General features: G+C 34.3%; 19 protein-coding genes, 1 non-coding gene and 2 pseudogenes across 25 annotated transcripts; 12 read left to right on the forward strand and 10 right to left on the reverse strand.

The window, feature by feature from the left end:
• Positions 1 to 525: 525 nt before the first annotated feature.
• LOC106415250 (cytochrome P450 71B6) lies at positions 526 to 2,735 on the reverse strand. The gene is made up of 2 exons (XM_013855903.3): positions 1,571 to 2,735; positions 526 to 1,267 (listed from the first exon to the last, which is right to left on the reverse strand). Exons 1-2 carry the CDS (start codon positions 2,492 to 2,494, stop codon positions 662 to 664), a joined length of 1,530 nt encoding a protein of 509 aa, XP_013711357.1. The 5' UTR covers positions 2,495 to 2,735; the 3' UTR covers positions 526 to 661.
• A 6,368-nt stretch (positions 2,736 to 9,103) lies between these two features.
• Positions 9,104 to 12,018, forward strand: LOC106411638 (transmembrane 9 superfamily member 10). The gene is made up of 6 exons (XM_013852430.3): positions 9,104 to 9,306; positions 9,716 to 9,880; positions 9,972 to 10,081; positions 10,153 to 10,261; positions 10,348 to 10,460; positions 10,540 to 12,018. The coding sequence occupies exons 1-6, from the start codon at positions 9,196 to 9,198 to the stop codon at positions 11,846 to 11,848; spliced, it is 1,917 nt and encodes a 638-aa protein (XP_013707884.1). The 5' UTR covers positions 9,104 to 9,195; the 3' UTR covers positions 11,849 to 12,018.
• Positions 12,019 to 13,426: 1,408 nt separating this feature from the next.
• On the forward strand, positions 13,427 to 16,926 carry LOC106415609 (heptahelical transmembrane protein 3). Its single transcript, XM_013856361.3, has 4 exons — positions 13,427 to 14,062; positions 14,254 to 14,352; positions 14,459 to 14,501; positions 16,124 to 16,926. Exons 1-4 carry the CDS (start codon positions 13,839 to 13,841, stop codon positions 16,802 to 16,804), a joined length of 1,047 nt encoding a protein of 348 aa, XP_013711815.1. The 5' UTR covers positions 13,427 to 13,838; the 3' UTR covers positions 16,805 to 16,926.
• Positions 14,157 to 14,228, reverse strand: TRNAK-UUU. The gene has a single exon. It is a non-coding gene; the product is annotated as a tRNA-Lys (tRNA).
• A 153-nt stretch (positions 16,927 to 17,079) lies between the features above and the next one.
• Positions 17,080 to 19,763, forward strand: LOC106415610 (probable myosin-binding protein 6). 2 transcript variants are annotated; one of them, XM_013856362.3, is made up of 3 exons: positions 17,659 to 18,288; positions 18,438 to 19,384; positions 19,465 to 19,763. In XM_013856362.3, the coding sequence occupies exons 2-3, from the start codon at positions 18,440 to 18,442 to the stop codon at positions 19,486 to 19,488; spliced, it is 969 nt and encodes a 322-aa protein (XP_013711816.1). In that variant the 5' UTR covers positions 17,659 to 18,288; positions 18,438 to 18,439; the 3' UTR covers positions 19,489 to 19,763. The 2 variants fall into 2 exon arrangements, with proteins under 2 accessions (XP_022564607.1, XP_013711816.1); XM_022708886.2 differs by having other exon boundaries at positions 17,080 to 19,384.
• A 1,567-nt stretch (positions 19,764 to 21,330) lies between these two features.
• On the reverse strand, positions 21,331 to 24,551 carry LOC125591228 (putative leucine-rich repeat receptor-like serine/threonine-protein kinase At2g24130). The gene is made up of 2 exons (XM_048765025.1): positions 21,942 to 24,551; positions 21,331 to 21,859 (listed from the first exon to the last, which is right to left on the reverse strand). Exons 1-2 carry the CDS (start codon positions 24,511 to 24,513, stop codon positions 21,450 to 21,452), a joined length of 2,982 nt encoding a protein of 993 aa, XP_048620982.1. The 5' UTR covers positions 24,514 to 24,551; the 3' UTR covers positions 21,331 to 21,449.
• Positions 24,552 to 26,520: 1,969 nt separating this feature from the next.
• On the reverse strand, positions 26,521 to 28,960 carry LOC106413442 (annotated as a pseudogene).
• Positions 28,961 to 31,507: 2,547 nt separating this feature from the next.
• Positions 31,508 to 36,439, forward strand: LOC106415343 (DNA-directed RNA polymerase 3, chloroplastic). The gene is made up of 18 exons (XM_013856009.3): positions 31,508 to 32,392; positions 32,469 to 32,657; positions 32,730 to 32,863; positions 32,947 to 33,016; positions 33,092 to 33,150; positions 33,259 to 33,376; positions 33,470 to 33,583; positions 33,669 to 33,800; positions 33,869 to 34,285; positions 34,369 to 34,419; positions 34,513 to 34,583; positions 34,690 to 34,774; positions 34,851 to 35,003; positions 35,088 to 35,162; positions 35,250 to 35,339; positions 35,428 to 35,475; positions 35,578 to 35,796; positions 35,881 to 36,439. The coding sequence occupies exons 1-18, from the start codon at positions 31,613 to 31,615 to the stop codon at positions 35,989 to 35,991; spliced, it is 2,916 nt and encodes a 971-aa protein (XP_013711463.2). The 5' UTR covers positions 31,508 to 31,612; the 3' UTR covers positions 35,992 to 36,439.
• Positions 36,440 to 36,485: 46 nt separating this feature from the next.
• On the forward strand, positions 36,486 to 38,630 carry LOC106415551 (F-box/LRR-repeat protein At3g58930-like). Of its 2 annotated transcripts, none has more exons than XM_048765027.1 (4): positions 36,486 to 36,692; positions 36,829 to 37,841; positions 37,911 to 38,051; positions 38,130 to 38,630. In XM_048765027.1, exons 2-4 carry the CDS (start codon positions 36,852 to 36,854, stop codon positions 38,481 to 38,483), a joined length of 1,485 nt encoding a protein of 494 aa, XP_048620984.1. In that variant the 5' UTR covers positions 36,486 to 36,692; positions 36,829 to 36,851; the 3' UTR covers positions 38,484 to 38,630. The 2 variants fall into 2 exon arrangements, with proteins under 2 accessions (XP_048620984.1, XP_048620983.1); XM_048765026.1 differs by having other exon boundaries at positions 36,548 to 36,692; positions 36,824 to 37,841.
• Positions 38,631 to 38,714: 84 nt separating this feature from the next.
• LOC106415552 lies at positions 38,715 to 41,249 on the reverse strand. Its single transcript, XM_013856299.3, has 6 exons — positions 40,974 to 41,249; positions 40,637 to 40,870; positions 40,391 to 40,564; positions 39,801 to 39,907; positions 39,495 to 39,718; positions 38,715 to 39,415 (listed from the first exon to the last, which is right to left on the reverse strand). Exons 1-6 carry the CDS (start codon positions 41,076 to 41,078, stop codon positions 38,973 to 38,975), a joined length of 1,287 nt encoding a protein of 428 aa, XP_013711753.2. The 5' UTR covers positions 41,079 to 41,249; the 3' UTR covers positions 38,715 to 38,972.
• A 6,274-nt stretch (positions 41,250 to 47,523) lies between these two features.
• LOC106416228 (50S ribosomal protein L35, chloroplastic) lies at positions 47,524 to 48,646 on the reverse strand. The gene is made up of 3 exons (XM_013857083.3): positions 48,235 to 48,646; positions 48,041 to 48,157; positions 47,524 to 47,718 (listed from the first exon to the last, which is right to left on the reverse strand). The coding sequence occupies exons 1-3, from the start codon at positions 48,472 to 48,474 to the stop codon at positions 47,641 to 47,643; spliced, it is 435 nt and encodes a 144-aa protein (XP_013712537.1). The 5' UTR covers positions 48,475 to 48,646; the 3' UTR covers positions 47,524 to 47,640.
• Positions 48,647 to 54,944: 6,298 nt separating this feature from the next.
• Positions 54,945 to 59,155, forward strand: LOC106412357 (QWRF motif-containing protein 4). Of its 3 annotated transcripts, none has more exons than XM_013853280.3 (7): positions 54,945 to 55,174; positions 56,771 to 58,045; positions 58,111 to 58,230; positions 58,310 to 58,426; positions 58,506 to 58,595; positions 58,679 to 58,786; positions 58,875 to 59,155. In XM_013853280.3, the coding sequence occupies exons 2-7, from the start codon at positions 56,831 to 56,833 to the stop codon at positions 58,959 to 58,961; spliced, it is 1,737 nt and encodes a 578-aa protein (XP_013708734.1). In that variant the 5' UTR covers positions 54,945 to 55,174; positions 56,771 to 56,830; the 3' UTR covers positions 58,962 to 59,155. The 3 variants fall into 3 exon arrangements, with proteins under 3 accessions (XP_013708734.1, XP_013708733.1, XP_013708731.1); XM_013853279.3 differs by lacking the exon at positions 54,945 to 55,174 and adding an exon at positions 56,068 to 56,553; XM_013853277.3 differs by lacking the exon at positions 54,945 to 55,174 and adding an exon at positions 56,069 to 56,655.
• Positions 59,156 to 60,075: 920 nt separating this feature from the next.
• On the forward strand, positions 60,076 to 62,556 carry LOC106414991 (annotated as a pseudogene).
• A 752-nt stretch (positions 62,557 to 63,308) lies between these two features.
• Positions 63,309 to 64,716, forward strand: LOC106411697 (nucleoid-associated protein At2g24020, chloroplastic). The gene is made up of 7 exons (XM_013852504.3): positions 63,309 to 63,482; positions 63,588 to 63,736; positions 63,825 to 63,928; positions 64,029 to 64,068; positions 64,205 to 64,276; positions 64,352 to 64,408; positions 64,512 to 64,716. The coding sequence occupies exons 1-7, from the start codon at positions 63,428 to 63,430 to the stop codon at positions 64,584 to 64,586; spliced, it is 552 nt and encodes a 183-aa protein (XP_013707958.1). The 5' UTR covers positions 63,309 to 63,427; the 3' UTR covers positions 64,587 to 64,716.
• A 673-nt stretch (positions 64,717 to 65,389) lies between these two features.
• Positions 65,390 to 72,264, reverse strand: LOC106414274 (serine carboxypeptidase-like 22). 2 transcript variants are annotated; one of them, XM_013854956.3, is made up of 9 exons: positions 71,891 to 72,262; positions 68,340 to 68,444; positions 68,093 to 68,188; positions 67,163 to 67,255; positions 66,851 to 66,936; positions 66,355 to 66,731; positions 66,009 to 66,110; positions 65,813 to 65,918; positions 65,390 to 65,717 (listed from the first exon to the last, which is right to left on the reverse strand). In XM_013854956.3, the coding sequence occupies exons 1-9, from the start codon at positions 72,159 to 72,161 to the stop codon at positions 65,571 to 65,573; spliced, it is 1,383 nt and encodes a 460-aa protein (XP_013710410.1). In that variant the 5' UTR covers positions 72,162 to 72,262; the 3' UTR covers positions 65,390 to 65,570. The 2 variants fall into 2 exon arrangements, with proteins under 2 accessions (XP_013710410.1, XP_022564234.1); XM_022708513.2 differs by lacking the exon at positions 67,163 to 67,255 and having other exon boundaries at positions 71,891 to 72,264.
• Positions 72,265 to 78,902: 6,638 nt separating this feature from the next.
• On the forward strand, positions 78,903 to 80,129 carry LOC106414604 (early nodulin-like protein 3). The gene is made up of 2 exons (XM_013855228.3): positions 78,903 to 79,142; positions 79,635 to 80,129. The coding sequence occupies exons 1-2, from the start codon at positions 78,959 to 78,961 to the stop codon at positions 80,009 to 80,011; spliced, it is 561 nt and encodes a 186-aa protein (XP_013710682.1). The 5' UTR covers positions 78,903 to 78,958; the 3' UTR covers positions 80,012 to 80,129.
• Positions 80,130 to 80,553: 424 nt separating this feature from the next.
• LOC106416082 (probable cyclic nucleotide-gated ion channel 6) lies at positions 80,554 to 84,360 on the forward strand. The gene is made up of 8 exons (XM_013856918.3): positions 80,554 to 80,689; positions 80,928 to 81,037; positions 81,110 to 81,683; positions 82,047 to 82,259; positions 82,339 to 82,652; positions 82,956 to 83,067; positions 83,159 to 83,395; positions 83,467 to 84,360. Exons 2-8 carry the CDS (start codon positions 80,988 to 80,990, stop codon positions 84,178 to 84,180), a joined length of 2,214 nt encoding a protein of 737 aa, XP_013712372.1. The 5' UTR covers positions 80,554 to 80,689; positions 80,928 to 80,987; the 3' UTR covers positions 84,181 to 84,360.
• On the reverse strand, positions 84,323 to 87,090 carry LOC106416083 (gamma-glutamyl peptidase 5). The gene is made up of 3 exons (XM_013856919.3): positions 86,171 to 87,090; positions 84,565 to 84,894; positions 84,323 to 84,480 (listed from the first exon to the last, which is right to left on the reverse strand). Exons 1-3 carry the CDS (start codon positions 86,480 to 86,482, stop codon positions 84,370 to 84,372), a joined length of 753 nt encoding a protein of 250 aa, XP_013712373.1. The 5' UTR covers positions 86,483 to 87,090; the 3' UTR covers positions 84,323 to 84,369.
• A 1,142-nt stretch (positions 87,091 to 88,232) lies between these two features.
• LOC106414873 (gamma-glutamyl peptidase 4-like) lies at positions 88,233 to 90,783 on the reverse strand. Its single transcript, XM_013855456.3, has 3 exons — positions 90,205 to 90,783; positions 89,597 to 89,926; positions 88,233 to 88,800 (listed from the first exon to the last, which is right to left on the reverse strand). The coding sequence occupies exons 1-3, from the start codon at positions 90,514 to 90,516 to the stop codon at positions 88,705 to 88,707; spliced, it is 738 nt and encodes a 245-aa protein (XP_013710910.1). The 5' UTR covers positions 90,517 to 90,783; the 3' UTR covers positions 88,233 to 88,704.
• A 3,780-nt stretch (positions 90,784 to 94,563) lies between these two features.
• On the reverse strand, positions 94,564 to 96,197 carry LOC106411766 (5'-deoxynucleotidase HDDC2). Its single transcript, XM_013852584.3, has 7 exons — positions 95,936 to 96,197; positions 95,505 to 95,629; positions 95,390 to 95,427; positions 95,201 to 95,311; positions 95,007 to 95,123; positions 94,889 to 94,930; positions 94,564 to 94,794 (listed from the first exon to the last, which is right to left on the reverse strand). Exons 1-7 carry the CDS (start codon positions 96,158 to 96,160, stop codon positions 94,724 to 94,726), a joined length of 729 nt encoding a protein of 242 aa, XP_013708038.2. The 5' UTR covers positions 96,161 to 96,197; the 3' UTR covers positions 94,564 to 94,723.
• A 4,854-nt stretch (positions 96,198 to 101,051) lies between these two features.
• On the forward strand, positions 101,052 to 102,763 carry LOC106415721 (tetraspanin-8-like). Its single transcript, XM_013856486.3, has 2 exons — positions 101,052 to 101,780; positions 102,266 to 102,763. Exons 1-2 carry the CDS (start codon positions 101,274 to 101,276, stop codon positions 102,575 to 102,577), a joined length of 819 nt encoding a protein of 272 aa, XP_013711940.1. The 5' UTR covers positions 101,052 to 101,273; the 3' UTR covers positions 102,578 to 102,763.
• Positions 102,764 to 116,317: 13,554 nt separating this feature from the next.
• Positions 116,318 to 117,709, forward strand: LOC106414355 (heterodimeric geranylgeranyl pyrophosphate synthase large subunit 2). The gene has a single exon (XM_013855022.3). It carries the CDS (start codon positions 116,374 to 116,376, stop codon positions 117,487 to 117,489), a length of 1,116 nt encoding a protein of 371 aa, XP_013710476.1. The 5' UTR covers positions 116,318 to 116,373; the 3' UTR covers positions 117,490 to 117,709.
• The last annotated feature ends 5,423 nt before the right edge of the window (positions 117,710 to 123,132 follow it).

Raw genomic sequence — 123,132 nt, forward strand, 5'->3', positions numbered from 1 at the left:
AAAGATTTGAAAATAAAATAATAAATAATCACTTTATTGGATTGATATTTTTATCATTTATGCCCACGTTTACAAAAGTATGTGTAGTAGGTAGCCCTCGACTTAAAATATCTTTAAGAGAACTATGTGGCGGTCTCTTCTTTCATTTTTTTTTCAAAAGAAGACTTCTGGTTAACCAGAATTTGCTATGTAAATAGTTTTTCTTTTTGCTTTACGGTTTCCAATTGACTTGGCTTTCTCTAGATTCCAATTTAGTCTAGGGGTATCCAACTATTATTTGCATGTTTTCTTTTCTCAGGTTTTTGCATGTTGTATCCGAGTTGTAACCGATTGTTTTTCATGTGTTTGATAGTCTGTTTTATTGTATCCGAGTTTTAACCGAGTGATATGCCTCTTTGCAGGCTTAGACGGAGCTTCCAGTTGTTTTTAAAGCCGCAAATTGTGTTTGATTGGACATAAACTCATCATTTGTACTTGCCTTATTGACCTTTTTCATCTAATGAAAACATGGCTCACAAAAAAAAATGTAGAACTCAACTTAACACCTTTGCCACATTATTTAAACTTTCTGTTGAAGTATAAGATTAGTAAAAAACAAACAAACAAACTTGATTGTCCATTATTCTTTGCAAAGCAAACTGCGTGTGCGTTTCCCAGACTCTTAAGACATGCGGTTTATAACATTAACAGGAACAAGTTGAAGAGGATGCTTCCTGTGGCTAGTGAGACCAGGCGCTTCTTCAACACTCACTTCATCCGTCACTTTCCAATCAAAATGATACAAAAGATTTGCCAAAGTGAACTCCACCGTACTCAATCCCATATACATCGCCGGACAACCTCTCCTACCGCTCCCAAACGGCAACAACTCATAGCTCGTCCCTTTAGTTTCAACATTGCTATCCACAAATCTCTCCGGGATAAACTCGTCAGGATCCTTCCACACATCAGGGCTACGACCAATGGCCCATGTGTTAACATGAATCCGCGTTCCGGGATAAATATCATAGCCCTTGATCTTGAATCTTGACATTGCCTCTCTTGGAATCAGAATCGGACTCGGTGCGTGTAACCTCCAAGTCTCCTTGATCACCATTTTCATGTACTCTAGACCTTCGAGATCCTCGTAGGTCACTTTCCCTTTGTCTCCTACACGTTCACGTATCTCGGTTTGAACTTTCTTCATCACCCTTGGGTGTCTTGCAATCTCTGCCATTGTCCAGTCCATTGTTATTGCAGATGTGTCTATGCCTGCTACAAATAAATCCTGTAATGACAAAAAAAATTCTTCAACTATCCAAAATATCCGAAAAGTTTTTAAAACAACAAAAATCAGATGAAAACTATCAAAACTATATATAAAGTATCTGAAATTTTCCAATTAACAAAATATTCTGATATATAAAACTATAAAATTCTCCAAATAAGCTCTAAATTATCAAATAACCAAAGTCAGGTAAAACTAAGTTAACACGTTTAGTTACACTTACACGTTCGGAACTCAACAGTAACCACCAATGCCTAATCTAAATCTTTTGTGCTTTACGAACTGAGTTTTACCGAAACTTACCATAAGAATGGCTCTGATGTGTTTATCAGTGATCCGTGTCGACCCGAGTTTGGTTTCTTGACTCTGTAGCTTGAGCAACACGTCAATAAGATCTTCACGTTCGTCTTCCGTCTTCTTCTTCTCTCGATGATCCACAATAGCTTTCTGGTAAAACGCGTCCAGCTCTCGAAAGCTCTTCCTCCGGCTAGCTTCAAGCCCCGAGATCCGATCAACGATCCACCCAAACACCGGAAAAATATCCTCCGCCGCGAACTTCCCGATCACCCTGTTCGCCTCCGTGAAGATCTCAAGAAACCTCTCGTTGTCGATCCCGCTTCCCACAAAACTCAGCCCGAACGCCATCCGACAGGTGAAGCTGGCGACGTACTTCGCCAGCTTCCCCGTCAGATCCACCTGAGATCCAGACGCGGCCGAGCCGGAGAGCGAGCCCACGAGTCGGCTCAGCTCCTCCTCTCTTATGTTCCGGAACGAGTTGGCTCGTTTGACGGAGAAAAGCTCGAGGACGCAGAGCTTGCGGACGTCTTTGTAGTAGTCCCCCCACTGGGTGAAGCCTAGGCCGAGCCCGTCGTAGAAGAAGCTCTTGGTGATGGACAGCCTGGGGCGCGTGCAGCAGTCGGAGTCGTGGGCTTTCAGGACTTCCTCCGCCGTCTCCGGCGAGTGGACGACCACCGTGCGGACGCTTCCGAGGTAGACGGTGATGACGGGACCGTATTTGAGCGAGAGGTCTCTGAGGGTGCGGTGAGGGAGGTTCCCGAGCTGGTGGATGTTTCCTAGGATGGGGAGCTTCGGCGGGCATGGCGGAAGGTTCTTGAAGGAGGGAAGGAGGTAGGTTTTGAAGAGGATAAGGAGTGGAGGAAGTAAGAGGAGAAGGAGCCATGGAAACATCTCAGTGGAGGTGGAGATGGGGAAGGAGAAAAGCGTCATTTGATGCTATGGTCTTGTTCGTTTTGTTGAATGGTGTGTGAGCGTACAGAAGATGAAACTTTATAAGATAAGAATACGCTATTATATGGTTCGATCTAATTAAGTTTCTGTTTGTGAGAACATCCAACCACACAGGTTCAGATTTGGGATGTGATTCATGTGGGAGTAGAACAAGTTTTAATATATGATTAACTTGGATGTGTGTAGTTCCTATCAATCACGGATCTGTATTTTCAACTTTCAACTATTTTATTATATATTTTTCATTTGCTGTATTATACTATTATGTCACCTAGTCATTATTATCTCTTCTAGATCATACTATTGAACAAAAGTCATTGGTACAAAAGTCAACATTATAATGCTTTCCAGTATTTTGAAAATCGGCCCAACCGTAAGTCGATTAGTAAATCAAGACCGAATGGAAATAAACCTTGGATTTAAATTAAGCTGCCAAAACCGGCCAGAAATTGGCGAAACTGATAACTCGAATCAATTAAAAAACCGTTACAACCAAATAGTAAACATAGTTTCATTAATTTTGATATACAAATGGTAGTTTTTATTTGATTCCAGATTCTTAGGAGATGTATTCAATTTAATATTCGATGTGATTTGATTTTTAATGGGGTTTTAGATGATTTCAATAAGTTACAGAGATTTAAGTGATTTTTGTTAAACTACTCTAGAATATCACCTAAAACTATGAGATTTGGGTTTAAATTTTTTTAACTAAGAAATCCTACCTAACCACCCTAAAATCACCTGAAAACTTTTAAACTCCACAACTTATAATATTTTCAATAACAGTAGATTTCAGAGTACTTTAAGAAATGTCAAATTCAATAACAGTGGATTTTAAATGAGTTTTTAAAATTCATGTTTCAATAACAGTGGATTTGTCATTTTAATACAAATCACCTGAAACTCTCAGTTGAATACATCCCCTAGTTTTAGCCAAAATCATTTCTTTATTTGTTTTAGCCTAGGGAAATTTAGCTGAATATACACAAAAGAAAAGTTAACTAAAAGTAACAATGAATGAGTTTTTTGTATTTGTATAACAAGTTTTTTTTTTTTTGAAAAAACAAAAAAAAAAAAAAAAAAAAAAAAAAAAAAAAAAAAAAAAAAAAAACTTGTTATACAAATACAAAAAACTCATTCATTGTTACTTTTAGTTAACTTTTCTTTTGTGTATATTCAGCTAAATTTCCCTAGGCTAAAACAAATAAAGAAATGATTTTGGCTAAAACTAGGGGATGTATTCAACTGAGAGTTTCAGGTGATTTGTATTAAAATGACAAATCCACTGTTATTGAAACATGAATTTTAAAAACTCATTTAAAATCCACTGTTATTGAATTTGACATTTCTTAAAGTACTCTGAAATCTACTGTTATTTAGATGGGTGTAATTATATTGCATCCCCTCTGCTCATCTGGAAGACATATCCGTAAATAGTGTATGTTAATAATGTTCTAAACATTGCAAAGATTTACGAGGTTTGTTTTAAAATATGAAGGCACGTTTTGTTTGATTTATAATTAGATTACACCAATTTATATGGTGTGTTCTCTGCAATGTATTAATATAAAATATAATTATTAAAGTATCTGGAAAATGTGGTTAATAACCAAATATAGTAGGGCGTGATCAATTAAACCAAATTAAATAAAACTAATGTTGTTGAAAATACTCATATTTATAGTTGTTGCCACATCGGAATTATAGCAAACACATGATACACTAGAGAAGAAAGTGGGAAAAACACAACACATGGAAACGTAAAAGAACTAAGTTTGTAATGGAAAAAATAAACACAACTATAACCTTTTAATACGTAGATAATCTGGACTGTGAACATCAATAAGCTACAAAAAAGTTTAAGACATATGTACTATTGTTACACGATTAACTTTGTCATTGTGTATACATATGGAAAAACTACAACCATCAAACTGAGACAACCCATAAATGATAATGTAAAAACTACATAAAAACTAAAATGTTAAATTTAGTGTTATGTGGTTAATGTTGACTCATTGTTCAACATTTTAATTTGATTATCCAGTTTAACTGAATTATATACAGCTACTAAAAGATATCAATGAATTTATAGTGTAAACTTAAAATAATGGATATGTTATGTTAATAGATCATTTAACCGGTTACGTTAATAGTTATCCGAATATATAAAAATTTATGAATAGAAAAACTATATATGGATAGTACTAAAGTATTAACCTTAATGTGATGTGAAAAACTACATATGGATAGTACCAAAGTATTAATCTTAATGCGATGTGGTTAGTGTTTAAGGAATTATTGTTCAGCTTTATAACTGATTATCCAGTTTAACTGAATAATAATCGGTTACTGAAAAATATATTAGTGATTTTATGGTGTAAACTTAAAAATATAGATATGTTATGTTAATAAATTAGTTAACCGGTTACGTTAATGTTTATCTGAATAGATGAATAGTTATGGAATGAAAAATTACTTATGAGTAATGCTAAAATATTAACCTATTGCAATGTGGTTAGTGTTGATGCAATTGTTCAGCATTTGTATTGATTATTAGGTTTAGTTGTATTATAACCAGATATTATATCTTTATTCTGGATCAAACTACAATAGACAACTATATTATTTTTAACTGATACATAAAGCAAAAATAATCACCGTTACATCGAAATTCCAGACCGAATGTTTAAACATTTAAAGGAACCCAAAAATAACCCTTACTAAACTATCAGACCTTATATGCACAATGATCATGATTACTATCCAATATTCCATTGAGTCTAATTTTCAACAACAAAGGTTAAGAAATAGTGGGCATAAATATTTCTTTAGTTTAATTGGTTTTATATAAAAAAAGTGGTCACAATTGGCCTAAGAAATAGTGGGCATAAATATTTTTATCTATCAATTATTTAATTATATTTTTAATATTGATGATTTCTAAGTGTATTTTCACTTTTATCATATTTTAAAATATATAGATATAATCAAATTTTATAATAAAAAAATTGTTGAACTGTTTAGACTAGTCTGACCAGTTGACTAGTAACATTATTGGTGGGGGTTTGGTTTCCAAAACATCGACGCTAATTAAAGTCATGATTATACGAAAAAATAAATAAATAAGAAGTAAGAAAAATACCCGAAAAGCATGATCAAAATCAACGATGGAATCCATCATGTATTGTGCCCATTTAGCAATTTTGCTTTTCTGTCTTTATATAATTTGAATATAAACACAACTCTTCTTTATAAACATACAACTTTTACAGTTGGATTAGATAATAATAAGAAATCTTAGTGTTTGTTTCTTTATTTTCATATATTCTTCTTTTTGCAAATATAATGAGATATGTGTTAGTGAATTCATTAATATTGACAGGAGTGGATGAAATGTTACTAAGCTTATGGAGGAACTGTTGGAGGAGGATGTAGTGAAAAGCTACAACATTAAACTAAGTTAGAAAGTGGTGTTAGAAATATTGATTTGGCATTATAAGGAAGACAAAATCTATACAATTAAATCTGAATATTAATTAAATATTCATCTATCTGTATACATGATGATATGTTAGTGGTGTCCATTAAATGGGGATCAATAAGCTAAAGAAAGACTTGCTGGCTGAATTCAAAATGAAGGATCACCGAAATGCAACTAGGGATGTTGAGATAGATACATGAAAAGTACATTGAGAAAGTACTTAGAACGTTCAGCATGAGCGAAGCAAACCAATAAGTACACCTTTGGGTTCTTAATTTTAACTTATGAGCTTAATTAAGTTAGGAAGAACAGAGAATAAATATGAGTTTGATGAATAGAGTTTCTTATGCAAGTGAAATAGGATCACTCATGTATGGCATGGTAGGTTCATATGGATTGGAACACGGCAACACGCGGTGGGTGTAGTTAGCACATTAATGGGAGGTCCAAGAAGGCTGCATTGAGAAGTAGTGAAATGGATACTAAAGTATCTAAAGAGAACTTCATGATTAAGTCTATCGTTCACGAGAACTCATAGTTTAAGGTGGAAGGTCTCACATACACTTAGTTACTACGCTACAAATCTCGTCATAATACAATCAGTAACATGATATGTTTTTCAGGTTGGAAGAAACACTGCTAGCTGAAGATCGGTACTTCAACACATAGTAGTGCTATCTACTACTGCTCGAAATACTTGGTTCTCGCGAAAGCTTTCAGTGAGGATTTATGGTTGAAAGGTACGGTATAGTGATTTGGGTATAATGCATGGCGATGTAAAGTTGTTCCCACACTCATAGAGTGCAATAAACTTAGCAAAGAATAGGTGGTTCTATGAGAAAACTAAACATATTGATATAAATTTATATTTTTGGGATGTTTATTTTAATGTACACACATTTAAATAAAATTATATAAAATACATAAATTATAGATGCAACATAATTTCTACTAAATAAAAGTAGTTTTGTATTTTGAAAGCGTAGATCAAAATATAATAGTATTTATAATAATATGTGAAGAATATATAGTTAGTTTGTAATCAGAAACTCATAGTAGGCCCTAACATCAACAATTAGACGCTTGATTTTCCATCCTCAATAATTTATATGTATATTTATAATATTTATATGTCATATTAACAATAATCCTCTTTCGCATAATGGTGAGATCATGGAAAATGTTTAGAGAACGAATTTAACTTTTTACCCCACAATTTATTTTAAGTTTTACACATTTAATAATTAATGGCCTATTTTTTTTTGGGGTGGAGTGGGGTTGGGGGGGGGGGCAGTCCTCACATTTCACAGGGCTCGCATTTTTTTCATTATTTGTAGGGGGGGGGGGGGGGCAGTTTCATTATTTGTAGTTAACATAAATTAGTTTTCATAATCATTTATTATAGAATTATGTTTACTTAATGCATATATGTATCGAGTGCGTGTATACAATTTTACATCTTTTTGGTAAATGCATTTATTTTTGGGTGAAGGTAGCTGCTGGTGTGTTGGTTTCATGGATCGCTCGAATAGTTAGCGGGTCACCCTCATTTACCAAATTGAATTAATTTTCTGACTGATTACACAATATATTTTTTGTTTTTCTTATTTCAAATACCTTTTCATAATTATTCGTATTTTCCACACTACCTCATTCCTACCTTGCTACGTTAGCAAGTTACACCTAACCTACTAAACTTAAAATAATTAAATCCTTTAAGTTCGTATTAGAAGCCTTATGGTCCTTTGAGTAAAAGGTTGTTAACAATTTTACACTAGAAAATCTAAGGCTAAACTTTTTTCAAAACTTTATATAATGCAAATAAAATCCTTAAACATAAAGCAAATCTCTCAAATAGCTTTTTTAATGTTTTTGTCACAAAAATAGTTTTCAAGAAAGAAAATGACTAAAACAACCCGTTTTTATTTTGAAAATTTGAATATTTATTTTTTATTTTTAAAAATTTGAAACTCTATCCCAAAAACTTTATCCCTTAACTCTAAACTCTAAGTCTAGATTAGTTAACCCTAGGGTAAAAATATATATTTTGGTCATTTTTACCCTTTAATAAAACTTATTTTGGTCATTTTCTTCATTGAGTGCTATTTTTGTGACAAAAAAACTTAAAATGAGCTATACTAGAGAATTTCTCTAAACATAATCTATATAAAATGCTTTACTATAATGAAAATATAACTGTTAAACATAATTCTTCATTACAAAGTCATTAATATAATAATTAGGGTTGGGCAAAATATCCAGATCTGAAGAAGCGAACTCGACTCGAAAAAGTAGTAACGAATCCGAACGAGAACTAATTAAATACCCAACTGGTTAAAAAATTTAATATTCAAAGAATTCAAACATAATCCGATCCGAACCAAAATATTTTGGATACCCGAACATATCCAAATCACAATATTAATTATTTAAAATTTAAAATATTTAAAGTACATGAAAATATCTAAAAGTTATCAAAATATTAACAAATAAATATCTTAAAAGGGTAAAAATGATCAAAACACTAAAATTATCTGAAATACATACTTGTTTTCCATCCATATATCAAAATCAAACCAATTTTCATGTTATTTGATGTCTTTAGTCTTATATTATTTAAATTTTTATGTTTTCTATTATTTTTTTTTATTTTTGAAGGTGAAGATTTTAAGATATATTTGAATTTTGATTTTTTTTTACATACTTTAAATGGATATCCGAATCCGCAAAGATTTAGACCAAATCCAAATCAAAATTTAGTATATTTGAATGAAGCTCAAATCTCTAGACTCGAAAACCTGAAATCTGAATAGACACAAACCAAATCCGAATAAATATCTGAATACATGGGAAAAAAAAAGTTTTGCGTAACTTCTTATTTTGAATGCAATATTAAAATATTTTAGTGTAATGTATGATTTTATTAAAAAGATGAAAAGACAAAAAGAAGAAAATAATCTTTCTATTAAAAATTTACCTTAAAAAGGGTTGACTTTGTAATTTTGTTAACACCGATGCAAAAAGAATCACCGACAGCTCCAAACGAGTAAAACATCAACCGTCGATTAGATCAAAAAGAGATCCAACGGTCATATGTCATCCAATAGCCATGAAGCCTTTCTTCATATAAAGAAAATTCACTCCACTTCCGCATTTTCACGAAGGAGAAGAAGAAGAGATCAAAAGCTCATCAATGGCGATTCTCAAACGACCGATCGCAATTCGGATTCTGATCTTCTTCGTTTTCAGTGTCAATGTCCATGGCTTTTACCTTCCCGGCGTCGCTCCTCAGGATTTTCAAATGGTCAGTTACACAACAAAAAAAAGTCGCAGCCTCGTAATGTGGTTTCGTTTTCTCTCGCTATAAGATCGTTAGCGTTTTGATCCGCATAGAGATTTGCTTAATCGATTACGTTGATTCGTTTCTGGTTTAGATCCGATGCAGCTCCTTGTTTGACGAAGAAAAATCTATCTAAAATTTTGGATCTCAATTTGTCACTACTTGTTTCGTTTATAGATTATTATTGCTTCGTTAGTGTATATGTTGTAGCCATTGTTTGTTTAAACCCGAACCAGACCCGAATGCAACTGGTTCTATTGGAATATAGAAAAATTAAATGGATCTTCTGGTATATAAAACCTTGAATAACCGAACCGAACCGAACGGGAATCTAATTTGAATCAGACTTGAATTTGTGATTATGGATTTGCAGGGAGATGCATTGATGGTGAAAGTCAATAAGCTTACATCTACAAAGACTCAGCTTCCATACTCCTACTACTCTCTTCCTTACTGTCGTCCAGAGAAAATCGTTGACAGTGCGGAGAATCTCGGGGAAGTTCTACGTGGCGATCGAATTGAGAACTCTCCCTTTGTGGTATGCATGTTTCCTTCTTTCGTTCTTTCATCACTTCTTGGTTCTTTCTCTACGTGTGCCTTGATGAGATCTTTCTCTGTCTGTGTTGCAGTTCAAAATGAGGGAATCTCAGATGTGCGCTGCAGTTTGTCGTGTGAAGCTCGATAAGAAAAGCGCCAAGGCCTTAAAGGAGAAGATTGTTGATGAGTATCGTGTTAACATGTAAGGCATTTCCATCCATATCTCCTCTGGTTGAATGTGGCTTAAGAGGCGATTTTGGTTTTGTTTTGCAGGATTTTGGACAACCTTCCGCTAGTTGTTCCGGTGCAAAGGCCGGACCAGGATAATGTTGTGGTTTATCAGCATGGTTTCCATGTTGGTCTCAAGGGAATCTTTGTTGGCGTAAGAGCTTTATCATATGTATTTATGTTTATTAAAGGCAGGAGGAGTTCTGGTTCTTACCTTTTGTACTCTCTGGTTTCTTGTAGAAAAAAGAGGAGAAATATTTTATCCACAACCACTTGACCTTCACCGTTAGGTTTCACAGAGACATAGAGACTGATTCTTCAAGAATTGTCGGGTTCGAGGTCAAGCCGTTCAGGTAGCATTTTATGATTCTGTTCTGTTTTTTTTAGCAGTGTGTAGACTAAAGTCTTATATGGTTTTGTCTCAAAATGCAGTATAAAGCATGAATATGAAGGTGAGTGGAATGAAAAGACTCGGTTAACGACCTGTGATCCGCATACAAAGCGTGCAGTCACCAACTCCGAGTCTCCTCAAGAGGTCGAAGAAGGGAGCGAGATTATCTTCACATATGACGTTGACTTCCAGGAAAGTGAGGTGAAATGGGCTTCTAGGTGGGACACTTACCTTCTCATGGCTGATGATCAGATCCATTGGTTCTCAATCGTTAACTCTATGATGATTGTTCTTTTCCTCTCTGGTATGGTCGCTATGATCATGCTACGAACTCTCTACCGAGATATCTCCAACTACAATCAGTTAGAGACTCACGAAGAGGTCTTAGAAGAGACGGGTTGGAAACTGGTCCATGGAGATGTTTTCAGACCCCCGGAGAACCCGGAGTTGCTATGCGTCTATGCAGGAACTGGAGTTCAGTGTTTTGGAATGATTCTCGTCACCATGATCTTCGCGTGCCTCGGCTTCTTGTCTCCTTCGAACCGTGGTGGTCTCATGACGGCTATGCTTCTGCTTTGGGTTTTCATGGGACTCTTGGCCGGATACGCTTCTTCTCGTCTCTACAAAACGCTGCGAGGAACAGAGTGGAAGAAAATCGCTCTGAGAACCGCTTTCATGTTCCCCGCGACCGTCTTTGTCGCATTCTTCGTCCTTAACGCCATTATCTGGGGACAGAAGTCATCCGGCGCGGTCCCGTTCGGTACAATGTTTGCTCTTGTCGTCCTCTGGTTCGGAATCTCTGTGCCACTAGTCTTCATCGGTAGCTACATCGGTTTTCGAAAACCGGCGCTAGAAGATCCTGTGAAAACCAACAAGATACCGAGGCAGGTCCCGATACAAGCATGGTACATGAACCCAATCTTCTCCATCTTGATCGGAGGCATTCTCCCGTTTGGCGCAGTCTTCATCGAGCTCTTCTTCATACTCACTTCGATATGGCTTCACCAGTTCTACTACATATTCGGGTTCCTCTTCATCGTATTCATCATCTTGATCATCACTTGCGCAGAGATCACGGTCGTCCTCTGTTATTTCCAGCTATGCAGTGAAGACTACCAATGGTGGTGGAGATCTTACTTAACATCAGGCTCTTCTGCGGTTTACCTCTTTCTCTACGCAGCGTTTTACTTCTACACCAAGCTCGAGATCACGAAGCTCGTCTCTGCAATCCTCTACTTCGGGTATATGCTCGTCGTCTCGTATGTTTTCTTTGTCTTCACTGGCGCAATTGGGTTCTACGCATGCTTTTGGTTCACCAGGCTTATCTACTCGTCTGTTAAGATCGATTGATCTTTTTCATTACATTCTGAGAAAGCTGTCTTGAGAACCTTCTTCCATTTTTTTGTTCTACACAATCTCGTTATAGTTTTTTTTTTCTTTTACTTTGAAAGATATTGGTGGTAATTTTGGGACATGTACACAGAAGCTTTGTTTTATGGTAAACATACAATTGTCTCGTAGTAACGTTGACTTGATGCACAAGGAAGCTACGGATTGCCACTGATTTGCTTAATATCAATCTGTTAAATGTCAAACAAGATGCAAGTTAGCATTGCAATCCAGTTAAAAAAGATACAGATTTTGTTAAGAGGTAAAACGCAATTAACGAGTTCTATGAGATTTAATCAAACCACTTGAGTAAAGAAGCTTCCACAGTTGTTCATATTTTTATTGCGTATGAGATTTAATCTGGTTAGCAATTAATTATCCTCTAATTTTTACCTTTCTTTTGTTAGCATACTATTATTTGTAAATGGTATGTTGTACATCTAGATTCGATGACATTATGTATGCTCTTTTTATATATAAGTGAAGATGTTAATCAATATAAAAACTACGAAAACATATAAAGATAAACAATGGAAACAGATTCAGGTTTGGCGATTAGTTTGGTTCGAAACAAAAACTAGAATAAATTTGGACTGTTTAAATCTAGTGGATATAACTACAAATCCGATGGACTAGCTAGCATTTGCTTAAGAGATTGATGTTGCCGGAGTGTACAAAATAATTTTGGGAATGTGAGCTTGGTTCATATCTCCTTGGAGCAAGAATGGCCGAATAGAAATTTTAAGGATCAGAAGAGTTATTATATATATATATATATATTAGACACAATCACACGAAGGTGCTTCTCGGAGATTTTTCATCTAGCCAAAATTTGGTGGTAAGATGAACATCTGACAGACAACAATAAAATAAAGTGAATTCAAACATTCGAGATTCCAAAAGAACAAAAACTGGCACTCGTAAACTATAATGATTGGTTGGGTTGCAAGAATTGATTTTTAGTTTTATTTTCTATACAACCATAAAAATTACCAATTATGCTTGATGTAGTTTTTAAAGTTAAAGCAAAAAAATTAAAGAAAATGTTGTATGAGCTTTTTTGTAAAGCAAAAAATATTGTTGTATGAATCTTTTTTTTTCTCATTTAATTTCTACATTATATCAGAAAATACTACTGAATAAATTTCTACTGCAAATTTTCTCATTTAGTTTTTTCTATTTTTTATCTTCTCTTTTTTTTTCTTGTTAGAGCATCTCCAATTTTTTTTCTAAAATAGAAATTTCTATTATAGAGGTGAAATTGCTCTAATGTATGCATCTATAATAGAGTTACTCTATTTTAGAGAAAAATATGGAATAAAATAATTTTTTATCTCTATATTTAAAGGTGAAATAACATATCTCTATATTCTCTTCTATAAATAGAAAAACACTATTATAAAGGTATATATTAGATCAAATCCATCTCTAAAATATAATTTTTTTTTTTTTTTTAACAATATAATTTTTCTGAGGTAAATATAGAGATACAAATAGATATGGGTTAGAAATGGGCCCTTTAAATATCTACCAATAAACCCCCTTTAACAATATCCTAATACAAAAATGTGCCAACAAAATGATAGGGAGTAACATCAAATGAAATTTCCACGGAACCATTTTAGATTAATTTCCTTGAGTTACGCATCACACTTCGTGCATTTCTCAGCATCCTCACATGGTCCTTTGATTCAAAAGCTGGTTCATCGTGGCCGTAGAGTAACAAAATAATCACGTGTATCCAGCCTCATACGCATCAAAACTTCCCATCCAATTATAGTCCAACACGTAAGCAATCGCAATCACCTTTGAAAAAAGTTTCGTTTACATATAAATAGGCTGCGACGACTCTGGAGGACCACCACCGAATATCAGAGATTTGCGATTACTGAGAGAAAGCGACGGACGTAGATTCGCCGTCGCAGCTAGATTCGCTTAACCGAAAACCAGCATGAAGAGACGAAGAGCGGCGAGGAAATCATCGGCGATGGTGGCGGTTAGCGATTCAAAAGGATTAGATTCGAGAATGGGACGGAGGTTGATGAAGTTCGAGGAGTTGCCTGGTTATTTGCAGGATAACGAGTTCATACACGACCATTATCGATGCCAATGGTCTCTCAGAGATACCTTCCTTAGTGCCTTCTCTTGGCATAACGAGACTCTCAACATCTGGACGTACGTAAAACATAACAATCATTTTGTATCTTTCTTTTGAAATTTGAATTTGTGAAGATTTTATTTTTTTATCAAATGAAAAAAGTTTATTAAACGCCGTCTGTGGGGATCGAACCCACGGCCACGGGATTAAAAGTCACGCGCTCTACCACTGAGCTAAGACGGCTGTTTGAATTGTGGTATTTTAACAGGCACTTGATTGGGTTTGTAATATTCATGTGGATGATGGTGGTAAGTTCTTCAGAGACGACGGAGCTTAGTCTCGCCGGACTCTTCAACGGCATATCCGGGTAAGAAGCCTCGAGGTTAAAATCGTCATTTTCAATTTCATTTGGTTGTTTGTTAATTTTAAACAAAACTGGCTTTTTTTGGGGTTGTGTGGGACCCGGACGATAGAGCGTGGATTCGCCTCTCCAGCAATCAGACTCTGCTTCGTCATGTAAGCTTTTTGTTTCTTTGTTATTTTTTAAAATTTCGCGGCTTATCTTATCTTCTGTGTGATCTATATAATTAAGACATATGTTTGGCCTTTTCTAATAGTAGAGTGTAGTGGTAAAGTTAATTGCCCCCACCATGTGTTCTTTTCGATATGTTTCTTTGGATCTTTCTTCTCTTGTGTTTTGAGCCCATCGATCTTTTTCCGAAAATCCCCTAGCTTTTGTGTAAAGGGAAAAGAAAATGACAAAAATAATCAATTAAATTAAAGTGTTTCTCGTTGATATCTAAAGTTGTTCGTGAAATCACATGGCTTCTATTGATAACCATTGATATGAATAATGTAGTGAACAAAAATAAATGACGTGCATAAATTACTTTGAAGAATATATAAATATTCCTTATCAAGTTTTTAGAGTAGTTGATGACCACTGGATTAAATCTTACAATGAATCCAACTAAATTTTGTTTTTGTTCTTTAAGATCTAGTTTGAAATCTTGATTCTCTTAAAAGAATTGGTTACAAACCTGATGAAAATGTCCCAAATAACTTAGATCTACCACTGCTAGGGAGTAAAAGAGATGGTTGTTTTAAAACATATTTTTTTATAAAATATATAGACCTCATTTAAAATAAAAAATTATTTAATAATAAAACGAATTAAAAGAAATTAATGTTGTTCTTTTCAATTTTGATAGAAGTAAAATATTTTATATTTCTGCTAAAGGATTGAATTTGAAGGAATAGAAAGGCACCATGTTTAAAAACTAAAAAATCACAAATGGTGGAAATTTGACAAACATAAAGTATCTCCTCATTTCTCCTCTAAATTTACCACCAATTAAAACTAAAGAGTAATATTTTCTAAAAAGTATTTACCAAATAGCATATTAATTAGCACTATTTTTTAAAGGCTCTCAACTATTACAATTTTAAATTTTAAGGCTTTAATTGAAAATAAAATGTTCAAAATAATCTTTTTTTCGAAAAAATGATTGATTTATTATTTGTCCAAAAAATAATTGATTTAATTATAATTGGACTGTTATAATATATATATATATATAGGTTTTGTATATAATACTAAGGGCATAATTAACGGGGTCGCGGGTTTCCAACGGATGGATCCCATTATTTTTATAAAAACCGGTTCTTAGAGTGAGTGTTTCTTGCACTGTTCGCGAGTCCCACTTACACGAGACGATTCGCGATTAGTTCGCTTTCTAATTAAATTTTTTTTTTTAATCAGACAAAAAATAATAAAAACAAAAAAATCAAAAAAACTACCTATGAAACCGTGCCAACTATATCATGCCTTAAAGATGGTCTAACCCGATTCCAGTAGATGAACTGCATGCTGTATAGTGTATACGTTAACGGGTACAATAAGAATAGGCATGCTGATGCTATATGTTGGTTTGCCCTCCGGTTCACCGGTTGTACTGCGTAATAATATTTTAATTTAAGAAAAGAAAAACAATGAAACTATGTATTATGGTGAGTATTATTTCTCCAACAAAAAGTTTGAAAGATACACGAGCAAAATAAATTTACTAACGTCGTACTTTTTTTCTTTTGAATTCCTTTTTAATCACATAACTAAAATTTAAAAGATTCTTTCGCAGGATTCCAACGTGACAGAACACATCCCACTTCTTACGTCTCAAGAAGTAAACCACCAAAACTACCACGAAGCTGTTCCGAAATGGCCATGGCTCGTGTACTTAGCCGGAGCAATGGGTTGCTTAATCTGTAGCTCTGTTTCACACCTCCTCGCTTGCCACTCAAAACGTTACAACCTCTTCTTCTGGCGTTTAGACTACGCAGGAATCTCACTCATGATCGTCTCCTCCTTCTTCGCCCCTATCTACTACGCATTCTCCTGCCACCCTAACTTCCGTTTCCTCTACCTCTCCTCAATCTCGATCCTAGGTCTCCTCGCCATCATCACTCTCCTCGCTCCAGCTCTCTCAGCGCCGCGCTTCAGACCGTTCAGGGCATATCTTTTCCTTGCAATGGGATTCTGTAGTGTGGTACCGGCTTCACATGTGCTTTGCCTTTACTGGGGCCACCCTAACGTGTTATTCGCTCTTGCTTGCGAGCTTGCCACTGGTCTGTCTTATGCTGTGGGAGCAGTGTTTTATGTTAGCCGTGTGCCTGAGAGATGGAAGCCTGGAGCGTTTGACATTGCCGGGCACAGCCATCAGATATTCCATGTGTTTGTTGTTTTGGGAGCTCTTGTTCATTGTGTTGCCACTCTTGTCATTGTGGATTTTCGACGAGCGTCTCCTTGTGGGTTTTATTAAGAAGATGTCACGTGTCATCTTCCAATTCAATGTATGATTTAAAGTTAGCTGATTCTGGATTGTGATATTTGAAACTGAAACATCCGCAATTGCGTTTGCAGTAGATAAATGCTTCCCATGTATGAGCAGATTGTGTAACATAGGGATCTTATCATTGGATTCCTCTGTAGATCAAACATCTTCTTCAACAATAACTATACAACTTAGAGCATATGAAGAGCTTTATTACAATAATCTCCGTGTTAAAGTTGGTATTTATTTTGTAGTTTTATAACATCGCTCTGTCATTTTGAATTAGTAGACAAGCTAGAAGTCTTCTGCTCTAACTTGAATGTTAGGTTTGTTGGGTTTGGGTCGTGAGAATAACTTACTCCAACTGGTTTGTCTCTCACTGTGATCTGCTTCCTCTCTTCTATTGTGAAGCTTTTACTTTGTTGCGGATGACAGTTGGGTCTTCGTTGGCCTATTTGTTGTTTTTGAATTACTTGGCTTGAAGAGAGTTTCTTGTGGCCCAAACTGCTCTCTTTGAGTTCCGTTTGTTGTATATCATCAATACACACAAAAAAAACGTGTCTTACCTTTAACAACAAGAAAGGTAGTGTGGTATGGTAGGCCATACAGAAGCTAAAACCTAGTCATGTAATGAGCCGTTGAAAACTTTAAATTATACTCCTTCTGTTCATAAATGTACGAAGTTTTACAGAATTTTGATGTTCTAATATATAAGATGTTTTCATTTTTCTAGATAACTTTTATTTTATTAAAAACTGTGTACTCAATCATATTTAAATAGTCTATTTTATAATTAGTTGAATACCATTAATTTATAGTTTTAACGATGCTTTCTAGACAAAAAGTAATTTTCTTAATATGTGTGTTTCTACTTAAACATCTTATATTTAGGAACAGACGGAGCATTTCGTTTTTTAATGTCAACAAACTTTTATACATTAAAGGGAAAGAAAATACTAAATTTCAGCAGAACTTTAAGATTCAAAAATCAGCTTCATCATTCCAAGCTTCTTTCTTTTTATATTCCTGAGACCTCATCAATATTTTAGAGGAATATTTGACTGATTATTACGAGACGAACTCTTTTGTTTGTATAGTTTAATGAATTTAGTTTTCTTTCTCAAAAAAAAAAAACTTTAGAAAAAGAAATTAAGTTGATGATAATTTTCAATAAATGTTTCTTTCTGCTGGCCCAAGTTCATAAACTTTCTGCTTTTAATGATATGGACACGGCATCATAATTGTTTTTTTTTGGGTCAAGCATGGCTAAATGTGAATGAATAAAACTTTCCTTTATTTTGGTCTTGATTACTTTATTAGGTATAATCTTGTCTAATTTAGCATTTTAGTTTCCTTTTGTACAGAAAAATTTCGTGTTTTTTGTAATACTTCTGAACCATCAATTGTTCTCTCAGCGTATCTGTGAACTTGCTCGTCCACAAAACTCGTGTTCTTTTGTAAATCTATCACAGGTACAATATAAGATTCTTTCTTTATTCCATTGCTTAGATTCTTGTTCCAGGACATGACTGCTCAGGAACTGTAATTTTTGTTGTAATTAATTGGTATCATGAAGTTAGTTTAGAGACAATAGATTATAGTATTGTTTGCAACTGCACAGAGATGGTAGGAAGAAGCTACAGCTTAAACATGCGTGGAGTTGAGTCCCAGGATCTTAGGATAGCTCTTTATGAAATGAAGGAAGATGCTCAGAGACTCCAAGAAGAGTTAGACGCCGAGAGAGAAGCCACTGCCACGTCAGCGAGCGAAGCCATGTCAATGATTCTAAGGCTCCAAGGAGAAAAAGCGGCTTTGGTTATGGAAGCTAGCCAGTACAGGAGAATGGTGGAGGAGAGAATGTCTCACGCTGAGCTGTCCCTTGAGCTTTTGGAGGATCTGAATTACCAGAAAGAAGTTGAAATCAAGAATCTCGAAAGCAGATTATATGCCTACAAATGCAAGCTTCTGAACTTGGGATGTAAGGGAACCGATGATGATCGTTCTTTTAGTGATATGAGATGGTGCGATAGATCTCCAGAACCGGTTGACACAGATGTTTTGGTTCCTGTGGAGAAGGAAGTAATTGAGCAGAGCTTGGATCCATCAAGAAGACATCAGGAGAAGAATTTAGATTTGTGTTGGGATCAGATCAAGAAGCTAGATGAACAATTAAAAGAGCTTACAGATTGTATAAAAATGGAGACGTTCTCTGTGTCAGAAACTAAGAATGGAGAAATAAGTGAAGCTTTTGCTGCAAGCTCGTCAAACATTCAAGATATGGTTCCAAAGGTGTGCAAGAAATCATCTAAACGGAAGAGGAAAATAAGCGTAAAGAGAGATCATGTACAAGGTGGTTTTTCTGAAAATGATGCAGAGTATCAAGCAGAGTTGCAGCGGTTGAGAGAGAGAGTAGAGCAGCTTGAGCGGGCGAGATGCAACGCAGAGCCTCAAACTAGTGAAGTAAAGCAAGAAGAAGAGTTAAGTTTTGTCCAAGCTGAAATGAAGAATTCAAGAACAACTGTGGAGTTATTTCCTTGTTATGACTCAGCTATTGTCTCTGTCCAAGAGGTACGGTAACATCAACTTCTGTCAACAAATCCAAATATTACTTAAATTGCTGACAAATTTTGGCATGTCTATTGAAACAGGCAATGCTTTATTTCTGGCTGTGAGACATGCCTGCACTTGGTGGCATTAGAGTGAGTAAGAATACACTAACTGAGCTTTCTACAAATAGGAAGATCATCTTTGATTTAATCAAGAAGTATACAAGCCTGTAAGTGTGTCATAAGGTGTGATTGAGATTGTATTTGTGTTAGTTTTGTTTGCTTGTAGCAAGATCTACCTTTTTTGTGTAGCTGAGCGTTTGGGAAGCAAATATGGTTCTGTTTGCTAGATATTTCATATCAGATAATTAAGAGAAGAATGAAAGTGAAAGTTACCAACCTGAGGAGTTTTGTGGATGCTTTGTCATATATGCACCAAAGAAAGTCTGAAATCTCACAATCGCCAATGTTATACTCCCTTCGTTTCATAATATTGTTTTGGTTTAGTGTACAAAGATTAAGAAATTTACATTATTCAAAAAGCGCTTTTAAATATAGAATTTTAAAATCATTAAAACAATTATAAAAAAAATATTGTAAAATTTTATTGGTTGAACAGTTTTCAATAAAATTAAAGTTGAACTTAAAATTCAAAACATCTTATATTTTGAAACAGCATAAACTTTCTAAAACATCATATAATTTGAACCGGAGAAAGTATTTTTCTTCTGACACAAGCCTCTATGGTTAAATAATCTAATCCTAAGCAAATAGATGAAGTCCTTTCTTTGGTTAGTTGCAGTTAGAACCAATGTTAACTGTGGTTGCTATCTGACCAAACTTCTTCTAGTTCTGTCTTAGCATTATCTTCTTCTTTTTTTTCATGCTCATTCGTCATCATAGATTTCCACATTCTGGAACTGAACGGATATCCTTTCACCATCTCAAAACCTTTTCTTCATTGGCACAACTACTTTATAAGAAAATAAAATCCTTTTGTCTCAGTCACTATCAATGAAGGCAAGATTTTCAGTTCACCACAACTTTGTGATTACTCATTGTCTCTGTGTAGCTTACTGGGTGTCACTCTCAGGAAGCAAACTCTCTTGTCATTTACGGGTTTATACCTTCCTCATTGTGTGCGCATCCTGATTTGCTAAGTACCTTGAAACATCAGTGTGAATTTTTCCTTTTGCACCTACCTCATCATCACGTTCTAGTATGTCCTATAGCATCTTCTTTTTCCCAATTATTATTTTTAAGATAGAGCTTTGTTTCTAATACAACTAACTTTAGTGACAATAATACAGAAATAGTATTTTGACATTTGACAAGTTTGAAGCTTTAATCAGTAAATTTCAAATCTGTATATCAAAACCAATAAAAAAGTTTGAGATTCTTATGTGTGTTTTTACCACCAATGATCCAGAATTTCTTGATTGTTGCTGCAAAATAAAACTTATCATAATGAAACTGATGAAGATGTATATACAAGAAATTACTGGTTTCCTTATATTATTTTTCTCTTCATGAGATTGGCTGTTTCTTGACTCATCAGCTTCCTAAGATGGCATAAAGGGACAAATATGATGGCTTGTTGACCTTTGTTTGATGTTGATGTCACCTATTAGCGCATACTTAGTATAAAATTATTAGACTAATAAAGGACTGTTGTTCAGGACTGTGAAGAGATTAAGCAGATAGACATCAGCTTCCACTTGCAATAGAAATCTCTGCCATAATTTTTTGTTTTTTATCCAAAGTTAGGCAAAAAATGATTTATTGATTAGAATACAATGTAATGGAAGATTAGGAGTAGCTTCATTGCTAGAATCATAGCACATACATAAGCTATGATCATGATTACAAATAAACCCACCAAATATTAGTTTAAAGTAATTAACTAATGAATGTGAAATAGAAGATTTGGTTGGCTGATCTTGATCAGAAGATATGGGTTTGCAGATCTTAAACCAAAAAGGAAGACGTAAATCAAAGACTTTAATCCACAAAATCTCACTCTTTTTCTTAAACAATTAAACTAATGAATTCAACAAAAATCACCAAAAATGATTCATAAACCATCATCAAGAAATAGCTTCTCCTTGTGTTCCTTGAGGTTGATTATGCAGAAGGGAAGGACAAGCAAAGAGATACTCTTTGAGCCGTCCCATCTCATGTGCAACATCGAGCATGTTAGGCCTAGTTGAAGGAGTATACTGAGTACATACCAATCCCAATTCAATCATTTCCAATATGACTTCTCTCCAAAGCTTATCACACCTCTCTGGCTTCCCCTGCGGTTTCCATCTGATCAACGCTTGTTCAATGATTCCCTCTAGAGAATTAGGGTAATGAGACTTAATAAACTCATGTAAGCTTGATCCTCCATTGACCGCAACATCCGTTGGTCGCCTTCCACTCACAATCTCTAGCAGGAGAACCCCAAAACTGTACACATCTCCATGGATCGATGCACGTCTCCCCATCCCATATTCTGATTTAAAAGAAATAAAACAAATAAAGAGACTAATAAGACTACTTGGTGAAACTTTAATGATGTTATTAAGAATGTGTACCTGGTGCAATGTAACCTACTGATCCGCATAACAATCCATCTGTTGAGCCAAATGAGACTGAATCATCAGTAGAGACCGTATCTTCGACGCCTTGAACCAATCTTGAAATCCCAAAATCAGTAACCAGAGCGGTCATATCATCATCAAGAAGGATGTTGCTCGGTTTGAGATCACAGTGAACGACTTTGACAGGTGAGTAATGATGCAAGTACGCTATTCCTTCCGCGACATCGCTGCAGATACTCACAAGCTGAACCAAATCCAAACTCCTGCTCGAGTACTCGCCCGGGTACAGGTGTCTCTCCAAGCTCCCATTTGGCATCAACGGCAGAACAAGAGCCTTGAAACCGGGTTTGCTACAGGTTGTGATGATCCTGATCAAGTTCCTGTGCCTCGTCCTCTTCAAGATCTGACATTCTCTTTTGAAACTCCCTGAGAATTCCACCGCGGTCTTTGGATCAAGTACTTTGACCGCGATCTTTGTGTTGTTCCTGAGAACTCCCTTGTAGACATGACCAAACCTCCCTGAACCAACCAGGCTAGAAGAGCTGAACCCTCCCGTTGCTTCGATGAGCTGCTGGTATGATATTCTCGGGTACTTGGGGTCCTTTCTGTTCTGTTTCTCTTCATCTTCCGCCTCTTCTTCGTCGTACACTGTTAGATTCTTTCCAAATCTTGATCTCCGGACCAGCGGGTACCCGAAAACACACAGAAAAGGAGTTGCTATCAGCGATAACAGAACCGGTAGAAGGATAACAGCGTACTTGTGCTTCTTCTTGCATGTCTGCATCCCTTTTACAGAGCCGCACAAGAGAGGATCTCCTAGAAAAGACTCAATAGTCAGCTTAGAGAACGATCCTCTGTCAGATACATTTCCGGAGAACATGTTGAAGGAAAAATTCAAGTTCTTGAGAGTCGAAGACCGTTGAAAAGAAGGCGGTATAGCTCCCGTTAGCCTGTTTAAAGCCACATCTAACTCTTTCAGATACGGCAGCTGGCCTAACGAAGCAGGCAAAGGACCGAAGAAACCGTTTCTCGAAAGATTCAGATGCTCCAATGCGATGCAGCTTCCTAGCTGAGGTGGAATCTTCCCGGAGAGTTCGTTGGAAGATAGATCAATGGAGAGAACCATATCCATTTTGCTTAGCTCCAAAGGGATTGCCCCGGTTAAGTGGTTGCTCGAGAGGTTGAGGTAAATCTTAAGGTTTCTGAGACTGGAGACTACTTCGGGAGGAATCTTCCCTGAGAGGTTGTTGTGAGAGAGGTCAAGAATCTCAAGATTGATGCATTTGCCAAGGCTTCGAGGGACAGTGCCAGAGAGATGGTTTCCGTAGAGAAGAAGTCTTCTCAGCTGAGAAAGGTTAGCGAAACTATCCGGGATCGAGCCAGAGAGGTTGTTTCTAGACAAATCAAGAAGACCTAGACGAGGTATATCCCCAAGCTCTACAGGGAGTTCACCGGTTAAGACATTATTCGAGAGATAAACCCTTTCGAGCTTGCTTAGCTTGCAGAGCTCGCGAGGGATCGGACCGGTTAAAAGGTTACTAGACAAGTTCAAAAGGGTTAGGTTCAAAAGGTTTGATATTTCCGGAGGTATAGAGCCGTGGATACGGTTTTGGTCGAGATGAATCTGCACAAGATTCGCGGAGAGGTGCCTTACGGAAGAAGTTATCTCTCCTCCGAGGCTGTTTCCGGCTAACTCCAGCTCTTGTAGGTCAGAGGAGTTGGATAGAGAGGCGAAAAAGGGTTCGAGGTTGGTGTTGTTGTTGTGGCTAACGAAATGGTTATAAGAAAGGTAGAGAAACTGAAGGTGCGGCATGTTGGTTATGACTTGAGAAGGTAACTCTCCGGTTAAGAGATTTGACTCCAGGTCGATCCATTTGAGATTTGTCGAGTTTGAAAGCGAAGGCGGTACGTCCCCGGCCAGCTTGTTCGACCAGAGAAGTAGAAACCGAAGCTCTCTGAGGTGACAGTGGTTCTTCAGAGGGATTTCTCCGGTTAGAGAATTGTTAGAGATGTCAATGTATTGTAGAGATGAGGAAGAGCCGTTGCAAAAGAGCTCGCCCGGGATTTGACCGGTTAACCGGTTGGTTCCGAGATCGAGATAAACAAGACGGTTAAGAGAACCAAGCTCGTGCGGGATGTTTCCTTGTAAGAGATTCTCAGAGAGACTTAACTGCTTTAAGGTTTTATGTAATGACCCAATCTCATTTGGGATTTCTCCTGTGAATAAGTTTCTTGACAGGTCAAGAACGGTTAAAGCGGTTAGATTTGCGATGGACGGTGAGATTTCGCCTCTGAGATCTTGTCCGCTGATGTCTAGCTCGATCACTCGAGTGCTGTCGTTGTTGCACTTCACACCGAACCAGTTGCAAACATCAACAGATGATGATGATGATGAAGAAGAAGAGACCCACGTGCTTAGAGAGTTGTGAGGATCTGAAACAATGGATGATCTGAAAGAAAGCAAAGAGTTTTGATCACGTTTTATTAACTCATCCTTGTCTTTTGAAGCAAGAACGGTCATGACAATGATCAAGAACGAGAAAGACAACAAGGAACAATAATCCATTACTTTTGTATTTGTGCGTGTGTTTTAGTTGAGACAACAAAGAATCAGAAATGGTGTTTGACTATACACACATATATATATTGTATAGATAGAGATATACAATCGAAGAGAGACAGTATCTCTTTGACAATCAAATGTTTGTGCCTAACTGCCGTTTGAAGAAAATGAAACGTTTATAGTAACGTTTGGCGCCTGTGATGTTTGACTTATAAGGTCAACCAGTATGGTGTGAACAAAATGCCACGTGATCATTAGTATTTATACGTATTTAAGTATATGCCGTGTGGTTAGCCTTTTCCTTCAGGCGTGTTCCTTTTTGAATGGTGGTGTACATGTCAGCAAATAACTATAGCTGAAGGCCTAACTCCATCATATGTTTTGGGCAATTTATATTATAAAACGCCTTAAATTAACCTTTTATTTTGCTAGACTAGATTATAGACTAGTCACGTTCGTGGAATTGGGTTTGAGAGTGAGATTAGTGGATGTTATAATATTAAGCAGGTATCGTAACAACCAATCTAACGGTATCTACAGGGGTGGTGTATCCTCTACAGTGTCCGATGTGGCATTCCACGTGACATTTCAGTTTTGCCGACCTAAAACAAATGGCTCTTTATTTTATAATCGGGTAGCTAAGCACTGAAGTAATACTATTGATTAATAAACATAGCCCACCACACAATGCCATTAGTGTCTATATATATGAATGTAGGGGTTTAAATTAAAGAAGTCTGTTACAACTTGTTGCTTGAAAATCGAATTCTATTTCTTCGTGGATCTATTAATCATCACAATCTGGTCCGTATCGTACGCGGACACCATCATATTTTTGTGCATGATTGATTATTTTTCTTTTTTCTTTTTGGCTAAAAATGATTGATTATGTTGTAAATATATTTTTTTGATAACCGTGGGGATCCGGCAACCGAAGTCAACCGACTAGTCCCACGAAGCCCACGGCATTCCACGTATTCTTGCGATTTAACGATAATCCGGGTACACGAGGTTGCGAAGCCGGGTCCGTATTGGGGCTGTTGCTCTCTCAAAACCACTAGTCCACCGCCGCATAGTTAAAAATAAAAATAAAAATATGTTTACCGTACTTGGTTTCCGATCAAAGTATTTTAGTGGGTTTCATATAAAAACTGTACTTAGTCATTTTATTTTTTGTTTGTTAGTGTTTTTTTTTACAAAAAAATTATGAAAAGCCTTTACAAACTACTTTCTTCAAAGACTAAAATTTCATTAAAATAAGTGTTGTTTTATGATTACAAAGTGATTTTTACTGATTTATCCTCTTACCTCTCATCAAAACATATAAAAATGTAAATGCTATTAAATTTTAATAATCAAATAAGATTACAATTAAATATTTAATTATTTTTAATATGTTCGAAACAATCTTAAACTACATATAACTTTACACCAATATTTTCAAAATTGGTATAGGCGGTGGCTAGGCGCCCGCCTAGATGACAAATCGGATTTAAACAAAACAATTTTTTTCATAACATTTTTCCTAAAATCGATCTAGGCGTTTAAAAAATCGATTTAGATGTATGTCTAATCAATAATCTCATGTAGAACCCCTAATTACCGCCTAACAAATTTTGAACATTGTTTAAAACGTAAAGAATGTATAAGCAACATTAATGGTAAAGATTTTATAAGTTAAAAAAAAGAACATATTAGGTATCAATTATATAATTTTTAGAAAAAATAAATTGAACCATTAGTCAAGTGACACGTGGAAGATGGGTTTCGCACAAACACATGAAAATCTCTCATATGAAAACTTTTCTATCATCTCTCTTTTACTTTTTCACTAATTTATTTGTTTGAATTGTGAGAGATTATGACTTTGAATGAATATGCAAAACAAATTCAGATTACATGAGTCATTAACAATTCAGATAGTATTGCATTTATTCCCACTCAACTATTTAATTGCAGAAAAATAAATGTGTAGTTATTATCACCATGCACATAGCAGGCTAGTACCTATTAAGTGGTGTCATTAACCATTACCCCACCAATGGCGAAGATCGGACTCGGAACAAGCTCAAGTGGAACTTTCTTAACAGTAGTGAGATACCCAGCTTCTTGCCTTCTTCCATGTCCACATCTTCCGTGTTCTCAGGCAATCTCTAGTCGAAGTCCCAATTCAATAGCCGCAATCCTAAAAGCAATACCTGGACAGATCCTCCGACCAGAACGAAAAGGTAGCATCTCAAAGCTCTGTCATTTGTAGTCCACTGAACAATCTATAAATCTCTCCGGGATAAACTCTTCAGGATTTTCCCACTGCTTAGGATCTCGTTCTATCGACCACGCGTTAACCAATAGAATGGTTTTTGGGGGAATGTTATAGCCTTGAATCTTGATTTGACTCGCTGTTTCTCTCGGGAGTAAGCTGCTGGGTGCAGTCTTAAGGTTTCTTTCACCACAAGCTTCAAAGCTTGACAAGATGTTCTTCCACGAGTTTCTCCTTTGAGTTGATTCCAATGCAAGTCCGTATCTCTTCTTGAGCTTTTTTCATGACTCTAGGATTTCTAACGACCTCTGCCATTGCCCAAATCATGATGATGGCGTTTGAGTCTACTCCAGCTATGTATATATTCTAAGGTCAACCAAAACACATTAGATGATGGATGTTTATGTTAGATTTGTGGAAACTTAAACTAAAGAGAGATCCCCTGACAAAAAAATAATAATAATAAAGAGATTATTTGCTTACTGAGATGATTCCTTTGAGATGATCAATGGTGAGCTTGAAAGATTCATCTTGTTCTTGTTTATGTATCATATGTAAGAGCGAGTCGACTATGGCTCCGATTGGCGTGCAGACTGTTGTGGCTTTATGTTATCTTACAGTCTTCAAAGTCATTTGAAAGCCAATCAGACTTTTGCTTTCAATTTATTTTCTAAGGCTTCAACAGCCTATAACCGCCGACTGTTGCCAATTTACTCTTAAAATATATTTTTTTTTCTAAAGTCACGTAAACTAGACTTTACACGATTGTGAAAACCCTTTTTTTTTTTAATTTTCAAGTTATCTTCTTTTTGTAATAAAAAAAATTAAACAATTAAAATTAAATATGTAAAATAACTAAAACGAAATCCAAAAAAAAACAAATAAATTTTAAATTTGATTTTTTTTTGTACAAACATAAATGATTAATTCATTAAAATTAATTTTTAATAATTTATTTAACTGATTAATAAATGTAAACTTGCACATTTGCTTAAATTTTTTTAAAAATATGTTTATGTACTTAAAGTGAAATTTAGTTTTAGTTTCAACTATTTTACTAATTAAATAGCTCACATTTATTTTATCCTCTTATTAAAACTCTTATATTTAATCTAAAATTATTATTAATATATAAATTACACAGTTTCTACAGTTTTCAATACCAATCAGACTTCAAAAATATTTAAAGTGAAAGTCAAAATCTCTACAGCCAAAATCTCTACCGCCATAATTCTAAATCACAGCCTAAAGCAACTATCCTTACCAATCAGACCCTTATATCAGGAGGATCTTGAGTTTGGCTCTTCGGTTGATGATGATCATTAACTATAAGATTAAGAAAAGTATCAACCTTGCTGAAAACGTTGTGAAATCTCTTATGCTGTCCAGACACAAAGTCTATAAACCATCCAACACCAACGATGGGGAAAAGATCTGAGAATTTGTAAGAATTTATCCTCTGAGCTTCATACATCAATTCTTCAATCTCTTCCTTATTGATATGCTTGTTTTCCAAGAAACTCTGTCCAAAGGCGACTCTGAATACAATACTTGCAGATAGGTGAAAAAGGGTTTTGGTCAAATCCACGGGAGATTTCTTCTGAGCCGATTCCTTGTGAAAAAGGGTTTTGGTCAAATCCACGGGAGATTTCTTCTGAGCCGATTCCTTCAGTTTCTTGATCATCAAGTCAGTTTCTTCCTCTCTTATATACCTAAAAGATCGAACCTTTTTCGAGCTTAAAAAGTTGAGGATGGAAACTGGAAAGCTTGCGTAACTCTCTAGAAACCTGATAATGGCGCAAAGGCTATGTCTTTACCATTGCGCGATAACTTTAATAAGGCATTGGTCATAGGTCTGTTACAACACTCAAGGTCATGAGTTTTAAGAGCTTCTTCAGCTGCTTCACTCGATGAGAGAACCACCATTTGGACAAAACCTTGACGCAGAAACAACACGGGTCCATGTTTCTTCGAGAAATCGTGAAGACATCTGTGAAGCAACCCTTGGAGCTGATGTAGGTTCCCGATGATTGGAAGCTTTGTTGGGCCTGGAGGAAGATTATATTTCATGTTATTCATCTTCTTGATGTGGAATAAGGTGAATAAAATGGGGATGAATAGAAGCAAGAAGAGAAATAGAAGAATCGACATTGTGTTTTTTTTTTTTTTCGTTTTCCTATGTTGTGTGTTCTTTTTGGTAATAGAGAAACAAAGATAAAAACTTTAAAAGAAACAGAGTCAATTCATATAAGCTATGCAAACCGGTGCATCAAACCAAACTTTTACAGCAAAACATAGTTTAAACATTAGTGTCAACAACCTAATGGGCGTCATAATGCACCGTAAGATAAGTTACCACTAGAAATAAATGCTGAACCACAATAATATTTTTATCCATTCTAAATTAATTTTTGAAAACTCTGTTTATACATACGGAAAAAAACTTAATAGATTTTTTCAACTCTTTCAAATTTTATTTAATAATAACGATTTTTTTTTAGATTTTTTATTTAAGACAAAATTTTAAAATTTTACGGGTCTTTGCTAGGCCTAAGCGTTTTTAACTTATATGAAATTTGAACCTCTAACCGAACCAAATTACCGGTTTCGGACCGGTTATGGATGTAAGGGAAAACCCCACTGGATTTTAATAAACCAACAGTTAGGAGGTTGGGTCAGGTATAATCGGTTATCCGATTCAAAACCCGGACATGGCCGAGTTTAATGACAACACATAACCTGTTATACATATGTCGACTCTTCGATTTTACCTTGGCTTTTTCTCTTCTCTGTGTCGAAAGAACCCTAGCTCCCAAAAAATTCTCCTCAATTCAACCCCATAATGACTGCAATGTACATCTGCCCTCTATAAATTGTCTAGACTCTCTCTATTCGGCTCCATCTAAGCTTCTAAAAAATCAATCGCAGCTTCTTCTTCTTATTTCTTAGTTTTTATTGGTCCGAATCTATGTCGATATTCTCGTTTTTCTGCTTGAAAAAGTTTGATCTTTTAGAAAGAAGCTTACTTGACTTGTTTATATTTTGATATGAGTTAGAAACTTGTTTAACATTTAACTTAATCTCCGGTCTCTTTGTTGAGAAATTCTTAGGTTCACTCCCTATGGTGAACCAGATTCACCCCTAGAGTGAATCTAGAGGTTCACCATCCAATCACCATTCGCCACGTTACATTCAGTTTCTGAAAAAAAGAGGAAAAATAATTATTTATCGCCAAAAAAGGAAAAAAGGAAGAAATAGAAAACGTTGTTGACGGCGTCGGGTGACTGTAACCCTATTCTTACGTTTGTTTCTTCTGATTCATCAATGGCTTTTATTCTTTTTTTCCATGACTTTTCATTTTCTTCTTCTTTCCATGGCTTTACCAAAATTGATTTTGTTTCTCTCCTTCTATATTAAACCAAACATAAAGGCTAAGAAAATACTACGATCTCCCAAGTGTGCTAGAGTGTCTGATGATTAAAAAAGATACGAAACAGAAAAGAAGAAGCATACCTGAGAGTGAGCAACAGCTGGTTGAAGAAAGCTAATGGGAAGCTGGTTGTAGATATGGAGAAAACTCAGAAGAAAATAAAACAAATCAGTGAACAAAAAGATTCTGAGAATCAAGCAAGAGGAAGTCTCAGCAAGAGGGAGTCTCATGATTTCAAAGGGAACTCACCATATAAGATTGTACATGAAGAAGAGATTCAATGCTAAAAACTTTCAAGTAAACAAAAGACGTTGATCTCACCTTAGCAGTGGAGAATTCTAGACCCAATGTGAGGCACATAAATACCACACCAAATTAGGCGAATGTTTCAACCTACGTACCAAAACAAAAGCATAATATGTAAAATGAAATCGAAAACATCTTTGCAGAATTCATTAGTTAATTATTGAGAATTTGGCGTGATTAAACAATATCTAAGAATTACAAACTTATGGCTATAGGGATGAATCAGAAGAAACAACATAACAACGACGACATAAGAATAGGGTTACAGTCATCCGATGCCGTCAACAACGTTTTCTATTTCTTTTTCTTTTTTCCTTTTTTTGGCGATAAATACTAATTTTTTTTTTTCAGAAACTGAATGTGACGTGGCTAATGGTGATTGGATGGTGAACTTCTAGATTCACTCGGGTGGTGAACCTGAGAATTTCTTCTCATTGTTTTTGTATTTGAAAATTGAAATCGAAATTGGTTTGGACTTGTGCACATACATATTGTTTCCATTGAAGCAGATGGACTCAACATCGTCTCTACAGAAAACGAAGTAGAATTTCAAATTCCAGACAGTAATTGAGACAAAAAAAAAAAACAATACATCGGTGCAAGCTCTCAACCATCTAAAATGAAGTCGATCCTTCCAACAAGAAAAGAAGTGTGAGAACATTATACAAGAACTAAAGAGGACATAGACCAGTGTTCAAAAATAAAAAGTTAGAATTCAAAAAAAAAGTTATTTATTTATTTTATTTTTATTATTTAATGAAATAATTATGTACATTTAAAGATTTATAAAACTATAATATAAGAGTTTTTACCTCTTTAATGAAATTTGTTTTGATCATTTTTTCATCGTGGGCTGTTTTGGTAAATAAACCTTAAAAATCATTTGTGAGAACTGTTTTTTTTAATGTTCACTTTTTTTTTAATTAATTTCTAGAAATATAATGGAAATTTGTTTGTAGGGAGAAATATCTATTGAGATAAAAACAAAAGAGTAGAGGTTTTAGAGAGGTTTGTTGGATTGTTGTTCCCTTCACAAAATTTCTTCTCTCTTCTTCAAATGTTCATAAGACCTTATCTTCTATCTCCTCCACCTTCTTCCTCCTCCCATGGCGCCTTCTCCTTCTCTCTCCCTAAACCAAACCTCTCTCTTTCACCCCCAAACTTCCCTAGTCACCTGGCTTAAACCTCCTTCCCCCTCCGCCCTCTTCCGCCGCAAACCCACCAAACGCCTCCTACCTCCGATCTCAGCAGCTTCTCCTTCCTCTTCCACCTCTCTCTCCGTCACCGAGAAACCCACCACCGTCCATTTCCACGGAAACCTCATCGAGAGCCACGACTCCTTCGCCGGAGCCATCAAAGGAGCCGCCTTTACCGAGAACCCCGTCGAAAGGAACGAACTTTCGGCGACGAGGAGGCTCTTCACGCAAGACCCGCCGTGGATCTCCGCCTTGTTTCTCAAGGGTCTGACCAAAATGGTTGTGAAGATCGAGCGGAAGGACATCGACAAGAGGAAGTTCGATTCCTTGAGGAGGCGGCAGGTGAAGGAGGAGACAGAGGCCTGGGAGAGGATGGTTGACGAGTACAGAGACTTGGAGAAGGAGATGTGCGAGAAGAGCCTCGCTCCCAACTTGCCTTACGTGAAACACATGTTCCTGGGTTGGTTCCAGCCGTTGAAAGAGGTGATAGAGAGGGAGCAGAGGCTGCAGAAGAACAAGAGCAAGAAGGTCAGAGCGGCTTACGCGCCTCACATCGAGCTCTTGCCTGCTGACAAAATGGCGGTTATTGTGATGCATAAGATGATGGGTTTGGTTATGTCCGGACATGAGGATGGGTGTATCCAAGTTGTTCAGGCTGCTGTTAGTATTGGCATAGCTATAGAGCATGAGGTATGGGTTTAGTATAGTTTGTTGGAGAAGTGAAGCAATTATGAATGAGTGGTGGTTTTTGGTTTGATTTTTTTAGGTGAGGATCCATAATTTTTTGAAGAGAACTCGGAAGAACAATGCAGGGGACTCACAGGAGGAGTTGAAGGATAAGCAGTTGCTTAGGAAACGTGTCAACAGTTTGATTCGTAGGAAAAGGATTATTGATGCGTTAAAAGTGGTGAAAAGTGAAGGTATCAAACCATGGGGACGAGCTACACAAGCTAAGGTCTGTGGCAATTTTAAACTCTTTTGATGACAGTCTTTATTGTTGGACTCATATCAATTTTTTTTTTTTCAGCTTGGAAGCCGTTTGCTAGAACTATTGATTGAAACAGCTTATGTGCAACCTCCACTGACACAGTCAGGAGACTCTATACCCGAGTTTCGACCTGCTTTCAGACACAAGTTTAAAACCGTGACCAAGTATCCAGGGTAATCCATATTCAACATCGTACTAATGTGATGAGTATCTATTGCAAAAAAGGTGTTTTTCTCAATGAGTTTGGACTTTGTAGGTCAAAGCTGGTGAGGAGATATGGGGTTATTGAATGCGACTCGCTCCTCCTTGCAGGACTTGATAAATCTGTGAGTTAAGATGTCTCTTTGATTTAAAGCTATGAACTATTAAATGATCTTTCATTGTTCTTGTCTCTCATGCAGGCTAAGCATATGTTAATTCCTTATGTTCCAATGTTGGTACCACCAAAGAGATGGAGAGGGTATGGTTTGATCAAATCCTTTTTGTTCTTTGGCTCTAGATTTTACTCCCTTACATATTAATCATGCCCCTGTAACTGAAAAACCTCATGCTCACACGTTATGTGTAGATATGACAAGGGTGGTTATTTGTTTTTGCCTTCCTACATTATGCGTACTCATGGATCCAAAAAGCAGCAAGATGCACTTAAAGATATTAGTTCCAAGACTGCCCATAGAGTATTTGAGGTACATTGGTATCTTTGCTCTTATATTATGTGTGTTTGCTGTTTCTTTCTGGTAGTGTTTTACATAAATGTTCTAAAACCGTAACTTGAACAGGCGTTGGATACACTTGGGAACACCAAGTGGAGGGTTAATAGGAAAATACTTGATGTGGTAGAAAGGCTCTGGGCTGATGGAGGCAACATTGCAGGCTTAGTTAATCGGGAAGACGTAAGTAAATAGAATTCTTATAGGATCTCCGGACTTTTTACTTTTCAAGGTTTCATTTTAAGAACCAACCTTGTTTGCTGTTTAGGTTCCCATACCAGAGAAACCTTCCTCTGAGGATCCAGAAGAAATCCAATCCTGGAAATGGAGTGTACGAAAGGCCAAGAAGACCAACAGAGAGAGACATTCTCTACGATGTGATGTTGAGCTCAAGCTTTCTGTAAGAAATTCGTTTTGTTCTGTCTTGACCTGCTAGAGAATATGTGGACTGAAGTTAATGAGTTTCAGGTGGCTAGAAAAATGAAAGACGAGGAAGGATTCTACTACCCTCACAATCTCGACTTCAGGGGCCGTGCATACCCAATGCATCCTCATCTGAATCATCTGAGTTCTGATCTCTGCCGTGGAACCCTTGAGTTTGCTGAAGGACGGCCGCTAGGAAAGTCAGGCTTGTACTGGCTGAAAATACATTTAGCGAACCTCTACGCAGGCGGTGTTGAAAAGCTTTCGCACGAGGGGCGTCTTGCTTTTGTGGAAAACCATTTGGATGATATAATGGATTCAGCTGAAAATGCTATTCATGGGAGACGATGGTGGTTGAAGGCTGAGGATCCTTTTCAGTGTTTAGCTGCTTGTGTCGTTCTGGCACAGGCCTTGAAAAGTCCTTCACCTTACTCTGTAATCTCCCACTTGCCTATACATCAGGTAAGCCCCATAAATTTATATTCATTTGTTAGCTCCTAATCTACTTTTTTTTTTTTTTTTCTTACATCATTTGTTATGTGCAGGATGGGTCATGCAATGGTCTACAGCATTATGCAGCTTTGGGAAGAGATAGTGTAGGTTCACTTGTGAATATTTATAATCTTCCTTTTTGTCTTGTTCAAAGTCATATGCAATCTCATATTTACTTGTAAACTGGCTTCTCTCAGTTTGAAGCTGCGGCAGTTAATCTAGTTGCGGGAGAAAAACCAGCTGATGTCTATTCTGAGATTTCATTCAGGTATTAATCATATCATGCGATGCTGTCAATACGTTTATTCAGAGTTAGAATCATTCCATGCGTTGTTTCTTACTCTCTCTTTTCTTCTTCGCTTGTGGTGAGATAGGGTCCATGAAATAATGAAGAAGGACAGCAATAAGGATCCTGAGTCGAACCCAACCGCTGCACTGGCAAAGATTCTTATCAATCAAGTGAGTCTTAGTGTTTTTCCTTTTAAACCATTATCTTTCCGGGAGATGCTATTGCTAAGTTTTCTTCTACTTTCAGGTGGACAGGAAGCTGGTAAAGCAGACGGTGATGACGTCGGTGTATGGTGTCACCTATGTTGGAGCGCGTGAACAAATCAAAAGGAGGTTAGAGGAGAAAGGTGTTATCACTGACGAGAGAATGTTATTTGCTGCGGCTTGCTATTCAGCAAAAGTAAGAAAGAATCATAATAGCATTTCACGCGAATAATTTATTTTTTTTCTGGTTTTACTTTAAAAAAAAAACATTTATTCTCAGGTGACACTAGCAGCCCTGGGAGAGATATTTGAAGCGGCACGAGCAATTATGAGCTGGCTTGGTGATTGTGCAAAGGTACGGTCTTGTATCATGTTATGAACTTTGCAGTTTCTAAGTTAGCAACTGTGTTTTTGTTTTGTTTTTGACTTGTCAACTTTACAGATAATCGCTTCAGATAATAATTCAGTGCGATGGACAACACCTCTTGGACTTCCTGTTGTGCAACCCTATTGCAGAAGTGAAAGACATCTGGTAAGTGTTTCACGTAAAGCTACGCAATCATCATCATCATCATCATCCTGCTGGGCGCCAATAATTTTTAACTAATGATTGGTTGCAGATAAGAACATCTCTTCAGGTTTTGGCTCTTCAGCGAGAGGGTAACACGGTAAAAAAAAAAGCCTATTTGGTCTTTTCTTTTATGAGCAATGAGCAAGATTTCCACTTGTATGATCTGTGTAAGCTAAAAAGATTTCTATTAATCCCTCAGGTGGATGTTAGGAAACAAAGAACAGCGTTTCCTCCAAACTTTGTGCACTCGCTGGACGGCACTCACATGATGATGACTGCTGTTGCATGTCGAGAAGCCGGCCTAAACTTTGCAGGTGTGCATGACTCCTACTGGACGCATGCATGTGATGTTGACACAATGAACAGAATACTTAGAGAGAAATTCGTTGAGCTTTACAGCACACCTATCCTTGAAGATGTAAGTCTCCTTATAACTCTCTCTCTCTGGTTGAGATATAAGCTTTGGTGTTAATTACTGCCTCGTATGTTTTTCTTGATCCAGTTACTCCAAAGTTTCCAAGAGTCATACCCGGATCTCGTGTTTCCTTCAGTACCAAAGAGAGGTGATTTTGATTTAAAGGAAGTGCTCAGATCACAGTACTTCTTCAACTGAGTCACCGGGAAAAAAGAGTAAGTTTTTAACTTGGGGGTGTCTTTCTTGGTGGGCCTGTAAATAAAACATCCACCACCTCAAAAGGACATGGAACGAACCAGAATCAGCACGAAAGACTGTTACTGCAAATGTTGCAGAAGAGAAGCTTTTAGACAAATCTACTCAAGACAAAAGTTTAAGAAGTTTCTAGCTCAGCAGGTAGGGGGATCCTAGGCATCATTGAATAATGGATGCAAAGTTATTGGCATCAAGCTTGTGTTTCTGGAAATGAGAGAATAGGTTTTTGTAATGTTGTATGTCATTCGTACTGTTGTACAGTAGAGAGACACCTACCTTGGTATAGAAACAAGAAACTAAAAAAAAAACAGAAGGCTACTCTTGTGATTTTGTAGCCAACTCTTTTTGGGACTCTTAATAGATCAGTTATGTAGTAGTAATGGCTTTGCCACTGGGTATCTCTACTTGTGCTGAATTGTTTTATTATTACATTCGTACCCCCCAAAGGTTAGCAGTCCCGGTTTGTTTGCCAAATTAAACCGGGATATTAAAAAACAACTGATAAAATAGAACCGACATTCATTCTAGAATCTAGACTCTCGACTCTGCCTCCATCCGCCGCCTTGAGTTCTAATCCTTCATGTCCTCTTGTCTTCTTCCTCCAGAGTGAAAAGCCTCTGACTTTCCTCTCTACCTTCATCTGGGTATGTGCTTTCTTCCATGTCCTTGCTTGTAGTTTCATATATTCAACTCTCACTGCATGCACTCCCTGAAAAACCCTAACTTTAGGGTCATTGCTCTAAGTGTTTTAGCTAACTCTGTTTTTTATTTGAAGCATACACTTTTGGCTTAGCGTTTGTGTGATGGATCGTCTCAGCAGTCTACCAGACGAGCTTCTCTATCACATCCTCTCCCTCCTCCCCACAAAGTCCTCCGTTGTGACTTCTTCCCTCTCAAAGAGATGGCTCAACCTCTGGAAACTCAATCCCAACCTCGACATCGACGACTCCGTCTTCATCCATCCCCAAGACGGCAAAGGAGAGAGGCAACACATTCGCCAGAGCTTCGTCCGCTTCGTGGACAGCGTGCTCGCTATGCAGGGCGACTCTCCCATCAACACCTTCTCCCTAAAATGCATCACCGGCATCCATCCGGACACCGTCAACCGTTGGATATGCAACGTCCTGCAACGCGGCGTTTCGGACCTTAGCCTCTTCACTGATTTCACTTGCGAGGATACCGAAGAGGATAGCTACCAGTTGCCTAGAGAGTTGTTCCTTAGTCGCACGCTCGTTAAACTGAAGCTAAGAAGCGAGCATTGCGTTGATTGGTGGTGGCCGGGCGGAATCTGGAGTGATTCTTTAGCCTTAGCGATGCTTAAGAGTCTTAGCATTGACTCTGACTTGATTTTCTGCGGCGAGGTTGAAGAGTTTATTCCTTCTTTCACTGCGCTTGAGGAGCTACGGATGGGTAGCATGGAGTGGAGAGAGTCGGATGTGACCGTATCGAGTTCGACCCTGAGGACGCTGAGTCTCCACGGCACGGGCTGTGAAGAGTTTGTGAATCCGACTAGCGTTTCTTTTGATACTCCGAACCTGCGTGTGTTAAGCTACTATGACTTGGTTGCGGAAGACTATCCGTTAGTCAATATGAAGAAGTTGTGTGATGCTACGATCAATCTTATACTAACTGATAAACAGGTTAAGCGACTAAGAGAGCCAGACAATGAGTTGTTGTTAGAGGAGGAGGATGATGATGAGGGTAATGTTTTTGTCAACTTTGGTAATGTGGTGAAGCTCATGAATGGGATACAGAATGTTCAGAAGCTTTCCTTCACTGCTGATACTCTCGAGGTTCAGTTTTCTTGTCTGTTATGTTCTCTTGTCTAATATACTTGTGTGACATTAATGTCTTGTTTTCAGGTGCTTTCTCAATGCTGTGATACAATGCCAGTGTTCAACAACCTCAAGTTCTTAGGTATTACGAGTGAAGAGGGTCGAGGATGGCAAGCAATGCCAGCTCTTCTTAAGAACTGTCCGCGTTTAGAAACTATAATCCTTGAGGTAGAATTGTAGTAAACCATGAAACTTACATGTGTTAAGAAGCAGTTTTTTTTTATGTTTCCCTTTGTATCCTTTCAGGGTCTGTTACATTACGAAACTGATAAGTGTGGGGATGCTTGTCCCTGCATATCTCGGGAAGGCAGAGGTCGTTCACTCAGGGCTTGTCCGGTGAATAGGTTGGAGATTCAGGGGTTTCGAGCAACGATGAAAGAGATGACCATGATAAAGCATTTCTTGGACTATTTTCCAGGTTTGAAGAGGCTTGACGTCGTCATTGAAGACAACGAGCCTACGCAGCTCAGAAACCCGGAGTTGTCTAAATGTGTCAAGGAGATGTTCAATCTCTACAGCAGGCTGTTTCCGAGTTGCAGCGTCGAGCTCATGGTGAGTGGTTTCTTGCAAAAGAAGTGGCGTGCACAAGGACATATCTGAAAAGAACGAAAACTTCGCTTGCTCTTAGTTTTGCGTTTATTAGACTTCTGCCTCTTTAGTTGGCTTTGTAAACTGTTTGCAAACCAAACCAATGGCTAAACCGAATCTGCTTCCATTGTTTTGCTCTATCATCGTCTTTGCCTTTGATCTTCGCATCTTTATCAGTCACTTGGGTGCTAAATTTAACAACCTGCACCCTAACCTTTTAATTTGTTACTGGACAACATGAAATAAAGACAGAGCTTGTTACAGTTTGGTATTAATATATGTTTCAAACAAAAATGGCTTTAGAAAAACGCCATCAGAAAACACGTTCTTCTTTACATGGATTCATCACCAAACACATGTTCCTAACAAATCAAACACTTTTACAAAAAAGAGCACAACTTCTCTTGATAAAGAGAAATTAATATACAGCTACTTGTTCAAGATTCCTAGACTTGTTGTCACATTATACGAATCAATTATATGGCGACCCGTTCCTCGTCGCTATGCATCACCGTCTTCTTCTGAAATGTTGAACAAGAACTTTGGTAGGGATGTGATCCTAGGAAGGTGTGCTAACAGGTCACTGAACGAGTCTTTCCTTGACATGCTGCTCGAAGCATGATCAAGAACTATACCGCCTTCTTCAGTTTTGTTGTATCTCTTGTTGTTGTTGTTGTTATCTAGTCCAATCTCTTTCCCATCGTTAGCAGCGGTCTGCAAGAGGTTGTAGAAAGAGTTCACCTTCGACATTACACACTTCTCATCCGATGTCTCGGCCTGCGCGTCGCTTAGCAGCAGCTGTTTCATGTCCTCAAACTCAGGGTTGTTCTCGCAGTTAGCTTGATCCGACAGAAGCGCAAGGAAGTCATTCATCGAGATAGATTGGTGTATCTGATTCCAGTTTCTTGCACCAACTCCTCCTTCGATTGCACGAGCATCCATCACTGGGTTAAAAAAAATAAGAAACACTATAAGAACCTCCTAATAGAAACAAGAAGGGCTAGTTATAAGATAGTTGTAAACCTGAGCTAGGCGAGAGCGCGTCATGAAACAGAGACATATGTTCTGATGATGACTGAGCCCCAGACACTGAAGGATCCTCGAATATAGACTGTCGTGTATCAGAGAAGAGCGTGTCGAAATACATCTCTGGTTCTCGGCTTAGACAGAACAAGCGATGATCGCACTGGAGAAGCTTCTCTATATGCTTGCTCAATATCCCTGGGGGACTTTGCAGAAAATGTTGCCTACCATACACACACACACCACTCTCGATTAGGCCTGTGTACATTAAAAGGACAAGGACACACAACAGACATGTTATTTCACCTGTTCATGCTGGCTTGACCATCAGTAAAATCTGATGTTGCCTGCCACAAAGTATGCTTCCTAGGCTGCGGATTAGTCTCCCTGTAAAACAACGGCCGCCTTGCCAGCTGTGTAACAGACAAGAAACCGATTCAAAAACCAAGGTACAATAAGGTTTATGTTAGGCATGCGGGTTCGGTTTCTTCGGGTCGGTTCGTTCGGGTTGGTTGAAATCTCACCGAAGGGAACCAAATTTTTTTTTTGGTTTGGTTCGGTTTCAAAAAAATTTATCTAAGCTTAGAGTTTATAGTTAGTTCAATTAAAATTTTCGGTCTAAGTTAAATAAAATTCAAAATTTTTTGGTTAGTTAGGTTATTTCGGATTTCGGATTTTGGTTAATTCGATTCGGAATTTCGGTTAAGATTGGTACTGTTTGGAATTTTTTTATAAAACCGAATTAACTGATTACGAATCGAAAACCAGTTTTTTTTTACCAAACCTTCGAACCGAACTAACCAAAAACCGAACTTTTGGGTTTGGTTCGGTAAGTTCGGTAAAAAATCCCAGCCCTAGTTTATAAATGAAATGATCAACAAGAATGCATTTTATACCACGATGGTCAACGTTCCAGGTTCATCTTCTGGACAACTTGCCTTCAACGCCATTATATCTGACCACTGAATCTCGATCTTGCTCTTAAGTCCTTGTTCCAATACTTCCCACACAAGTTTGTGTTTTGCAAAGTAACATTTCGCCACCAGATCACCTTCATACCTCGATTTATACTAACAAACAAGAACTTAGATTCCCATGTAAACTCGCAAGGCGAAAAACAAGATATTGTATGCAGAACTCACCTCCCATTGGCCAATCCTGAGAAGGGTAGCAGGAAAGTTTGAAGCTTTGAGCTTCTCAACGGTTCCGACAAGAGAAGAAGCATTGGCTATGGTTTCTTTCTTAACGCTTTGAGAGAGTCTCATCTGAATGAGATCTTGAAGAGATGGGCTCTTTCTTAGGCTCAGTCCCAAAGGACTTGGCTCATCGAGTAGGTTCGGTGGTATAAGAGACACGCTTGTTCCATTGCTCCATACCTGATTAGAAAGAAAAATATTATATTAAAAAAAGGAAAAAAACGACACGACAAGAGAGTTATTGTCAGATGTAGTGAAATCAAAATCAGTTTAAGGAACAAACCTTAGATCGCTTGTTAGCAGGACCGTTCTCTTCTTCCAGAAAATCTTCCACGATCTCTAGTTTGACGGGTAACTTGGACGCCGGTCTTAGATTACTCGATTTCATTAGTAAACTGAAAATGAATAAAGGTTCACAAGATACAAGAATTGAAATCAAATGAGAGTGACGAATTTGATTTTGAAGATCTAAAAAACGCGAAAGAGAGAGAGAGAGAGAGAGAGAGAGAGAGAGAGAGAGAGAGAGAGAGTGAGGGAGATGGATTCTGTTTCTCTTTCTTCCTCGAGACTTTATTATTTAAAAAAAGAAAGTTGAGTTTCTCGAAAATACCCAGATTAGCCCTTCCTCTTTGTCCTTTCTTAGGAGGCTATTTTTGTCATTTCTTATTTTTCTTTTGAATATGTTGGTTGATTCGCTGGCCGACACGAGTGTGTGTGTTTATGGGATGTATCGATAGGTGGGTCCCGCGGTTTGGCTTTTTTAAATGACGGCTATTGATAGAAGATTCGCCACGTGTTATTTTATTCCGATGTGGCTTCTTATCTAGTACTCCCTCCGGATTTGAATATATGATGTTTAAGGTAGTGCACACATATTAAGAGAAATTAAATACTTACTTATATCAAATACTTTTTGGTTTTACTTTTAGTTAGTTTAAAGATTTATTTGAATCCCAATAAAATTCAACCACTTATATTTTTTACATTTTATTTTAAAAGCAAAATGCATTAATGAAAAGTAGAACATCATACATTTGTATAAAAAAAAAAAAACTAAAACATCATATATTTAAATCCGGAGGGAGTAAGTCTGTTTTGTTGTCACATGTACTTCCCATATTCATTTTTCTCCAATATTAGCAAATATATATATATTTTTTTGAACATTAATTAGCAAATATATTTCAGTATAATATGTCTAATAACATACTATCATTTACACGTGATTCTTCTATTTTTTTTGTTGTATAGTATAAAATTCATAATTCTGTAGCTATAGAATTTTATCGTGATTTTAAATTAAAATTCAATAAGTAAATACTAATTGTGTATTGTAAGACTCACTGACTTACTAGAAAACAAGGGAATTAGGCTGTGAATTTAAGAAATTAAGCAAAAATTGATTGGTTGAATTTTGTGGTTATAAAATACCTTTTTGCTCCTTATATCAACCACAACACTAAACAATCAACCCATACACCTCAGATTGAGTATTAATTTACAAAACAAAATTGTTGGTTACTAATAGAATAGGTTTAAATGTTTTAATTAAACAATCATCAGTTTTATTAACATTTACTCCCTCCGGATTTGAATATATGATGTTTAAGGTTGTGCACACATATTAAGAGAAATTAAATACTTACTTATATCAAATACTTTTTGGTTTTACTTTTAGTTAGTTTAAAGATTTATTTGAATCCCAATAAAATTCAACCACTTATATTTTTTACATTTTATTTTAAAAGCAAAATGCATTAATGAAAAGTAGAACATCATACATTTGTATACAAGAAAAAAAAACTAAAACATCATATATTCAAATCCGGAGGGAGTATTTCAAGTTATAATTCATAAGAGTTGATTTTATAATTTTATGCTATAATTATAAAACTTTGTGTGTATTTGACAACATGTTTTCTATATACTCCATCTATTTTCAAAAGATATATATATATATATATATATATATATATATATATCAAATTATAGTCTTAACTTATTATGTATTTTTATTCTTAATAAGAATTTATAAAAATTAAGAATTATATTTGAGTTTATTGAACTATTATTACTTTAAATTGTCAAAAATTATCAAACAAAATAATGTATTTATAACCAAATTTTAGTTTAATGTGTGCAAAGCAAAAAAAAAACATTAATTTCAAAACATGAGTATAAATTATGTTTTAAAATTAAAATCTGGTATTTCCATACAACAGCATTGATAAATTTGGGGATGATTGGTAAGTGCTGTAGCTTTATATTTTTTGCTGTAGAATTTAATCTGTAGATTTATTTGTTGTAGCTTTCTTGCTGTAGATTTTTAAAGCACTAATTTTTTGCTCTGGAAATAAAGTTCTCTACAGCCATATTTTGATTTTGGAGAGATTTTTTTGCTGTGAGTTTTTTAAGGAAAGCAAAGTTCGATTGGTTGACATATATAGTTGTAGACTAAATTTTCGATGTCCAGAGCATCTACAGCCCCAACCAATCATCCCCAAAGTACCCTAGACGCTATGTATATAACGATGATTATATCATTGGCCAAGATTTACGGTTTTAATAATTTACACTAGTATTGTCATAACCCATGTTTAGTTTTAAAAATATGCATGTGTTGATTGTAGATGGCAAAAATCTCAGTCGATATTTCAGTCCCTTATTAAGTCTATAATAAAGGTAAATGAAAATATGGTACACTAGTGTTTCTATTACCCCGGTTCTTTTGTTGGATGCGGTTTCCGCGACTGCGATAAAAAATTATCAAACAAAAAAAAAATCTAAGTACAGCGTCGTTATACAGTTTCGCCGGCAACTGTCGCAACTCGACTTTTCCGTGATTTCATCGTCGCTGTATTTATCAGCGTCTTCTAAATATGTGTTGACCTGCGATTAGCGTCGATTATTGACATCCTCTAACTCTATTGGTTTAACATGTTGCTGACATGTCAGTTTTAATCCTCTTATATTTTTGTGACGCCGAAGCCGACGCTGCGTCCATGAAAAGAACAGGGGTATTATCTATTAGTGAACTCTCATTATCAAAGCATTAGCTAGTTAGTCGCTATCTCAGCCGCAATTATCCCTTACAGCTTTTGACAAAAAAAAATGGATGGAAGAGTTTTGACGGATATTGATCTAATTATAATAAGTTGAATTCTCAAGTCCTAAGATATATGACAGATTCAACCCAATCATTGATCCATGACAATAACCAAACTCCTTGCAAATGTATCTGTTACACCTAGAGTAGTTTGTCATTGCACATTTGTGGACAGAACCAGTCCTTACTTCAGGCCAAGGAAACAGCTTCGAACCATTGATTATATTAAGTATTTTCAGCCATAAAATTTCGAAATATTTTGATTGGCCAGTTAGTATTTCGTCTCTGTCTTCACTTATGAGGTTATTTTGCAATATTTTTTCTTTTCTCTTTTGAATAATTGGTTGATTCGTAGGCCGACACGAGGGTGTGTTATGGATATTGTAAGAGGTGGGTCCCTCTTTTCTTTTGTAAATGACGGCAATAGACGAGGATTTACCACGTGGCGTTTTATTCGGATGTGGCTTCTTATCTAAAGGTCTCATCTGGTCTGTTTTGTCGTCGCTTGTAGTTCCCACAATTTTTTGAAAAAATTAGCTAATTGGTTCCTATTAAAAAATGATTTGTCTCTTTATACTTTTTGAGTTCATCTTCTTTGTCAAAATATATTTTTACTTTTATAAATACGGAATAAACCCTGTAATTAACAAATAACATAATCTTATAAACTTTAAATATTAAAGTGAATTCCTTAGAACAATACTAAATTTTTTCTATCATAAATATTAAGACTAATAAATATAGTACACAATAGTCAAAATGATCAAAATATTTTATTAAATGAGAATAAGATATTTACATCCCTTTAATTGAGTAATCTAAATATATCTTTTGTCGGTTATTAGTCTAGATTTAGAATCTATATTCGAGGGTGAAATTTTAGGAGGGATGAAGTTTAAGATTACGAAAGTATTAATATTTAAAATAGTTTCAAAACAAAATTTCAGATTTTAAAATAAAATTTTGGAGAAAAAGTTTCAAAAATGGTTTGAATTGAAAAGATGTTTTTTTGAAAATACAAAAAAAAAATATTTAAAAAATTATTTATATTTATATATCTATGAAGTAAGGAAAACGAGTTTTTCGTATCTTTAGCGAAACATATTTTGATTATTTTCTTACGATCTTTTGGTCAAAAAAATATTTTAGTGTTTTTTTGGAAGAGTTACTCAATATAAATAATATTTCTATTTTTTTATTTCTCATTAAAAGATCTAAAAAAAACTAAGGATTTCCGTCTCTCATTTACTCGGTCTTTTCACAATCTATCTCCTCATGAAAAAAGTAGACCAAAGCGATTTTCGGGTGATCTCTCCAGCGTTCTCACCACGCTCACTGATTCCACATGTCCATTGAGTGTGTGCAGCTCCCTAACCCTCTTGTTAACATATAAAACATCCACTCGGTGATTAGCTCCAGTCACAGAATTAGTAATACTTCAGCGTTGAGACACCTGTTTATTAGACCTAGTGATCTCAGCTCTTCTCTTAGCTTGCTCTGTAATCTCAGACAATTCTCTGTAAGTTCCTTGCTCAGGACTGATGTGAACTTGTTTTGGCTGCAAACCGTGAAGTGTCCTCTGATTAACTGCCCATTGAGCCTCTCTCTCTTCCTTTCCAGTCAACATGTGATGCAGCACACCGTCTTTACTATGGGCCTCGTTCAAACCTCGGCCTTTACTTGAGCTTTACGTATGGTTTTCCTTTTAATTATAGGAATAGATAATACTAGATTTCCTTTTCGAATTAGGACTTGGCTTTTTAGAATTAGTTTATATATTAAACTTTAGACTTTGTATTGGTTACTTTGATTTATAAAACTTCAGTTTACTTACAGAGCTTATAAAAGCACTTAGAGGAGTACTCTAACCCTATTTTGATCTTGCCGAGAGTATCGTCAATATCAAAAGACCTTCTTGCTTCGTTGAGAGTATCAACGCGCCAAGAATGTATCGATCTTACAAGTTCTTTTCAAGTTCTTGTTAGATTACTTGTTACCTAAGCTTCCGCTCTCTATCAACATGTATCGAATGGCAAACTTGAGAATGTCCAATGGGAAGTATGTTATAATACTGTATAGCCAGATCACTGCAACCCATCCAATACCCATAACTTTTGCGAATTCCCCAGTTTGTGTAAACCGCAATCAAAGTGGCAACCTGCATTTGGAAGAAAGAGGTTCCCTGATGACCTTTCTCTACCTCAGAATCTGGAGTTTTGATCATGATCTTACCAGTTGTTCAATGAGGAAAACAATCATCAGTAACGCTCCAGGACGTTCAACAAAGGACCAACTCCCTGATCTTGTAACGAAGATTAGAGCTTGACTAATGATACTAACTTGTAGATACACCGCACTCATTAGTTGTTACTATCCCTGATGGACTTCACACCAAACGTCTCCTGTGAATCCAAAGTAAAATTAGTGTACAACTTTATACACTTAGAAAAGAAGACAGATTATCACTAGTAGTCTAGTACTCGAAGAAATAACTCGATTATATTATTACTGAGAAAAAGTCTGTCTTGTGTGCCACCAAGAAGAAAATAAGAGTCCTGATGGCTAGGTAGTTTCCAAGCACAACTCCAGTAGCAAAAATTTCTCTAAGTTTCCAGCTATCAGGTGTGGGAGATGGCTTGACTCTGTACTTTGAAATGGTCATGATGATTGATGGTACCTATAGAAATATATAAAATATAAGTTACTTGTTTAAATAACGGATTATTTGAGGTTTATACAAAGGACAGTCTTATCTTGCTCACCATCGTTAAGAATAGGAATGATCAGAACCATTAATACTTAGAAGTCAAACTTCCATATCAGAGCAATAAGCATGAAACCAAGGAAGAAAATGATGGATGGACTGACTTCAGAGTAAAAGGTGTTTCGAGTGATTTTGGTCCTTGACCGTGACCATCACCATGAGTAGGTGTAGGCGTTTGGTATCGGCTAATTTTTCTTAAATTTTCGACTTTCTTTTGGTTCTAAAGATATATAAAAACAGTTACTAGAGGTTATTAACTCAACCGGAAAGAACCCTCACCATAATGTGAGGATCCCTAGTCCAAGTGACTATTGAAATGAAATTAATATTACATACTGTGAATTTGAGATTCGGGGGATTCAAGGCTTTGGCTCCAAATCTTATGGTATTCAAAAAAAATATAAACCGTTCATTTAATTACGAAATTCGGTTATTTTCGGTTATTTTGGTTTTCGGTTCGGTTCAAATAATAGTTTTAAGAGCCAGCTAATGTCTGGAAAAATGTGGACATATTCAGATCCTGTTCGGTTTTGGTTTTTCAGATAATTTGGGTAAAAATTAGATTTTTTTGGATTAAATATTAGATAATCAGATAAGTTTAAATGTTTGGGATAAAATATTTGGGTAGTTCAGTTCTTTAATAATTCTAAATAGTTCGGATAAAAGAATTTTGGTAATTCGTTTTCTCCTGTAGTTCGATTTATAACTAGTATTTATAGAATATTTGGTAATTATAAAATTAAGCATAACTAATATTTTAGATCTAGATTTCCATTCGGTTTTCAATTATGTTTCAGATATATAGGAATCATTCAGATATTTGTAAACATTGGTCCAGTTTTGGTTCAGTTTATATGCACATGCCTAACCATGGCTCATGGCCAAACTCTATGTTACACCTAGATCAGTTTGTCATGAAAGTCTTGCACATTTGTGGACATGCAAGACAAGGAAACGAGAAGGTAGAAGAAGGATCAACTCATTGACCAAAAAATCACAAAACAAAAGAGAGAGTATTATCACAACTTAGATTACAAAATGAGAAATGTAGGTAAGAAAAAGAATCAAGCTCGGCTCTGCTTAAGTCGCCTTTCGGTTGACTTTCAGGTAGGGAAGAGCGCCGATCACATTGTCATAGTCACTCCGGCTCACTTCATGCTGCGTTACAGAATACAGAACATATAAGTTAGACATGTAAGAGAAAAGAGGGGGTCTAGTCTAGAACAGAGCAGCAAAGTTGCTATCTAACAAAGCCAAAAAAACAAGTAAACTAGAACTTGTGATAACGAATTAGGAACACTCAGATCATGAAACTGATATCATGGAATAGATTTCTCCTAAAATCACATTGTCCTGATGGAAACAAATGTAGCAACATTATTCTCCTAGTAGCTTTATTACCCAATTTAAGAATGCAATTTACACAAGAAAAAACTAAATAACCTTGAAGACATGAACGAGAAATAAAAGAAAAACAAACCATTTTGGAAAGACGCAGCTTCCTCTTGTTGTTCTTCTTAGCTAACAAATGCTGCTTCCCGGATCTCCTCCTCACTATCTTCCCTCTACCCGTCACCCTGAACCTCTTCGCCGAGGCCTACCAACAAACAAACACCCATCACCAATCACAACCAAAGAGAACAACTTTGCTCTCAAGAAAGTTCAAAACTTTACCTTGTGGGTCTTCATCTTGTAGCCCTTATGAGCGAAAACGGTAAGAGTCTGAAGCCTCTGAGAGACAACGGTGGATATCTTCTGAGGAAGAACCGCGCGAAGCCCAGAAATGCAGTGAGCTGAGGCAAGACTCGACGAGCTGAACCGAGCGAATTGAACGGAAGCGTGAGTGGAGACCTTTGGAGAAGAGCGTAAGGGAGGGAAGCTAAGGTTAACGGAAGCCATGGAGAGAGACGCCATTAGAGGAGGGTTTGTGCTCTCGGCGACTTTTGAATCTTTTGTTTTGGCACTCACTACTCTGATTGTGAGAAGAAGATAAGCTTTTTGCCTTTGCCCCAGAGAGATAAGAGTGAACGGATACGGTTACACATTGGACGTTTCGGGTATGGTTAGGTTCGGTTTTTAGGTTTGAAAGACATAGAATAGGTACGGTATTTCGGTTATTTAAGAAACTTGGTACGGTTTCAGTTTGATTAGTTCAATTTTCGGTTCGGTTTGGATAACAAGATTGGAAACTAGCTAAATATCCTAGATAATTTCGAATCCAATTCGGTTATTTGGTTAATTAGGATAACAAACTAACAAAATAAAAAAAACAGTCTTTTTTGGATTAAATAACAAAATTTCCAGATTTTCGTATTAAAATTTAAATATTTAGATTAAGGGTCTCACTGGTTCAAACGCAGTGGTTACGGTTGTGGGAGTTTGCGGATGCGGGTGGTTGCGATTTTAAAAGATTTGTACGACCGGTTCTACAGTTAGAAATTAGTGTGTTTTCGGAATACTTATGACTGGTTAACTACCAAATGCAGCAGCAGTTAAATAATAAATTAACAATATTTACATTTTATATAATTATAAAAATATCAAAAAACATAATATTATAATAAATATAAAAATTATATTTAGAAAGTTATAGTTTTAAATTTTTAAAAATTATAGAAAATATTTTAATTTTAAGATTTAATTATTACGAATTAAAATACAATAGATATGTTTTAGTATTTTTATAATTCCAATTTAAAATTTTTATTGTATATTTTTATTTTTGTATTTATATTGTTTAAAAAAAAAGAAAAAAAATTATCCTCCCGCAACCGCAAACGCTAGCTGGAACCAGCTTTTGAATTAATGAGGTTTAGAGCGGTTTGAAACGGTTTAGAGCGGTTTGAGTGATTGTTGCAACGCCAACAACCGCTACTAATCAGTTTTGCGGGTGGTATCGGGAAAACCAGTCATAACTCATACCTTAAGTACTTGGATGATCTGGTTTTCGTGTAGTTAAGTTAATAACATCTTAAAAATATTTAATTATTTTAAAACTAAATATAGTTAATATTTATAAATATATAAATTATATTATAAAATGTGGATATTCATTCGGTTTTGGTTCGGTCCAATTTGGTTTTAGCTTTTTGGTTGCAGGGATATATGATTTGAACCCGAACTGAACTGTCATTTTCAGTTGGTTTGGTTTTTTGGTTTCTAGATAAGTGTACTCAGATTTAGGATACGGGGGAATAGAAATTGCGGTTTATACGGTTTAGATGATCTGGTTGATGTGTAAACCGGATCGTCAGATTTCGTAACCTAAACCAACAATCCTAGAGTTTTTAGCAATTTTTAACCAATCAACAAACACATTAACATTTACATTCAAGGCGAAAGCATTTTAGACGATTTGCGGATTTTGGTCGAAAACACTCAAAATCTCTCACGGGCCATTTTAGACGATTGGAGTATTTTGGTCGAATATTTGATAAACAATAAATTGCTGAATGTGAATTTATACGTCCTCCATCATTTATCTCTACCCAAATCTAATAAAGAGAAGCTTGAAAAACATAACTTGGAGGAAAAGATTCAGCAGCTATAGTTGGAGCTCTTAAAGCACCATGGAAATAGAAGGAAACAAAGAAAAAAACCTTCTTGTCGTTCTTTGGATATGTTTCATGATTGTTCAGTTGACACTATGAATGGCTCTGGGATTTAGACTGGTTATTCATTCTCTATTCATTGACTCACTTGTGGAGACAAGATCTTCCAGACATCACATTAGATCGTATCTTAGTCTCTTTCATAATCTCCAGTTCCAACTGTTTCCTTGTGATTTAGGATCTGCCTATATGGCATCCAATGTCAACTTCAGTATTCTCTTTTAAAAATAATAAAAGGATAGTTTTTTTTTGCTAAAATAAAACGATAGTTTGTTTTCTTCTCAAACTGAAACATGAATCTCTTGTTCTAGTTTTGTCTACTTGCAAGAAACTTGTATAATTCTAAACAATATTGCAACCAGTGTCTTAAGGTTGTTTTTTTAGAATACAACAAGCTGGATTCTTGATCTTGAATTCCACAGTTCTCCCGGACAAGCCTTTTCTAATTCTGATTTGATTTTTCATCCAAATTAAGAGAAAAGGGAGGAACTCAATTTCACCATATTTATAGGCAAAATCCTAAAATGATGATAGAATCCCATGAGAGTCATTTCAATGAAACTTGATAACTGAATCATCATGGTCATTTAATCATCTACTATATATAATCACTTCCTAGAAATAAAAGGGATATTGTATGAAATAATTTTGGATGATATATTATATATTGGCACAAATTAGATCCAATGACTTAATAAAAAAGGAATGGAAACATTGGAGAAGCATGGCATATGCAATAACTAAATGGTGGTCACAATTAATCATGCTAAGCACATGAATGCTCATCATTTGGTCTTTGCTTATATACTTAACAACGCCAAACGCCAAAAAGAGTGAAGAGTAATCTAACTTATCTTCACTTTCAGCATTTTAAATTCGTAATGGTTACAATAATATTAGCAGTTACCTTGTTAGTATATAGCTTCATTATTTCTCTAATCTCATATTCATGAATGCGGCTAGGTAAGCTTGTGCTTTAATCATAGACTACTTAACTTTGTCTTATGTGTAATACTAGTGAAATTAGTGTTTTGGTTATTCACTCAAGATTCCATTATACGTACACCTCTGTGACGACTAATTATTTTTCTCAACATATTTTCTTAGAATATTCACACATTTCTACATAAAATATGTTTGTATAGTTTGACTGATAGAGTAACAAAAACAAGTGAAATGAAAATTGTCACATAGTGAAATCAGCAATAATAAAACAAAGAAGAAAATCAGAATTGGACAAATCAGAGAAAATGAGTTAGGTAAAGCTTTAAACGAGAGGAGTTCATTTCTTTCCACCTAAGAAGAGTAACAAGAAAGAAAAGAAAACCTTGCAAACCAATAATGATGGAACCCTATGTTGTTCAAAATAAAAAGCAGTCTAATCAATTTGAGAATTATGTTGAAATTCTTAAAAGTTCAAATTTAACATGAATAGATTAACTAATTTTGGTCACATTATTATTTATATCAAATTAGAAATTTAATAATTAAAATAGAAAACATAAATACATATTCTATATGTTGTTCCGTAAAAAATATTTTGATCAACATAGCACATATTAAACTTATATCAAATAATATATATAAAATTTCTTTTTACTAAATTATTTTTTAACTTCCTATTCTGCGTTCCTTATTAAAAATTAATATGTATGTAAACAATTTTTGTAGTATTTATTAAATTTTATTTTAAAATATCCAAAGTCTCGACATCCAAAAAAATTAGTTTCTTTTCCCAAATGTAAAACAGAAATTACAATAATAAAAATGGAGATAATAAATTTATATGTTATTTTTATTTAAATTTAAAAGCTAATTACGAGACACACGAGACTTCACACTAAAAAGTCAGTTAGATTAACACTTGCAAAAGTAAATAATATCACTATCATCATACGATGTTTTGTGGGGTCAATGATTTAAAATTATAAAAATTCAACATTTTCTCTTTATTTAGGTAAATAACCAACCCAAATCTATACTATACTAAAAGGGGGATATAAGCCATGGAGAGGGTGTCCACATAGGATAGAAAAATCAACCAATCAGAGAACCCGAAATTGCCATGTCATCTCATTTACTTTTCGTAAAAAATAAAAAAAACAATGCGAAGGTGAGAATCGAATCCGGGTTAGTATGATATATATAGGACAGTTACCACTAAGCCATTGAAACATTCTTGGACACATATACAAGAACCACTAAGTATATAATCACAAACTCTTATGTACATTTACAATAATATAAATTCAACTTTCAAGACTCCGATACTTTGTTTTGCAAAAAAAAAATAAGTAAGTGACTAAGCTAATATATTCTTAGAAAGTGTGAGAACGTTGACAAATATGAAAAAGCATAGATTTTGTTTTCGTGACAAAGTTAAGAATTTTGTAAAAGTAAGTTTAACATATAAATTTTCGTGACAAATATGAAAAAGCATAGATTTTTGTAAAATTTTGACAAAACAACTCAAAACATACTTCTCTAATTTCTTAATAAAATATTATTTAAGGGTGTAATAATTAAATATATTAATTCAATAAATTTTGTAATTTATAGACAAAACAATAACATAACAAATTTTGAAACATTTGTTTAACCTATCGATTTTTTTCATGAGAATCCAACTAAACAAGATAAAAAAAATAATTAGATTTACAAATATTTAATTACCATTTTATTCAATTTTGATTAATTTCAAATTGTCATAATGTATCTTTTGAAGTTACAAATATGAAAAAGCATAGATTTTTGTACAATTTGACAAAACAACTCAAAACATATTTTTCTAATGTCTTAATAAAATATTATTTAAGGATGCAATAATTAAATATATTAATTCAATAAATTTTATAATTTATATACAAAAAAATACCACAAATTTTTTTGAAACGTTTGTTTAACCAATCGATTTTTTTTTCATGAGAATCCAACTAAACAATTAGATTTACAAATATTTAATTACCATTTTATTCAATTTTGATTCATTTCAAATTGTAATAATGTATCTTTTTGAAGTTACAAAAAAATAATGTTCTTTCTTTATTAAACTAACATTATATATAGATTCTATATACACAAAATAAATATAATATAACAACATAAGCTTGCTTTCCCCGATTCATATGAAAACTTTTTAAGTTATCCACCAAAACAAATTAATTAAATCAATGAAATTGTTAAAATACAGCAAATTAATATATAATTTTATTTTAAATTAAATTATTTAAAAAGTGTATTTTCGTTAAAACAAAATAATAAATAAGTAAAACTGATTTGATGGTAATTTTTATGATATATATATATATATATATCAATTATGTGAAAGAAATAGAAGCTTAATATGAAAAAAGATCTTAAATACAAAAACCTCTAAAAAGTAACAAAAAAACTAATAAATTAAACTATGATATCACTTAAAAGCTTCTTAGACCATATTAAAAAAATATTTAAGTGATAATAAGACAAATTTGATTTTTTTTCCAGCAAAAGTTTATTATTAATTAGCATCAGTTATTTCAAGATGTTTAAGAAATGGTGGACAAAAAAATAGGATGGATATTAATGATATATGAACTATGAATAGTACTTTGTGAAGCAGACTTAGATAACATATCTGCATATCCATTTCCAGTCCTTTTTGATGCCTAAATTCAATTTCTTCAGAGTAGTTATTCCACAAATAGATCATATGAGATATTGTTTTGATATGTAGATTTGTTTTTTCAATGTTAAGAAGATTGATAACTGTAAAAATGTCTCCTTCGAATATGATATGTCTATAACCGAGTCCCCAACATGAGACAAGTTTGTTTAAAAAGTAAATAATTTTATTTTTCTTATATTATATAATCAATATATATTATTTACTGATAATAAAAATATAGTTATTCTTCTATCACAAATATCTATGCAAATATGTGAATCAAGTACAACAATCAAACAACATAATGATTTTCATAAAGAAAATTTAAAAAGTATATTTATGTTATGTAGTCATATTTTATATTCTTTAAATAATGTAATACAATATTATACATTATTTTTTTAGAATTGAGAAATACATATATCAGTTAGACAAATTAAGCGATAATTAAACAAAATTTGATTTTTATTTTGTGAGAAAAAAGTTTATTATTAATTAGCATTACTTATTTCAAGATGTTTAAGAAATGATGGACAAAAAAATAGGATGAACATAAATGATATATGAACTATAAATAGTTTTTTTTAAAGCTGACTTAGATAACACATATGCACATCCATTTCCAGTCTTTTTTTATGCATAAATTCAATTTCTTCAGAGCAGTTATTCCACAAAGAGATCGTATGAGATATTGTTTTGATATTCAGATTTGTTTCTTAATTGTTAAGAAGATTGATAAATGTAAAAATGTTTCATTCGAATATGATATGTCTATAACCGAGTCCCCAACATGAGACAAGTTTGTTAAAAAGTAAATAATTTCATTTTTCTTATATTATATAATAAATATATATTATTTATTGATAATAAAAATATAGTTATTCATCTATCACAAATATCTATGCAAATATGTGAATTAAGTACAACAATCAAACAACATAATGATTTTCACAAAGAAAAAATAAAAAATATATTTATGTTATGTAGTCTTATTTTATATTCTTTAAATAATATAATACAATATTATACATTATTTTTTAGAATTGTGAAATACATATAATATCTTATCCGCGCGTAGCGCGGTTAAAAAATCTAGTAATTATAAACGAACGACCCATCAAGATACAATGCAGCAGTAAAGAAAAGAAAATTCAATTTCTTCTCTCTTAGAGAGTTTTCAAATTCACAAAATCGTCAAAAAATCTTTTCCGGTACTATTCCGGCGTGATTTCTCCATTTCCGACGAGGAATATTACACTTTGGGTTATTTTCTAATCACGTTTGGATCTGATTTTTTTTTCACCATTCTCTCCATTTCCGGGTTCGAAACCCCCATAACCCAACTTCAATTTTCAAGGTAATTTCTTCTGTTTACCGCATCAAAATTAGAAACCTAATATTTAGAATAGACTGGATTCAAAATTAGAAATAACGAATCTGGTTTAGTCGACAGTGCCAGTTCCTGTTTCCGTTTTTGGCGTCTAGAGAGAGTGATTTAATGAACGAAGAACAATTTAAGATTTGCAGAGAAAGTAAATTTAGATTTTTAAACTCTAAATAGTTTCGATCGATAAAACTTGTCTGCTTCGCGAGAGACACGAGGCATGTTAATAAACAGACTCTTTTGGATTCTTCTCATTTCATTATAAACCCAAAAATAAAAAAAAGTTTCATTTCCCCTATAAAATTTGAAAGTATTCTTCTTATATTTTATCTCATATGGTCAAAACATAAACTATATTCTAATCACCAGGAGGGATCAAATCAAACGTACGTAAATCTGCATTATTGTCACCTATTACTGCAAAAAAAAATCACCATTTAACTTAAAGAGTAGACACTGATTCTTCTATACACATGGTCATCTTTGTCTCTTCTTATAAGAAAATCTGCAAATCCAATTCTAATATATAACTCATAGCATAATTATAATATATATTTAACCAAAAATAATTGTAACTAGTATAATACTACTTCCTCTGTTTCGTAATATAAGTAGTTTTGGATAAAATCACGAAGATTAAGAAAATTATTATGTTTTTAAAAAGTATTTTATAATAAATAGGATAGATATAATTTAACCAATAAAAAATAAGTATATTTAATTTGATTGGTCACAATGTATTCAATAAATGTAAAAGTTACCTAGAAATACGAAAACTACTTATATTTTGAAACAAAAACATTTTCCTAAAACTAATTACGATACGAAAGGGATGGATTATATGTAACTCATACCATTTCTAAAATAAATTATTAAAAAACTTAGTTAAGGAAACTTCTTTTTGTGAACTTTGATGGTTCAGATTTTGAGAAGGAAGAAGAAAGGTGGGTCTGTGAATGAAATTTGAAATCTTCATTAATTACTCCAACCCATGACAATGACACTGAAAATTAGATCTTCTTTGCTCTAATGTTTAAAAGTAAAAGTCTTTGATCCAAATCAAGAATATCTCTGTATATGTGAAAGTTCAATTAAACTACTAGTACTAGTACTAGCACTAGACCTGCCTTTCTCTCTCTCTCTCTTTCTCCTTTCTTGTTTGACACTTGATTTTTATAGTCCTAGGCTCAACTTTTCTTATCTCTTTCAATCCTAGGTCTCAAGCTGTTCTTGCTGTCCCTTTTTTCTTTTACTTAGGGGACCCCTACTACAGAACCTCCCCTTATAGTCATTTGAGTTTGTCCCAAGGACCAAAAGCTTGTCCATGTCTTGATCGGTTTTGCTTTCTTGATGTAAAACCCATCTCAAAAACACCTATAGATCTCATCTTTTTATTCTTTTTTTACTTGGATTGGTTTAAAGAGATTCTTGATCTGTTTCTCTGTTGTAAAGATGTATAATATTTTCTTTTCCTTTCTTTATCATCTTGGTTGTCTAAATATTATTCTCTCTGCTTTTCTCCATCTTACACATCTGTAGGTATCTCACTTTTCTCCTGCCTTATTGCAGAATAAAAGGGAAATTTAGCTGCTGAATCATATCAATGCAAGGCTGTATTTGTTAGCTTGAATGGAAACGTTTAATGGTTCCAAGAAAGCATCAATGCGGAAGCAGCAACAGCAATCTCTAACAGATACTACAAGACCGCCTCTTGTCCCAGCGGAGAAGAACAATGCAGTTGCTGCTTCCGCCACTCGCCGGTCCAGAACAATGGAAGTCAGTTCAAGATACAGATCATCAACTCCCACTAAAACAAGGAGATGCACTTCGCCTAACGCCACGAGGACTGTCTCTTCAAGCAGAGCTGTTTCAGCTGAAAGGAAACGCTCCTCAACGCCAACCACTCCCACTCATCCGTCCACACCGGTTAGTGATGTACCGGTTTCGTCTAGGAGACTATCTACTACTTGTCAAGGCTTATGGCCTTCTACTATGAGAAGCCTCAGCGTTTCATTTCAGTCTGATTCAGTCTCGGTTCCTGTCAGTAAGAAGGAGAAACCACTTGTTTCGATTGATCGGACACTGAGACCATCTTCGAATATTACACATAAACAAAAGAGTGTGACAACAACAACATCGACGTCTGTGTCAAGAAGTCCATTGAAAGGGAAGAGTGTATCAGAGAATTCAAAACCTGTAGATGGTGGTACTCATAGTAGGTTAATAGAACAGCATCGATGGCCTAGTAGAATCGGTGGAAAGCCTATGAACAGAAGCTTGGATCTTGGTGATAAAGCGGTTAGGAGAATCCCTAACAAACCTCTACAGAAGTCTTCTAGTGATACAGCGAGGTTGTTGTCCTGTTATGAAAGTTGTGGATTAGCTATGTCTCCAACAAGCTCAGAAGATTTAGAGTCTAGACAGAGGCTTTTGTCTGCAAGTCCATTAGATAGGGCAACTTCAGCTAGAGTGCATCCCTTGTCTGCTCCAGGATCACGCACTGCTTCTCCTAGCAGATCCTCGTTTTCATCATCATCCTCTAACTCTAGAGGGATGAGTCCCTTGAGAGGATTGAGTCCTTCAAGAGGCTCTTGTTTGAGATCGTCTACACCGCCGAGAGGTGTGAGTCCTTCCCGGATAAGACAAACCAACACGTGCACACAATCGAGTACCACCACCACAACATCGGTTCTTAGTTTCATCGCTGATGTCAAGAAAGGAAAAAAGACAACTTACATTGAAGATGTTCATCAGCTCCGCTTGTTATATAATAGATATTCGCAGTGGCGGTTCGCAAATGCTAGAGCTGAGGGTGTAAGATATATTCAGAGGTTAATTGCTGAGGTAAAAAGATAAACAATCTTTCTGCTTAATGTGACACTGCGTTATAACAATCTTGAGGTTTACAGGAAACTCTATACAATGTCTGGCATGCAACATCGGAGCTGAGAGATCTTGTGACAACCCAAAGAATTTGCCTCCAACAGATGAAGCTAGAAATGAAGCTTGATGATATCTTAAATAAGCAGGTATGTCTTCTCTCTCTCTCTCATGAGATAGAATCTGTGTTCATCATCAGATTGTCATGGTCTTAATGTATTTTCACAGATGGTTTGCCTTGAAGATTGGGCCATACTTGAGAGAGAACATGTCAGTTCTCTAGCTGGCGCCATTGCAGACCTGGAAGCAAATACTCTGCGCCTTCCACTAACCGGAGGAACAAAGGTATATATGGTTTACCTTTTCATAGAGTGATAGAAAACAATTTGAAGATCAAGAATAGTAAAAGCTCTTGTGATCACAGGTGGACCTCAGATCTCTGGAGTTGGCTATGTCTTCAGCTCTTGATGTAATGCATGCTATGGGATCATCCATATGGTCTTTACACTCTCAGGTGAGATTACTTTTTCATGAATCCAAAAAATCATATGTCCTCTCTCAAATGCGTGAACTTTTTTCCCTCTATTGCAACTGCAGATGGAAGAGGTGACTAGGCTTGTTTCAGATCTCGCTGTTATAGCTACAAAGGAGAATTTTATGCTTGGCAGATGTGAAGATATCTTGGCATCAACAGCAATCATGGAGGTAGCAAATCAAACAAAAAAAAGCCAAGAATCTATAATATATTATAATGTTTTAACAAGTTCAGAGTTTGTCATTGTGTGAATTCCAGGTAGAAGAGAGTAGCCTCATGACTCATTTAATGCAAAAGAAGCAAGAAGAAGAAGAGATGATGCTAAGTCTCCCTTGTTGCCATTAAGCAAGTTTCCATGGCCAACACTTAACAATGACTTGTAAATTGCTTCTTTTTGGCTGCCGTTTTCTTTTGCCACCATCCTTTCTCCATTTTTGTCTTTTACTTGTAGGAAGAGGATGTGAAATAAACGGTTTAAAGAAAATCAATGCAGAAAATGTAGTTTAATATCTTTCATGTAAGCTCAGTATTTTCGTCTTTTTACGTAATCCGTATATATAAATATAATTTGAGTTAGTTTAATGATCAGTAAGTATTGTAAATAGCGAAAGATCTGGGGCGGCTTGGTGAATACCAACATATCTGGGTACTTACGTACCATAACATAACATAAGATGTGAGAAAATATTAAACAACTGAAGATATGGAGCATTTTTAAAAATAGCAAAATGAATCTGATTGGTTGTCACTGTTGTGGATATAGGCTTTTAGAAAATGATTTACAAAATCCTTTGTTTTAAAAAAAAAAAAAAAAAAATAGATTGTAGCGTAATATATCATGGATTGATCGGATTAGACATTAAACAGATTATAATACAAAAACCTTATTTTTTCCACCGAACACTTTCTTGAAAAAATGAACGGTATTGTTTTCACAGTTGAATTATTTTGACATTTATCTTCCATATGGTTTTGAAAGGTTTCAGATCAACCATCGAATTGATACATGTCATTTTAATGATTTTAGTTGTATGCTTAAGAAAAACTTACATTTTTGTAATTTAAAATCGTTTAAAATTTTTTAAAATATAACATATAAGAAAAAACTAACATATAAGAAAAATATAACATATAAAGTTTCCTCATCTTTGTAATTTAAAGTCGTTTTAAAAAAATTAAAATATAACATATAAAGTTTTTTTCATTTTTGTAATTTAAAGTTATTTTAAAAAATTCAAAATATAACATATAAGAAAAAAATCAATTTTTTTTATTATATGGTTAATGTTATTGTTTATTTTTTTAATAATATAAAATTAAATAAAAATGAAGAAGGATGCAAAAATTGTTATTAAATCTTTATTATTCATAGTCATTGATTGTCATATATATGTTAATCATATTAATTAAGTAATTCCGTAACTTTTATTTAAGGAAAGAATACACGCTTCTTATATTTTGGGTTAATATAATGTTCCTTAGTAATTGAATTTGGACCAACATTCTTTCAATTGATTTTTAAGCCGTCACGTAAGCTAAATTGTCATCATAATTAAGTGACACCAAAGATTGTCTTTTTTAAATTAGTACAGATTTAAATGTACAACTTTTTAAATGATCCTCAATTAATATATAGGAGATTATAAAGCTTGATTAGCTAAATATTCACCATAAATTAAGACATTAAAATGAGCGAATGGTTTAAAATAAAGAATATGTTCAAATTATTCATGGATTGTTGCTGTAGACTTCACAAATTGATACACAAAGCAAAAATCTAAAAATGATTTATGAAACGTTTTTCAATTAAAAGACCAATTAAACGGTAAACCTAGTGAAAATATTTTTGTATTTTTATAAAATAATGTATTTGATTTGCCGGAAGAAATAGCGCAACAAACTTTCATATGAAACTAGATACGATTACCTGAACCATGTTATGCTTGTTGCTTAGGCAACACCCTTACACGGTTCCATTTATTTTCTAGCCAAATACTGTTAAGAAATCCCGTTCAGAATATAAAATTTCTATTATCTTATCTAATCCGTTCCTTTTAAATTTGGAAAGAGAGAGAGATAAGATAACAAAAGTTAGTTAGTTTTCAGACCTATCAAAACATACAAGGATTGAGGAATAGCAAGATCCAATTTTATTTATTAAAAATTGACATTGTTTTTACGAGTTTCCTTTTTGAGTTATGAAAGCAAACATAAAGCCCTATAAATAGCGATCATCAATAGCATAGAATCACTCAAAACTAAAACGTGAAGTACAAAAGTCAGAACTTCTACATGTCTCCCTCTGCCTCCGTCGCTGTTGCACGTGTTTTGTCCTCTCCTGCTGCCATGAGACAGAACCCCGTGAAACGCAAACGCGACCACGAGATCACTGTGCATGAAGAAGATGACGTGCATGAATATACCAACCCGCGTCCACCGTCTTGGGAGGCTCTATGCGTTCTTGGTCCTTACATGGATCCTGAGACTCTAGCCGTCGCCTCTTGCGTCTCAACCACGTGGTTAGAGTGTTTCTCCTCGGACGATCTATGGAAGGCTCTCTTAACCACAAGGTCCTCACAACGCTCTTCTCCCTATGAGATCGTATTGAAAAAAACCGAAAGCATCTCGTGCAAACACCTTGTCTCCGCCGTTGAAACGGACGCCAAACGCCGACGCAGAGATCAAGTCGCGGAACCTGTCAAGATATCACTCTCTGATCTCAGCTTCATGGTCCACGTGTCAACTAAAACAAAGAAAGCATCGGTTTACAAAAAGGGTAAAGATCTCGAGTTTGGCCCTAACGACAAGTTCCAGATAGAAGCCGACGTAAGCAACGCAGCTATCACTGCCAGTGAAGATGACGTGATGATGACATGGCAAGTCATGTACAAGGGAAAGTTCTTCACGGTAGCTGATACAACAAGATCGTTGGATACAAAGAATGGCTGGTTCACCGAAAAACTTGAGGACAAGTGTAACCGCAAGCTAGTAGGTGACGTCAAGCCGAGTTTTAACGACGAATTTCTTGAGAAGATTGGATTTTCGATAGTGGACTCAGATGGCTGGGGTTCTCTGTTACTTGATGGGTTTTTGAGATATCTTCAACGGTTTTTGTTGGAATAATTTTCTCACAATACTTTCGAGTAATCTCCATCATTAGATGGCATAGCAAGTAAACTAGAAGTTATGTTCTTATTATGTTGTTATTCCCTCCTTTTCCAAGTACTTCATAGTATTAATGAAATTTAATAAACAATAAATACCTTTACTTCTTAAGAAAACTATATTTCATGAAACATATGAATATTTTTAAATCAAAGCAAAAACTTCAAAAAATTAAAAGTTTCAAGCAATATATGTTCTGACACACAGACTCACTGTCAAGAAAACTAAGTTTTGTATATTTAAAGAGTTAAAAAAATTCAATGAAATCTCTAAATGCTAGAAGTTAGAACCTTTTTTTTTTGTCAACCGTCTATGTGACTAAACAAAGCTTTGAGCATTAAAGAGACATTGTTTTCGAAGAATAAACCTATCTGACCATATCTAGTTTACATGAAAAAATATTACGTTATTGTTCTTAATTTCTTTTGTTAGTGAATCTGCACTTACATTTCTGTTCCTAGGAATATGAATCAAGCTCGCACTCTCAAAATTATCTTGCAAAAAAATAAAACTCATATATATCACATTTTGATTGTGGTTTTGGTTTTGGTTTATACATTTCGGTTTGTTCCGGGTTTTCATCCGCCCATACTCTCCCAAGCAAGTTCTAGTCAAAAGTTGAATCGGTTCTCTTGTATGGAGGCGAGAAACATAGCGCTGATGAATGCGCATAACTCCACCTACAATCTTCTTTCATACTCTTCCTCAGCCTCTAATCGATCTCATCATGTACGTTTTCCGGTGAGAAGTCATCATTTCCCCTGATTAGGTTTTGGTTATCTCCTCCTTACAACATCGTCAAAAGCCTCCATATAAGGTTTTGTGCATTCCAGAAACAACTTTAAAATCTTAAATTTTAAGGTTTTATACCGTAAAACCTCAAATATAAAGTTTTACTGTGCAAAACCTTATATGCAAAGTTCTTTACGTTTTAGTCTTTTTAGTTGTGTAATTTTCAAATAATATTATTAATTTTTTTGTTTAATCATTTTTAATAAAAAAATATTTTATTAACACTATGACAAATATTATATAAAGATAGTATTAAATCAAACAAATACAAAATATAAAAAAATTACTACAAGATACAAAATAAAAAAAATTCATTTATCATTTCGAAATGCCTTAATTGATTGTATATGTGATCATTATAGAAATCATTATAATGAATAATTATGTAATTTATTTAAATTTAATGAATTAGTTTGTATATTTTTTACATGGAATATTTTAATATAATATTTTATTTATCAGCTTTGTTTATAATACTTTTGTTGTATACTTTATAGTTATTATAAAAGATTTACGCTTTTAATTAAGTTTTATTAAACATAAGGACTTTTATGTAATATATAAAAGTTTTAAGGTCTAATATAAGGTTTTGTTTTTGGAAAAAAATACAATGTGTGTGTTTTAAACTTTTAATATAATAGCCAAATAAATTATATACATTAAAAAAATTCTGGGGTTAGTATTTCTTAAAATTTGTTGACCGTTGACGTGGCCGTATATCATTGGTTCAGAGCTTGAACACTAACTCACAAAAAAAAAGTCCTTAATTAAAAAAAAAAAAGAAGCATTTTCCTTTCTCCTCCGTTTTTTCTCTGCCCTTTCTCTCCTCTCTTATCTCCTGCGGTAGAAGAACCATGGCTTCAACCACCGATTTCACAAAGTCTTTACTATCTCCCTTCTCCCAACATGGTCAGCCTCTCTCTCTCTCTATCTATCTTATCTACTGACTTTTGTATCTCTCTACTCTATCCGTTTTAGGTTTTAAGTATACATCTCGATTGAATTTTCTTGCAGGCTTTAATTCCCAGAGAGGAAGTAGCAGACAGAACAAGAACGCGACATGGCCGAATCAGCACAAGCCCAATAGGTCTCTTCGTGTGAACGGGTTGTTCGGAGGTGGAAACAACAAAGATAATAATAATACTGAGGATGGACAGTCAAAGGTTTAAGCTTTGTCTTATGTGTTTCAGAATCCTACATGGATTTGGTCGGAACTTATGAGATTTGTGATTTCTTTTTTTTTGGGTTTAGGCAGGAGGAATCTTTGGTAATATGCAGAATATGTATGAGACTGTCAAGAAAGCTCAAATGGTTGTTCAAGTTGAGGCGGTTCGTGTTCAAAAAGAGTTAGCTGCGTATGTCTCTCTTTCTCTCTCTCTCACATTCATTAAGATTCTTTCAAGTATCTGTGTTTATTGAGTTTTGTCTGTTGTTTTTTTCCTTTCAATCTCTCAGCGCAGAGTTTGATGGTTATTGTGAAGGCGAGCTTGTCAAGGTCAGTAGTGCAAAGTCTTGTCCCACTAGATCAGTTCGATTTTTCTTTTGTCCTAATCCATAAGATATATAAGACTTGTTGTTTTGTCCTAATAGATCATTTATAGACAAGAACTTAACCTGTAGCGTTGTTTCAGGTTACGTTATCAGGTAACCAGCAACCGATCCGAACTGATATAACAGAGGCAGCAATGGAGTTAGGCTCTGAGGTTAGTGACCACACCTCCCTACCTTTGTGTTAATCACAATGGTTTCTCATTGTTGTGTGTTTTCCTTTTTGGCAGAAACTTTCACTGTTGGTCACGGAGGCTTACAAGGACGCGCACGCGAAGAGTGTCGTGGTAAAGCAATCACAGACCATTTTTTTTTTTTATCACAATGCAAATAAAAGTATGTCTCTCTGCATCTCTTCTAATTTGAGAGATTGCTTTGAATTTTCAACAGGCTATGAAAGAAAGAATGAGTGACCTTGCGCAGAGCTTAGGCATGCCACCTGGCCTCAGCGAAGGAATGAAGTAAAGAAACTGTTTTTGTTGTTTGTCACGACTCAAGTTTCAGTTGTGAGTTTTTCTCTATTTATCATCAGTCAGGCAGAGAAGCAAAAACCTTTGTACTAATACTATTATGGAATCAGATATTTTTCTCATTACCCTGAGTATGGTCTATAATTTCAACGCAGTTCCTATTGTTTATCGAAATATATTCCTTGACTAAAAGACTTTGAAATCCTACATCTGTGGGAGTGTATGCGGGTTTTTGCTGGGAGCCTGTTCTCTTCTGTGTGTAACTAAGGTCTTGGAAGTTCTTTTCCAGCCAAGAAGGATCTTAAAAGAGTGAGGGCACGCTCTGCTTGCAATATTGGAACTGTCCATACTCTCACATGTCACCTCCACCATGTAATATCACTGGCTCATCATCATAAGCATATTGTGTGATGTAACATCACTGGTACCAGCGAGTTTTCACCTTAAGATTTAAATAAAGTTGAGTCCCAGTCACTGGAACAACCGAGTTTGTATCGCCACAACCAGATCAAAGACGGAGAAGCTTATAATGAATTTTTTGAAATGCATTAATACTAATTCGAATTATTGTATTTTTACTTCTAATCTTTTGATTAATCTTATATTTAAATTAAAATTTAAATAATAAATAATTAATATTATTTAATCATTATAAAATATATTTAATATACACTAATAATAAAGAATGAAAAAGTAATATATATGCTAAAAAATCAAATTTAATGTTAAAATGACATTAAATTTAGTGTCATAGGAGTTATTTCAAGTGTGTGAGAAATTATGGTGCCACATGTCAAGAATTTAAAAATTACTGGTTAAATATTAAACTGAATTTTTGAGAAATTCAGTAGACTTTAAAAATAGTGATGTCCTCATGGGGTCTTAAATACCAACATACATATCGATTTTAAAATAGACAAAGGGGAAAAGAAACACCAAGTTTATTCGGATTCCACATGTGGCCAATTCGCTTGCCCAACTAATAAGATCTTGGTAGCTCTTTGCCAGCCAAGAAATATTTTAAAAGAATCAGTGCACTCTGCGGTTTGAACAATGGCACCTCGTGGCCCGCTCCTCTTACCGTCACAAAGGTAAGCCCCTCATATACTTCTGTTCTTCCTCCTACCTGTTTGCGCCATAAAACATCACTAGCTAGCTCTCTATTACTGGAAAAATGTGTATATATATATATATATATCTGTAATGAGGTCATGAATATACCTGGTTCCCGGAGTACCAAGGGTACCAACGAGTTTTTACTGGAAGATTAAGTTTGCTGATGGAAAACCGAGTCGCTGTCACTGGAATCACCGAGTCTGTATCACCGCTGCATCACCATGTGATTGAAAAATATATGGATTAATGACTAAAGGACTTATTAATTACCAGTGTGATCACATTCTTAAACACAGTGTACCTATATACCCATATCCTTAGACCAGCCTCCATGAGTTCTTTGTATATCGGCAACATCGAATTGTCAGACAGTCTCCAATTCCAGTTATTAAACACAGGGTCACTGCATTATTTGGGATGACCAAAAAATATGTTTTGACTTCTTTTTAAAAGAAAATTATGTTTGACTTAGTTCCAATAGAACTACAGTTGAATTTATGTATATTTTGATATATATTTTTTCTTTTCAGATTCGATTTTTTTTGGTTTTAACTTCTACGTAATTTTAACCAAAGTTAATCCGGTTCGATTTTAATTCTTGACCCTTGATTCATTGTCCTTGATTAGTAATGATATAGTTAAGATACCTGCAAGCTGTCCATTTATAAGGAATGGCTGTCTGGTTTGCATGCATAGCTCGCTGTACATCAGGGCGGTTATAGTATATATCAGCGTAGCTCTCGGTACAAGGGTCATACTCTGTAGTCTGTCTAGCTAGCACGGCTTTGCGCATTTGCTTCATTCGTACACACTTGGGTGTGTAGATGCTGTACTGATCGATTTCACCAAAGTCTGCCGCAGCATTGTAAATTGAAGAGTTGCACTCTTTGGTGAAACTGTCTGCCGTGAAATTGCAGTTTCTGAGGATGAGGTTGTAGTTTGTATCGGAGATCATCGCGTGAGACCACCAATATGTTATGGTCCCTAACTTGTCGTTGTTTTTGTCCATGTCTGGGTTTCCAACCTTGAAGAGGAGATCATTCATTTTATTATTATTATTAATTTATTCGAACTATACATTAATCATTTTATTATTACTATAATAGTTTTGCACTTTGACAAAATAAATAGATCTTAGCTTACCATGAATCCTTTGATATTGATGGTTGGTTTATTGAAGGCTTTGTTGTACTCATTGATCTTTTTGGCAAGCTGAGGAACATAATGCCCTGTAAAAATAGGCATTAAATTAAATAATTGAAGGGATTTCAAATAATCAAATTGAAATTATTATAAAAAAGAACTGTAATGATCCAATTTGTTTTCATTCATATGAATCAGCTTTAGAACTTGTATTTAGAACTATCTTGGTTTGTATTTGATTGAAAAAGATTAACTAGAAACCATTCAAACAATAATTTGAATGGTTGGAAGAGTGTCTATACGGCGACATACCAGCGTAGCTTTCACCAGCAATGTAAAAATCTCTATATTGATACTGAGGAAATCTTGACATCCACTTAATAAGAAATATCAGGTTTTCCTGAGCTGCAACATGCAATTGTTCAATCAATTTCGGTCAACAAATTATCAGTGCGAAGTTTTTTTACATCTATTAATGCTGGATTGTAACTAACAAATTTTCTAGCCTGTGCTGTCCCTAAATAATTAGAAAATACTTTAATGTAATTATACATGTGGATTTATATATATGTATATATATCATGTTTTTAAAGGATTAAGTGCTATTTGAAAAAAAAACTTTTTCAGAAAAACCAATGATTTAGTTTTGAATTTTTAATGTAATTTTTTTATATATGTATATATAAAGATACTGAGTTTCTTATAAGAAGACACTAGAAAGTATTTAAAAGACTATAAAATTTTTTAAGGAACACTTACATGGAAAATATAAAATGAATCATCTATTTATGATCATTTAGTTTACATATAAATTGATATTTTCTGTCCCTTAAAATGTAGTTTGATATGTTTGCTGATGTCTATACTAATTTGAAAGTTTTAAAAACGTTATGTAAAAATTTGCTTGTAGTCAATCATGTATATTCATTGAAAATCAATTTCTAACATCGGACAAATGGTCAATGAAAAAAGTGTTTGTTGTATGCACATACCAATTGAAAGAATTGTTTAGTCGCACTAAGTAGTGATTAATGTATGATGACAATCACAAATATATGCGAATAAAATATGTTATGTAGCTAGTCTCCCTTGATTCCATAACAATTTCCATACGGATCGATAAATTGGTTTACATAATTAATTAAATGAAAATTGAAACTTGATCTAAACCCAAATGAAAAACCTAGCCATACCCAATTGAAAATTATGTGATATATACTAAGTAAATAAAATGAATATGACCTGTACGTTCGTCTCCGAACTCTTTGAAATCGGAGCTTGTGTTAGTGTATGAAAATCCAACTCCAACGGGTGATTCCAGAAACAAAAGGTTTGCCTCTGTTATTACACATATTGGCATGTTACATATAGTGAATAGAAACATATATACATACAATTATTTTTCATAGTGGGAGTTGTATAACGAAAGCACACTTGATTAGTAAATATAAAGATAGAAACATATCGAAATGAACTAGTGAGTACGTACCTATGTTCCAAGAAAAACTGTTGAGATAGAGATTTGAACCTCTGTTGATCCGAAATGGTCCAATTTCCTCCGTAGCTCCATACGCAATAGACGAGCAGCCCGGTCCTGTAGATTTAGCTACCTATGTTTTAAGTTAATGAACATATACACAATGATTGCTACGTTTTTCTCATATTTACTTTTTGTCAATCACATGCATTATATAGATTTAAATGTGGGTCAACATCGACAAGACTAACATAAACTCTTATATAAATCCCTTACAAAGTTTCTTATATGTAAATCAAAGAAAATTAAAGGTCATACAACATAAATTAAAAGGTCACATTTTTCTTATACTCCTAATTAAAAAAAAATCGCGGTGAGCCTTTGATACATGCATGTTTCTGTCATTCTTACGAAATGTTAAAAGGAGAAAAGTAATTGAAAAGTTGATGTTCAAAGTGATAATAGGGTTAGAGATATATAGCTACATAGTTGTATATCCAATCTTATTTTTGCTTTCTCTTGTGGTCCTGAGACTGGATATGTATATGTAATTAGGATCTTCGATCTGATGACCCTACTTTCAACTTCTGCCGGCTTTTGTTTATATAATCATTAAACAAAATTTAAAATTTCAGTGATTAAAGAAATAAATTATGTTTCTTTCTTATATTTAAGCTTTCTTTACCCAAACTTTAATTTTGACATGTGACTTAATATATTTTCTAGATTTAGTAAGAAGTGTCGGTCCTCATAAAAATGAGGATAAAATCCATGTTCGTATACTCACTAGGGATTTACTTGTCTGTTCGGGTTGGCATATCATATACTAATTTTTTTGGAAATCTACGATTAGTTAAAAATAGTTTTAAAGTTTTCTGGTATTCCTGGTTTAAACTAATTGGCAGTAAGTGAAACACCATTATCTCGAATGAAGGTGTTGGAAAAAAAATTCACATCGAAAATTTCGATGGGACGTACATAATATAAATAGACTTTGAAATAATGCTATTTTCTAGCCATTTCGGTGTAATTGAGCATTTTCTTGAGCCAACATTAGCGGGATGTTAAGTTTTTTGGAACTCCAACTTAAAATCAACTTATCTTAAGTGAATCGGTCTAAGTTTCTTATATATTATTTAAGTTCTATTGAAATTCTTGACATGAAATCTTTTCTCCAATGTTTTAACATGGTATGAGAAACACTCGGTATTAAACCACTTTAAGAATGTTGTTCCCACAGTTATCCATGCATGCGCGTGAGAGAAGGTGTTAGTGAATGAATTAAAGTCTCGAAGAATCAATAAACTAATATACAAACGGTTAAACGGTTAGGAGTCTCTGATAAATCCGAATTTAATTGGGTTCTAGTATACTCCTTCCGTTGCTTAAAGATACATATTATAGACAAAAAATTTGTTTCAAAAAGATTCATTTTTTATATTTTCAATACATATTTTATTAACTAATTGCAAACTTCAAAAAACTTAATTGCACTAATTGATTTTTTATTGGCTTAAAATTATGGGAAAAATAAGCACAAAAAATATGCAAATTTAATGTGTTTTATTAAAATGTGTGAAAAACTAGAATATGAATCTTTTAGGAACAGAAAGAATATTATATATGTAGTTAACCGTTATTGACGTTTTGTCTAGTTGTCAGTGTCCTGACTAATGTCACACATAATCAGATAATCTCTGTTCGAGGGAAGGAGTGCCATTTTTTGGTTTGGTTTTCTAAAATTTGTTAACAATCCTTTTTCTCTCTCTCTTTTTTTTTTCCTTATAATTTCAGTGCTTTTGCTTGTGAATTTTAACCTAGACTTAATATATCTATTACCTAATATGTGATTTTGAACTTAAAATCTACAAAACAATGGATTTTTTTAGAATAACTGACTGAACAATGTCAAATCGTCTATCTCTCCGTTGTATGCTTTTCCGGCCATTAAATGGCTGCGGAGAGTGCATTTTTGAACAGGGGATAGAAGCTATATCAGAGAATATGCGTTGATTTTTTTTTTTTTTTTGTAACACGAATATGCGTTGATTAAATGTTAAACATATAAATACAAAGCAGTTCTGACCAAACCTACCTTGAAACTTCTACCTATAATAAGGCTGCTTGAAAACTATTACCCTTAGATCAAAGTAGTATTTTTAATAATAGGCCACTATTGTTCATATTTTCCCTTTATACTATATTTTGCTATTTAAAGGCTGTCTACAATTTGCTTTAGTTTTGTTTATGAGCTTGCCGCGAAAAAGATAGTGGATTAATGCTTTTATGTCGTTGTCATGCGCATGATCTGAATGAAGAGGATATGTTGACATAAGTGTGTGAGTATATTCCAATATTCCTTCAGGTCTAATTTAGTGAGAATTGTGGACTTCCGCTAAAAGATAATTGCATGTTTTCTTTTGTTTGTTTCATAACAAAAATTGCATGTTTCACTTATCAGAGTCATATTGGGTTGTTGATGTTGTTTTGGTGGACATGGATTTGCTTTAATCACAATTAAAAATTGTGATACGGCATAAAGTAGTTGCATTCTTATATATTTTACTTTAAGTTAATTTAATTAAGAATAGTCATGATCATGAGATTTGGCGCCTTCCGCTTTTAGTTGACGAAAGATTTAGGATTAACATTTTTGTGTTGAGAAGAATTACAATTGGCTAATTATAACAGAATACAAGCTATAACTATATGTATTGATATAGTGACAGATTCTATATATTTTAACAAAAAGTATCTACATAATTATTTTATTAACCTTTATATAATCGATTTCGTAGTGTAGTAGTTTTAAACTACTAGGATCGTAATCGTATCATCATCCCGATTCACAAGCAATCTGTGGATGATGCAAATTGTAGAGAAAACAAAACTCAGTTATTTTTATTTTGTTTGTTAAATAAATCAATTATTTTCTAGGAGCATACAAAAAAACAGTTATTTACACGATCTGCCTAATCTCAATTACGTACCGACAAGGATACAACTAAATAAAATTTTAAGAGCAAGCAACTATATGTGGCCAGTTAAGAATACAAAACTCCAACGCAAAAATAGTACCTTGTGGGTTAAAAATGTATTGTGTGTGTTTTAAAGTAACATATTGTGTGTGTTTCACCTAATTAACCCCCCCCCCCCCCCCCCCCCCTTTTTTTTTCCTATTGCAACCTTCGCTTGTATCGTTATTTATATATATTACATACATAAATAAGATTTGTCCATAACTATCTTTTTTTTTAAAAAAAAGTCCATAATTATCATATTATAGAGTCGCTAACTTTTTGGCTAAGTTTTTTAGTTATGCCGAAATTGAGTGTGTTTTTCTTTTATACTGGATCCGAACTTGAATACAATGGTACATTTGGAGGAGATATATTAAGATATATCACCAATATTTAAATATCTATGAATATAACAAATGAGTAGTTCGCATTAAAGTAATTATCACAGAGAAGATATAATGACACCAATATATGAAGATATATTAGAGATCCATGCATGTGTGTATATATGAATGGAGACTGGAGACATAAAAAGAATCTAACCTCCATTGAGCCAAAGAAGAAGTGGTTTCGTGTGAGGGGAAGAAGATGACTCAGTGAGCCAGTAAAAGAGTGACCGGCCGTGTGACTCGTTCACTGTCACATAACCCGAAAACTGTGAGAATCCTACTTTTGGTTGCCCTGGAAGTGCTTCGATCCTGTCCTCCTCTTGCTCTCTTGATGATGATGATGATGATGATACTGTTGTTGCTGCTGATGATAATGGTGATGATGAAAGCACTAGTAGAAAAAGGAACAAATGTGTTCTTGCCATTTCTCCTCCTATCCTTTTCTTCGGTGGTATTTCTTAGACCAATCGAATGGAATAAGACATGTTACCCCAACACATGGCATAAATATATATATACTAACATACACGTCCCCCCCACACACACATGTAAGTGTGTAATATATATATGTATGTATGTATGTGTCTGTATATATTTATGTATATACTTGTGTTATGTGTGGGAGAGACATAAGGAAAGATGGATGGGATTCGGAGGCTCTCATGCAATGTGTTTGCTGAATCATTCATCGCACAATGTGGGCCACTCTCTCCCTCTTTCGAGAAATAAATTTAGGTATAGTAGTGTAACATTTTAACCAGTTTAGAAGTTTTGTAATTTAATTCAGATATACCAAATTATATCATGCGTCGTCTTTAATTCAGTATAATTGTTTTAATCATATAATTCAGTAAGTTTGTGTTCAAAAAAAAAATTATAGGCTTGATCATTTAGAATTAAAATAAGGAAAATATATTTTGGATGTAAAAAGTATATTTCTTCAACAATGTGATATATAATAAGAAATAAAAAACTTAATGGCCATTGAGCTGATAATTTTAAATAATGAAAATATTAATAATATAACAGTAGTGGTTTTTATTTAATTAACAATTATTGTATTGTTGCGATTGGGTCATCCTCACTAATATTTACTAAAATAATATTTTGAATTATTCCCTTTAGCTCTTATTTCGGTAAACACTATTCTAGTGTTTTTATGTAAAATTTGTGGAATATTAAACATAGTCAAAAACTGGTTTTTACAAGACATCAAAAAACCACCAAAACAATTAGTCTAAGTCTTTAAATACTTGATGGTTGCCACATAACACAATGATCGATGATCGATATAGTATAATTCATAAGGTTTTATATATTATTTATAAAAGTTTATACGAATCTATTACACATACATAATAACCTTATACTTTATGTAAAATTTATAAATTATTTATGAAGGATAATAAATAACTTATAAAACATTATAAATGAGTGGGAATCCAAGAGAATTGCGAAGAAAGTTTGAGTTCTTTTTGTTAGATTGAAGTCTTCTTATTTCATCATAGTTTGTTTATTGTACACAAAACATTTAAAAAATGTAAGTCAGTGTAAATGTGTAGTCCTTTGATTGATTGTACAGATTATAGGAGATGGTCTCCACTCGAGCTCAAATCCGGTCTAGAGCACAAGTCACCATAATCATTTGTTAAGAATCCGGATTAAGGAAACATCTTTAATTTTATCTTCTTATCTCATGTACATGTATTAATCCTTGAGCATTACAATATTTTTTTTTAACCACGTATTATCATTAAGACGATTCTTAGAATCCTTAGGAAAATAAGTTGATCTATATATAAATATATATTATACATTTTTTTAACTAACTATCATATTGATTAGTAGTGTACAAAATAATATTCTCAATTATTTCCTTAAATAAAAGTTACAGAATTACCTAATATAGTTAACATATATATGACAATTAATGATTATCAATAATACATATTTGAAACAATTTTTGTATTCTTTTTTTTTAATTTTATATTATTAAAAGAAATTAAACAATAAAATTAAGCATATGATAAAAAATTAGATTGTTTTCTTATATGTTATATTTGGAATTTTTAGAAACGACTATAAATTACTACAAAAGGTAAAAGTCTCACATTAAAAAATTTGTGATCAATGGTTTAACTTTTTTGTTTGTTCTAGCAAAGATATAAATGATCATAAATCGTATGAAAAAGAAGTCTCATGTTATATATATATATATAATATATATTAATATCATTTAAATTAAATTATATACTATATAAAATATATAAATATGTTAATTTCAAATTTTGCATTGAAAACTTATTGATATCTTAATATTTTAATTTTGAAATTTGTATTGAAAAATCTCACATCAAAACTTTTGTGATTAACGGTTTAAATTTTTGTTACTGCAAATATACAAATGTTAATAAAATCATATGAGTAGGAAATTTCAATAATAAATATTATTATTAAAATATACTATATATATCTATGTCAATATCACGAAAGTTTAATTATATACCATATAAAGTAAATAAAATGATTATTTTGATTTATTTACCAAAAACATGATTGTAAATAAACAAAAGACATTGGTTTTGATTTATGTGCTTATTCTAATGTATATTTTTATGTATACAAATTATCTTTTACATACGTGGTTTCTAATATGTTATTCGATCCTGACAATCCCAGAAATACACTTCTTCAAATCAAAGTGATTATTAATATTGGAAGCACTATATATATATATATATATTATTCCATTCAGATTAAATAATTTAGTATTGTTTTTTATTCCTAAAAAGCTTTTAATGAAATATCATGACAAGTTTTCAATCATCTCCTTTTGATTTTGTTCGAAGAATGAGAGATTTGTTCATTTGTCTAATGTTTGTTTCTCCCTAATATTCTATCTAGCTATTATAATTATAAGAATGAGAGATTTGAACTATCTATTATAAGTTTTCTGGTTTATCATTTGATAAATCAAACAATTATTAGTTTATACATAATTTACATATACTAGAATGGTAAATTATTATATATATTTTTATTGGTATACTCTTAAATAACTAAATCTCAAAGCGTAAGTTAATAAAATAAGTAATTTGTTTTGTTTTTTAGAATTTTATGATTTTTAGACCGAACTGGTGAATATATACTCGACAGACATATGTATTTCGAGTCTGTACTTATATTTTATAACAACTTGATATATTAGATTTGAACACTAACATGCGAATAGAGTTTGCCGGCGATGTTTTTTTCAAAATTTTGATTCTTTGATATGTATCTGAAGTGGAACTAATATTTAGAGATGTTAATCTTTTTAAACTGACACTTATGTAGTTTCCGAATTCACAAAAGAAGTTAACAAGAAGAAACCAAACTTATATCAGTGAAACAAAAACGAAAAAGAAAACACAGTTTTTTAGAGGTAGAAAATGAAATCACTTATGGAGAGTCAATAGTAAACAAATCGGGAGCAGAAAACCTAATTTTTTTTCCTCATTTTACAATCGATGTTGCATGTCTAGTTTTGGTGATTTGTGTCAGTCGCAAAACTTAATTTCTTTTCGTACATATGAAGTCTTAGCTTCAAGCATTCCTGTCATTAAAGTACCCCAAACAAAAAAAGAAGGATGGTAAAATGATACATTTAAGATCTACCAACATTTGTATTTGTCATTTTACAATCGTATTGTTGAAAAATGTTAAATTTATTTAATGAACAAATATTAATATAAAAAAATTTACTCCGCGCATGCGCGCAAGTTATGATCTAGTTAATGTTTATAAGTAAATATTGCGTGATGAATCTTGGGTTCAATGTTTGTGTATAGTCATCCGATGAGCATGAAGTTGACTATAACTCATCGATTGTAGTCGGTAGAGCTTGATGATGGTTGAAGAATGGTGCCCTCGATGAAGCCCAATAGCTGTTTGGCTCGAAGATTGTTACGAGCTAGTTTTGCCCATAGTTCGTAATTTTCAACGTTCAAAAAGATTGGTGTTAGAATATGGTGATGATAATCTGATGGATGTAAGTACGTAGTATGGTGATGAGGAGATCTCATCTTTTCTTGATGCAGAAGCTTGAGTTTCGGTGGAGGTGACCATATATATAAGAGATGAAACGAAAGTTTAATGATGTTCAGATATTTTTGTGTTTGGCACTGATACATGCTAAAATTAAAATTGATATGAACACTTGCTTTGATTGAATGAAGAGATATAATATTTATAGTACAAGAGACTTGATCGTAAACCTATTAGAAAAAGAAGCTTGGTCCCAAAGCTGTTGGAGAAGCTTGAACCTAACGTTATCCTAATCTTAATCATATCAAGTCTGGAACTATTTCTGCAGTTGGAACTTGAAGGTAAACCGCGTATTAGTCATTGATATTAGTTGTTGAGGTGGCCGAGTATTTCGTAGACCATCAAAAAGTCATGATTTAGCTAATCCCTTGATATTATCGATAACAAATGTTACTAATACACTACAAGAAAACAGCGGCATAATGAGGGAAAAAATCGTCGGTATGTCGTCGGAATAACGCTATTCCGACGACATACCGACGAAAAAAGTCCTCGAAAATAACTCCTCGGAAATTCATCTTTCCTCGGAAATCCCTCGAAAATTTCCGACGGAATTCCGAGGAAACCCTATTTCCTCGAAATTTCTGTTTCCTCGAAATTTCTGAGGACCACAAGTTCGTCGAAAATTCCCCGGAATATTCCGAGGAAGATGTCGTCGGAATATTCCGAGGGATAAACTTCCTCGGAATATTTCCAAAATTAAAAAAAAAAAATTATAAATTTATTTTTTTAAATTGAAATTCGAAAATATAAAATTAAAATTGAAATAGAAAACATATTTAAAATACAAAAAATAATAAAATAGTTTTTATAAATAAAAAAAATGTTTTATAAATACAAAATTAGTTTTAATAAATATGAAATCATCTTTTTATAAATACAAAATAGTTTTTATAAATACAAAAAATAATAAAATAGTGTTTATAAATAAAAAAATGTTTTATGAATACAAAATTAGTTTTATAAATATAAATATTTTTATAGATATGAAATCATCTTTTTATAAATACAAAATAGTTTTTATAAATACAAAAAAATAATAAAATAGTGTTTATAAATCAAAAAAAAATATTTTATAAATACAAAATTAATTTCAAAATATGAAATCATCTTTTATAAATCCAAAAAACGAATTTATATAGAAAGAACGGTTTGTATATTTAAAAATAGTTTTTATAAATACAAAAATAAAAAAAATAGTGTTTATAAATCAAAAAAATGTTTTATAAATACAAAATTAGTTTTAATAAATATAAATATTTTTATAAATATGAAATCATCTTTCATAAATCCAAAAATCGAATTTATATACAAAAAACGTTTTGTAAAATCGAATTTATATAGAAAAAACGTTTTGTAAATACAAAAATAATGAACAATTTATAAAAAAAGTTCTAAATCAATTCAACACAACCAAATTACAATTCTAAACCTATTACACAATAAATCACAATCCTACCCAATCACCCTAACAAAAATCTATCAAAAACCTTCTAAAATCATCAAATCTACTTAAAAACCTAACAAATAGGACTTAAGAGAGTGGGATAGGGTCCTTACATGATTTGTAAGAGAATGGAAAGGATTCGCCGGAGAGATCATCGCGAGAGAAGGTGGAGAACGCCAGAAGGAGAGAGAGATCGCCGGAGAGGAAGAAGACAGAAATGGGGAAGAAGATGCGTTTCGAGTTTATAAAACCTTGGGTCCGACGGATATTTTCCGTCGGAATTCCCTCAGTATTTTCAATTTTAATTTTCGCGAAATATTTGGCGGCTTGTTTGCCCGGTTAAATGAAAATATTCCGAGGAAATTCCGACGGCCACTTAAATATCCGTCGGAATTTCCTCGGAATATTTTCATTAATTCGAAGAAAAAGAATATCCTGTGCATGTATTTTTATTAATTTATATTGTTCCTCGGAATTTCCTCAGAATATTCCGAGGAAATACCGAGGAACTAGTGTTTGGGGTTTCAAAACATCAATTTTTTTTGCCTTATTTCATTTCTTATACAATTGTAATGCATACCATTGAGGATTCTTTGTATAGATGAGCATAAACCATGAAATAACAAATTTCAAAACGAATTGTAAGTATTCCCTTTACCGTTCATTAAAGTGTATAAGTGTTTTTCTTATGTTGTGGGATTTCGTTCATACAATCGGAAAAGTGTTTATTATAGGGTAAGGAACAAATTTTTGACTTTATAATGAACGTAAGACACTTAATAAGGGTTATATAGGTGTCATTCAAACCGCAAAACGTTGTTTTCGGTTTAAAAACCCTATTTCCTCGGAATATTCCGAGGAAACTCTTTTCTTCCTCGGAATTCCGTCGAAATATTCCGAGGAAATTCCGAGGAACTAGTGTTTGGGGTTTCAAAATCTCGAATGTTTTTTTATAAACGGATCGATCGATGGATTTATGTCCAAAAACGTATCGATCGATCACTAAGATGGACCAAAGCGTAACAATGTGATCGATCAATGGGTATATGTCCAAAAACGCATCGATCGATCACTAGTTCGTCGGAATTTCCTCGGAATTTTGTAAAATCCCTATAATATTTCCTCGGAATTCATCGGTTTTTTTCGAGGAACACATTTTTCCTCGGAATTTCCTCGGAATATTCCGACGGATTGATATTTCCTCGGAATTCCGTCGGTATATTCCGAGGAAATTCCGAGGATTTCATTTTCCGTCGGAATGTCCGTCAGAATACCTCTGTTTTCTTGTAGTGATAGTTACGTCATGAAAAATATTTTACAAATTATTTGACTTAGTATATTTCTAGGTCAACTGTATATATGTCAACAAATTATCCTGTATTAGAAACTGATATATTTTGGTTGAAAAATGTATGATTTGATTCCAAAAAGGTACAATTTATTGGAGACTTTTTTTAAAAAGTCCACCGTTTTATTTGCTTTCATATTAAGGGAGATATATTTGTAAAATGATATATGTAGAAGAAGGAAATAAATCCAATACAGATTGAACTTTATAATTACTTTGCTAACTGGGAAGATTTCACTAGTTACAGGCAAGACCAGATTTGACACCGAATCTTGCCGAGACCATATATCTCTTTATAAAAGAGAAACCCATCTAGCACCAAAACATAACAAGGAAGAACAATGGCGTCTTTGATTCCCATTTTGTCTCTAGTATTTCTCTTATTTGCAGCATTCTACCATCTTGGTGAGGCCAGAAACTTCACTGTGGGAGGATCAGTTCCCGGATGGAAGGTTCCAGATCCAGCCAACAACACTCTCAAAAATTGGGCAGAGGGCCGTCGATTCATAGTCGGAGACACTCTCGGTACAGATCTCATTCTTTGTTCAAGTTCTATTTATCTTACGTAACGAATTTAGTCTTGGATTAAGGGTCTATTATAACCACCAAAACATTGTGATTTCCTACAAACAAATTATTTCATGTTATATATTTTGATTGAGGGTGCATACCATAATTTCATGATGATATAGGAGATTTAATATGTTGATTTCATGTTTTCTACTCATGTTAAAATATTGAGTTCTTGTTTAAGTTATGTTAAAATACATACATATATATATATCATGATCTGAATTTGCATCATCAGTTTTCATAAAGAAAAGTAAAATGTATAACTACATAGTCGAGACCAGTTTTGTTTTTGCTCAGTCTCCGTATATCGTTTAGGTATATACGGAACAACCGATTTGGTTTACATAGATTTCATTGAGTTTTTATGTCTGTAAAAAGAAAACATATTAATTAACCATGAACACAAATACAATTTTGTAATAACATTATATTTGCATGTGACAGTGTTTCACTACGATAACAAGACGAACGATTCGGTGTTAGAAGTGACAGAAGAAAACTACAAAAACTGCATCACAGAAAAACCAGTGAATGAATACAAAGGGGAACCCGCCATGGTGACACTTAGTGTCTCAGGTCCACACTACTTCATCAGTGGAGCTCCCGGTAATTGCCAGAAAGATGAGAAGTTGATCGTTGCGGTTCAGTCAACTCAACACCCTCCCATTCCCAAGCCCAACGCTCCTACAGTACCAACTCCTTCAAAATCACCTACTACCGTGACAGCTCCTGCACCAGCTCCGAGCACTGCCGTTGGGTTGGTTGCAGGAAGTGGCATCTTCTGGGCCATTGTCGCTATCATTGGCTTCGCTTGGGCTTAAGCCTCTCTTTAAAAAATGATTATGCAGCCAAATCTATATGTTTTAGAGAATAATGTTGAATTTTGTCATCTTTGACATTTACTAATATTTAATTTGCAATATTTCTTGTTCTTGTCAACAATTTTTTTTTTATACAGATACTGTACTTATCAGTTTTTTTCTTAGCAATGTTTAATCAATTTTGGTACCTAAAAATATCTTCATTTAACAAAATTATCCTCGTAAATACCACTACCAGCCACATTACTAGTATTACTTTAGATTTCGATTGTATCAAATAGTATTAACTCAAAGGGTTAGAGAAATGGTTAAAAACTATAGACAGTTTTGATTATTTAATAAAAATATATTTTCTCTGTTTTATATTAAGTGTCGTTCTAGAAAAAAAATTTCGTTGTAAAATAAATATCGTTTTAGCATTTCGATGCATAATTTATTAACTTTATTTTGCAGTTTATTATTCTATTGGTTGAAATAGAAGTAGATGTATGGGTAAACATGCAAAATTAAATGATTTTTTAATTTTTTGAATGACACTTAGATGAGAAGAAAAGACAGCAGTGGAAGCGGGTAGACCCGACCCGGACAGCGAGAAAGAAGAAAGTCAATATTTGGACAGAAGACAAGACACCACCACTTCCAGCTTCCGTTTCTTCTTCTTCTTCTTCAGATTCGTCTGTAAGTCCTTCTTCTTCTTCTCCATTTTCGTCCTGATCTCACCGAACTATACCGTGGAAACGCGTAGCTGATTCAAGTTTTGTATTTTTGTTCGACGTTGGATTCGATTCTGTCTTTTAGAAATTTTATAAATTAATTTGGTTTTGTGTTTCATTTTCATTTCTGAGTTTCTTAACTTCTTGAAACTTATAAATTAATTCAAGATAAAGATATAGTGCTGAAAGGTTTCAAATAATAGATTACGGGGATTCATGAGTTGAATGAATCTTAGAGAAGAGTATGTTTGATTGCGGCACCAATGGAGTCAAAATCTCAAGTAATCAGTGGCCATCGCGAGAAGTTCATCAGGTATATATACTTTCCTCTTCTTCTTCTTAGATGAATCTTGATTTTCTTGATTTTTTTTTATTTTTGTAACAGGTTGGATAGTATGGACCCAAGGAGTCCTGAAGCAGGTCTAAACAGATGCACATTAAACATCCAAAGACCAAAACGTTTTACTCAAGCAACCAAAGCATCATCCGGTTCTTTCAAGAAAGGGTTCAGAAAAGGATCCGAGGGTCTTTGGTCCATAGGCAGATCCATAGGACTCGGTGTTTCCCGCGCCGTCTTCCCTGAAGATCTCGAAGTTTCCGAGAAGAAGATCTTTGATCCGCAAGACAAGTTCCTTCTCCTCTGCAACAAGCTCTTCGTAGCTTCTTGCATCCTCGCTGTATCCGTGGACCCGCTCTTCTTGTTTCTCCCCTTCATCAACGATAAAGCCAAATGTGTTGGTATAGACCGGAAGCTAGCGATTGTGACGACCACGCTGAGGACGGTTATAGATTCTTTTTATCTCTTTCACATGGCTTTAAGGTTTAGAACAGCTTATGTCGCTCCTTCGTCGCGTGTTTTTGGTCGTGGAGAGCTTGTGATAGACCCTGCGCAGATAGCTAAACGGTATCTGCAACAGTACTTCATCATAGACTTGCTCTCTGTGCTTCCCGTTCCACAGGTATACAAACAACATCATAACATAACTCTAAAGCCTGCTAACATAGCGGGACAAACGGTGCAACCGCCCCGGTTCAAATCTGTGTCCCCCTTATCTTGATAATTAAGGGGCTCCAGTATTTTTTTTTTTATATACATATTTTTATATAGAAAAATAGAAATATTCACTCAATTTGGTTGAAAAAAGACCCTAAAAATATTTTACATATATTCGTTTTCATTCCAAATTTTGTAAAAATATTGATGATAAAAAAAATTAAATATATTTTAATTTTAAATAAACATAAATATTAGGAAGTTAAAATTTTAAGCCGGCCCTTTCTCTCAGTTACTTTGTTTATGTTTACTTCATACATCTTTTCAGATTATAGTATGGAGGTTCCTCTACAGTTCTAGAGGTGCGAACGTTCTGGCAACAAAACAAGCACTTAGATACATCGTGTTAGTCCAATACATTCCGCGGTTTCTTCGTATGTATCCTTTAAGTTCAGAGCTGAAGAGAACCGCAGGAGTGTTCGCCGAAACCGCTTGGGCTGGTGCAGCTTACTACTTACTACTTTACATGCTTGCAAGTCATGTAAGTACTAAACCCCATAACAACCGTTTCTTTTGTTTGCTTACGTTTTCATAAAGAGTTTTTGTTTGTAAAAAAGCAGATTGTTGGAGCGTTGTGGTATTTGCTTGCGTTGGAACGCAATAACGATTGCTGGAGTAAGGCGTGCAAAGATAACGACAACTGTACGAGAAACTTTTTGTTTTGCGGTAACCAAAACATGAAAGGTTATGATGCTTGGGACGATGTCAAAGATCCGTTTCTTCAGCTGCGTTGTCCTGTAAATGTCACTGATGGCGAAGAGCCTCCCTTTGATTTTGGGATCTACTTGAGAGCTCTCTCCTCTGGCATTGTCTCATCTAAAAAGTTCGTCTCAAAGTACTTCTTCTGCTTGTGGTGGGGACTACAGAATCTTAGGTAATGGCTAAAACAAACCCATCAGCTTTAGGTTGTATACATAAATATAGGTTTCCAGACCAATGTTCAAAAAATCATTAGGTGGTGGTTAAATGTCTTATAGAGGATTATTGTTTAGGCGGGTGATTGGGCCGATTTTTTAAACGCCTAGACGAATTTTTAGAACACTGTTCCAGATTATTGTTTTTTTTTGCTTCTAGTTAAAGTTCTTACTAAATGTTTATAGCCCCCAAATTCTCACATCCGGCCTTGAACTAGTCTCTTTCGCTCTTGATTAACCTCAAGAGTCTTGTGAAATTGCAGTACGCTTGGGCAAGGGCTTGAAACTAGCACATACCCTGGAGAGGTTATATTCTCCATAGTACTTGCTATTGCTGGACTTCTACTCTTTGCCCTCCTCATTGGAAACATGCAGGTAATTAAAAAAGACAAGAGCTTGTTTGTTTATTTATGTATTGTTATGAAGAGAAACAATGTAAATGATCTGTGACAAATCTTCTGGACAGACTTATCTTCAATCGCTTACTATCCGGTTAGAAGAAATGCGAGTCAAAAGACGCGACTCGGAACAGTGGATGCATCACCGAATGCTTCCACCTGAGCTAAGGGAACGTGTCAGAAGATACGACCAGTACAAGTGGTTGGAGACGCGTGGAGTTGACGAAGAGAATCTTGTTTCCAACCTCCCAAAGGATCTTAGAAGAGACATCAAACGTCATCTCTGTCTCGCCTTAGTCCGAAGAGTACGTTTCTTACTCCTGCCTGTCTTAATATCATCTTCTTGAAAGTCTTTTTTTAATTTCATTTTCTTCAGGTTCCATTGTTTGAGAACATGGATGAGAGGCTGCTAGATGCGATCTGTGAGCGGCTCAAGCCATGTCTATACACTGAGAAGTCGTTCTTGGTCCGTGAGGGAGACCCTGTGAACGAGATGCTCTTCATAATCCGTGGCCGGCTCGAGAGTGTAACAACAGACGGTGGAAGAAGCGGTTTCTACAACCGCAGCTTACTTAAAGAAGGAGACTTTTGCGGCGACGAGCTTCTGACATGGGCCCTAGATCCCAAATCAGGCTCTAACCTACCGTCCTCGACAAGAACCGTCAAGGCCTTGACCGAAGTAGAAGCTTTCGCTTTGATAGCTGACGAGCTTAAGTTCGTGGCGAGCCAGTTCAGGAGACTTCACAGCAGACAAGTGCAGCACACTTTCAGATTCTACTCGCAGCAGTGGAGGACTTGGGCCGCTTGCTTTATCCAAGCCGCGTGGCGACGGTACACAAAGAGGAAGAAACTGGAGGAGCTTAGGAAAGATGAGGAGATGGAGGAAGAGTCTTCTGCTGCGAGGCTTATCGCGGGAGGTAGTGGTCCTTATAGCATCAGAGCGACGTTCTTGGCTTCAAGGTTTGCTGCAAATGCGCTTCGTGGTGTTCGCAAGAACCGGACTGCGAAGCTGTTGGCTTTGTCACAACCAACTAAAGAGTTGTTGAAAGTTCAGAAACCTCCTGAACCAGACTTCTCTGCTGATTGCTAAAGGTCTCTGACAATACATTGATTCCGTTTTTCTTTTTCACTTGTACACAATGACAAAGATGTTTTGGTTCTCGAAAGATACTTAGTTGGGTGTTTATAAATGCTTGTTAATACCCAAAAATATTGTAATATAAAATGATTTATTCTGAATGTTCATTCCACAGAAATTGTTTTCAGTTTATTTTAAGACTTAAATTTGATCGGTTTTTCCTTTCAGAAAGTTTTTGCAGAGAGTCTGCCACTGTTTCCTATCTGGTTCGGCGTCTTCCATCGTTGCTTTGGCCTTATCCGCAAGATCTTGCTGCAAAATAGGCAAAAAGAAAAAACATTCACTTGTAACATTCAAAGACAATGTATAGAAGGGGGATACATAAGCAAAACAAACCTCCATCAAGTTCAGACCGACGACACGATTGATGATCTCGAAGAGAATCTCTTTGTTGTACTCAGGATGGCCTTGGATGGAGAGGAGGTGATCTCCATAGGAGGCCATCTCGACGTTGTATTTGTCTGAATAAGCAAGCAACGTAGCTGACTCAGGGAGTTCCCAAACTTCGTCTTGGTGACATTTTATGATGGCTAGTGAATTTGGAGTCTTGTCTCCGAAGTAACCACCAGGTTTCACCGAGTCTTTAGCTATTGTTATGCTTCTGAGTCCCATGTCTGCACCTCTTCTCGCTCTTCCGATTTTTCCTCCTTTGATTCTATTTAGTATCTGGTTTCATCAACAAAGAGATGATGGATCATTCATTATGTGATCATCCTTTTCAATCAAACGTTAGAATACTAAACCAGTGGTTTACATTTCAAGGTATGTATGGCAATCCACTATACTCCATCCGTTTCAAATTATTTGCCGTTCTAGAGAAAAAAATTCGTCACAAAATAAGTGTGGTTTTAAAGTTTAGCAAAATTTATTAACCTTGATCCTTTATTAATTTTTCTATTGGTTGAAATATGGTTAGGTGTATAGGTAATGATGTTTTCTATTAAAACTATACAAAATTAAATATTTTCTTAATCTGTGTGTACAAACCTAAAACGACAATTAAATCCAAACGGGAGTATAATAAACAATGTATTAAGTTGCCAATGTAGATATTCACATTGCCAAGAATCAAAAGTTTCAAATTGGACCTATTTGGAGAAAACAATGAATGAAAAATATGATGTTTTCAAGATTTAAAGGAATTTAATTTTAGTATTCAGATAATATGTGTTTTCACTATATTTTTCCAAATTGCATTCTTCTATCTTAACATTATTATCAAAAATATATTATTTCTTCTAAATACGATATATAAATTATTAAATAATTTTAAATTACTATTTTAATAATATTTTATATATTAGAAAAATAATCATCCAAAAAGTCATTTTAATATTTTATTTATTAATTTTAATAGTTACTGTTAAAGCTTGTTTAAGAAAAATATATATGCATGCCTCAAAATCCTTTTATTCATTTTTTATTATGTTATTCTTTTGAAGTTACTCATGTTGTTCTCAACAATCTAATAAAATGGCCATGACTAGCCACTAAGAATATCAATTCTTTAAAATGATATTTTCCGTGTTTGAGTTTACATGTTAAGCAAATTTCAGAAAAAAATATATTCAGATTTGTGATATAAAAAATAACATTTTTCTTAAAACATTTTTTCCAAAAAAAAAAAAAAACGCAGAATGAAATGCGAACATATGACATCGATTAATCTCTTAGTTACATTGTATTGTTACAAACAAATCAGTTTCTCTAATATGATTGCATATACATAGTGGACTCCTACCCCTTTCTATATTTTCTTCTATAATAGAGTTTTTATCTTAGAACAAAATATAGAAATGGATTTGATATATATATGGTCTAATTAAAAAATGGGGTTTATGGCAGCCCTAATTACAAATAATCCAACGGACGTTACGGATCAAATCAAATAAGAAATATTCAATCTAAAAGAAACAGAAAAGAGAAAAGTTAGGAAGAGAACCTGATGGCCAAAGCAGATACCTAAAACCTTCTTCTTCATGTCGTCCAGTTTTTGACAAATCGAACAAAGCTTAATGATCCAATCATCATCTCCGAAAGCGTCATGGAGACTACCACTGATAATGAAACCATCGTACTTGTCCAGATCCTTCTCCTCCGGAAACTCGCCGTCGATCACCCGGAAGAGATCCCATTGCTCTCCTTCTTCGCCGAACGTCGACACGAACACGTTGAAATAACCTCCGTATGTCTTCTTCACAAACGTTGAATCGCACGTCGCTAGAAACAAAGCGAATCTCTTTTGCTCAACCATTTGTTTTCTTTTTGTCGAGAGAGATTGATGGATGGATGGATGGATTGGACCAGCGAAAGGGTGTGTTCTGTGTTTTAGAGTAGGCAGAGAGGCCAGCTCAAGATTTTGTTACCTTTGTTTTCTGATCTTGCAGTAACAAATTGATATTCTTGTTTTATATATTAGGAGAGGAATTACGTTTTTTTTCTTCTAATCCAGCTGTTGTAACAAACAAATATATATATATATATATATCTTACCATATTTTTATTCATGGCCAACTACCAATTTAATCTATACTATTAAAACATTATTTGTTTAGATTTGCCTTTACTTTCCTTTCGATATTATGAGATTTGTCACTGTCATTTAATTAGAATTATCTTTTATTAAATGTATAATTGTAACAAATAATATTGGATCAAGCCTGAAAACTCCTTACACGTTTATCCCATATACTATACGTTTATAAATTATATGAACCTTTATAGGATCCACTAAATTGTACAACCCGCCAAATATCATTTTATACGTGTTCTATGTTATTTATTTTTTTATTTTTGTGAGAAAAATTTACGTTATTTTCCTTATACTATACGTGTTCTGTCATAATCCCTAATATTGCAGTCGGTTATATTCTCATGGTAGGTGCCATTATGATATCGAGATTAAGAGGTGGATTGATATGGATTTTATGATAACTATAGCCAAATACGCCGATTCGAACAGATACCCAAACGTCTAGATCTAGTTCAAACTATTGATGACAAAGCTCTCGTAAATACATGGACGTTATGAAAACACACCGTTTTACATTACTAGATAAATCACAAAGTTTGTGTTTCTGCTAAAAGTGCACAAAAAGAAAGGGTTGCAGAACTTTTATCCGTAACCCTAGATAAATCACCCTCGCCTCAAATTTTTCTTTGACAAATTTAGAGATAAAAATATTTTGAATTGTTATGGTGGTTTCCGGCTATTTTTTTGATAATTCAGTGTTCTTTATCGTAAATCTATTAGAGGTCGTATTCACTAGAATTTAGAAGACTTGGTGTTTGAACACGAAGAGTCAGAACTCGGTCTTCTGTTAGGTAGTGTGAACCTGAACGAGCTGGTCAAGATGACCACTTAACTGGTCTGAGCTTACCTACTACACTCTGAGCTAATTGTAGCTGCCTACACTAATCTAAACTGACTACATTATCTTTGAGCTATGTGGGAACTTGTTCTGATCGCAGGAGCTACCCAAACTCCTAACTTCGTTTCTTGACAGCGCTTATGAATTATCCGGCGAAATTAAAATTCGTCTGAACCTCGATTGTGTTTGTCTATAAAACATCTATTTGGTCATACGCATACGCATACGCATACGCAGGACCGATGACGTTACAAAATTAATTTGTCAAAATTGTAGGAAATAGATATACAAATAGCTGCATGATATATTATAACTCAAATAGGAATAGAAAAAATGTAAATACCGAAATATATGATAAAATTTAATTGATTATTAAATAATATAATAATTAAAATGGAAATAAATAACCAATTTTAATCTTTTTGACAAAATAACTGATTTTAATCTTGTTTGTGATTCTGCATTGTTAATTTAAATTTATATTTCACGTTTACTTTTGTTTTAATTAATTTTATTTTAATGGGTGATAAAATATAGAATTGTAAATATGCGTATATATATACGCACGTCATTATTTAGGAGACTGTAACTCTCCAAAGTAAATTAAAAAGAATACCAAAACGTAATATCCACAAACATAAATGGATCGTAAATACTAAAGTTTAAGAGAGATATCTAGTCCGCTCCAATATATATTTATGTATATGTAATTTTGTTGATAAGTTGTTAAATAGTTATCATTGAAAATTCAAACGAGTGTTTTAGAATAGACGGTAATACTTACTTAGTTTAGGTAAAATATTGATTATTATTGTGACAGTAGTAATAATAAAATGATTTTTTTAAGACGGTGAACTTTTAGTGCATGTTTTCTATGTCAATCTTGAAAATTCCGATTTAAAATAACACTTTCGTACCAATAATATAATAATATTACTATCACCGTAAAGTTTTTATTTGAAAATATGTATACATTACAACAAATATCATACATTAAATAATAATATAAAGTGGATACATGGAGATCGAGAAATAAAATGAAGGGTAAAAATATTGTGAGGGCCAAATGGGACTTCAGATTTGCAAGTCAAACTAACAAGGAGGCTTAACCTTTGAGGAAGTTTTTGCAAATCTTCTGCCAAAATTGCCTGTCTGGTTCATTATTCTCCAATGTTGCTTTTGACGTTTTCACAAAGTCTTCCTGCACATTAAAAACAAATGTAGTACATTAGTAGCAACACGCGGGCACACACACACACACAAACAAACTAGAAGAATGGAACGAATATTTTATTAACTCGATCGATGTTAATCTAATTTACTAAATTTGCTTCTAAGATAATAGAAAAGTTGTTTGTAAGATCAGTTCTCATTTTTCTTAAAGAGAAAAAGTGAAAGATTATTTTATCTGTTAAATTTATTCCAACACTACAAGTTTTACTTTTATTCGATCACTATGTTCTAATAGAAACCTAAATTAGTTATATGTATACACTAAAAGTCTTATCCTGGTTAAACAATGATGATTACAAGTTTTATTCTTATTCGATCATTATGTTCTAATGGAAACCTAAATTAGTTATATGCATACAGTATACACTAAAAGTCTTATCCAGGTTAAACAATTATAAATCATCAAAATCTTTAAAGCTAAAACTCCTACCTAGATTTTTTACGACAAAACTCCTACCTAGATTTCGATGCTAATACAAATATATATATATATAGACACACATATACACACATTGATAAGCTAGAAGTTACTAGTGAAACGGACCATTGAATTAAAACTAATCCAAACGAGTTAATATTATCAGTTTCAAAAAAGATTTATGTGTATATGTTTAAGTACTCTGTTTATTCGACCAGGACTGCGTCCAGCTCACGAGTTCACGTTTTAGAATATGCATGTGTGAGTTTTAGACGACAAAAAATAGTATATATATTAATTCTATACATAATAAACTGATTAATTAATAAAAGAGAGAATAACAAACCGTAATGTGGCCTCCAGCAAGCACACGATCGAGGATATCGATCAAAATGTCACGGTTATACTCAGGATGTCCCTGAATGCAGAGGAAGTTTTCTTCGATTGAATACATTTCTACCTCGTACATGCTTGAACATGCAAGTAGTTTTGCACTTTCAGGCAGCTCCAAAACTTCGTCCTGATGACATTTTATGATCCTCAGACTCGTCGGAACTTCCTCACCAAAGTAGTTTTCGGGCGCCACTGCGTCCTTCAGGATGGTTATGTTTCCGAGGCAAAGCTCTGGTCCTTTCCTTGCTCTCCCTACCTTCCCTCCCTTCACTCTAGCTATTAGCTGTATAATATTCACCAAAATTGTGTAGGAAACGTGAAGGTCCATGTCAAATTCTCAAGGTCAATGTCAAATTGTCAACCGCATGATCGAATCAAGAACCATTCAACAAAGATGCAGCAGCTATCTAATTTTTTACTCATAATCACTATATATGCGATAAATAAACTAATTTATTGTGATTTTACCATAGGTCATTTTTGCAAGTAAGCAGTTGAATTTTTTATATAGGCATATACTCTATAAACAAAAGTTTTAAATTATGAGGAATTTCAATTTACCTGGTGGCCAAAGCATACACCTAAAACTTTCTTCTTCATCTCATCGAGTTTCTTGATAATATCACAAAGCTTCAAGATCCAATCAGTGTCCTGAAAGGCATCATGGGAGCTTCCACTGATGACGAATCCATCGTACTTCTCAAGATCCTTCTCGTCGGGAAACTCACCGTCCACGACTCTATAAGAATCCCATTGCTCTCCTTCATCGCCGAGCAAAGAAACAAACACGTTATGGTATCCTCCGTACGTTTTCTTGGCAAACTCCGAATCAGGCACCCCCAGAAACAATAGGTACTTCTTCTGTTCAACCATTTGATCGATAAATTAAGAGATAGAGCTTGAAAGAGAGAGAGAGAGAGATGAAGAGTTTAAGAGAATGAATGGAGAAGAGAGAAATGAAGTGTGGGTATATTTATAATGGCTATGGGGTTCACCATTCACTTCAACTCTTCGAACACATCTTGTCTAATTGTTTATGCTTTTTTAGGTTTATTTTATTTATTTTGTCTCAATTTGACAAAAAATGTATTAGAAAATAGAATATTGATTATTGGTTTCACCAAAAAAGTGGCTGTTAACCAATGTTGACCCCATAAGAGCGTCATTCTTCCAAATTGTTTAAGCGTGAGATCACTACTATACGCGGTTCATAATTCCGTCTGGGAAAACTTCCATAAATTTGAAAATTCCATCAAGTCCAAAAAATGATTAAATAAATAACATATTTGTATATCTGTAGAAATATAATTATAATATATAATTATAATATACATATAATGTGTAGAAATTATGAATATCTGAAAATATAATTATAATATATAATTCATATATAATGAGTAAAATGATGCAAATAAACAAAACCAAATAACATCTATTACCCTGAAATCAATTTGTCTTAACATATTTGTATAGCACTAGTGTCCGGGTCCTTTTCCATGTTCTTAAATTCTGGTTGGCTTATTCCTTCCGAGCTCTATGCTCTTTGGTTCTTGATAGTTTTGACTCAGTTTCTCTAGAAATTGTTTGTAACCTTTGACTGAGCCTATTTTGTTGTTTATTTCGTTGTTTTCTTGTCTACCAATCTTAGTCTTAAAGCTCAGGGCTTGTGATCAGTGCCGGAGGTAGAAACAAAATTTACCGGGGTCAAAGTTGTATATGTATAAAATTATTTGAGGTTTCACAGCTCAAAAAGGGGGTCAAACCATGAAAAATATACCAATTAATCAATATGCACTACATTAATATGCTTATATTTAGTTAAATTTAAGAATGCACAGGGGTCAACTGACCCCCTAATCCTTCATTGGCTCTGCCACTGGTTGTGATTGTTATCCTCCACCTGCTTAGCCTTCCCATTCCTTGGGCTGTTTGTGATCCTGTTGTATTCTGCAGTTGAAAGTTCTAGTGAAGAGATTGAAAAGGAGAAAAAATATATGCAAATAATGTCCGTCCACTGAGAGAATAAGGAGTGCAGCCTACTGTTAATCCTACGAGATGATTTATTCGAAATGGACCTCGCTTCATTTACATGGGGAAGTTAAAAAAGGCTGTTCATTTTCAGAGGAAACACAAAGGTTGTTACTCAATTATGCATTTTAATAGAATTTAAATCTAAATGCAATTCACTGTTATTCGAAAGATGAATTTAAATTCACTGTTATTTAATGAACAAATTAAATCCAGTTTTTGAAACCTAGTGTTATTGAACTTTCAAAAACAAAAATTCTATGTATTTTAAATTGATTACAAATCATCTACTGTGGAGTTTCATGAATAATGATTGAAATCAAATCCAAAATATACAGTAATTTAACTTTAAATTTAAAGTACGAATAAGTCAAAGCAAGTCTTAAGTATCTTAATCCGAAATGTGATAAAGTAAATCCAAAATTCCCATTCTCAAAGGATGGCACCACTCCAACTCCTACTCTTATACTTCTTCCTACGTAGGTTCTAAGAACTTATAAACTCATCTCAAACTACCTAATACAACAACGACAAAGATGAGTTCAAACAATGTTTAGTTTGACTAAAGTTTTAAGAAAAAATTTGTTAGCTACACCAAGTATAGTATAATATGGTGGTAAACATCTCATGTTGAATATGTCAATAACAACACCAAATATATGTTTCACCATACCACATGTTTGAAGTAAATTATTATATGGTGAAACTACAAAATTTAGTTTAATTGATTTTAACACTAAGAAATGGAGTCAATCTGTAATTTATAAAACTTAAACCACATTCTAACCCGACCCGAATCACATTAACTTGTCTTTCCCCTGCTTGTTCGTGTTTTCACAAAGATACTTTTTGTCTCCAAGTCTGTACCGTTCATCTCTTAGAAAATCATCTGGTTCATCTCTCTTTTTTTATCCCAAGCAAAACTGAATTCTATTTCTGTAATCATTTCGTTTAGAGATTTGTTCATAACCACTCATTATATTTTGGATATGGTCTACTTATGGACAGCTAACCATTTTCCACCTCTAATTATTTTTTTTCCACCTCTAAATATTACATTGGTCAACATATTTATTTTCTTTATAAACACTTCAACAAACTTACGGGTTATATGATGGGAACAAATATTTAATTGGTTAACCTTCACTGGCAGCCTCCTTTTTGTCTATTTGCTTATTTTAAATTGTCTGAAGCAGCAATACTAAATATCTAAGAAATGGTTAATCGTTAGTTAAATGGCGAGTTGATATACTAAGAGCTTGACTGGTTTCCCTGCTACTATCCGCAAACGCAGTTTTTGCGGTTGCTAGAAGTTGACAGCGTTTCGAAACAATCATACAAACCGCTACAAATCGCTTCAAACCGCTTCGAACCTCTTAAAATCAAAAGATGGTTCCAGCTAGTGTTTGCGGTTGCGGAAGGATAATTCTTTTTTCTTTTTTTAAAAAAAACCATATAAATACAAAAATAAAAATATTCAATAAAATTTTTAAAATAGAATTATAAAAATACTAAAATATATCTATTATATTTTAATTAATATTATAAAATTTTAAAATAAAAATATTTTCTATAATTTTAAAATTTTAAAACTACAACTTTCTAAATATAATTTTCATATTTATTATAATATTAAGATTTTTGATATTTTATAATTATATAAAATGTAAATATTGTTAATTTATTATTTAACTGCTGCTGTATTTGGTAGTTAATCAGTCATAAGTATCCCGCAAACGCACCAATTTCTAACCGTAGAACTAGTCGTACAAATCTCTTAAAACCGCTAGAAATCGCAACCAGCCGCAACCGCAACCGCTGCGTTTGAACGAGTCAGGCTCTAATAATATATATATATATATATATTAGAGCAGCCACGGCTTTGAACGCAAATACATTACCCATAAATACACGTGGTCATAAAAACACGAAGTCATATTTTCCTCCGTCGTCTGAGAAAGGACTCTCAATTCAACATTTTTGGTTCCAGTCCCATTGATATTTGGTCATTTCAACTTTGACAGAAAATAAATAGTTTACAAGCGCAATATTTTGATTGGAGTTCCTTATTTTTATACTTCACCGATATGGTTGTTTGACCCATGAATTAAATTCGTGATACTGTACAAAAGTTGGATTAAAATATTTTCACAATAGAAAAACATGCGATAACGGGTAAGCCGAGTTTACAGAAGAAGAAAAAAAATGATAGTAATTAAGTGATAAGTTGCCAAAGTACAAATTTCGTTGTAAAATCAACATAAATTTATGAATAAATTGACGACGATTTAACAAGGACACATATAACAAGTAATTTACGACCACATTCTTTACAACCTATTGGGGACGAGTGTAAGTTAGATGATAATAGCAAATATGTTTGTTATATGCAATGTTCATAGAGGATTATTGTTTCAGCGAACGTCTAAACCGATTTTTTGAACACCTAAACAATTTTTTTAATAAATTGGTTTGATAAAATCATTTAGCTCATACCCGATTTGTCGACTGGACGGGTGCCATGTCACAAGCTCATACCCAAGCTGTCGTTGGGGACTTTGGGCTCGCCAAGCTACTTAACCATGTGGATTCACATGTCACAACCGCAGTTAGAGGCACCGTTGGTCACATTGCATCGGAGTATCTCTCCACAGGCCAGTCATTTGAGAAACTGTTGGATTTGGGTTTGGTATACACTTGTTAGAGCTTATCACTGGAATGAGAGCACTGGCGTTCGGCAAAACCGTTAGCCAGAAGGGAGCTATGCTTGAATGGGTGAGCAGCTACTATACAAATAAGTGTGTTCTTCTAAAACTTTAAAAAGTACTATTGTTTTCAAAATTTTCTCTCATTAAAAAAGTATTCTTTCTAAATTTTCTCAAGAGTTGTAACTTAAACCCGTAAGCCGATGCGCTTTTTTAAGCATTTTAGGCTTTTACCTCAAAAGTATTTAGCTACAAGAGTTACCCTTAAGTTGTAGATCCACATTAAGTCTCTTAAAATGATTAAAGTTGAGCGTAAAGAGAGTATTTAGCTCTCAAGTGAGAACTAACTATTGTCGCTTTCTTCTTCTTGAAGCAATCTCCAATGCCCAAGCTTTGCCTATATCAGTCTGAAACTTCCCTGAATAAAAACCGCAACAAGTTTTAAAGCCTTCAGCCATATGTACTCTGATAATATATATATATATATATATATATGGATTACAAGAATTTACCTGCAGTTGATTGGAAAAACTCTTCTAAATCTTGACCTTGCTCTGCGCAAAACAAAAGAAATCGAGTTTTAGTTAATCCATACTGTCAAATCAGGAGTTCTTCATTGGGGGTCATTACCCTGTTCATACTCCAAAGCCTGTAGTATCATCTCAAGCTTATCGAAATCTTTAACAACTTTGGCTTCTGGTGATGCGTTTGCTTCGTATTCTCTCCACAGCTCAGCGATTTCTTCAGCTGCAAATTATACATTTGTATAAATAAATAAAAAAGAGCAATGTAGGTAGTTTTCGGAACGAGAGAAGAGAACCGACCTCTTTCTCCTCCACCCAAGAGTTTGCACATGTGTTCAAGTGCTTCGCTTTCTCTTCGGTTTTTCTCTTCTTTAGAGACCCCGCAAGAAGGTGTAATATCTCCTACAATGGCTGTTTCAACAACAATTATAGAATTTGATTGGGAGAAAAAAAACGGCAATTACATTTGAAAAGTGAAAGTGAACTAACCTTCTGCAATGTCATGAACAATTGCCATTTTCATGCATCTGAAGAAACAAAGAAACCATGGAAAGTTCAGTTTTCTCACAGAAATTGAATCTTGAAGAAACCAAGAAAAGCTTACTTGTCTCTGTTAACACCGGGAATATCTGAAGAAACTAACGCCATAAGACCCATCCGATACATGTGATCCGCTATTGATTCTGGATTCTTCACGTCTCTCTTAACCCATCCAGCTCTTGGCGTTGTCTATTATCAAAAAACAAACCTTCTTCACATCTATAAGAACTCGAGTAACCTCAACATAACATCATAGCAGCTCCAAGCATAAAACGTTTCAACCTATCTCTCCAACAAAGATCCATCATCCATTACAAACAAACAGCCACAGAGATATGAGCCACGAACATTTGAAACTAAGCATTTACAGATCCCATCCTAAGAAACAAACGCATCATCGATCTTATGGATCTCGGATATTCCTTGAACGAGATTTTACGAGAGAAGAGACACTCGATCTCTCTCAATCGAATCGGATGATGAGGTTACATTTACCTTGAGGCGAGAGCAGAGCGAGAGAAAATCTATGGCGGCGGGAGAAGGAGGAGGGGCGGAGACGGAACCATCTCCGCTTCGATTCGGCGGTTGAGAGAGTGGGGAGTCGTCTGCCATGCAGTGAACCGCTCCGTTGGGAGACGAAGCTGCGGCGGGGAGATGGAAGAATCGGAGGTGGGGAGGAGTGAGAGAGAGTGATTTGGAGAAGAATACTCTATTCCTCATTTTTTTGTTGTTGTTTATCTTCTTCGCGTTTGTTGTGTGTTTCGATTGTTCTGCTTTGTCACTTAGTTTGGGCCTTATAATATAAAGGCCCATTAATTTAAGTGGGTCATGAAAATTTTGATAACATTTTTTTTATGTGTTCAGAAATCAGAATTGCTGGGGAAAAATATTAGTCAATTTTATGGAAAATAACGTTTGTAAAACAAAATGTTGTCCAAAAAAAAAAAAAAACGTTTGTAAAACAAAAACAAATAATCTATCCGTAAAGGTCTATGAAAAATAGATGATTTATCAGTCGGGTTATTTTTTCATTGCAAATTATAAAAATGTTTACAAAAAAAAAACTCTTTCACACTTTTATAATTCTACCATTGTAAGAATCACTTCTTTTTTTAGTGTCCTTACAGCTCTATCATCTAAACGCAGATTGCTGATCAATGCGAGCTTCAACCCTTCCCCTCATGGGAAGATAATGTTCTTCAACTACAGTCGCTTCGCAGGAATAGAGACTCTATGCGCAGGGTCGGTCCTGGGCAAAGCCTTAATAAACATTGGCCTTAGACCCCCAAAAATTTTGAAAAAAATTACATAGAAAAAAGTTCTCAAAATTTTTTTTTAGGCCCCCAAATTTACTAAAAGAAATTTTTAGCTGGAATTTTTTAAAAACCGCCTACGGCCCCATAAATCTCAGGACCGGCCCTGTCTATGCGCCTTACTCTACTAGTGATTCAAGCCACCATCTACTGAATCTAGACCGAGCATAATACCAGACTTCACCAACAAGTCTTCAAGCTGCCTGAAACTATCATGTCTTCCATTGATAAGAAAATCCGCAACCGTCTTCAAAGCTTTTGACATACAAACTCTCGGGCTTCAAAAGCAATGATACAACTCAGGTTTCTCCAATCATAATTTTCAGCAGAGGAAACGATGTCCAGGGCCGGCTTAGATAGGGGGGCGAGCGGTGCGACCGCCCCGGGCCCAATCCGTTGTCCCCCTATTTCTTAATAGATAAGGGTCCGATTTTTTAAAAAAATACATGTATTTTTATATTAAAAATAAAAAAAGGGGTCCAATTTTTTTTATATGAAAGTACTTTTTTTATTTCCATAGATTTATTTTTAAAAATACTTCTGGTATTTTGAAAAAAAACATATATCTATCAGATTTTTTTTTTAAAAACAAAAGTTTGGAAATTAAAATTTTTTTTTGCCCCAGGTCCTATGACACCATTGAACCGGCCCTGACGATGTCGACAAGGATCTCGTCTCTTCCCTTACGCTACAACCGCTTCATTTCACCCTTTCGACCTGCCTAGTTGACTGGGCTTTTAGTTCCACTGATATGTGTTTTATTTAAGATTAACACTAGGTTCAGCTCACAACAAACTTAAGCCTTTGGGCTCGTATGTTTTTTCTTTTTTTTTATAATATGAAAGCCAGTTTAAAAAAAAATTCTACCATTGTACAAGGATGAATTTCATGGATTTTTTACCTATTTAGATACACAACGGTATTCAAATGAAACTATAGCGAAGATTTTGTATTATATTGAAAAAGTTTCCAGTTTTTTTATTAGTTAAGATTGTATTTTTAATTATTATTATTTATGAAAACTATAGTTATAGTAAAATAATCTAAACCTGACTCAAAAAAATCGGTGAAACAAAATCAAGATAAAACATATCTGAATAAGAATGTTGCACCTTCTGAAAGCATGCCAAACACTATATTTTTATATTAAATCTCAAATCTTTTTCCATATAGTTACCAACAAATATTTTCAGTTTTTCGAAAAGAAAAAAAAAAGTGTTTCCACCATTACAAAAGACCCGTCCAGTAAAATAAGTGAAAATTGTCAAAACGGAATAAAAAACAACATGATTGTCTTTTTGGTATAATTTTTTTTCCATCTTTCTCCCTTTTATCCTTTATATTTCTAAAACTTAATGAAATAAATAATATTTTGAAACAAAACAATTATAAAAAAATACAAACAATTGATAAAACACTCATATACATAAACTGGTATTTTTTTGTTGAAAAACTTGATAAATTTAAATTTTAAATTACGTTCTACTAATTCGTCATCTACAGAAAATATGTTAGTAGAAAATGAATTCCAGATTAAAGAAGTTAATTTAATTTTTTTAGAATGAACATTCTATTTTTAATTATACTTCTAAGAGTGTGATTAGTTAAGTAGTGGAGTAAAAGGGTGAAAAAATGAAGTGGAAATGGGAGAAATGAAAGGTAATAAAGTTGGAGTAAATCTTTTCATCTCATAAAAGTTGAAGGAATATTTACTCTAGTTTTAGTACAATTTTTCACCTTTTTAGAGTAAATAAGCTGAAATCATTTTCCACTTGATTGGATAAAATCAGATTAAATAGGCTGAATTTTTTTTTCACCTGCTTTATTTTACTCTATTTATACCATACAATCACACCCTAAATATGGGGAACGATTTCTACTAATTGTATGGCTAACTATTTTTTCTACGAATGCAGTTTTTACTTTTATGAGATATTCTGAAATTTTAGGAATGCAAAATCTAGACACTACTCAAATGGCTACATGAAGTAGAATCTACTTATGGAAATTTTTTTTAGTTCTACGCAATGTAGAAAGTGTCTTCTATGGATAAAAAACCTGATTTTGGCGAAAATTATAGAATTTCAGTTAAGAAAATATTTTAAAAATATTTATAATATTATAACTTCCCTAAAACGTGTATATGTCGATTTACTTTGTCAAAAATATCAAAAAAAATATTTGTAATATTCTTAACTTCCTTAAAACGTGTATGCATTTTTTTCCTTTTTATTAAACCATTTATTAAAAAAATTCGTTAAAAACGTTTATTCTTTTTATTTAACTTTTTAATAAAAAAAATTAAACTTTTAAATTTTATTGTTTTAAAAATGTTTGTAAAAAATATAAATAAAGCTTTGTAAAAACGTTTTAAATAAAACTTAATAAAAATAAACTTTGTAAACTTTATAAGAAAATTCTATAAAAAAAATTTAATCAAAAACATTAAATAAACTTTATAAAAAACAAAGTTTTATTTTTTATAAAAAGTTTAAAACGTTTGTAAATTTTTTAGTTTTATAAAACTTTTTTATAAAATAAAAAATTAAACTTTCAAATTTTAACGTTTTTAAACGTTTTTTTTTTAACTTTTAAATTTAACCATGTAGTGTTTTTGTTCGGTTTCGGTAAATTTCCTTTAAATAAATAGAATTATGTAGATGTTTTTTTGATAAAATGTGTTGTTTTTATAAAATAAGTTTTACAATACCGAAATGAAATTTAATCAACAATCTCGAGAGAACCTGCTTAAGAAACTAAAATCCAGGGTAAAATTAACTATAACCCAAATTTAAACTAACTGCTGATGAAAAAATTCCACAGCACGAACTAGATAGCGACCTACAACCAGCCGCCAAATAGGGAAAAATAAACTCAACAGGCGTCAGCCGTCAATGTAAAATAAAGGAACTAGACACGCTTTAACTGCTAATGTACAAGACCGTTGTGAGACGTCACCATTCACAGAGAAAGGGGAAACAGAAAAGAACTTCCAAAAATAACACTGGAAAAACTCAGCCTCTAAAGTACGACTAATCTACTTGTGAGACGTCATCATTCACCAAGAGGAAAGAAAAATGACTTTTTAAAAATCCACTGATCTATATCAACATGTTTTAAAATAAGTTCATGTAATCTGGATTAAAATAAAAGGGTTTATGCAATTTGAATTATTTCCAATTTTCTAATTTCATAAGTAGGTTAGGTAGCACCGCAGTTACGTAGGCTCCAAAGTATAAAAACAAATTGCAATTTACTGGTTTTATTTTCCCTTAATTATACATAACACGACTAAGAGCATCTTCAATGTAAAACTTCATTTTTTTCTTTTAAAATAGAGTAAAAGTGAAAATGGAGTAAAATTGCTTCAACCCTACTCCATTTTCCACTCCATTATGAAATGATGAACAAACAAAAAATAAACTACTCCATTTATGGAGTAAATTTCATTATGGAGTGAGATATGGAGTTGGGTTGAAACATTCTTTACTCTATATCCACTTTTACTCCATTTTAAAGGAGAAAATGGAGCTGAGACGGAGATGCCCTAAAACCGTCGACCAATTCCAAGTACACTTTTAGCAACAACAACAACAAAAAATTCCTAAGTACACGAGTAAACAAAACCATAATAAGACTTTGGAAACGTTCCCATCTCGCTCACGCAAGTAAAAATAAGAAGAAATCTCAACTATTTGACATAGTAGAGAATAGAGATAACAATTTGCAAAGAACGGGTATGGAGTATTATTGGAATATATCCAAAAATTTTGAAATGGATATTTGAAATTACTATTTAGAATCTAAATAATTAATTTTTTTGCCTATGTTATAATTTATATATTTTATTTTTAAATTTTCAGGTTTATAAATAAATTTGGGCACTTAATAATTATACAAATATATAAAATATCATAACAAATCATTTTTCCGTAAACCCAAATATCTAAAAACTTGAAATAATCTAATCGATTTCAAATGAATACCCAACCGCCAATGCTAGTTTGGTAGCATTGCTCAAGAAGCACAAAAACAAATCCCAATTTAGTTCTTTTAATTTCCTTAAAACTCTATAACACGAGTAAAACCGCTGACGAAATAAACGAGTAAACAAAAAGCGAATAAGACTTTGGAAACCTTTTCCATCTCTCGCACGCAAGTAAAAACAACAAGGAAAAATATCTCAATTATTTGACATAGTGTAAATAAAATATTATAACTAGTCCTAATCACATTTGCAAGTCCTTATCAGATTAGGCTAGACTAAAATATCCACCACTCACAATTAAACGCGTGGAAGTTTAATTAGTCAAAGAAAGCACAAAGTCTTTCAAGTCTCTCAACAACTTTCATAAGAGGAGAAGGAGAAGAGATATTACCAAAACCCATCATCATTAAGCAATAAAGAAACTTCTCTGCAGCTTCTCCTTCCTCTCACGCGTTTCAATCCTCTCTATATAACTCTCTTCCCCCTTAAAACCCATCTCAAATTCCACTTCTTTTGAATACGTATTGAAACCATGGTTCGCTGTAGCAACAACCTCGTCGGTGTACTAAACTTCATCGTCTTCCTCCTCTCGATCCCCATCTTAGCTGGAGGTATATGGCTAAGCCAAAAAGGCTCAACGGAGTGTGAGCGTTTTCTCGACAAGCCCGTGATCGCTCTCGGAGTCTTCCTCATGGTCGTAGCGATCGTTGGTTTGATCGGTTCGTGTTGCAGAGTCACGTGGCTTCTCTGGACGTATCTCCTCGTCATGTTCCTCTTGATCCTCCTCGTCTTCTGTTTCACGATTTTCGCCTTTGTTGTCACTAACAAAGGCGCAGGGGAGAAAGTTTCTGAGAGAGGGTATAAAGAGTATAGACTTGGAGATTACTCTAATTGGTTGCAGAAACGTGTGAACAGTGACAAGAACTGGAGGAAGATTAGGAGTTGTCTTGTTGAGAGCAAAGTCTGTTCTAAACTTGAAGCTAAGCTAATTGATGAACCTGTCAATAAGTTCTACCAAGAACACCTTACTGCCCTTCAGGTAAACCTTTAATCTTTTTGTCTTATATTTGGTTCGAATCTTGGATCTGATTCCTTGTCTGATTTTTAGGGTTTAGTCAGAACTTTGTTTTTTTGTTTATCTGCTTGAAAGGGCTTGCAAGACCTTTTTGACCCTTAAAATCTCTTTTTGTGATCTCAAATGTTTTGATTCTGTAACATGCCTTTTAAAGATCCAAACTTTTTTTTTTAACACAAAAGGTTTACTTTTGATTTATAAAGTTTCAGCCTTTTTTAAAAAGAAAAAAAATTGAGAAATGATTTACGAGTTTAAGTTATGTTATGTTATGTTCTTTTAGCAGTTTTGTATGCTTTTGCTCTTTTTAAGTCTCTATTTTTTTTTTGTTTCTCTATTTTCCACTCTTATGAGACTAGATAGTCTAATAGTATCTGAAGCTGATTCTCTTTGTTATGGTGTTGATGTCTTACTACAACGAATTAACGAATCTTTTTTGTTTTGTGTTACAGTCTGGTTGCTGCAAACCCGCAGAGAAATGCCAATTCACTTACGTAAGCGCCACAAACTGGACCAAGACGGCCGGGACACACCCTGATCCAGACTGCCAAACCTGGGACAACGCACCAAACAAGCTCTGCTTCGATTGCCAATCTTGCAAAGCGGGTCTCCTCGACAATATCAAGAGCGCGTGGAAGAAAGTTGCAGTTGTTAACATCATCTTCCTCGTCTTCCTCATCATTGTCTACTCGGTTGGTTGCTGTGCTTTGAGGAACAACAAGAGAGATGACAGCTACGGCCGTACTTATGGATATAAGCCTTGAGGGTCTTTTAGGACAGAGATTCGTTCATTGTTCTTTACACATTATTGGAGTTTGCTTTTTTTATGTTTGATGATTCCTATCTTGGTGTTTTGAGACCTATTGCTTGTACAGCTTTCTACTTATTAACTAGTGTGTTCTGCCTTCTGGCTAAACCATGATACTGATTTATTATATGTTTTCCCTTCATTTTTATTTAAGCATACCATGCTCTCTTGATCTTCTTGTTGAGGAACAGAGAAGCCACACTTGTGACATAAACTCAATACCAATCGTAGCTGTAACATTGAAAAGAATTATGGTAGTTTCTGTAACGCTCGACCCGCTAATCTTCGAGAGAGATATGGAAGGAACCATGATAGCTTGATTTACCTCTCGGGTGTAGACTTGTTATGATTTTCTCTCTCAGTTTTTTTCATACAAAACATTAGAGAAAGAAGCAAACATGTTGTAAAAATGTTTATTTTTAATATGAATAATGTAATGTTCTTTCAAAAAAGAAATTGTAATTTTTGTTTTGAATGAATGTTAGTTTTTTTTTGAATGAATATTAAATTTATTCAAAGAAAAAAAACTGCTTTTGTACGATGACTATGATGTATCTGAAATTTTTGCTAAAAAGAGTTGAAAATAAGCTCTAAAACTATGTTTCCATGGCCTTTGTGTGTTTTCTATCCCCCATGAGTATGGTTCTTGACCAATTTGACAATGCATCGAATCAAAGCAGCAGGATTGTTTGGGTTCTCACCATGTCTTCTTCCATTTCTCTATTTCTAGATGGTTGAGAGTGTTGCTTGGAACACATATTTGAGTAGAAAAAGCAGAGTTTTATTCCTTGTTTTCTCTGCTAACAGCCAAATGATCTCTAGCCATTCAGTTGTGTAATCCAAAGATAGGAGCTTTTGAATAAGGCTCTTCCAAACTTCCTCCGAGAATTTGCATTTGAGAAAAAGATGGTTTCAGGTTTTAATTGGCTCAGGGCCCTGAGCCGACACTTTCAAAGTGAGCTGACACTTTCAAACTGCAATGTAACGGAGGTCAAATCATTGAAGACGGTTTTAAAGGTACCTGATTCTCGCCGAAGATCACAGTCGCCGTTACTATTCACTCTTGAAAGCTTATAAAAGCAAGACAGTGGCAAGAAGAAGAGGATCCAATTTCTTCTAGAGGAATATTACTATACTTACATACGTCTCTGCTCGATATTTTTTTTGTATTCATACTAGTTTTCTATTTGTATTATCAATAAAATACATTTCTTCAAACAAAATCATCAATACATAGTCTTTTATACATTTTTCTTATACACGTAATCGAAACCCTAAACTTAATTTTTGATGTGGATTTTGAGATCCATCAATACCTCTACTACCATCAATTTTGAGTAAGTTTTTCATGTTTTCTCATACAAATTCATTAAATTAAAAAATGTAGTTATGTATATTTAAGGGTTGTTTGCATTAAATATACAATTTCAAAATTTTCTGAAATTGTAACTTTAATGCTGAAAGTGTCAGCTCAGTATAGACCGTCTTTTGAGCATGGTATGGGCCTTGGACCTTCGCGGGCACATTGTCTTCCTGCGGGATTAGAGGACAATGGACCGGGGATTCTCGGATCATGTATGGAGCGGGGTGAAATCCGCCTCTAACAGATATATAATTGTTGATGAAGGATATAGATTTGGTTATGGATAAACAAAAATAAGGGAGAGGAACAGATTGGGCTGATGTTTTTGGTTTTTGTTTGTGTGAATGATTGCTACTCGAGCCTCTTAAATGGGTCCAAAAACCCTGCCACAAAAACTTCACATACGAAAATGGGGATACACACACCAGTATAAACATGTATAAATTGTAACAATTTTAATTCTTACAACATATAAGATGCACTTAAAGATATTAGTTCCAAGACTGCTCATAGAGTATTTGAGGTACACTGGTATCTTTGTTCTTATATTTTGGGGGGGGGGGGGGGGGGGGGGGGGTTTGCCAAAATTAACCCACAACTTGATTTTAACCCCAAACCTATACCCAAACTTGAATCAAATGCAAAATTAACCTAAAATCCTAGTGAAATTACAGCTCAGCCCCTTGTGACCAAACAAAAAAACAGAAGCCATTTTTACGAATATAGCCCTAGTAAATCGTCTGAGTCGTCTGAGATGTTGGAAGTCGTCTGGACGACTGAAGTGTAAGTCGTCTGGTACTCGTTTATTTTAAAAATAATTTATAAATCTTGTAAAAAATATTTTGATGCGTGAAAAATAAAAATCAAGTAATTATAAACAGTTTTAAGTGATATAAATTAAGATATGATAAAATTGATTTGTTTTGAAGATAGATGAGTGGAAGTAGTGAATCATGAAATACTTTGGTTTAGGAGTTTGGCAAACATATGTTGTAGTATTGTATGTATTGTTAGGGTTAGATTTTGGAAAACTAAAATGTTTTTTTCAAAAATTAGTTTTCACCTTTATGTGTTTATTTATGTGTATAGTAAACACTTTTCAAGTGTGATTTGATTTTATGAAGTCTTTAATTAGATAATTAAGTTTAGGGGTTATGTTTAGGGTGTGGACGACTTATATTTCAGTCGTCTGTTGAATAATTTACTCGGACGACGTATATTTCAGTCGTCCACATCGCACCGAACCTTTAATTTTACCAATGTACGTTTTAACCTAACCGGATCATTTTACTCGGACGACTTACATTTCAGTCGTCTGGTGAAGAAATTAAAACAGACGACTTACATGTAAGTCGTCCAAATATTCCCGCCTAAAATTTTTTAAAAAAATTATTTTTTCGCTTAAATAATTTAAACCAGACGACTTACTTGTAAGTCGTCTGGAAAGTCTTCTATTTTGGTTTCCCGCTAAAAATATTTAATTTCCCGCTAAAAATATTAAACTCTTCTGGACGACTTACATGTAAGTCGTCTGTTTTAATTTCTTCACCAGACGACTGAAATGTAAGTCGTCCAGGAAGTCGTCTGAGTCAAAAATATTTAACCTAATTGGATTTTTTGTCTCCCTATATAAAGAAAAATTTACACATTCTCTCTCCTCCTCTCAAATGGCTGCAACAAAAATGTAATGTTCATCATTCTAAAACTCTCAAACCTCTTTCTAATCTCTTTGACTTGAAAACACCAAACTTTATATGAATTTTTCAGTTTTGTCTCATGTATTTCTTAGTAATCTATCTCTTTTGCAGGTTTTTAATCAAATGGTACTCATCTTCCACTAATTTAAAGGTAAATCTATTAATTTTAGATATGTATTTTTGTGTGTTCTATAAATGTAGATTTATGTAATCTTCCACTCATTTTCTCTATTTTTAAGTCATTTGAACGTTTTTGGATATGCAGGTTTTTCAGATCTGGATTTGATATGCAGGTTTTTCAGATCTGGAAGACTTCTTGGACGACTTACCTGTTAGTCGTCTGGAAGTCGTCTGGACTTCTTGGAAGTCTTCTGACAAAGTCGTCTGGACTTCCAGGAAGTCGTCTGGACTTCCAGGAAGTCGTCTGGACTTCCAGGAAGTCGTCTGGACTTCCAGGAAGTCGTCTGGACTTCATGGAAGTCTTCTGACAAAGTCTCCCTTTCATAATAGATCTGAGCGTTTTGGTAAGTTCTTATGTCTGATTTTTCTTCATTTGGTAACTTCTTGTTGTATAAAGTTCTTACTTTTTTCTCAAACTAAAACTCTCCAAACCCACTCTAATCTCTTTGACTTGAAAACACCAAACTTTATATGAATTTTCCAGTTTTGTCTCATGTCTTTCTTACTAATCTATCTTTTTTTGCAGGTTTTTAATTAGATGGTACTCATCTTCCACTAATTTAAAGGTAGATCTATTATTTTTAGATATGTATTTTTGTGTGTTCTGTAAAGGTATATTTATCTAATCTTTCACTCATTTTTTCTGTTTTTAAGCCATTTGAACGTTTTTGGATATGCAGGTTTTTCAGATCTGGATTTAATCTGCAGGTTTTTCAGATCTGGAAGACTTCTGGACGACTTACCTGTTAGTCGTTTAGAAGTCGTCTGGAAGTCGTCTGGACTTCTTGGAAGTCTTCTGACAAAGTCGTCTGGACTTCCTGTAAAGTCGTCTGGACTTCCTGTAAAGTCATTTGGAAGTCGTCTGAACTTCCTAAAAGTCTTCTGACAAAGTCGTCTGAATTTCCTGGAAGTCGTCTGGACTTCTTAGAAGTCGTCTGGACTTCTTAAAAGTCGTGTGGTCTTGTCTACTCAAGTGGAATCCAAGCTTGTCTTTGTAGAGGAATGATCTATAATAGTTTTGTTTGTGGTCTGTTTTGTGAATTGCATGTCTACTCTTTTAGTTGTGAATTTTTTGTAAAATCAGTAATAATGTTTTCCAAGATGTATTAAATGTGCTAACAATGTGTTTACACATTTACAAATCAATGAAATAATAGACTTCAGTAGCCTTTTTCTTATCTTTGGATCTCTCATATGCAATAATAAACTCCAATGGCCTTTTTCTCATCTTAATAAACAAGAATGTTGGTAGCTTTATATTGATACAACATTTTAAGAAGCATTTTAACCCTTCTTCCAACTCATAACAATAGTCATCACTATTGTCTATAACAATTATACTTAAGAGATGGAAACAAACAATAGTAACTAGTCAAAGCATATCATATTTTATTATAAGTTTGCGTTGAAAAACTTAGTCAAATTTAGTAAAACTAAGGGAGGGAACATATTTTGTAAATATGAGTTTTACATATCTTGAAGTTACTTATCACTCTTAAAAATACAAGTTATTCAAAAACTAGCGTAGAAGACTTAAAAACTAGCGGAGAAGACGCGGACGACATCAATCTAAGTTGTCCAGACGACTAAACTATACGTCGTCTGGTCAACGCAGAGGTTATTTTTGCAATTGACTTTGAAATCTGTTATTTCGGACGACTGAAAAATAAGTCGTGTACTATTGTTTGGCTAAAAAGAACTCCAAAAAGCTAGACGACTTACATTTCAGTCGTCATAGGTTAGTTTTGCATTTGACTGGATTATTTCAGAGGTTTGACTTTTCTGGACGACTTACATTTCAGTCGTCTAGTGAAAATTAAAATAATAATATTTTTTTTAAAGTAGACGGCTTACAGTTAAGTCGTCATAGGTCAGTTTTGCAATTGAAAAAAAAACTTCAAGATTTAATTATTTACAGACGACTTATAATTCAGTCGTCCACGAGACGACTGAAATGTAAGTCATCCAGGATTTACGAGGTTTGACCAGAATCTCGGAAAAAAATCCTGGACGACTTACAAGTAAGTCGTCTCGTGGACGACTGAATTATAAGTCGTCTGTGTATAATTAAATTTAGAAGTTTTTTTTTCAATTGCAAAACTAACCTATGACGACTTAACTGTAAGTCGTCTACTTTTAAAAAAATATTATTATTTTAATTTTTGCCAGACTACTGAAATGTAAGTCGTCTGGGGAAGTCAAACTTCTGAAATTATCCAGTCAAATGCAAAACTAACCTATGACGACTGAAATGTAAGTCGTCTAGGTTCTTTGGAAATTTTTTTGAAACCAAACAAAAACAGACGTCTTAACTTTCAGTTGTCTCAAGTTACAGATTTCAAAGTCAATTGCAAAAATAACCTCTGCGTTGACCAGACGACTTCCAGGTAAGTTGGCTACAGCCAGACGACTTCCCAAGTAAGTCGTCTGACGAACAGATCTGGAAAAAAATTCGATGTCATACCTTAAATTGGTGACATAAGTTCCTTAGCATACATAAGGCTTCTCCAAGCACACAGAATCATAAACGAAAGTAACCCGCCCAGAATCGTTAGCTTCTATGACTCTATGAACCATAAAAAAATTAGAATCAAAATCTTGGGTTTTTTTAGCTCATTGTGGAGAGAAAGTGAGAGATATGTTGTGTTTAGTTCACAAGAATGGAAAAAGAAGAAGGGTAAATCGATTTTGGGACCATTAAGAGCTTCAAATTGGTTGTTCATGGTGGTTGTGGTATTGATGACAATGACAATCTTGTAATTACTTGAAGATGATGAGGGTGAGAGAGTAAAAATGTCATTTTCGAAAAAAAAAAGATAAAAAAAATTGATGGCATTTTCGTAAATTATATGAACTTGTGGGGTGAATAGAGCAAAACCAATTTAAAAAAAAAAGAGGTTAGTTTTGTGTTTGACTTTAAGTTATAGGTCAATTCTGCAAAAAGCCCTATATTTTGTGTGTTTTACATAAATGTTCTAAAACATATAAGATATAACATATACATATGAATACAAAAAATATACAGGATTAGATTAGTTTGTTGTTGTTTGCGCTTTATGAAAATGAAAGTATAATTGTGTCTAAATACATATGAAAGTGTATACTAGATCCAAATAATACATATGGAAATATTTTTTATCATCAGAATTTATATTAAGAATAGACTTATTATTGGGTTCACCCCCTAAGGTGAACCTTCACCAACCAATAGAATTGTGTTATTTTATATTCGATATCTTTTAAAAAAAGAAATAAAATATTGTCAATTTATATTATCTTTTTAAAATTAAAAGGTAAAAAGAAATAAATAAAAAATAGTAGTAATTACAAAAAAAAAAAATTTAACGTCATCAGCAAAACATTAAACCCTAAATCCTAATCCCTAAACCCTAAATCCTAAACCCTAAACCTTTGGGTAAACCCTAAACTCTAGGATAAATCTTAAATTCTAAATCAAAATCACTAAACACTAAAACACTCAAGCGTTTAGGGTTTAGAGTTTTAGGATTTAGTGTTTTTATTTAGAGTTTAGGATTTACCCAAGGGTTTAGAGTTTACCCAAGGGTTTAGGGTTTAGGTTTACCCAAGGGTTTAGGGTTTAGGATTTAGGGTTTAGGGATTATGATTTAGGGTTTAGTGTTTTGTTGACGACGTTAAAAAGATTTTTTAAATTCTTTTTTTGCTATTTTTTCACTTTTTTATTTTAAAAACATAATATAACTTGATAATACTTTGTTTTCTTTTTTAAAAGATATCGAATTTGAAAGGGAGAATTGCCAAGTGTGACTCAAAACTTGGAGTCAAACCCAAAACAATACCCCAACTTGGGTCAAAGGCAAAAGTAACCTAAAAGGCTATTGAAATTACAACTATCCCCTTGTGACCAAACAAAAAAACGGAATTCTTTTTACGTTTCTACCCCTCGCAAGTCGTCTGTTTAGACGACTTGAAAATAAGTTGTCCAGACGACTTAACTTAAAGTCGTCTGGACAGTTAGTCTTAAACATAATTTAAAAATTTTGTAAAAAATATTTTGATAAGTGAAAAATGGGAATTATGTAATTAACATATGTCTTAGGAGGTATAAATTAAGATATAACAAATTTCAATTGTTTTCAGCATAGATGAGTGAAAGTAGTGAGTCATGATATTCTTAAGTTTATGTTTCATCAACATATGTTGTAGTATTGTATGTGTTCTTAGGGTTAGATTTTGGAAAGCATTAAAACCGTTTTTGAAAATTTTGAAAATTACTTATGCGTGTTCATTTCTGTGTATAGTAAACACTATTTAAGTATAATTTGATTTTATAACGTGGTTAGTTAGTTAATCTAGTCATTTTAGTTTAGGGGTTCATTTTAGGGTCTAGGACGACTTAATATTTTGTCGTCTGAAAACAGACGACTAAATATTAAGTCGTCTGTTGTACATTATCAGCCAGAATAAGTCGTCTAAACCGGACCAAACCTTAAAGTTTACCAATGTAATTTTAAAGCTAACCGGATTATTTACCCAATATATAAGGTGATTTTTTTTTTTTGTTTCATTTTTCGCGATATTCAGAAACCCTAACAGTTCTCTCTCAAAGGCGATTTCGAATTCCCACGATTTCCGAACAAACCATCGTTCTCAACATCGGCTATCTATCTCACTTCATTCTCACCGTTGTCGCCGCAGCTTCTTCTAACCCTAGCGCCGCCGCTTCTTCTAAACCCTAGCGCCGCCGCTTCTTCTCTGTAAACCTTAGCGCCGTTTCTCTGTAAACCCTAACGCCGCTAAGTCATCAATCTCGAGGAAAAGATGAACATAAAACGTTGTCTCTATCAATTTACTCATTCTCACCGTTTCACGTTTATTTTTTCAGATCTATAACCGCAATGACGAGTACTCCAACTCCTTCTGCGACTGGAAGACTTGTAAGTAATTTAAGTCGTCTGGAAAGTCTTCCAACTGGACGACTTAGTAGATGACTTAAATATAAGTCGTCCATTTGGAAGACTTTCCAGACGACTTAATTATAAGTCGTCTACTAAGTCGTCTGGACTTATATTGTTGTCTTTGATTATTTTGCAGACAAAAAGGATGGATATTCCAGAACTCCCCCGTAGGTTATACACATCAGGGGAAGAACCAGAAGCCCACAATAGCATTTCGTATCATACGGATAACAGCAAGTTGCATACTGCTCTTAGGAAAGCTCTTACTGATGACGAATTTGAAGAGCTCAAGGAGTCGAGTTTGGGAGTTTTCATCAAGTTCAAGGAGCAGGGATTTGGTTGGGCTTCAAGGCTGGTTCACTACATGCTCAGTTTCAAGCTGGACATTAAGAAGAAGTATGAGATGTGGTCTCTCGTTGGTCCAGAACCTTTGAGGTTTTCACTGTTAGAGTTTGAAAACCTCACTGGTCTAAACTGCGAGTACATCGAGGACCTTGAGACACCAAAATGTGACGTTACCCCAGAGATGGTTTCTTTCTGGGGGATGCTGGGAGTTCATCTGGAAGCTGGCCCAACTACTGATCAGATAATAGCAGCACTGCAGAGATGCGGGGATTGGTCCAGGGAAGATCGCAAGCGGCTCGCGTACCTCTCCATCTTCACTGGATTCATTGAAGGGAGAAAGTTTTCAACCGCTACACGATCTACTCTGGCAAGGCTAGTGATGGATTTAGAACGGTTTGAGAATTATCCATGGGGGAGAGTCGCATTTAAGGTGCTGATGGACTCTTTGTGGAACAAAGAAATTGCTGGCTGTTACACCGTGGATGGGTTTATACAAGTTCTTCAGGTCTGGACGTACACAGCTATGCCGGAGTTGGGTGCTAGTATTGGTGGTCCCAGAGCAGACAGTCCGTCTCCACCGATACTGGCTTACGAGGGCAGCAGAGGCCGCAGATCAATGAAAGCTGCTATCTTGAGTCAGGTATTTACTTCAATCCAAAAGACTGCGCAGACGACTTATTATAAGTCGTCTGGAAGGTCGTCCAGCTGGACGACTTATCGGACGACTTAATTAAGTCGTCTGGAAAGTCTTCCATCTGGACGACTTATGAGACGACTTATTATAAGTCGTCTGGAAGGTCTTCCAGCTGGACGACTTAGTAGACGACTTATAATTAAGTCGTCTATTTAGTATTTTTTTTCAAATATCTAACTCGATTCTTCTATTTACTGCAGACCCGCGTGATCAACTTTGTTGAGAAGGACATTAGTGAAATGTGGCCAAAATGGGACTCTGAGGTTGAGGACCTGCCCGCGGAGAACATCATTAAAGTCATGTATGAGCGGAGACCGTGGAAGTGGACCATGGATTGCTGGGAAGTCACTGGTACTAAGGTCAATACAAAACCTAAGGTTGTGACTCCATCAAAGAAGGCCAAAGAGATGGTTGTGTTGGAGGAGGAGGAGGAGGAGGAGGAAGACAATCCAAGACCTCAGAAGAAAGCTCGTAAAGAGGCTCCTAAAGTGGCTAGTGAAGAGGCTAGAGAAGACGCTAGAGGAGGGGTGACCAGAGAGGAGTTGGAAATTATGTTCAAGGGCGTAGCTGACTGCATGAAAAAAGGGTTTAATAAGTGCATGAGGGAGTTTAGGAAGTTGTCCGATAGATTGGAAGCTGTGGAGAAGAAGGTTGGTGTCACCAATCAGGCTACCCCTCAAGATAAACAGCCTACCCCTCTTGCCAAAGAAACCGGGGGTAGAAACAAACAGGCTACCCCTCAAGATAAACAACCTACCCCTCTTGCCAAAGAAACCGGGGGTAGAAACAAACAGGCTACCCCTCATGCCAATGAAACCGTGGTTAGTAACCAGCCTCCTCCTCATCAAACCAAACAGCAGCCTCCTCCTCTGCAAAAGAAACAGCAGCAGCCTCCTCCTCCCCAAAAGAAACAGCCTCCTCCTCAAAAGAAACAGCCTCCTCAAATCAAAGAGGTTAGTATCAAATCCAGGGTTAACTAGTTGTCCAGACGACTGTAAAAGTTGTCTGGACGACTAGTTGACCCTGGACGACTTAAACGTAAGTTGTCTGGACGACTAGTTGACCACGGAAGACTTAATTTTAAGTCGTCCAGGTCCAACTAGTCGTCCAGACAACTTTTGTTTAAGTCGTCCAGAGTTAACTTGTGTGCAACTTTTATTGCAGAGATGGTTGCCGGAGGATACAGCAACCGAGGCGAACTTGGTAAATAAGACCTCCAAAGAGATTGTTGCTGTCACTTCCACCGATCACCAAGGAAACACCTTATCACACGCACTTTTAATGGCCTTGTGCCGGTCGGAGACTATCACCAGAGGCTTGTCATGAGATATACAACTAGCCAATTTTGTGAAAAACCATTCCCAAGAAGGTATATCTTCCTCATCCACGATCCCAAAAGCCAATGGGAATATCTGAAAATTGCCATCTTGTGCGGCTGCAACTAACATAGTTCCTCCATACTTTCCACTTAGGTGAGTTCCATCCACCACAATGACCCTTCTCTGATACTTAAAACCTTTGATAGAAGCTCCAAAAGAGAGAAATAGATACTTAAATCTTTTCATAGAATCAAGTTCTATCGCCGTGATAGAATCAGGATTTGCAATGGAGATTTGCTCGAGATATGATGCCAGACGCGAATACCCTTCTTCTGCTGATCCTCTCACCAATCTTTGTGCATATAACAGTGCTCTGTATGAAGTGGTGTAATCAAGCGCCATGCCAAACATGTTCCTCATTGCATCAGTGATATGCTGCGGAGTTATCCCATCAATGATTCCAACACGATCAATGAAAAGACTACCTACATACTTCGGAGTACAGTGTCTCCGCTGAGCGATTCGGTCTCCCGCTGAGCATAAATGTTTTTCCACATACTTTGTTACCCAAAACGTGTTTGTCCCATGTTTGACACTCGCTCTGACCTTCCATCCACAATAGCTAACCGGACATGTTGCCACAACGAGAGTTTTCGTTGATTTGTATAATTTGAAAGAAAACTTACCCCTCACTGCTGCCAACCGCAGCTCTGAAAGCAGAGCACCCTTGCTAACAAAACTCTGGTTGACATAGATACTGGTACCATTCGATTTTCCTCCTTCAATAGCATTTGTCTTAGCATATGTCTTTTGGATTTCTTCAAAACAAATATTATCATCATCTTCCTCGTCCTCATCTGGAACCTTTCCATAAAGACTGTAATCCCCACCATTCTGATCCGTTTCACCAACAATAGAATTATCAGCATCCTCCTCCCCATTTTCCTCCTCCCCATCTTCTTCCCATTCACCAGCTTCATCATTATCACCAACATCTTCTTCCCATTCACCAGCTTCATCATTATCACCAACATCTTTTTCACATTCACCAGCTTCATCAATATCCCTTTTCTCTGAAACCGTTTCGACCTTGCTGCGGCTTGATACACAAAGACATACTCTATGGGTTTTGAGTATCTCCAGCAAGTTTCGAACTTGTCTATCACTTGTAACATGAATGGGAAGACTGCCTGGAGCCATCATCATTTCTGCTGGTAATGAGTAGCTAATCTCCACACTCACTGTTCTCATGTCCAGGTTATAATCTTCTTGAGCCATTGCAACAAGTTCAGCATGTGTTGAATCTTCATTCAATAAAAACAATCTTCCTCCTTTGAGATCATCAACCACAAAATCCCAACGGAAATCTCTCAACAACCATTCTCCATACACTGCATGTAACTGAAAAATCATCTGCAAATATTCAAAATAAAACACATTAGTAAACATAGAGAAAAGGGAAATGAAGAAGTTCAATAAACATTGCCGCAGACGACTTAGCATTAAGTCGTCCAGAAGACTTAAAGGTAAGTCGTCTAAAGAGGTCACTTTTGCAATTGAAAATTAAAAGGGACGACTTAATTCTAAGTCGTCCGGCTTTGTTTGTTAAAAAAAAAACTTCAGACGACTTATATATAAGTCGTCTACGAGAAACGGGCTAGTTTTGCATTTGACCGAATCGTGTCAGATCTTTGACTATTTCTGGACGACTTATAATTCAGTCGTCTCTGGGAAAGTTAAAATTTCAATATTTTATGAAAACTTGACGACTTACGTGTAAGTCGTCCTAGGTTAGTTTTGTAATTGAAAAATAAAACTTGAAATTTAACTTTCTCCAGACGACTTAGATGAAAGTCGTCCAGCTAAACGACTTAATTTAAGGTCGTCCGGGATAAGCAAGGTTTGACCAGAAAATTGGGAAAAATTCTGGACGACTTTGCTTTCCCCGGACGACTTTAAATTAAGTCTTCTGGAGAGACGACTTTATATTAAGTCGTCTGGTTAAAGTTAAATTATGAAGTTTTATTTTTCAATTACAAAACTAACCTAGGACGACTTACACGTAAGTCGTCAAGTTTTCATAAAATATTGAAATTTTAACTTTCCCAGAGACGACTGAATTATAAGTCGTCCAGAAATAGTCAAAGATCTGACACGATTCGGTCAAATGCAAAACTAGCCCGTTTCTCGTAGACGACGTATATATAAGTCGTCTGAAGTGTTTTTTTTTAACAAACAAAGCTGGACGACTTAATTTAAGTCGTCCGTTTGACCAGAAGACTCATCAGTAAGTCTTCTACATACAGATGACTTACTAGTAAGTCTTTTACGCGAACAGATCTTGAAAAAAAATTCAAATTCGTACCTTAAACTAGGTGAGATGACTTCGTTTGCACACAGGGTCTTCTCCAACCACCCAGAACCTCAAACGAAAGCAACCGTAAGTCAAAACGAAAGAAATATGGCTCTGAAACCATAGCCCATATTTTGAATCAAAAGCTTGAGTTTTTTGGATGAATATAGAGAGAAAGTGAAAGAAATGTTGTTTTTAGTTCATAACAATTGAAACAGAGAGAGTGTAAAGAGATTTACGTGCATTAAAGGGCATTAAAAGCTCCAAACAGTTCGTACAAGGTTGTTGCCACTATTCATTGCAGTGGCAGTATTGTAAATACTTGAAGAAGATGAGGTTGAGACAGTAAAGAAGCCATTTTCGAAAAAAAAAAAAAAAAATGTTAATGGCATTTTCGTAGATAAAGTGCAGGTGTGGGGTTAAAATCTCAAAAAAAAAAGGAGTCAAAAGAAAAGGTTAGTTTTCTGTTAGACTCCAAGTTTTGAGTCACTTTTGCAAAATGCCCAATTTGAAATAATAAAATTTTATTGGCCGTGAACCTAGAGACTCTTAAGAAAATTGTAGATCAAGTTCAGTTGCGTCTAAATGAAGATTAGCGCTTTATGAAAAATGGAAAAAAAAATTGCAAACGTAAAGATAATATGTAGAGGAAAGAAATTGGCTCTCACGAGGTCCATGTGTTTTGGATCTTGCTTTCTTTTACGTAATTAGGATAGCATAACGTGAAGAGATCATGTAGAGGTTACATGTTTATTTTGCATCTTGCTTTCTTTCTAAAAAACCATCGGTTAACATATATAATATCTCTATATATTCGACAAACGACAAATAGCCCGAGCTAGAAGAAGTTTGTCTTGATGAAAAATGGAAGCTCAAGTTCTGTTTCTCTATCTCTCACTCCTCGCTCTCTCTCTAAACTTCTTATTTCAGTATCTCAAGCCGAGGCTAAGCCGCATGCTCCAGCCTTCTCTCGAAACTCAAGCCAAGGCCGCCATTTTATCAAGAAAAGAAGTAGCCGAGTTTCTTGATTCTCCCATTGTGGAAGTAGTAGAAGAGGAAGAAGATGGAGATATCAATACGATTTCTAGTTCCACGTTCGATTTTGATCCATACATGGCGAGCAAAGCCGAAGCAGTGAACAAAGCTCTAGACGAAGCCATACCAGTCGGGGAGCCACTCAAGATCCACGAAGCCATGCGTTACGCGGTTCTTGCGGCCGGAAAACGTGTTAGGCCTATTCTCTGCCTCGCTTCCTGCGGTCTAGTAGGCGGCGAAGAAAACGCCGCGATGCCAGCGGCTTGTGCGGTTGAGATGATACACACCATGTCACTAATCAAAGACGACTTGCCTTGCATGGACAATGACGACCTGCGTCGTGGGAAGCCCACCACTCACAAAGCCTTCGGCGAAGGAATCGCCATTCTCTCCGGAGGAGCTCTCTTGTCTCTTGCGTTTGAGCACATGACAACGGCTGAGATATCCTCGGAGAGAATGGTTTGGGCGGTCAGGGAACTGGCTAGGTCCATTGGAACTAGAGGGTTGGTCGCGGGACAAGCCAAGGACATAAGTAGTGAAGGTTTGGAGTTGAACGACGTCGGTTTAGAGCATTTGGAGTTTATCCATGTACACAAAACCGCTGTTTTGTTGGAAACTGCTGCGGTTCTTGGAGCCATTATTGGTGGTGGGTCTGATGAAGAGATTGAAAGTGTAAGAAAGTTTGCAAGGTGCATTGGATTGTTGTTTCAGGTGGTGGATGATATTTTGGACGAGACCAAGTCGTCGGAGGAGTTGGGAAAAACCGCCGGAAAAGATCAGCTACTTGGAAAGCTGACGTATCCCAAGCTGATGGGGTTGGAGAAATCTAAAGAATTTGTTAGGAGATTGACTAAAGATGCACGTCAACATCTCCATGGGTTTAGTACGGAGAAGGTGGCACCTTTAGTAGCTCTTACTAATTTTATTGCCAATAGAAATAAATGAAGTGTTATGTGTTTTAGAACTTTGATAGTTTGTTTCCTTGTGTCGGGATTATGTATACATGCTAAACTAGTGTGCTTTAAGTGTAACCACATTTTTATATTTTTATTTTAAAATTTGTAAAAGGCAAAACTCGAAACGTAAATCCATTTGCCTCTTTTGTAAATCTGTGCCAGTAAAGCAAAACGCCCTGTCGTCACAGGCTGCTAACTCAGCTTTGCTTCTTCCTCCTGATGCCATGTGGACAGTTTTTTTGAAAATAGACTCGTTTTGTTTGTCAATTGAAATCGTTCCGAGTCGTGTCTGTAAGGATCTTTTAATTGTTTTCGTTACTTTGCAGCAGAGTTATTCGTATATTTCTTGGACCTCAATTAACATTTTTTTGGGTTTACAAAGTCCATCTCTAAAAAAAATCATTCATAGTGGCTTGGACCCGTTCATTTAGGTCCGATAGCTATTCTCATCAAATATTTAGTAGTTTTTTTCCTGCGCGGGCACAAAAATTTCCCCTGAATTTCACACTATAATAAAATAACTCTATTATAAAATTAAATTTACTTCAATAGTTCATTTTATAATAGAGTTACTCTATAATAAAGTGAAATATAGAATAATATTGTTTTTTCACTCTAAATGGAATGAAAAAGCAACATTATAGAGTGAAAAAACAACATTATAGAATAACTCTATTATATATTGAATCAATAGAGCAAATTCAATTTTACAATAGAGTTACTCTATTTTAATGTGAAATATAGAGTAAATTTTTGTGTCCATTGGAAATGGTTTAAAAGACATATAAACATCTCGCGGGGCCTATGAGGTGTTTCTCTCAGTTAAACCAATCAGATTATTATTCCTCGTGAGACTTATTCACAGTCGAGCAAGTTCCTAGTGATACGTTGTTTCTGTTTGGTTGAGACAGTCTGATTGGATTTCAGTTGTATCGACATGAATTATTGTTGAGTATCAATTATTATCACCATTCAAAGATATATTTTTGTCACCAACTTAAAACTCTGATCCATTCCTTTTAGCCACTTGAGTTTTTTAAAGCCTAATGCCAAACATCTTTAAAAACATTAAATAATCCGACACGAATATTAGTACTTTCGTACATTATACTTTAACGATCGATAATCCATTTGCTGTCTTAAACATGTTCCCGTCTTGTTTTATTTATTGTAGACAAAATATAAATCAATTAATGGTGTATAGTCTATGGTTAACTGCATCCAATCCGTTTTGAAATTTCAGTATCTTAACGTGATGAAACAAGCAATGTGAAAACTTTTGGATATGCATTTTTATTTCATATGTTGGTTGATTGGTTCGACTGTGACTTTAAAAATTTAGCTGTAGATGTTTACCTGTAGATAAATCGGTTGTAGCTGTAAAGTTGTTACTGTAGATTTTTTCTGCAGAGACTTTTGATGTACTTAAATTTGTTGTAACTGTAAGCTGTAGGCTGTAGAAATTTTAAAATAAAAAATATAAAATATGTGTTGTATATATAAAATTATTATTTTATATCAATTAAAATATTTTATATTAATATTTTTAATTAATTATCAAAAAAATTGTAATCTAAAATGTGATATGTATATAATATTTATATTATTTAAATATCTTAATAATTTAAAAACACTCAAATTCAAAATTAAAATATTTATAAAAGTTTTTATTATGATTATATAATTTATTTGATATTATAGATATTTTTTTTCATTTACAGATTTTACAGCCTATAAAAAGAAGATATAGGGTTTTTGCCTAAAACACATAAGAAAAAGTTTTGCTTTATTTTTTTTTGTTGTAATTTTAAAAATAAAGTTAAAGCATGATTGATAAAACTAAATAAAAACTTGATGTAGACTTTAATTTTTTAAAGTAAAGTTACAACATGATTGATAAAATTTAGTGATTTAAAAATAAATAAAGTTAAAATATGGAGATAAAGATCAACCAATCACTCCCGTTATCTTTTGATTTAGTAATCTTTCTTATCATAATGTTTGTTTTTTTTATTATACATTACTCTTGTTATTCTTGACCCAAAAAAAAAAAGAAAAACAAGAAAACAAAATTGATAACTGTACACGATGTTGGTGCTCGAGCAAAGGCCCTTTGGCCCATATCTTTTGGTAGATATTTTATTAAAATCTTTTTTGGGTGTAATTATTAAAATAACTTGTCGTATTATCTCGCAAAATATGCTTTTCTGACGTTATCTTATATTCAAAACTAGGAATATATAATATATACACGAATCAAGGATAAATCAATGAAGATTTATGAATTTGAAGTTTCCTTTGTTATTAAAAAACAAACACCACAAAAGAGACATAATAGAGAAAATAAACTGGTTTAATAAAGGGCTTATTTGCCAACTAGTCATATTTCAACAACAAATCAAGAATTGATTTTGATATTATTAGATCTCATAGCATTTATGCAATATTTTTCAGGTTTCGTCATTCTTTTGAACCAGTTGCCAGTAATTATCTTTTCTTCCAGTAATCTCAATTTTTCTTTTTAGATTTATAAGAAAACGACGTTGATGATTATTGCGGAAGAGGTAGTCGTTAACACACCAGTGGTGACGGTGACTACAAAGATGGTGGCTACAGTAGGAGTGATTACGGATGAAACAGAGGTCGTCAATCCAAAAGAACCAGTCATCTTTCATATAAAGATTACTATGACTGCGATGATTTGAGAAACAAATAATGTTATGGAAAAAGATAAACATAGTAAATAGAATAGAATATTCTAAATGGTATAGTTCGTATTAATGAAATTTTAAAATGGTTTAATAATAGTGGAAGTTGCTTACTCCAAGGTCAACCCAAACTTTTTATAAACTAAACCCAAAACACTAATTACTAAACCCTAAGAGAAAATATAAACCCTAACTCAAATATCAAAATAAACTCAAAAATTTAAATATACAAATAGAATAGTAACAAACAAATAACGTAGTACATATTGTTCAAATTTTGAAATATTTATGATTACAGGGAAAGAAGTAATGTTTACCCAATGTCAACCTAAACCTTCTATAAACTAAGCCTAAAACACTAATCACTAAACCCTAAAAGAAATATAAACCATAACCCAAATATCAAATATGCAAATAGTATATCATAATATGAAGCATTATCAAAATAGAGTAGTAACAAACGAAATAACATAGTACATATTAATGTTCCAAATTTTGAAATGTCTATGATTACAGGAAAGAAGGTAATGTTTACCCCAAAGTCAACCCAAACCTTTCATAAACTAAACCAAAAACACTAATCACTAAACCCTAAAAGGAAATATAAACCCTAACCCAAATATCAAAATATGGACATAGTACATAATATGAAGCATTATTAAAATATAACAGTAACAAACGAAATAGCATAGTACATATTGTTCAAATAGCATAGTACTACTTGGAACTTACTGAACAAACAAGGGCGCCTTCACCGTAACACCGTCGTGGTCTGTAGATTTCAGAAGCGGAGACGACATATGTAGCAAAGATTATGGATTTGGAGGTGGTCGTGGAGGCTTTGGTGGGACAATGATAAATGTGTGTATGAATAAGGAGATAATGATTATAAAAAAAGGATATTGATTACAGAAAAAAGATAGTGATTAAGTGGCTATAAATACAAAACACAACGTAGAGTTGGTGATGACGTATTGTAAAAGTGACGGAGGATAATGTGGTAGGAATGGAAGAAAAGTTGTGGTAAGTGATAATAAAAAAAAGAAGAAAAATATGTTTTTATCTTTCATTAACCGGAGACGAGGGACAATATAGTATATATTACATAAATAAAAGAGATACTTTTTTTTGGCTAGATATTTAATTATGGTTTATTTTATAGCTATACAGTCCAATTTTCCTTTAATAAATATGCAAAGGAAAACAAGCAACATTACTGAAACAGTGTAGTACTACACTACTAATATAACTAGACTTAGTTGATTAAAAAATAAACTCAAGAGCTCTTGATGAGAGATTTTTATTTTTATTTTTATATTTTATATATCGTCCCAATTGAGTATAAGTTTCAAAATACAATGAAAATCGAATAAAATACATACGAACTTACTATCTGTACATTTCTGCCGGACACGTAGACGGGTCACTTTCCAATATTGAACCCAACACGAACGAAAGACACACAACCAATCTGTTTATCATTACTCTGAATCCGACTTCCATTTCAATGGCTAGATCAGTTATCCGCTTTCTCCTACCTGTTGCATCTTCAACCATCAACAAAATTTTGAATTTACCACCTACCAAAAACAGGTCTAGATGGCAGCTGCCTCATTGCTTAAAATGCTCTCAACCTGCACAAATAAGGAAAGGAGGTACCCCAACAAGATAGACCAACGAACTACACCAGCGCAAGGATGGGTTACTCCTAGCATATGGAGTCATCGATGAGCATCTCGAGTCAGAAAACACCCGGCCAACCAAATGTCACCGCCATATGCATGTCTTTGAGAACCGAAGGATGGTTCTTGATAGTGACCGACCGACGAAACTTCAGTGACAAACAAAAAATTGAAGCAAATCTTTTCTTCGACGCTGCTTGATGGCATAAGAGATCAAGATTAGAAAAAACAAAATAGATCAAGATCAGAAAAAACAAAATAGATCCGAGAAACAAATTTTAATAAACATAAATTTCAAATATTACTTAAAAATATTTAAATAAAACTGGTGTAAACAAATTTTAGTAACTATTTTTGAGAATATTAAACATCAAACTTTTCTATTAAAAAAACATCAAAATCTTTATAAAGAAAATGAACATTTGGGGAGTCTCTATCCAGATGATGTCTGGTGAGTACCAATTGCATAAGACTTTAAAATAGATTTGTAATCGTATAATTATTAGTCAGCGTTACCATCAGGCCGAAGTCAATGTTGATAACGTAGGATTAATTACTTGTTAGACCTAATTAACCAAAATTTATTAATTAATTAGGTTAAATATCTCAGACCATTTGCTAATGTAATACATTTACTAGATCTCGATCCGCGCAACCGCGCGGATTTTGTTTTCACTTATTTTTATATAAACATTTTGTTTTCAATTTGAAATTGGTATATATTATAATATATATGTGCCTATCAATTTTTAAAACATAATAAGTTTACGGTATATTTTTTTCATTGAATAGATTGTTTCAAACTTTCACATATATTTGTATCTTCTTCTATATATATTTTCGGATTATTATTTCATTATTAAAATCGTAACTATATATATAAATATTAGTAAAATATTTTTTTATTATCATATTCAAAGATATTGTAACATTTCACAAATTTATAAAGTTTAAAAAAAAATAAACTTTTCGCTTCACAGATTTATATTATCAAGTAAATAATTAAATATTTAGTTTTTGTTTAATTTTTAAAATAAACTATATAGTTTAAAATTTGTTTTGATTGGTTTAAGGTAGTAAAGATTAATCATTGTTAGATAATATGATTTTTGTTATTTAAAAAAAATCTTTATAGTTTTAAAAGTTAACATCGATAAAATATTTAAATATTTAGCATATAGAGGTATAGTATTACAACATTAAATTATATATATTTAATTTATAGTATCTATAAATCTAATA

Source organism: Brassica napus, chromosome C8 (genome assembly GCF_020379485.1).
Source record: "Brassica napus cultivar Da-Ae chromosome C8, Da-Ae, whole genome shotgun sequence".
In the NCBI taxonomy this organism is placed as follows: Eukaryota; Viridiplantae; Streptophyta; class Magnoliopsida; order Brassicales; family Brassicaceae; genus Brassica; species Brassica napus.

Excerpts from the sequence above, each read along its gene's own strand:
- LOC106415250 (XM_013855903.3), bottom strand. The coding sequence starts at position 2,494 with ATGACGCTTTTCTCCTTCCCCATCTCCACCTCCACTGAGATGTTTCCA. Across the intron at positions 1,268-1,570 it reads ACATCAGAGCCATTCTTATG|GATTTATTTGTAGCAGGCAT; the intron begins GTAAGTTTCGGT and ends TTGTCATTACAG.
- LOC106411638 (XM_013852430.3), top strand. The coding sequence starts at position 9,196 with ATGGCGATTCTCAAACGACCGATCGCAATTCGGATTCTGATCTTCTTC. Across the intron at positions 9,307-9,715 it reads CTCCTCAGGATTTTCAAATG|GGAGATGCATTGATGGTGAA; the intron begins GTCAGTTACACA and ends ATGGATTTGCAG. Across the intron at positions 9,881-9,971 it reads TTGAGAACTCTCCCTTTGTG|TTCAAAATGAGGGAATCTCA; the intron begins GTATGCATGTTT and ends TCTGTGTTGCAG.
- LOC106415609 (XM_013856361.3), top strand. The coding sequence starts at position 13,839 with ATGAAGAGACGAAGAGCGGCGAGGAAATCATCGGCGATGGTGGCGGTT. Across the intron at positions 14,063-14,253 it reads GAGACTCTCAACATCTGGAC|GCACTTGATTGGGTTTGTAA; the intron begins GTACGTAAAACA and ends GTATTTTAACAG. Across the intron at positions 14,502-16,123 it reads ATCAGACTCTGCTTCGTCAT|GATTCCAACGTGACAGAACA; the intron begins GTAAGCTTTTTG and ends ATTCTTTCGCAG.
- LOC106415610 (XM_022708886.2), top strand. The coding sequence starts at position 18,440 with ATGGTAGGAAGAAGCTACAGCTTAAACATGCGTGGAGTTGAGTCCCAG. Across the intron at positions 19,385-19,464 it reads CTATTGTCTCTGTCCAAGAG|GCAATGCTTTATTTCTGGCT; the intron begins GTACGGTAACAT and ends CTATTGAAACAG.
- LOC125591228 (XM_048765025.1), bottom strand. The coding sequence starts at position 24,513 with ATGGATTATTGTTCCTTGTTGTCTTTCTCGTTCTTGATCATTGTCATG. Across the intron at positions 21,860-21,941 it reads AGTAGGTTACATTGCACCAG|AATATGGGATGGGGAGACGT; the intron begins GTACACATTCTT and ends CTTTTAAATCAG.
- LOC106415343 (XM_013856009.3), top strand. The coding sequence starts at position 31,613 with ATGGCGCCTTCTCCTTCTCTCTCCCTAAACCAAACCTCTCTCTTTCAC. Across the intron at positions 33,801-33,868 it reads ATGTTGAGCTCAAGCTTTCT|GTGGCTAGAAAAATGAAAGA; the intron begins GTAAGAAATTCG and ends AATGAGTTTCAG. Across the intron at positions 35,476-35,577 it reads TTCAGCGAGAGGGTAACACG|GTGGATGTTAGGAAACAAAG; the intron begins GTAAAAAAAAAA and ends TTAATCCCTCAG.
- LOC106415551 (XM_048765027.1), top strand. The coding sequence starts at position 36,852 with ATGGATCGTCTCAGCAGTCTACCAGACGAGCTTCTCTATCACATCCTC. Across the intron at positions 37,842-37,910 it reads TCACTGCTGATACTCTCGAG|GTGCTTTCTCAATGCTGTGA; the intron begins GTTCAGTTTTCT and ends TCTTGTTTTCAG. Across the intron at positions 38,052-38,129 it reads TAGAAACTATAATCCTTGAG|GGTCTGTTACATTACGAAAC; the intron begins GTAGAATTGTAG and ends GTATCCTTTCAG.
- LOC106415552 (XM_013856299.3), bottom strand. The coding sequence starts at position 41,078 with ATGAAATCGAGTAATCTAAGACCGGCGTCCAAGTTACCCGTCAAACTA. Across the intron at positions 39,719-39,800 it reads GGTCAAGCCAGCATGAACAG|GCAACATTTTCTGCAAAGTC; the intron begins GTGAAATAACAT and ends TGTGTATGGTAG. Across the intron at positions 39,416-39,494 it reads CGCGCTCTCGCCTAGCTCAG|TGATGGATGCTCGTGCAATC; the intron begins GTTTACAACTAT and ends TTTTTAACCCAG.
- LOC106416228 (XM_013857083.3), bottom strand. The coding sequence starts at position 48,474 with ATGGCGTCTCTCTCCATGGCTTCCGTTAACCTTAGCTTCCCTCCCTTA. Across the intron at positions 48,158-48,234 it reads ACAAGATGAAGACCCACAAG|GCCTCGGCGAAGAGGTTCAG; the intron begins GTAAAGTTTTGA and ends GTTTGTTGGTAG. Across the intron at positions 47,719-48,040 it reads AGCTGCGTCTTTCCAAAATG|CATGAAGTGAGCCGGAGTGA; the intron begins GTTTGTTTTTCT and ends TCTGTAACGCAG.
- LOC106412357 (XM_013853280.3), top strand. The coding sequence starts at position 56,831 with ATGGAAACGTTTAATGGTTCCAAGAAAGCATCAATGCGGAAGCAGCAA. Across the intron at positions 58,046-58,110 it reads TTCAGAGGTTAATTGCTGAG|GAAACTCTATACAATGTCTG; the intron begins GTAAAAAGATAA and ends TGAGGTTTACAG. Across the intron at positions 58,427-58,505 it reads CACTAACCGGAGGAACAAAG|GTGGACCTCAGATCTCTGGA; the intron begins GTATATATGGTT and ends TTGTGATCACAG.
- LOC106411697 (XM_013852504.3), top strand. The coding sequence starts at position 63,428 with ATGGCTTCAACCACCGATTTCACAAAGTCTTTACTATCTCCCTTCTCC. Across the intron at positions 63,929-64,028 it reads GTTCAAAAAGAGTTAGCTGC|CGCAGAGTTTGATGGTTATT; the intron begins GTATGTCTCTCT and ends TCAATCTCTCAG. Across the intron at positions 64,409-64,511 it reads CGCACGCGAAGAGTGTCGTG|GCTATGAAAGAAAGAATGAG; the intron begins GTAAAGCAATCA and ends AATTTTCAACAG.
- LOC106414274 (XM_013854956.3), bottom strand. The coding sequence starts at position 72,161 with ATGGCAAGAACACATTTGTTCCTTTTTCTACTAGTGCTTTCATCATCA. Across the intron at positions 68,189-68,339 it reads CAGTTTTTCTTGGAACATAG|AGGCAAACCTTTTGTTTCTG; the intron begins GTACGTACTCAC and ends GTGTAATAACAG. Across the intron at positions 66,111-66,354 it reads TATAAATGGACAGCTTGCAG|TGACCCTGTGTTTAATAACT; the intron begins GTATCTTAACTA and ends CAAATAATGCAG.
- LOC106414604 (XM_013855228.3), top strand. The coding sequence starts at position 78,959 with ATGGCGTCTTTGATTCCCATTTTGTCTCTAGTATTTCTCTTATTTGCA. Across the intron at positions 79,143-79,634 it reads CATAGTCGGAGACACTCTCG|TGTTTCACTACGATAACAAG; the intron begins GTACAGATCTCA and ends TGCATGTGACAG.
- LOC106416082 (XM_013856918.3), top strand. The coding sequence starts at position 80,988 with ATGGAGTCAAAATCTCAAGTAATCAGTGGCCATCGCGAGAAGTTCATC. Across the intron at positions 81,038-81,109 it reads CATCGCGAGAAGTTCATCAG|GTTGGATAGTATGGACCCAA; the intron begins GTATATATACTT and ends TTTTTGTAACAG. Across the intron at positions 82,260-82,338 it reads TTTACATGCTTGCAAGTCAT|ATTGTTGGAGCGTTGTGGTA; the intron begins GTAAGTACTAAA and ends GTAAAAAAGCAG.
- LOC106416083 (XM_013856919.3), bottom strand. The coding sequence starts at position 86,482 with ATGGTTGAGCAAAAGAGATTCGCTTTGTTTCTAGCGACGTGCGATTCA. Across the intron at positions 84,895-86,170 it reads GTATCTGCTTTGGCCATCAG|ATACTAAATAGAATCAAAGG; the intron begins GTTCTCTTCCTA and ends TGATGAAACCAG. Across the intron at positions 84,481-84,564 it reads TCGGTCTGAACTTGATGGAG|CAAGATCTTGCGGATAAGGC; the intron begins GTTTGTTTTGCT and ends CCTATTTTGCAG.
- LOC106414873 (XM_013855456.3), bottom strand. The coding sequence starts at position 90,516 with ATGGTTGAACAGAAGAAGTACCTATTGTTTCTGGGGGTGCCTGATTCG. Across the intron at positions 89,927-90,204 it reads GTGTATGCTTTGGCCACCAG|CTAATAGCTAGAGTGAAGGG; the intron begins GTAAATTGAAAT and ends AATATTATACAG. Across the intron at positions 88,801-89,596 it reads TTGCTGGAGGCCACATTACG|GAAGACTTTGTGAAAACGTC; the intron begins GTTTGTTATTCT and ends TTTAATGTGCAG.
- LOC106411766 (XM_013852584.3), bottom strand. The coding sequence starts at position 96,160 with ATGAGGAATAGAGTATTCTTCTCCAAATCACTCTCTCTCACTCCTCCC. Across the intron at positions 95,124-95,200 it reads CTTGGGTGGAGGAGAAAGAG|CTGAAGAAATCGCTGAGCTG; the intron begins GTCGGTTCTCTT and ends TATAATTTGCAG. Across the intron at positions 94,931-95,006 it reads GGCTTTGGAGTATGAACAGG|AGCAAGGTCAAGATTTAGAA; the intron begins GTAATGACCCCC and ends TGTTTTGCGCAG.
- LOC106415721 (XM_013856486.3), top strand. The coding sequence starts at position 101,274 with ATGGTTCGCTGTAGCAACAACCTCGTCGGTGTACTAAACTTCATCGTC. Across the intron at positions 101,781-102,265 it reads AACACCTTACTGCCCTTCAG|TCTGGTTGCTGCAAACCCGC; the intron begins GTAAACCTTTAA and ends TTTGTGTTACAG.
- LOC106414355 (XM_013855022.3), top strand. The coding sequence starts at position 116,374 with ATGGAAGCTCAAGTTCTGTTTCTCTATCTCTCACTCCTCGCTCTCTCT.